The 144,179-nt window shown below is 34.5% G+C and overlaps 6 protein-coding genes and 1 long non-coding RNA gene across 26 annotated transcripts in view; 3 read left to right on the forward strand and 4 right to left on the reverse strand.

Moving 5' to 3' along the window:
• Window positions 1–43,726: 43,726 nt before the first annotated feature.
• LOC126723957 (putative disease resistance protein RGA4) lies at window positions 43,727–70,551 on the forward strand. Of its 8 annotated transcripts, none has more exons than XM_050427988.1 (11): window positions 49,554–49,803; window positions 60,693–60,793; window positions 60,902–61,227; window positions 62,976–63,351; window positions 64,415–64,543; window positions 65,733–65,968; window positions 66,072–66,296; window positions 66,945–67,037; window positions 67,196–67,296; window positions 69,007–69,284; window positions 70,231–70,551. In XM_050427988.1, exons 4-9 carry the CDS (start codon window positions 63,324–63,326, stop codon window positions 67,280–67,282), a joined length of 798 nt encoding a protein of 265 aa, XP_050283945.1. In that variant the 5' UTR covers window positions 49,554–49,803; window positions 60,693–60,793; window positions 60,902–61,227; window positions 62,976–63,323; the 3' UTR covers window positions 67,283–67,296; window positions 69,007–69,284; window positions 70,231–70,551. The 8 variants fall into 8 exon arrangements, with proteins under 8 accessions (XP_050283939.1, XP_050283941.1, XP_050283943.1 ...); XM_050427989.1 differs by having other exon boundaries at window positions 69,013–69,284; XM_050427982.1 differs by lacking the exons at window positions 62,976–63,351; window positions 66,072–66,296; window positions 66,945–67,037; ... (1 more) ...; window positions 69,007–69,284; window positions 70,231–70,551 and adding exons at window positions 43,727–47,384; window positions 49,238–49,337 and having other exon boundaries at window positions 49,552–49,803; window positions 64,415–64,614; window positions 65,733–65,827.
• Window positions 70,552–88,243: 17,692 nt separating this feature from the next.
• LOC126723961 (uncharacterized) lies at window positions 88,244–93,459 on the reverse strand. Of its 2 annotated transcripts, none has more exons than XR_007654534.1 (7): window positions 93,365–93,459; window positions 93,071–93,248; window positions 90,773–90,891; window positions 90,136–90,199; window positions 89,779–89,867; window positions 89,302–89,627; window positions 88,244–88,698 (listed from the first exon to the last, which is right to left on the reverse strand). It is a non-coding gene; the product is annotated as an uncharacterized LOC126723961 (long non-coding RNA). The 2 variants fall into 2 exon arrangements; XR_007654533.1 differs by having other exon boundaries at window positions 90,694–90,891.
• A 697-nt stretch (window positions 93,460–94,156) lies between these two features.
• LOC126723956 (putative disease resistance protein RGA4) lies at window positions 94,157–100,708 on the reverse strand. 6 transcript variants are annotated; one of them, XM_050427981.1, is made up of 9 exons: window positions 97,445–100,708; window positions 96,741–97,222; window positions 96,404–96,472; window positions 95,994–96,176; window positions 95,494–95,576; window positions 95,337–95,399; window positions 95,103–95,247; window positions 94,601–94,664; window positions 94,157–94,437 (listed from the first exon to the last, which is right to left on the reverse strand). In XM_050427981.1, the coding sequence occupies exons 1-2, from the start codon at window positions 100,524–100,526 to the stop codon at window positions 96,957–96,959; spliced, it is 3,348 nt and encodes a 1,115-aa protein (XP_050283938.1). In that variant the 5' UTR covers window positions 100,527–100,708; the 3' UTR covers window positions 94,157–94,437; window positions 94,601–94,664; window positions 95,103–95,247; window positions 95,337–95,399; window positions 95,494–95,576; window positions 95,994–96,176; window positions 96,404–96,472; window positions 96,741–96,956. The 6 variants fall into 6 exon arrangements, with proteins under 6 accessions (XP_050283938.1, XP_050283934.1, XP_050283932.1 ...); XM_050427977.1 differs by having other exon boundaries at window positions 96,046–96,176; window positions 96,741–100,707; XM_050427975.1 differs by having other exon boundaries at window positions 96,741–100,707.
• A 1,569-nt stretch (window positions 100,709–102,277) lies between these two features.
• LOC126723960 (stromal 70 kDa heat shock-related protein, chloroplastic-like) lies at window positions 102,278–109,098 on the reverse strand. Its single transcript, XM_050427990.1, has 8 exons — window positions 108,454–109,098; window positions 107,390–107,738; window positions 105,417–105,496; window positions 105,174–105,316; window positions 104,989–105,087; window positions 104,592–104,781; window positions 103,878–104,276; window positions 102,278–103,000 (listed from the first exon to the last, which is right to left on the reverse strand). The coding sequence occupies exons 1-8, from the start codon at window positions 108,892–108,894 to the stop codon at window positions 102,602–102,604; spliced, it is 2,100 nt and encodes a 699-aa protein (XP_050283947.1). The 5' UTR covers window positions 108,895–109,098; the 3' UTR covers window positions 102,278–102,601.
• A 5,220-nt stretch (window positions 109,099–114,318) lies between these two features.
• On the forward strand, window positions 114,319–115,591 carry LOC126722765 (pectinesterase/pectinesterase inhibitor PPE8B-like). The gene is made up of 2 exons (XM_050425913.1): window positions 114,319–114,589; window positions 114,900–115,591. Exons 1-2 carry the CDS (start codon window positions 114,319–114,321, stop codon window positions 115,589–115,591), a joined length of 963 nt encoding a protein of 320 aa, XP_050281870.1.
• A 572-nt stretch (window positions 115,592–116,163) lies between these two features.
• LOC126722766 (pectinesterase inhibitor-like) lies at window positions 116,164–116,709 on the reverse strand. Its single transcript, XM_050425915.1, has one exon. It carries the CDS (start codon window positions 116,707–116,709, stop codon window positions 116,164–116,166), a length of 546 nt encoding a protein of 181 aa, XP_050281872.1.
• Window positions 116,710–139,829: 23,120 nt separating this feature from the next.
• The window catches only part of LOC126723962 (uncharacterized), a 5,172-nt gene continuing 822 nt past the window's right edge, over window positions 139,830–144,179 (forward strand). Inside the window, exons 1-4 of one of the 7 annotated variants that reach the window (XR_007654536.1) lie at window positions 139,840–140,093; window positions 140,831–140,881; window positions 141,347–141,499; window positions 142,382–142,529. Coding sequence is in view for 1 of the 7 variants with exons in the window: in XM_050427991.1 (XP_050283948.1) it covers window positions 139,980–140,093; window positions 141,347–141,499 (267 nt within the window). In the remaining 6 variants the exon portion in view is untranslated. The other 6 variants (XR_007654535.1, XR_007654540.1, XR_007654538.1 and 3 more) reach the window with 6 other exon arrangements.

A 144,179-nucleotide genomic window follows, 5' to 3' on the forward strand; every position in this document is an offset into this window, starting at 1 on the left:
AATTAATTAACTAATTAATATATCGATATTAATCTCACACATTAATATTTATTAGAAAATGATAAACATCTTGAAAGTGACCTCAACTATGTCGTTTTAGAAGGAGGTGTGTCTTGACCATTACAAGAATCCAAGTGTTACCAAGCCAACCATTTTGAGTCTTTTAAAGCTATCACACTATCATATGTCGGAATCCTTGGAGTTTATAAAACAACTTCATCAAGAAGTACAAGAAATAAAGACTATCAGAATTGCTTCTAAAACAAATATATATATATATATATATAGAGAGAGAGAGAGAGAGAGAGAGAGAGATAAAGATTGAAGCAACTAAAAGAAGGCAATGCCATAAATTATATGGCTTAGTCTCAAATCCTAGTAAATAGGTCTTACTTACACTGAGGAGTTAGTGAGGGCTACTATCAGCCACCTATATGAATGAACAAAGTATAGAAATGAAAATTGACCTTTTGACAGTCAATTATGTTCAAATTACATGTTCCAATATTTTACAGGAACAAATACCAAATGGCTTTAGAATGACAAGTTTGTATAAATTTTGCAAAACCCTAAGAGAGAGAGAGAGAGAGAGAGAGAGAGAGAGAGAGAGAGAGAGAGAGAGAGAGAGAGAGAGAGAGAGATAAGTGCTTTATGGCACCGATAAGTCTTCAACAAAGAAAACATTTCATTGCTATTAGGGCTCTCTTAAACTTAGCTAGTGGAGGCTCTGTTGACTCAAATGAGGCTTACACTTATCATTGTGGTCAATATGCTAAACTCTCAATTAGGGCTGTCCATGGGTCGGGCCGGGTCAGTTTTGGACCCAACCCAGACTCGACCCTCTGGCGTCAGGTGGAGGGCGGAGGAACCCGGACTCGACCCACTAGAAAAATCGGTCGAGTCAGTTTCGAGTGAGGGTGAGCGCCAGTCGGGCAGGGTTATTGCTGGAATAAAGAAAGCATCGAAATCTGGAGGAAAAAAAAAAAAAAAAAGCTTCACCGGAATCTGGAAAACTCACCGAATTCTGGAAAAACTCACTGGGTTCTGGAAATATTGGCCGGATTCTGCATTTTCTCGCCAATTTCTACATTTTTCTTGCCAAAAATTGCTGGGATTTGGCTGGATCTCCTCAAACTAAGCTTGATCTTGCCGGATCTCCTCGAATCTAAGCTTGATATCGCCGGATCTCCTCGAATCTAAGCTCGATCTTACCAAATACGGCCGAGATCTCGCCAGATCTCCTCGAATCTAAGCTTGGTCTTGCCAGAGTTGGCCGAATTTTTATATAACATCGGTCGGGTCGAGTGGCTCGGGTTTTGGAGAAGAAAACCACCACTCGACCCGCGAGCATTGGGTCATGGGCGCGGAAACCCATAACCGACCAATAGGAGCATCGGTTCGGGCTGAAATCGGGTGGAGATTAGGCGGTTTAGTCATCCGACAGGTGTGGGTCGGGTCTGGACACCCCTACTCTCAATGAAAAAATTATTTTGATAATTTTTTTAAAAAGAACTGGGTTGTTCGTTTTTGGTAAAATCGATCAGTTGTGCTTAATTGTTTTTAGCTTTTCTATTGGTAATTTTTGTTATTGTGGAAATTTTTTAGGATGTTTATTAATATAATAATAATTTTATGAAACAAAACTAAATAGACACTTTAGTTAGGGTGGTTATACTCGTGTCAGATACAGTCATTTGACACTTCCGCACACGTGGATCTAATGAAAATGCCTAAAAAATATAAAACCTGGTGTAGTAGCCTTGATTGATGACTATTTCATACTGGATCTGTAGTTTCAATTCAAGTGTTTATTGAAAATTTTAAAATTTTCAACAATCTTTGTATTGGATTTTTTGCATAATTTGCTAATTGTATAGTCACCCTATTGCCAACCTTAGACACCATAATAAACACTCAACTGTGATTAAGTTGCAGATATTGCATAAGAACAATTAGAAAGCACATAAGGTTATACATCTTCGGTTTTATAGTATATATTGATGATGCACAGAAAATCAGTAGGTTGAATGCTTTAGGCTTCAATGGGCTTGAGATTGCTAGGAAGGCTTGACAAGAAAGAAGCACAAGATCAAAGGTGACCAGGGTGAACTGGCCAAGAACCCTCCGATGCTTAAGTTAGTTTTCTCTCTTGAACTCAGGAATTCTAACTCTATAAGTGGTGAAAAACTTACTTTGATTTCATATGGCTGAGTCCTTTTATAGTGATCTTTGGAGTGGTTACTTGTTTAGTAACTTCATCAACATGGATGAAAGTTCGAAGGTTTAGACTTAACTTCTACAACTACCATCAGAAGTTAAGAACTTAGTTGGAAGTTAGAGCGATGAATAAGAATTTTTCTCCTACTCCAGAATAGTAAAACGTGGTTCGAATCATAAGCTTTTGTATATAGATTTACTTTGAAAATTTCTAAGTGTTTGGCAGTCGTCTAGGTGACTCCATACTAGACGACCTTCTTGCACTTTGATGACCTTTCTAGTCTTTGACGACACTTTGGACGAATTAGAGATAGTCTAATTTTTGGTTCACCATCATATATAAATAATAAAAATATAAACATCAAGAAAATGAGCTCAACTATGTTATTTTATAGGGAGGTATGCCCCTAAATGTGATGGAAGCTACCAAGGGAGATACGTAGGAAGTTAATTGGTATATTCAAATATTTGTAGAAGAAACCAATATGATTCCAGCTGATTTTTTTTTTTTTTTTGTGAACAAGAGTAATTATTGTTGATTGGGCTAATTTCATGGGATGCTTTTTTTTTTTTTTTTTTTTGGTTTTCGATTTTAGATCTAAATTTTTTAATAACTTTAAAAAAATTACTATTGTGATATGTGGTTATTAATAAGTAAAAAAGTGGCCTCAGTGATAAGCCCAAACGTAAAATTATGGTCAGATGTGATATTGGTAGTGTTTACTGTGACGATTGAACTGTCAATTATAAGGAAAAAAAAATAGGGAACCACTGAATGTGACAAAAGTACGATCAGAAGTAATGTTGGTATTGCCCAATGTAATAATGAAGCGATCAAATTTGAGAATAAAAAAATAGGGTACCACAAAATGTGACAAAAATAGAGTCAGATGCAATATTCATGCTGCTTAATGTGACAATAGAACCATCAGATGTGAGAAAAAAAGTAAGGGAACCACCAAATATGAGAAAAAAACTGTCACATGTGACAAAAATAGAACAGATGCAAGGTTGGTACTGTTTAATATAACAATGGAACTATCAAATTTAAGAAAAAATAAATAAAGGGACCACTATATGTGACAAAAGAACTGTCAAATGTGATATTGGAACTACACAATGTGATAATGGAACCATCGAATGTGAGAAAAAAATAAGGGAACCACCAAATGTGAGAAAAATACTACCAAATATAATGTTGAAACTACACAATATGAGGATGGAACCGTCAAATTTGAGAAAAAAAATAAGGGAACTGTAGAAACCCCATTTTACAACTTGCATTTAACCAACCGATAGATCTTCAGATTTGTGATACAAAACAAATCTTGATGCTCTAACAATCATAATGGTATGTCATGAGTTTTGATCGGACCACCTGATCAAAAGTTATCATACAAATAATTTTCAATGATCATGGCTCACCTACACGATAGGCCCGATCACGTCTTATTTTAAAAACTTAATTTTGATTGGTTCTCACAAGATTTAATTTAAAATTAATTAAGTGTGATTTTTTATTGGATTTCATTTTTAAAAAATAATAATAATAATAATAAAATGTATTCCTTTATGGCAACTTATCTGCTCTTTTGAAAAATTTTGGAGATAGAAAAATATATGATCCATGAAAAATTCAAAAAAACAGAGAAATGCTCAAAAAAACGTCATTATCTTCAACAGCAACTTGAATCGCATTTTTGGCCTGGAAAACATTGAAATTTGGTTTTCTCTATTTCCATAAAAGTTGTAGATAATTGAATTTCCTTTCCAAAAAAATCAATCCTGAATCAATTGGAATTTTGAATAGAAAATTATGGCCAAAATACGAAACAGGTGCAGAAGATAACACAAATTCGGCATCATCTTCAATTTTCTTTCAAAATTTCAAATGGGGATCAACATCAAATCTGTTCAAGCTTATCTAATAGGCTTATACCTTCCCTTAGCTTCAGAAGAAATTTTTTTGAAAAATAAATTGGATAGAGAAACAGATACATCCTGTGAAAAATTTCAAAAATGCTCAAAAAACGTTACTATTTTCAGCAGCAATTTGAAACGCATTTTTGGCATGAAAAACGTTGAAATTTGGTTTTCTATATTTCTGAAAAAGTTGTAGATAATTGAATTTCCTTTCAAAAAACATCAATCTTGAATCAATTGGAATTTCGAGCAGAAATTTAGAGCCAAAATACGAAGCAGGTGCAGCATCATCTTCAACTTCCTTTCAAAATTCAAATGGGGATCAACACCAAATCCGTTCCAGCTCATTTAAACAGGTTATCTCCTCCCTTAGCTTCAGAAGAAAGCTAATAAATTAGCTTTAAAGCTAAGCCATCCCTTCCCCTATAAATAGAGAACTTAGCTTTAAAGCTAAGCCATCCCTTCCCCTATAAATAGAGAAGACCTCTTCCATTTTCTGGACCCTGAATTCTCTCTAGAGAGCTAGTGAGAAACCAAAAAAGAAAAGCTGTTGTGCAACCATTGTTCTTACTTTGATTATAGTTTAGTACTTCTTGCTTTCTCCCTATCCCTTTAAGTGATCACTTCCCCCTTTTAATTTATGTTCTATGTTGGTAAGTAGTTAATTATGTTCTTAACTTTCTACACATGCTTGAATAAATGCTTAACAAGTCATTATTTGTATCTTTCATGATATGCTTGGATGAACATGCCTATATGTCTCATTGATATTCCTTTTACATGCTTAGATGAACACTTCTAGGCTAAAGCACAATTTTCTCTTGAATGCTTGGATGAACACTTCTAGGCTAAAACACAACTTTCCCTTGAATGCTTAGATGAACATGTCTAGGTAGTTGCTCTACTTTTTTTAAATGCTTGAACAAACATGTCTAAGTATTTTGATTTTCTCTAGATGAACATGTCTAAAGGATTTTTCCTTTTTTTTTTTTTCATAATTGCTACAATGATCAAATATGCTTCAATGTTTTATCTTATTTTATTTTATTTTGTTCTCTCTGCAATTATGTTGATGACAAATAACATGACAACTTTGTTTTTTCTTTACATGCTTAGATGAACATGTCTAGGCTAGGAATTCTTTGTTTACATTGATTTCTCGGATGAACATGCCATTACCTTCATGCTTTCTTTACATTAAGGTTGTTATCTAAAAAATTTCACTTTTTGTTTCTCTTTATGTCAAATTCCCCCAACACATATTTGTTTACAATTCTTGCAAATTAACATGTTTCTATGACATATTGTTTGTATTTTTTTGACATGACATGATACTGGCCACCTTAACCTAGGAGACTGATTTTACCGGGTTGGATGGGTGCTTAATCCCTTCTCATCTTGTAAATTAGCCTCTGAACCAAGATTAAGGATTCTAGACTATGCTCTTGTATATGCAATTTTACATTTTTTAGAATGTAACTAGGAAATAAAGCAATGTAATTTACTTTTCTTAGATTGTATATAGGACAAAAAAGCATTGTAAATTTTTGTTACAAAATTGATGTAAATTGTTATATACATTAATACAACAGAAGTTTTTTTTTTTATTTTTTTTTTTATATTGAAGGTTTTCTTATTTTTCCATTTAAATTAAATAAGTGGTGACTTCATGTAAAACCCTCGATCTAGAGGGAAGTACATTTTACAGAGAAATCGACATTTTGAGCATCACGATCCTACCCGTTCACGCAAGTTAGGCCCAGTTTGAGAAAAAATTTGCAGGCTAGGGGTTGCAGTTGCTCATAGTGGCAACTCCACTGGGAATGTTGAAGGCTAGACTCTAGTTTAGGTTATGGTGGCCAACCATGTCATTTGTTTGTTTATTGCTTTTAATAATATGTCATATTTGCTTGCCATAACATCATTTACATAATTGGAATTGGATATGAATTGTGTATGTTGCCTGGAAACCACGGTATTTGTAGCCATGGATCGCGGTCCTCCTGGATTTGTCTACCCAGTGGTGAACTTACCATCCTATCGCCTAAGACTCGCTTGATCTTTCTTGTGTTTTGTAGATGACAAACTCTATTGTTTGGACCAATGCGGCGTTCATACTTCACAAGTTGGGAGGTACAACGTCCTAGATTTTGGGGAACCTATTAGCCTACCTTTTACCTTCATGCAAGAAGCCATAGAACTAATCTTTAGGTCAATCCCATAAAATGCATTACATCCTATGCATGTGTTTGGCCATTGTTTGTTCCCAATAAGGCCCGAATTTAATAATGAGAAACTAAAAATTATCCAACTTTTGGGTATAGGAAAGGACTTGGTCTAGAGATGGTGAAGGTCGATTGAAAAGATTATCATGGTCTAAGAGAACAATTGAAAGCCTAGCTCAAGAAATCTTAGCATAAGGAAGTTCAATATAGAGAAGTTTGGATTTAGCAAATTCAAACCAAGGTTCCAGTCCTATAGTAATTCTTGAACCCACAAGTCCAAACACAAGCCTGCACCTACAATTCTCAAATCCACTCTTCCACTATAATTCCCTATATACTCCTCCAAGCCCTTCTCAGAGCTTATTTCCTAATCCTCCTACAAGTCCATTCCAAAGTTCCTTTACAAGTTTAACTCAAGAAGACATAATCATTTCTTCACCAAATTCATTCACTTCAAAAATGACCCACAAGAACAACAACCATGAGGATCGAAACATGAATGATCATGAACAACCACCTCCCACCACTCAAGATTTACTCAACATCATGGTAGCTGGACAAGCCCAACTCCAAAAAGACATCCAAACATTGATCCAACAGATAGGGAACAAGAACTCTCGTGAACCTTCTAGTGCCCTGAATGAATTGCTGAATTTTGAAGAAAGCCATAGCTTGGGGTTGACTGAAAATGAGAAGAAGATGATTGAACGAATGGACCAAATGGAAAAACTCCTCCTAAGATCTAGAAATGTTGAAGAAGCTATGGATCTACATTCACTTTTGCTCTTTCCTTAAGCAAGGGCCCCGCCAAAGTTTAAGATGCCAACATTGGACAAGTTTGATAGCACGGGCTGCCCAAAAGCCCATCTGAAAATGTATATAAGGGCATTGCAACCCTTAGGGGCTAGTGAAGAGCTAATGGCCCAAATGTTTCAAAACACACTCACGGGGGCTGCTTTGCGTTGGTTCCTAAATTTGGATGATTCTCAAACTCGTAATTGGGAAGATATGGGTTATGAGTTCTATAAATAGTACAAGTACAATACTGAAATGGATGTTACTCGAAAAGACCTTGAGACAACCAAGCAAGTCTCTAAGGGTTCTTTTTCTGCATTCATCACAAGGTGGAGGGCTAAGGCAACCCAAATGACTATTAGGCCCAACAAGGAGGAGTAGTTGAACATGGTTGTGAAGAATCTCCTCCCAACCTACAACAAGTATCCTTTTGCCTAGTATTTCCCTAGTTTCAAGGCCTTGATTGCTGTTGGGACTCAGATTGAAGTTGCTATTAACATTGGCACCATTAAGGGAGAAGAAGTAACAAGGCCCAAAAGGTCTTTTGGTCCATCAAGCTCAAAAGTGCCAGAGATATCTGCCATAAGCAAATAGCCCCCTTTTCAATTAGTAGCTTCACCCCCATTAGCCCAAGCTCCACAAGGAAGGCCCAGGGTAATACCATGAATTACATATGTCACTCAGTAAAGTTTTTGAGAAACTTAGAGAGAAGGATCTCCTTAGACCTCTTGATCCAAAGCCAATACCAAATCCCTTGCCAAAGTTGTTTGATAATAGCAAGAGGTGTGCATTTCATCAGACACCAGGTCATGCTACTGATCAATGCTTTATGCTCAAAAACTCTGTCCAAGATTTGATTGATCAAGAGATTATATCTCCACCAGCTCGACCCAATATCACCACAAACCCACTCCCTAATCATGCTGTTGGGCAAGGTCCAAAGATTAATTGCTTAATTGAAGAAGAAAGAAAGACACAAGAGGAGCTATTAGCCATGATCCAAGACATCCTAAGTTGCAACACCTTGATATGGGAAGAACTTATGATCAAGGAACTATCTCTTCCTAAACCTAGAATTGATATTTGGAATGAACAAGAAAAGCCCACATTATCAAATCAAGCCTCACCAAAATCCTCACCAAAATCCTCACCAAAAGAATCAATCTCTTTCCCTGAAAAGGCCACTTCCCCACAAAAAAAGCCCGCATTCCCAGAAAGACAAACACATACTCCCCACAAAAAGCCCAACCTTTACAAAGCCACTGGAATAGCTCACCTTACTCGAGGTGATAGACACTTTAAGCCATCTTACTTGGAAACAGATGATCTGATGGAAGAACTAAACAGGCCATCTAGGCCCACCCAGTTACATCTAGAAGATGATCTTGTTCCCAAGCAGTTACAGAAGGCTCAAGCTAATATTTCTCTATGGGGTTTACTCACTGACTCTTATCATCATCATTAAGCTTTGCTGAACCTCCTAAACAAGATCCAAGTTCCAACTACCATAACTCTTGAAGCCCTTAATGCTATGATTGGAGTAATAAGGATTGAGCCCACTATTTCTTTTTCTAATAAGGATATTTCAGATAAGGGGTATTCACACAATGACCCCTTTCACATTACAATTGACACCCATGGCAAGAGGGTGCCAATGGTACTGGTTGATGATGGTAACGCATTAAATGTTTGCCCTTAAGGACTGTAAGTTGCTTGGGCCTAAATATGGTGGATTTTGGGCCATCCAATCAATATGTGAGGGCCTACGACAATACCCGAAGAGAAGTACTAGGGAATGTTACACTTAAGATAACAACTGGTACTACATTTCATAAAGTACATTTTCAAGTTTTGGACATCTCAGCTTGTTTTGACTTGTTGTTGGGTCGACCATGGATCCACACTGCAAAAGTTGTACCCTCCTCATTATATCAGAAAGTTAGATTCCCATACAAAGAGTCAATTGTTACCATACATGGGGATAAGTCTGATACGCAGGGTCTGATGCATGGAATCCAAGTAGAAGAAGATCTAGCTTTGTCTGGATTTGACATGGAAGAAGTTCAAGCCATATCATTGTCAGAAAAAGCTATAAAAGAATGCTTTCCTATGGATTTTGATCCATATAGCAATGGCAAAGTGGTATCCATGATGAGGAAGATGGATTATTTCCCAGGTTTGGGCCTAGGAAGGAATAATCAGGGCCTACCTAATTTCACTAGCTATGCTACTACTACACCACCATTTGGGATAGGATACAAGCCCACTGATGAAGATTTATTAGAAAAAGAATTAAAGAAAATAGCCTGTTCTAAAGGAAAGGTGAAAGGGTTATCATATGGGCCTCCTACTTTGAAGCCATACACTCTTACTCTTAATGGAAAGTTTGTCAAGGAAGGGGAGGTCCAACTTTACTCCATGTTTCTAGAACCTTGGTATGATTAAAAGACTGCAACAAAGTTTCCTGGGATAGAAATCTTTGTAGACTGTAAAATTGAGGCACCTAAAGTAGAAGAGAAGAAGATAGAAGACTGGGCCTGACATCTAGATCCCAATGCTATGGCAACTTTATTGGGTGACATTGTTTTCAACATGAAGGAAGGAAATGGGGGATGATGAAGTACCATTGATTTGGACTCCCACGACTGCAATGAATAATTGGGAAGTCTTTTAGAATGATTATGAAGATCTGGAAGAGCTTGTGGGAGGAATTAATATGGATCAATTTTTCGTGGAAGATGATGCAAGGTCATAGGGAGACTTAGACTTCGAACTTGTGAACATTGGAGAAGATATGGAATCATTGGAGATAGGGAGAACCACTCTCCATGAAATTCACATGGTTTATGAGAATGGGATTAGTCCTGATGAAGGAGAGCTAAATACATTCCTCGATGTTCCTACATCTTATTCATGGCTTCCGAAAAACACTACTCCTTATACCCATTATCGTGAAGATGAAGACTACAAAGGGGACGATGATGAAGATTGTTTCTCTGAAGAACGTTGTTTAATAGAGGATGAAGATTCTAATTTCTTTAATAGTGAAGAAGTTTCAATGCACAATAAAGACTATTGGCATGGAAATAAGAATTGTTAAGGATGATGTCTTGATTTATTTCGAGGGAAATAATTCATTGTATGGATTTCCACATTCTGAATTTGGGTCATTAACCCCATACACAGATGAAGAAGACAATCCTCATGATAGATGTGATTGTTGGAGAAGCAAAATCATGCTTCGTGATTTTAAGAAACTTACCATCCAAGACTCAAAGGAAGAAGAACCTATTAATCCACACCAAGAGGAGGGTACAGACTATATGGATATATCCAGTGAGGATTCTAGGGATGACTTGATGGAGATAGATGAAATTTATATTTTGCGATCTGGAGAAGCTTACAAAAAAGTTCCTGCCATAACCACTATCGTCTTAGAGCTGAAGAATTGGACTTGGGAAGGAAGCTGCCTAGTTGAAGATCACCAAAAAGAGACCAAGTTCTTTGAGTCCACTAAAATCATTGTCCCTATTGAGTCTGTTTCAACAAGTACTCCTATTCCTGTCAATTTTTTTACTATGAAGACTCTTGTCAACTCTTTCAATGATAATAAGATGATCTCTAATTCAGCTTGCTTGCTTTGAATATTTTTATTTCTGAAATGAATAATGAAATGTCCAGTAAAGGCTTCGAAACAAATGAAGAACAAGGGCATGTAAAGCCCATCAAGGAAGAAATTCAATCCATTAATTTAGGGTCTGAAGATGAACAAAAAATGATGCAAATTGGTAACACTTTAAATCTTAAAGAAAAGAATGAATTGATTATTCTTCTTCAAGAATATGAGGAGATTTTTGCATGGTCATACGAAGACATGCATGGCATCGACACTAACATAGTGCAACATCATATTCCGACTAATCCCACTATCAAGCCAGTCAAGCAAAAGTTAAGAAGAATGAAACCAAAATGGACATTGAAGATCAAAGAAGAAGTGGAAAAACAATATAATGTCAGTTTCCTCCAAGTCGTTAATTATCCAGAATGGCTAGCTAATGTCATCCCAGTATTGAAGAAGGAGGGCAAGGTTAGAATGTGTGTCAACTTCAGGAAGCTCAACAAAGCCCGCCCGAAAGATGACTTCCCCCTACCTCATATAGACATCCTTGTGGACAACACTGCAAGACATGCACTCTTATCCTTCATGGATGGTTTCTCTGGATACAATCAGATCAAGATGGCACCAGAAGATATGAAGAAGACTTCGTTCATCACCCCTTGGGGAACATATTGCTACAAGGTCATGCCATTCGGCCTTAAGAATGCTGGGTCCACCTACCAGCGTGCTGCTACAACATTGTTGCATGATATGATACATAAAGAGGTAGAAGTTTATGTGGATGATATGATAGTCAAGTCTAAAAACCGTGGGGACCATATGTCAGCCTTGAGGAAGTTTTTTGAAAGAATCAAGCATTACAAGCTCCGACTAAACCCTAAGAAGTGCACTTTTTGAGTAACTTCAGGAAAGCTACTCGAATTTATGGTTAGCAACAGAGGGATAAAAGTAGATCCCGAAAAAGTTAAAGCAATTACAAAAATGAAACCGCCAAAAACCGAGAAAGAAATTCGAGGATTCTTGGGAAGAATACAATATATCAGTCGATTTATAGCTCAATTGACTACTATCTGCAAGCCCATTTTCAAATTGCTCAAGAAGGATGTACCCACTAAGTGGAACGAACAGTGTCAAGAAGCTTTCGAAAAGATTGAGGAATATTTGCTGAAACCTCCCATGTTTATTTAAGCATTACAAATACAATAATGGGAGCTTTACTAGCTTAGTACTTCGAAGAATCTAGAAAAGAGAATGCTATTTATTACATCAACAAAAAGATGACTACATATGAAGTTAAATACTCAATTTTGGAGAAGAGGTGTGTTGCTTTAGTTTGGGCTGCTCAGAAACTCAGACACTACATGTTATCTTTTCAAGTCCTCTTGTTAGCTCGCATGGATCCACTTGAGTATCTGATGGAAAAGCCGGTCCAGGATGGAAGAATTGCAAAATGGGTCCTATTGTTGTCAGAATTTGACATTAAATATGTTACTCATAAATCCATTAAAGGACGAGTCATTACTGATCATCTTGCCAATTGTCCCCCTCTTGAAGCAGAAATGACTAGGGATGAATTCCCGATGAAGATATTTTAGTGATGGAGCCTGTCAAGTGGAGAATGTACTTTGATGGAGCTGCTAATCAAAATGGGAGTGGAATAGGGGTACTCTTAGTTTCACCAATGGAAACCCATATACCAATCTCCATTAAGCTCAATTTTTCAACAACCAATAATGCTATTGAATATGAGACTTGCATACAAGGTCTTGAGGCCGCTACCAATTTGGGCATCAAAGAAATAGAGGTTTACAGAGACTCCACTTTAATAATCAGGCAAATCCAAAACAATTGGAAGATTAGAGAAGAAAGGTTGCAACCTTACCATTAGCATCTTCAAGAATTATTCAAGAAATTCAAAAAAAAATTGAGTATCACTACCTCCCTCACACACAAAATCAATTCGTTGATGCATTGGCTACATTGGCTTCCAAGATTGACATTTCAAATGGAACTGATGTCTGCCCATTGATCATTGAGCAAAGGGATGAACCATCATATTGTTGTGCTTTAGAAGAAGAATGGCATGCAATTATATTTCAGTTCCTCAAGCATGGGACCTACCCTGACACTGTTGATAAGAATGATAGAATGGCGATTCGGCACATGGCAACTAATTACATAATTTGTGGAGAAAGGTTGTATAGAAGATCATATGAAGGAATCCATCTCCTTTGTGTAACAAGAAAAGAAGCTCAATGTATCGTAGAAGAAGTGCATGAATCTAAGTATGGACCACATATGAATGCCCACATGTTATCAAGGAAAATTCTACATCTGGGATACTATTAGACCACCATGGAAGCTGATTGTGCAGCTCATGTTAGAAAATGCCATGAATGTCAAATGCATGGGGATTTGGAGCACATGCCACTCGTTCAATTACATTGCTTAAGCTTTCCCTGGCCCTTTTCTACATGGGGCATTGATATAATTGGAATAATTAATCCAAAGGCTAGTAATGGTCATGAATACATCTTGGTAGCCATTGATTATTTCACAAAATGGGTAGAAGTTGCATCATATAAAGTTTTGAATTCCAAGATGGTTGCGCAGTTTATTAGAACAAACATCATATGCCGGTATGGAGTACCTTATGAGATCATCTCCGATAATGGATCACACTTTCGAGATGAGACCTCCAAATTATTGACAGAATATGGCATTAAACATCACAAATCTTCCCCGTATCGCCCACAAACAAATGGAGTGGTTGAAGTTGCTAATAAAATCATTGGGAAGATATTGAAGAAGAATGCCCAAAACCACAAGGATTGGCACCTCAAGCTACCCTTTGCATTGTGGGGATATCGTACATCAATACGTACGTCTACAGGGTCGACCCCATATTCCTTGGTATACAGCATGGAAGTAGTGCTACCTATAGAATTGGCAGTACAGTCACTTCGAGTTGTTATGGAAGAAAAAATCCCAGAAGCTAAATGGATGCAAGACCAGTATGATCAATTATGCATGATTGATGAATAGCATCTAAGGGCAATATATCATCATCAAGGTTATCAAAGAAGAGCAAGAAGGTCTTTTAACAAAAGAGTCCATCCTCGTGAACTCAAGGTTGGAGATTTGGTGCTCAGAGAAATACGGGCCCCAGTATAGGACCCAAGAGGGAAGTTCAAACCCAATTGGTTTGGGCCTTTCATGATTAAAGAAATCTACCCTAGAGGTGGGACAAGACTTGTGGACTTAGACAGAAACTTGTTCGTGGAACCAACCAATCTAGATCAGCTAAAGAAATATCATGTGTAAAAAAAAAAAAAAAAGAAAAAAAAAAAAAGAAGATAGATTGAAAACCCGAAAGGGCAATCTATGCAAAAAGAGAGATAAAAAAACTTTGAGTGTGAGAGAAACTACTAAGTTGAAAACCAAAAAAGGTGGCCTAGGCAAAAGTTAAGACCAAAAAAAAAAGATAGATTGCAAACCCGAAAAGCCAGTCTATGCAAAAGGAGAGATAAAAAAACTTTTGAGTGTGACAGAGTTTGCTAGGTTGAAAACCTGAAAAGGCAGCCTAGGCAAAAGTTAAGACCAAAAAAAAAAAAAAATGAACTACGTGATAACCTGATCCTTCTTTAAGAGGGTACGTAAGCAACCACATTTGTTCGGTCAAAATAATAAATCAGTCCTTCATTTTCCAAAGATAATAAAGCAAAAGCCAAAATGCAACATTTTTATTCATCGAAGAGTCCTAATACATTGGAAATGAAAAACGATCTTAAATTGAAGCCTAAATTGACATATCTTTATTCAAGATAAATTTATTTGAAAGCAAGACAAATCCTAATCAGTTTGGAGTTTAGTTGTTTCTTTCTCTTCCTTGATCCTTCCCTAGAAGTTTTCAAAAAAGCCCGCCTTTTCTTCCTCAAAATTTCCTCTTGGTCATACACTTCTTCAGCCAACCAAGCTAAATAAGCATGGTTATTCTTCAAAAGTCCAGCCCACCTATAAGAATTCCCAGCTCTATCTGCATTTATCAGACCCCTCTCATAAATGGTAATTGTAGTTGATGTTGCATTTACCATTCCAAACTCACGAGCTTCTCCAGGAACTTTTGGTTCTAAGTCAAACTGTCTTAATAGCCTGTCGCCTTTATAAAAAGAAGCCTTTCTCAGACCCATCAGAAACAGGTGGTCCCATCCAGATGATCGTAGCCTCAAGTTTTGGGACCCCCACCAAGAGCAATGCTAAAGGATAGATGCATTGGACCTCTCTTTCAGGTGCTTAATCCAGTCTCGTTCTGTGACACAACCAGTTCTCTTCAAAGAGCGGCCACGGTAATGCTCCGGTCCATAGGGAGACATTGTGGGAGGCAACACCAAAGATAAGTGATCCATAAGCCAAATTTGAAGGAGTAGAGGGCTTCCATGGAATAGCAACGTTTCTTGGATGGATAGTGCGTCCAGACCAATGAAAAGTTTCAGCAAGAACAATGGGAATGATATTCTTCTCATTTTTCTGCCTCATGAACTATATCAGCCACTCTTACATCAGCAAAACCATACTCACCAGTAAATAGCAAGAACTCACTCAAAAGGCAAAAAGCGAATGCGAAACATTTGCTTCAGCTTTGTCAGAGAGTCTTGACCTCCATTGGCATGAACTTATCAATCATTCTTTGAACGTCCACCCATTGACCATCCAGGAGTGGAACTACTTCTTTCAAAGGAATCCTCATCAATGGAGAAAGCCTAGCTTGGTATTTAGGCTTGCAAGACGGTACCACCGGATGTGTGTCTATGTCACAACCCAGGATTGCTGTGGATTTATTCTTCAACTGTGGGACACACTTCAGCGAGGTGGAGTCAGAACACATGGTCTTTCGCATCCTAGAATCGACTGGCAGCCATGAGGAATCCCCAATCAAGTTTCACACGCTTTAGGACTAAGAGACCTTTCAACCCAAAAGCTTGGAAGTTTATACAATCAGTTTTGTCCATGCCATCCACCCATTTATTCAAAAGGGTGAGGATTGAATCAGACCGATGCCATGTATTGGAATGAGAAGAAAAAGGGACAGTTCGAGGCATTGTTTGAGTTGTTTGTCTGTTTTTTTGTTTGATCTTGTTGGTAGAGCATTATATAATCTCTAGAACTCCAAGTCTTACGTAGTGATAATTGCTTTTGAAAGTTTTTGAATCATATATCCAATAAGGGTAGGAGATCATCTTGAAGAATATTGAAGTTGCAAGTTTCAGCGCGCGCCAACAGAAGATAAGCAAAGTTTTATCGCAATATATATATCATATTATATCATATTATATCATATCATATCATATTATATATAATAAAAGTTGGGCTTAGACGCTGTGACTACGCCATATGGCTTCACCAAATTGCAGAAATTTTAATAGATTTTTGAAAAATAAATATAATTTTTTCATGCTCTTATTTTTTTCTCCTATCATTTCTAAGTTGATAAAAATTTTATTTTAAAATCACTTCTTTAGATAAAGTTTGATAGACACAAAAACTCAATAGTTTAATATAAACTTAACTTCTTCTCATCCATTAAGAAAAAAAAAAAAAAATATATATATATATATATATTGTTCTTATCTTCTTAAATTGCAGGATTTTTATTTTTTAGATTTTTAAAAAAATCATATTATATATAATAAAAGTTGGGCTTAGACGCTGTGGCTACGCCACATGGCTTCACCAAATTGCAGAAATTTTAATAGATTTTTGAAAAATAAATATAATTTTTTCATGCTCTTATTTTTTTCTCCTATCATTTCTAAGTTGATAAAAATTTTATTTTAAAATCACTTCTTTAGATAAAGTTTGATAGACACAAAAACTCAATAGTTTAATATAAACTTAACTTCTTCTCATCCATTAAGAAAAAAAAAAAATATATATATATATATATATATATATATATATATATTGTTCTTATCTTCTTAAATTGCAGGATTTTTATTTTTTAGATTTTTAAAAAAATAGATATATTTTTTTTTTTGTTCTTATCTTCTTCTCCTATAATTTTTTTTAAAAAAAATTTCAGCTTCACACTTTCATAAAATTTTACTACACGTAAAAAAATTGAAAAATTTTGTTTAGATTTTAAAAATTGCAATATTTTGGATAAAGGAGAAGTTTAGTTATTATTATCAACTTAAACTCTAATCCTTAATCAATTTTTAGGTCGTACACGAAATCTTAATCAACCATTGAATGTTTATCAATTTTATTTAAATGACCATTCATTTGTAATTTTGTACTATAATTCATTAAAATAAAAACGTCTATCCTTATTAGTACTTTCTTTCTTTATACTAATATGAAATTCTATCCATATTTATCCAATAAAAATGATCGAAGGAGATTTAGTTTAAGTATAAATCATCTAAATTCAAACTTTATCGGATTAAGAAGTTACCTCCTTATAAAAACAAAGATTTAAAATCTTATCTCACTCTAAAATACAATACAGGTATTATTTTTCTTAGCCATGTTTCTCTCTTTACTTTTTGTCTTTTTTTTGGCTTTAACAATGTTGGTGTGGTAATGCTTTTCATGAGTACTTATTTTTGATGTTGCAGCTTTCATAATAGAAAAGTGCTACGTTTCTCCTCTCTTCCCTACCTACAACCTTGCAGGTAATTTTTTTTTCTTTCATCAAATTGAATGGATTTTGTGTATTTGTTGCCTTTTTATTATATATAATATGATTTTTATCAACAAGTTTTATAAATAGGCTGAAATTTTATGTTTGATCACACCTTTTAGTGTTTTTTTTAGAAGTCAATTTAGCAAGCAATATATTTGTATTTTTTAATTTCTTATAACATGATTATTTGTTGTTGACATCAATATTTTATAATGGATTTAATTTGTTATGGCTTTTGTTTGGTGTTTTGTTCTATGTAATCTATATTCTTTAATTAAAAGCAAAATTTTTTGTCAAACATGAAATTGGATACGAGAGAATCCATCCGTCCAAATTTCTATGTAAGTCTATCTTTACTTAACTTCGGGTTTTTTTTTTTTTTAAGCTCAAAAAATTGGATATTTTTTCATTAATGAATTGAGATTTTGGCTTAATTTTGTTTTCAACCGCTTCAATTATTGAATTCATTATTTTTTCATGTGTAATATTAATATCTATTTTTTTTATGATAAAAAAATATATATGTGTTCTTAAAGGCTAAAACACAATACAATTACAAACATTACTTTAAGTTAGGGTGTTATATTTATTTACTAGTAAGTTGGAATGTTACATTAAGTTAGAGTATTATATTTTTATTCATTATTAATTTAGAATGTTACATGTGGATTCATATGCTGGTTTAGGATTGATATAGCTTATAATCATTTGAATGAAATCAACACTAAAACAAATTATTTAAATATCAAAATAAGAAATAAAAATTAAATTTCTTTTAAGTGTACAAGTACAATTTATTTTTTAATCTTAAATTTTAAATTAATTCTTTTTTTATTTTTTATTAAATCATATTATATCATATTATATATAATAAAATTTGGACTTAGACGCCGTTATTGTGCCACGTGACTTCACGAAATTGTAGAAATTTTATTAAAATTTTAAAGAACTAAAAAAGAATAGTATACTAGCTACCAGGACTCTAATTTGTTCTTATCATTAAATAAAATTAGATTAACATTATTTTTTATTTGTTAGGGTATATTTCTTAAATTAAGGGATACTATTTAACATACAAAAATTTAATTTAGATAATATTTATCATCTAATTAACTTTATTTTTTTATTTGTTAGGATATATTTCTTAAATTAGGGGATAATATTTAACATACAAAAATTTAATTTAGATAATATTTATCATCTAAATTTTCAAAATTTTAATATTACTAAATTAATATTATTTTATCAGAATATCAAGCTACAAAACTTGATTATTAAGGGATAAAAACAAAATTCCTTATAACTATTAACCACGTTCTCTTTCTCTCTTTTTTTTTTAATTTTTAATTTTTTATATGTTACGTTATGTTGAATCAACTCTTTTTTCTTTTTTCTTTTTTCTTTTTTTCATTCTATTCATATGACCTTTTTTTAATTCCAATTCTTATGGGATAAAAACAAACACATTGATTAGATATCTTTAATTTTAATAAGATTTAAATGAATTATATTTCAAATGGAACTCTACCAATATATATAACCCTATATATCCTTTTTGGTGTGAAACTTATTTCAATATGTGAATGCCTAAATCTCATGACAATGTAGGTATGTATTCTTTCTTCTTTTATTATTATTATTATTATTTTGTTTATTGTCTTTGGTGTTATTATTGGTTTTTTTTTCTTCATGTGATTTTAATTAATGAATTCAAAACATTCGAAAACATTGTCAAGTTTCTAAAGGCTCCTTCTTTGTTTTTGTATTTTATTTTTATTAAATTGATTAGGTTTTGTGTATTGGTTGCCTTTTGTTTAAACAAATCTTCTTAGCTTTGATCTAATTTATATGCTTAGGGTTAGGGTCTTAGAATTAATGATTAAATATGGTTAGAATTAATAGATTAATTTTAACAATTTTCTTATTTGATTTTTATGTTACATCAAATTATCAAGATGTTCTACACGTGTATTCTTGAATTATCAACTTTAATTTTAATTTATAATATTATCAAGATTATATTAATTTTAGATTTATCAATTGTTTAGTACTTTTTTAAAAATAATTATCAATTTAAAATTTAATTTGGAATTATCAATTTAATTTAGTTTTAGGAAGAAATCTTACCCCTTATTTTAGTGAGATAAATATTTACACTTGATAATTTTTTCTTTTATCTTTATTGAATCTATTAAAATATATAAAATTATTTATACATTTATTTTATAAGCTTTTTCATAAAACCGTGCAACACACGGGCCTATAACTAGTATATATATATATTAGTGAAGTTTTAAACTAGGGGCATTGCAATTGATTTTTGAAAAACTTTTTTTATGTAACTGGGGGTATTGGCCCATTTGCTTTTTATTTTCATTGGCCCATTAGTTTTCATGCAAGCATGTTTATGCTAGGGGCATTGGTTCAAATTGACTAGTTTCTAACAAGCTTGAGAAAGGAAAATTTTCATCTTTGCAGGAATTAAGCAAAGATCTCTCATTCATTTTGGCATTCAGCAACTGCTTCAAGCCTACATCACACAAGACTCAACTAAGGAGTCTCTTGCATCTCAGGTTCCAGGGTTTGACAAAAGTCACAAAAACATTTTCAGAATGTCCAACATGTTTTCACAAATACAAATTTTGATAAGAATATCAAATTTTTCAAAAGAAAATTCAATAAGATTTTCAACAAGTTTCAAGTTCAAAAATTTTCAAAAACAGACAAGTTTTTAGAAAATTTGCCAAGATCTTCATAAGAAAACCCAACAAAGTTTTTATCAAATTTCCAAAAGACATGACAAGATCATTCCTAGAATGCCCAACATGTTTTCACAAATACAAATTTTGGTAAGAATATCAAAATTTTCAAGAGAAAATTCAATAAGATTCTCAACAAGTTTCAGGTTCAAAAATTTTCAAAAAACAAACAAGTTTTTAGAAAATTTGCCAAGATCTTCATAAGAAAACCCAACAAGGTTTTTATCAAATTTTCAAAAGACATGACAAGATCATTCCAAGAAACACAAATTTTGATAAGAATATCAAAATTTTCAAGAGAAAATTCCAAAAGATTTTCAACAAATTTCTGGTTCAAAAATTTTCAAAAAAATAGATAAGTTTTTGGAAAATTTGCCAAGATCTTTACAAGAAAACCCAACAGAGTTTTCAAATAAAAAAGCCTGACAGGATTTTAATAAGTTTTTTTTTGGAAAACTACCAACACATTTTGGATCAAAAATTTTTGGAAACCAACAAGTTTCCAAAATTTATTAGACCTAGATTAAATTTCAAGTTGCAAAATTTGGTGTCTTTCTTTTACATTGATATTCGCTTTTAAAGCTCTGTCAATGAGAAGCATTCTGTAGATACCCCATTTTACAACTTGCATTTAACTAATCGGTAGATCTTCATATTTGTGATAGAAAACAAATCTTGATGCTTTAACGATCATAATGGTATGTCATGGGTTTTGATTGGACCATCTGATCAAAAGTTATCATACAAACAATTTTCAATGATCATGGCTCACCTATACGATGGGCCCGATCATGTCCTATTTCAAACAATTAATTTTGATTGGTTCTCACAAGAATTAATTTAAAATTAATTAAGAGTGCGTTTGGATTCGGCTGAAAGTTCCCTGCGTTTGCGTTTTGTCTGGTTTTTTTTTTTTTTTTTTTTTTTAACGCGTTTTGGAGCGTTTTGGGTGTTGCGGCTACTGTTCATGCACTGTTCAATGAACAGTAGCCGCAAACTTTGACTTTTCAAATTTTTTTGGACCAATCACAGCACATCATGTACTGTTCACGGACCCACAAATTTCACTTTTCAGCAACTTTTTCATTAAAAATGGGTCCCACGATACTATTCACACATTTAAAAATTATTTCGCTACAGTGTTTTTCAGTTTTCAGTTTCAGTTTTCAGTTTTCAGCTGTATCCAAACGGACCCTAAGTGTGATTTTTTATTGGATTTCATTTTTTAAAAATAAATAATAAAAAATGTTTTCCTTTATGGCATCTTATCTGCTCTTTTGAAAAAATTTTGGAGATAGAAAAAGATATGATCCATGAAAAATTCAAAAAAAAAGAAAAAAAGAACAATGCTCAAAAAACGTCATTATCTTCAGCAGCAACTTGAATCTCATTTTTTGGCCTGGAAAACGTTGAAATTTGGTTTTCTCTATTTCTATAAAAGTTGTAGAGAATTGAATTTACTTTCAAAAAACATCAATCCTGAATCAATTGGATTTTTGAATAGAAAATTATGGCTAAAATACAAAACAGGTGCAGAAGATAACACAAATTCAGCATCATCTTCAATTTTCTTTCAAAATTTCAAATGGGGATCAACATCAAATCTGTTCAAGCTTATCTAAAAGGCTTATCCCTTCCCTTAGCTTCAGAAGAAAGGTTTTTGAAAAATAAATTGGATAGAGAAATAGATACATCCTGTGAAAAATTTCAAAAATGCTCAAAAAATGTTACTATTTTCAGCAGCAATTTGAAACGTATTTTTGGCCTGAAAAACGTTGAAATTTGGTTTTCTCTATTTCAGGAAAAGTTGTAGATAATTGAATTTCCTTCCAAAAAATACCAATCTTGAATCAATTGGAATTTTGAGCAGAAATTTAGAGCCAAAATACGAAGCAGGTGCAGCATCATCTTCAACTTCCTTTCAAAATTCAAATGGGGATCAACACCAAATCTGTTCCAGCTCATTTAAACAGGTTATTTCCTCCCTTAGCTTCAGAAGAAAGCTAATAACTTAGTTTTACCCTATAAATAGAGAAGACTTCTTCCATTTTCTAGACCTTGAATTCCCTCTAGAGAAAGCAGAAAAGAAAAGCTGTTGTACAACCATTGTTCTTACGTTGGTTGTAGTTTAGTACTTCTTGCTTTCTCCCTATCCCTTTAAGTGATCACTTCCCCCTTTTAATTTATGTTATATGCTGGTGTTGAGGTCCAAAAAATCACTGCACCCAAGCCCAAAGAAATAAGCACAAAGGGCCATAGAAAAAAGAGAAGAAATGGTAAGCCCAAAAGGCTTGAAGCCCAAAAAACATAAAGAAAAAAAGACAAGCTTGGAAGTTTATGAGAAAAGAAGAAAGAAAAAGAAAAGAAGCCCAAATCAGAAGATTGAAGAATTACTAGCATAAAAAGAAAGCTGAGTCGAGATCCTCAGAGGCTGCCAAAAGACTCGGGATCCCCGAGGCATGTAACACAGTCAAGAAAGGATTAAGATAGCTCAAAAGAAAAAGCCAAAAGAACACAAGAAAACAGAGGATGGTCACGTCCTTCTCAGGTACCAAATGATCCAGCAAGAAAAGAAGAAAACCTGGAGTAACTTCTCATAGCACAAGTGGGCAGTACCTCAGGGAACCCGAATAAAGGGGTATAAAAAAGGGAGTAGCAGCAAAAGACTTTCAAACTGGCAGAGTGGGATTCTGCCCATTTGAGAAAAAAGATAAAGAAGAAGGACGGTCAAAAGCTGAACTGTGAAGAACGTGACCTCAGCGCACTCCGAAATAGGTAGTCAGCCATGGACTTTCAAAGAAACAAAACTAAAAGGAAGGAAAGAATGAAGAACAGGGAAAACTGAACCTTCTGGGCGATAGGTACAACACAGGCTCTAGTACCCAGGGGGCAAAATAGGGGAATCAATAATTCCCCAAGACTCCAGAATAACACTATAAAAATGGGGGAAGGATTGTGAAGAAAAGGAGGAAAAAAGTTTACAACATAATCATTTGAGAAAGTTCTGTCAAGAAGAAAACTTAGAGAAATTAGTAAATTACCTCCCGGTATCCCAAAAACAGCCACTATAGCACCTACTCGGATTAAAAAAGAATCAAATTTTGCAAGTCTTAAAGGTTTAAATAGCCATTTAAGACTGTAATTTCTGAGTTTACTTGAACCTTGTATCACGTCTTAGTGAGCACACTGTAATCATAATGAAGAAAATTCAATAAAACATTTCTTATTGATTTGAGGACCCCTAACCATTACTTTGTGCATTTACCATTTGTTTTGCATTACTTTTTCTATTTTGATTGTTGTTCAATGCAAATATCCTTGTTTGCTAGTTTATGTGTATTGTAGGAAGTATGCTCTGTTCACCACTTGATTCTTAAACAGCCCTTTAGTTGTAGTGAATCAAAGCCCAGTCCACTAAACTACAACTATTTGGCCCAAGATCCTTGGGCCTGAGTGCTAGAGAAAAAGCACTCTCACATTTTGGCAACTTCATTGGGGACTGGGTAAAGAATAGGGAAGAAGCAATCCCTTCGCAGAGCATGCCTCCAAGACAAAGGAACAGCAAAGGTACTAATATGCCACATGTGGCCTCTGAGCCCGTGGGAGAAAACAAGGTAGCTTTCAGACAGAGAGGTGAGGTACCCTTGGTAGAGCAGGAGGTCGTGTCAAGACAAAGGCATACAAGGCAGGAACCAGACCCCATGGCTCGGATGACAGCGATGTTGAAGGATCTGGAGCAAGAAGTTCGCCTTCTCAAAGAAGGCAGGACACAGGAAATCAGGGATAATGTTCTCCCTGTTGGTAACCAAGATAGAACTCAACCAGAAGGAGGGTTAGCAGTGGGAGGGAGAACCAACCCCTAGTACTTAACACTGGCAGATGTCAGTGCCCTCCTAGAGCAAGAAAGGGAAAAGCTTTCGGGGATCCCCAAACAATTCTCTTAGGATCCCCCGTTCCCTCCAGAACTTCTTGGCAAGCCATACCCAAGGGGTATGAACCCCCAAAGTTCCATCCTTTTGACAGAAGAAATGGAAGCACTGTGAAACACGTGAGTAGGTTCATTCATACTATGGGCCCCTATGCAGGAGACAGAGAACTATGTCTAAGAGAATTTGCTAAATCCTTAGTGGATAGAGCATACACTTGGTACACCACGCTGAGACTTGGGTCCATTAAAACTTGGGATGAAATGATAGAGAGATTCTGTGCTAAGTATTATCTCGATGAGGACAAGATCACTTTCTAAAACCTCTAGATGGTAAGGTAGAGGCCTGGAGAGGATCTCGTCCAATTCATTAAAAGGTTTGAAGATGTGTCTCTAGATTGCTATGGAGACCACGAAGAAAAGGAGCTCGTAGAAACCTGTATATCCAACATGCTTTTCAATTACAGACTCAACCTCGAAAATCTGTGCATCGCACAATTTGCTGACCTATTACAGAGAACTAGAAGGACAGCACAAACTATAAGGATAAAAAGAATGCCAGTATCCCAAGCCATGACAGCATTTGTGGGAGAGAAAAGGAAGAGGCCTGACAGGAAGGTGTTCGAGGAACCACCGGTGATCCCATGTACAGCTGAGGAGTTAAACCATGTCTTGGATAAATGGATTAGAGATGGAGTTGTTAGGCCATTTACTATGTCCAGGAAGCCAACTGAAGAAGAAAGGAAGAACCCTTTGTTTTGCAGGATCCATAATTATGTCAAGCATTCCACTAAGGATTGCTGGACCCTCCGTAGACTCTTCCACAAAAACCTAAGAGAAGGAACCCTGGAGCTCACTCAGAATGAGCCAGAAGTATAGAGGAACCCCTTGCCTAACCACAAAAGGAAAGGGATGGTAGCGGTAGTAATCCATGGGAACTCGGCAGAAGTAAGAGAATCTGAAGGATCCTTCCACCCAAGCACAGTCAAGACCCTTCAGAAGAATCCCAAGTTTAGGTCACTATTCAACCAACTGGGATTTAGACTAGAAGCAAGAAAGGTGGCCATAGAGTCTCTCATAAGTATAGCAACAGATTCGGAATGGAATGTTTCACAACAAAGTCACATGCTAGTTGAGCTTTCCTGGAGACAACCAATGCAATAACTTTCACCGATAAGAACATAGAGGTTGAGCATCTAGACCACCGTAGGCCACTTTATCTAATGGTCACCATAAATGGTGTCCAAATCAGAAGAGCATTAGTGGACATAGGGGCATCACTCAACCTCATAGCCTTGAGTACCCTGGAAGCTATGGGCCTGGTTGACAGAAGGATCTTGGGGGCTCCCATGGAGATAACAAGATTTGGAGGGTCAGTGGAATCAACTGAAGGGTATGTGCAGCTGGCCTTGAGAGTAAGACCAATAGTGGCCCTAACAAGGTTTCATGTAATTAATGCAGAGGTATCTTACCATGTATTGTTGGGACGCCCATGGCTCTATAAACACCACCTTATTCTGTCTATGTACCATCAGTTAATTAAAAGGAGATTGAATGGGAGGCCCGTGAGGATCCCTGCCAACTGTAACCTTTCAGCCAAGGGGAAGTGAACTTTGCAGAAACAATGTTTTACGATGAGCTAGAGCCAGATGATGAGAGCCGCACGCCAGGTACTCTAAGGCACCTATCTTGGAAGAAAAAGAAGAAGGAGGAGGAAAAGGCACCCGTGACCTGAGAAACCTTCTAGAAAGAAAAAGGCAAAAGAGAGAGCTTAGCTCTTCAGGATCCCGAGAATGTGTGGTGGTGCGAGAACCTGGAGGAAGGTTGATTTATTGTTTGTAAAGGTGCGTAGGACCTGAATGCATTACGTAGAAAGGTCCCGGACCACCAAGTTGCATGATGGCCCAAGAAGAAATCCCAGAGGAACCAGTCAAGGAAGCCCAGATTCAACCTGGGGAAGAATTAAAGGAAATAAATTTGGGAGCCGAGCTGGGATCCCAAAAGCCTGTCTTTATTAGCAGTCAGCTGATTGCACATGAAAGGGAACAATTGGAGGTCTTACTCCAGAAGTACAGAGATGTGTTCGTATGGACCTATGATGAAATGCCTAGTTTAGACCCGGGATTTGTAGTTCATTTTCTTAATGTGGACCCAGGAATAAGACCAGTAGTTTAACCGGCTAGGTTCTTTCATACCGAGGTAGAAGCTCAGATAATTCAAGAAGTCAAAAAGCTACTAACAGCTGGTTTTATCAAACCCATCCAGCACCCCAAATGGCTTTCCAACATAGTACCTGTGAAAAAGAAAAATGGTCAGATCCATTGCTATGTGGACTTTCGCAACCTGAATAAGGCATGCCCAAAAGATGAGTTCCCCTTGCCCAATATCAACCTCCTTATAGATTCAACTGCAAGAAGCTCTATGTTCTCGTTTATGGATGGGTACAGTGGATACAACCAAATTCGCATGGCTACCAAAGATGCAGAGAAAACGACATTCAGAACTCCAATCAAAAATTTTTATTACACTATAATGCCCTTTAACCTCAAAAATGCGGGGGCTACGTACCAACGAACCATGACAGCTATCTTTCATGACATGATGCATAAGGAGATGCAGGATTATGTAGATGATATTGTGGATAAATCAAAAACTAGACCAGGACACCTTTGGGTACTTGAGCAAGTTTTTGAAAGATGCAGGAAGTACAAACTACACATGAACCCCATGAAATGTGCCTTCGAGGTGTCTGCTGGAAAGTTCCTTGGGTTTCTGGTACATCACAAAGGCATAAGTGTAGATCTAGCCAAGGCCACAGCCATTGCCACAATGAAAAGACCGACAACTGTGAGGGAGTTCAAAAACTTCCTGGGAAGGGTCTTCTATATTAGGAGATTTGTGCCTAGGTTAGCTTCAGTTACGACGGGTTTATCCAAACTATTGAAAAAGGAAACTGAGTTCACCTGGGGAACAGAACAACGGGAGGCCTTTTAGAGGATTCAGCAGATCATGAATCATTTGCCCACCCTCCAAGCATCAGTGCGTGGGCGACCTCTGTTACTGTACTTAGCATCAAACTCCCAGGCAATAGGAGCCTTGCTAGCACAGGAAGATGACTATAGGAACGAGCAACCTGTTTATTATGTAAGCAGGACACTCAAAGACTCCGAGACCAGGTAGCTCAAAATAAAGAAAGCTTGCCTAGTAATTATCTACGCGTCCCAGAGGCTTAAAAGATATTTTTCAGCTCACCAGATCCTTTTGGTGACTAAGTCCTACCCCATAAAGGCACTTCTGCACCAGCCCCTTCTCACGGGAAGGATAGCACAATGGCTAGTCCTACTCTCTCAATATGACATAGGCATCAGAACCCCCAAGGTTGTCAAAAGCCAAGCCATAGCAGATCCCAGGAAAGAAAGCCCACTGAGTGAAGAAATCCTGGGTAAGGTGGCAGTGATAGAGATCCCAGGAAAGAAATGGACAATGAGATTCGATGGGTTAGCTACAACAACTTCAAATGGGGTAGGAGTCGTACTAAGTTATAAGAATGGGGACACCATACCCTTGTCTTTCAAGCTTGGGTTCTCATGCTCTAATAACGCAGCTGAATATGAGGCGTACTTGACCGGGCTGACTATAGCACTCAGTATAGGAGTAAAGCATATGAGAGTATTGGGAGACTCCAATCTCGTAGTTTCCCAGGTGAAATGTGACTTTGACCTAAGAGAACAAAGTTTAGTAGCCTACAAGACTTGGGCACAAAGGCTGGAGCTAGAATTCCAGACATTTAGCATAGAGTACACTCAAAGAAGTGAAAACAGGTTTACTGATGCGTTCGCCACCTTTGGATCCCAAATACCATTCAAAAGAAGGAACATGCTGGTAAGGATAGGAAAGTAAAAACATTCTATCATAAGGATCCTCCATGAGATGTACCCCGGAGAATCCAAGCAGTGGGACTGGAGGAGCAAAGTCAAAGAAAAAATGAAAAAGGCAGGACCCGAAGGAAACATCAAAGAACTGAAAGATTACACTCTGATAGAAGGGGAATTGTACAGAAGGCTGCTAGGGGGAATCCTATGTAGGTGTATCAACGAGAAGGAAGGAAAGTTGAAGCTGGAAGAACTACATACCCAAGCCTGTGAGATCATAGAAAAGATCAGCCTTTATAGAAGAATGCAATACATGGGATACTATTGGCTGAATATGAACAAATAGGCAGCAACTATACAGGAAAAATGTCAAGAGTGTCGGCTTGCGATAGATAAGGAAGAAAGCTACGTTGTGTTTGTTACAGAAGATTGGAGAATTTCCTTCATAGAATACTTGGCTCAAGGGATTCTACCAACTGACAAGACACTAGCCTACCAGCTCAAGAAACTTATAGACAGGTACTTCTTGTAGAACGGGATTTTATTCAAAAGGGGATACAGTGGAGATCCCCTAAGATGTCTAGGGCCAAGGGAAGCTAGAGAAGTAGTCAGGGAAGTCCATTCTAGTGTTTATGCGAGTCATCCGGGAAAAAGAAGGCTCTATAAACAGTTATTGTTGTTGGGATATTACTGGCCAACGATGAAAAGGGATTCCGAAGAGCTAGTCAAAACCTGCCACGCCTGTCAAGTCCTTGGAGATGTGATCCATACTCACCTAAATGTGTTGCAGGATATGATGACACCATGGTCTTTTCACACTTGGGGGCTCGATCTCATAGGGCCTATAAACCCTTCATCCAACAATTACATATGGATCTTAGCAGCCACAGAGTACTTTACAAAATGGGTGGAGGCCATCCCTCTAAAAAAGCCACTGGAGCAGCCGTAGCAAACTTTGTTCGAGAACATATCATTACAAGGTTCGGGATCCCCAAGAGATTAATCAGTGACAATGAGACCCCATTCATAAACAAAGACATGAAGGGGTTGACTGAGACATATTACATCAAGCATGGAAGGTTTACCCCATACTACCCACAAGGAAACGGCCAAGCTAAGACCACCAATAGGGTAATGTTGAAGATCCTTAAAAAAATGAAGCACGAGTATGGAGGGAAATGGAGTGACTATTTGGCAGATGTACTTTGGGCATATAGGAGCTCTGTAAAAACAGCCACGGGATTTTGGCCTTTTTCCCTAGTCTATGGAATAGAAGCTATCAGCCTTGTGGAATTAGTTGTTCCTACACCAAAAGTGGTCCTTGAAGAAAGCCAAGAAGAAACCGAGGACGCAAACAATGAAAAGAGATTGGTAGATCTGGAAGGGGTAGAAGAAGAAAGAGAACTAGCCAAGAAGAGAAGCCAGAGGTACCAACAAAGAATGACTAGAGCATATGCATAAGCAGTACACCCAAGAACTTTCACTGAAGGGCAGTTGGTACTAAGAATGGTAGAACACGTAAAGAGGAACCTTTCGGGGCCCTTCAAATTCGCCCCAAAATAGGAAGGACCCTACATCATCAGGACAGCTCATGAAAGTGAGTATTACTACCTTACAAAATAAGATAAGACAGTCCTGACAAAATTCATAAATGGGAAATAGCTGAAACAGTACTATGCATAAGAGAGAAGGGGTTTCAGCATGCTAGGATCCTTTTGCCAACTTTACAACTCGCTAAGTGTTTTTCTTTTATCATTTCTTCGCTTTTGTTATGAATTCTTTTATTCAGGAACCTATGATAAAATGACACTCTGTGATCCGTACTATCTTTAATGACTTTTCCTATGTTCCTTAAATGATGACCATATTTTAATGAAATTTTCTTTTTCCTTCAGCCTTTGAATCTTAAATACTGCAAAGTCCAAGTTTGGACAAAATTAAGGAAGGATATCTGGGTCAAGACAAATATATATATATATATATATATACCTTTTGACACATGACCTAGGATCCACCTCACAGATGATTTCAAATACCCCACAAATAATTTCAAGTGCATGGTCTAGGATCACAGGCAAAAGTAAGTGCTCAGGATACCTAACCTAGCACTTGACAAAAAGGGGACCTGTCGAGTTCATGAACTGGGACCATATCTGTAAAAATAAAAAAAAATAAAAAAAAATTACATATTTATAAAATTAAAAAAAAAAAAAAGGATACCCAGTGTACCCAATTCAGTACTTGCGCAACAAAGTAACCACTAGGTACCTGATCCAAGACCTACAGTAAGGCTTGTAGGAACCATGGCCCAGGACTCAGTAAGAAAAAGAGAAAAGAGGAGAAAGAAAAGCAATGTATCAAAGGGAAACAAGCAAATCCATGTGCTATTAGGAGAAATTAAAAGCAGTCTTGAAACATAAACACTGAGAAACAGTTTTAAAATGCAAAGAAGTAGCCTCGAAACACAAACACAGATCTATGCAAAAAAAAAAAAAAAAAAAAAAAAGAGTAGTGTTTAAAAAAAAAAATATCTAGAAACTTATACAACCCCAAATTGTTTATACGCATCTAAAAAGGGAAAGGGGAAAAAACTAGGAAATGAGGCCGGCCAACAATGAGCCATCCAGAGGAATAACAGGCACAGTTAAAGAAGAAAGAATTCTCTGCCTTTTGACCTTCAAATCTTGCAAAGTCTTGTGAGCACGAGCCAGAGCTTCCTCAGCAACAGTAATCTCAACATCTATGCTCCTGGAAGCTTGCCTTTGGAACAGCACGTGGGCCAGTAGGCGCAAATGATCCAACAAGAAGGATATGTTGAACTTAGCCTTTAGAAGGTCCTGAACCACTCCCCTCCACTCCAAAAGCTTTTCTTCAAATAAGGAGTCTACAGAAGAATCTCTCAAAGAAACCAGCATAGCACACAGCAATTCCATCAAGATATTACCTAGAAAAATACCTCCCCTAAAACCGCTGGTGAAATCTCCATGACTCTTAAGCAAACTTTCTAGCAACGGCAGACCCTCCACAGGCACGGAAAAACACAGGAAGCTGCCATAAGAAGACCCAAAGGAATAGAAGTGGCTAGCAGGAAGGCTGTTGAACTCCATAAGATCAAAATGAGCTAAGAAGGTGAAAAGCCTTGAATCAAGATCTAAAGCAGCCACTCTGGGAACGTCTCCCATCACTGTATCTCCACCTGCAGAAATTGGAGAACCTTTAGCCTTTTAGTTTGTTTGAAGATCTGCAATCTAAATGGATCTCACAATTCCCTCAGGAACAACAAACTCAGAATCTCTAACACCTCTATCAACACTCACAAAAAGGGGAAAAACAGACTTAGTTCAAAAAAAAGGGGGGAGCAAAAAAAAAAAGAAAGAGAGAAGGAAAAAGAGCAAACCAGTATCAGCCTCCTGAGGCGGAACCTCCTTCTCCTGCTTCTATGGTTTCTTGGAAGATTCTGAGAAATGACACAAAGCAAGTTGAAGAAAGAGTAAGGAAACTGTGGCGAAACAGCTAAAAGAAGGTAGAGATGCAAGGCGCTTCACCATAGAAGAAGAAGGCGGGGAAAAGGTGTAAAAAAGAAAGAAAAAAAAGGAAACACAGTAAGAACGATCTACACTCACCTTCAGAATCCTCTGATTCCAAAGAAGAGGCAACGTTGGGAACAGGCCTCACACTAGCTTGACCTAAAAGGAGAAAGGAAAGAAGGAACTCAAAAAGGGAAGGAGAGAAAAGGGGGACAAAAGAGCAATAGAGTTAAACACTATTATAAAGGGGAATATGGCTCACCTGTTTGTTTAGATAGAGGCGTGCCTCCCAAAGTTTCTTTACTTAACACTGTCTGAGGAAACATGGTTCTGATAGGACTAGGAGTCGACTCAAGCTGAGGACTTTGGGATGCAGGGAGTTGGGAAGCTTTGGGATCCTGAGTGGCTTGGACACCCTGCATTGGCTGCCCAGTCTCCTTAGCCATGCCACTACCAAGGGGCTCCTCCTCCATAACGAGAAACGCAACAGAAAAGGCTGTAACCATCTCTTCCTCTAGAACCCTACCAACCATGGGAGGAGACACCTCTACCTAAAAAAAAAAGAGGGAAGACAAACAATAATAAGTGAAGACAACAGGGTGTCATAAACACACAGTACCAGAGAAAGGAATAAGAGCAAACAGAGAGGTGTGAATAAGGAAAGACCATACCACATCATCACCGAACGACTGACTTCTACCTTTTTTGAAGTTTGACTTGCGTTTGGACTGCAAAGGAAACAACCGCTCATTAGCTAAAAGGAGGAAGTGACTGCAACAATAGTAACAAATATAAAAGAGAGAAGAAGGAAAGAGGTCTTGCCCTTCTCTCTCTCTACAGATTCTTTAAGGGTCTTTTGTTTACTACGAGTATGCTTAGAGGGTCCTAAGGAGGGCTGAGATACAAAATCAGAGGATCCCAAAGGACCATGGATTGAAGAAGTCACAAGAACCTAGGAAAAAGAAGACTCTACCTTAGTTTTCTTCCGGGTCCTTGTAGCCAAAGGTTGCTAGACTTCCTTTTCCTCTGGAGTCACCAATTGTTTTTAGGATTTCCCAGTCTTTCTTTTTTTTGCTTTAGGACCAGCCTTCGTGTCTTCTATACTTTCTTCAATATCAACTGCTTTCAATTTTTCCAGTCTAATCCCTTTCTCCTTGCCTTTACCTGTGGGGGTGGTAGCGCCTATTGTCTCTATTGCACCCTTTTTAATGGGTACCCCGGAAGAAGTACCAATAATAAGACCACAGCCTAACCAAGTTGCTAGAAAATCTTGTGCATATATTACCCAGCCTCCCTTGGAGGCATGCCATTCTGTGAACCCCGTTTTACTACTTATAGCAGTAGAAACAATTCCAGCAGTAGGCAGGGATAAGCGTTTATTGGATGTTAGAGCAAAGGAAATACTAAGATTAGGGGTTTCCCTAATTGTGCCAGAGCCAACATAATCAACAAAAGAGTTTTGTATTCTCCTCCAGTAGCCAGTATAGCCATTGGAGGCAAAAACTCCTCTCTAGGAATTAGGCACTGCAAATTGAGGGCTCCTCCATGACCAATAGGAGAATGCCTGCAGCCTCAAAAAAGGATCAAAAGAGGGGAGAGACGATACTATATGCTTAAAAACTGGGGGAATATCCTGGTCGAAACCGAACTGCCGAAGTACCCAGTGCGCCAAGTAATGAGTATACCTTGGGCCACTCGAAGAACGCACAGGAAGCCAAGAGGAACTAATGCAAGCCAGGTAGGCTAAACTACCCTAGTCACTGCGACGTAGATCAAAAGTATTTCCTGTAGAAGCTAGAAAAGAAGACAACACAGAGTTGCAGGCAAAGCTAGTACCAAACTTCTGGGGAGATCTCCAGTGCAAATTTCTTGCTTAATCAAACAACTCAACCAGGTTGAGACCACCACCTTTTAGACTAATCCAACGAAAGATGATGGGAAAAGTATCAGCCGAATTACCACAAAGACCCTTAACTATATCATGGGATCCTTGGAATTTATCCTTTACAAACTTCAAATTCCTGCACTTAGCCAAAGTGGCTAAAGAATGATCCCACATAAATATCTAGAGAATGGCACAGTAAAGAGATGAAGTGATCACATAATAAGAATTGCCTTCGACTTCATCTCCGTGGAGCTGATCTAATTGGGAATAGACATGGCCTAAGAACAAAGGGGCTAAACGGTACTGAGCGCCTCAAGCCAACTTAATAGCTAACGGAAAGAAAGTAGACTTAATCCCGTACCTCGAGAACTCACAGAACAGAAATTTACTAAGCCAGAATGCTAGGAAACCAACTCGCCTGACTTCTTTATCTTTCTCACGAGAAAGGGTCATAACCCATCTCCCCATCCTGGCCAGCTTACCACCAGGAGAAGTAGTGCAACCACCAAAATGGCTAAACAACTTATTTTCTACCGTGAGATCCTCTTCAGAAAGACTAATGTCAAAAGGATTCTCATCCCCAAATACTGGGAGAAGGAAGTTATTGACCACATCCTACAGGGTAATTGTCAACTCACCAACAGAAAAGAAAAAGGTATGAAGAGAAGGGCACCAATGGCGTATCAGATGCCTGAGACCCTTAGCGTCTCTGAAACCCTTAAGATTCCTGGAAATTGCCACCGCTTTCAAGATCCCAACACACTCCAGGCGACCTACGAACTCCTCATTAGATAGTTCCTTATCCACCCAGATGGGCCAACCTTGGATTTTCCCCGGAACGAAATCAAAGAAGATAGGCACCGCCTCTCGAAGTCCCTGCCTGATCTAAAGATAAAAAATTTCTCTAGGGTCTGGAACCTGAGCGGAACCAGCAAAACTCGCCTGACCAGAAAACACCTAAGTATAAGGGGATGGAGGAGCCTTACCATGAGACCTTTAAGGGAAAGATAGACTGGGAGAATACCAGGGGTCCCATAAAGGAAAAGTCGGGCACTTAGTGACGTCATGAGATTCGCTCTGAGTAGAACCAGAAGAGCCTTCACCCTCAGAAGGAATGGGAGTAAGCTCTCTTCTTTTTCAAGAAGAAGAAGAAGCCATTAAAGTAATGGGAATGATGAGAAGAAGGGAGGATTTGAAGAATGGAAAAAGGAAACAGAAATAGCAGACTGGTTGAAAAGAGAGAAAAGAGACCTAAGAATGAAAGACTCAGGGAAGCAAAGAGATAATGTAAAACACTTGCAATAAAGGCACAAAGAGTAGTTGGAGAAGACAATGTATAGAAAGGCGCGCCAATTGCCAAAATATTTAATTTTGAAGAAGAGATTAATTAGCAGTTATTAATGGAAGTTATAGGGAACGAAAAAGGTGGATAAAGGAAGTTTTACTCCAAATACTCAACTGCCACGTCCAGTGCAAAGGGGAAATTACAAAATAAAGAAACACAATATGCAGAAAAGACTAGAATAACCAAAAAGCAACAGGAAAGGCCCGGATCCTGAAGAAGGAAGAAAGGAACCCAGGGATAATTAAAAGAAAATCCTACAGAATCTAAGAAACACTAAAGTATTCTAACGTGGGCTTCAGGCAACCTAAGAGCTCGGGAGGCTAAATGTTGAGGTCCAAAAAATCACAGCACCAAAGCCTAAAGAAATAAGAACAAAGGGCCATGGAAAAAAGAGAAGAAATTATAAGCCCAAAAGGCTTGAAGCCCAAAAAACATAAAGAAAAAAAGACAAGCCCAGAAGTTTATGAGAAAAGAAGAAAGAAAAAGAAAAGAAGCCCAAATCAGAAGATTGAAGAATTACCAGTGTAAAAAGAAAGCTGAGTCGGGATCCTTAGAGGCTGCCAAAAGGCTCGGGATCCCCGAGGTGTGTAACACAGTCAAGAAAGGATTAAGACAACTCAAAGGAAAAAGCCAAAAGAACACAAGAAAACAAAGGATAGGCATGTCCTTCTCAGGTACCAAATGATCCAGCAAGAAAAGAAGAAAACCTAGAGTGATTTCTCATAGCGTAAGTGGGCAGTACCTCGGGGAACCAGAATGAAGGGGTATAAAAAAGGGAGTAGTAGCAAAAGACTTTCAAACTGGCAGAGTGGGATTCCGCCCATTTGAGAAAAAAGATAAAGAAGAAGGACGGCCAAAAGCTAAACCGTGAAGAACATAACCTCAGTGCACTCCGTAATAGGTAGTCAACCATGGACTTTCGAAGAAACAAAACTAAAAGGAAAGAAAGAATGAAGAACATGAAAAATTGAACCTTCTGGGCGATAGGCACAATACAGGCTCTGGTAAAACAGGGAAATCAATAGTTTCCCGGGACTCCAGAATAACACTATAAAAAGGGGGGAAGGATTGGGAAGAGAAGTAGGAAAAAGTTTACAACAGAATCATTTGAGAAAGTTTTGTCGAGAAGAAAACTTAAAGAAATTAGTAAATTACTTCCCGGTATCCAAGAAACAGCCACTATAACATATACTCGGATTCAAAAATAATCAAACTATGCAAGTCTTAGAGGTTTGAATAGCCATCTAAGACTATAATTTTTGAGCTTACTTGAACCTTGTATCACGTCTTAGTGAGCACACTGTAATCATAATGAAGAAAATTCAATAAAACATTTCTTATTGATTTGAGGACCCCTAACCATTACTTTGTGCATTACCGTTTGTTTTGCATTACTTTTGCTGTTTTGATTGTTGTTCAATACAAATATACTTGTTTGCTAGTTTATGTGTATTGTAAAAAGTATGCTCTATGCACCACTTGATTCTTAAACAATCCTTTAGCTACAGTGAATCAAAACCTAGTCCACCAAACTATAACTATTTGGCCCAGGATCCTTGGGCCTGAGTGCTAGAGAAAAAGCACTCTTACAGCTGGTAAGTAGTTAATTATGTTCTTAACTTTCTACACATGCTTGAATAAATGCTTAACAAGTCATTATATGTTTCTTTCATGATATGCTTGGATGAACATGTCTATATGTCTTATTGATATTCCTTTTACATGCTTAGATGAATACTTCTAGGTCAAAGCACAATTTTCTCTTGAATGCTTAGATGAACACTTTTAGGCTAAAACAAAACTTTCCCTTGAATGCTTAGATGAACATGTCTAGATAGTTGTTCTACTTTTTTTAAATGCTTGAACTAAGTATTTTGATTTTCTCTAGATGAACATGTCTAAGAGATTTTTCTTTTATTTTTATTTTTCATAATTGCTTGGATGATCAAATATGCTTAAATGTTTTATTTTATTTTATTTTGTTCTCTCTGTTATTATGTTGATGACAAATAACATGACAACTTTGTTTTTTCTTCACATGCTTAGATGAATATGTCTAGGTTAGAAATTCTTTGTTTACATTGATTTCTTAGATGAACATGCCATTACCTTCATGCTTTCTTTACATTAAAGTTGTTATCTAACAAATTTCACTTTTTGTTTCTCTTTATGTCAAATTCCCCTAACACATATTTGTTTACAATTTCTGCAAATTAACATGTTTATATGACATATTGTTTGTATTTGTTTGACATGACATGATATTGGCCACCTTAACCTAGGAGACCAGTTTTACCGGGCTAGATGGGTGCTTATTTCCTTCTCATCTCGTAAATTAGCCTTTGAACCAAGATCAAGGGTCCTAGACTATGCTCTTGTATATGCAATTTTACATTTTTTAGAATGTAACTAGGAAAAAAAGCAATGTAATTTACTTTTCTTAGATTGTATCTAGGACAAAAAAACATTGTAAATTTTTGTTAGAAAATTGATGTAAATTGTCATATACATTAATACAACAGAAGTATTTTTTATATGGAAGGTTTTCTTATTTCTCCATTTAAATTAAATAAGTGGCGACTCCATGTAAAGCCCTCGATCGAAGGGGGAGTACATTTTACAGTAAAATCGACATTTTGAGCATCACGATCCCAACCATTCATGCAGGTTAGGCCCAGTTTGAGAAACAATTGGCGGGCTAGGGTTTGCGGTAGCTCACAGGAACCACCAAATGTGACAAAAGAACTGACACATGTGATATTGAAACTACACAATGTGAGGATGGAAGTGTTAAATGTGAGAAAAAATAAGGGAACCACCAAATGTGACATAAGAACTGACACATGTGATGTTGGAACTACACAATGTAAGGATTGAACCGTCAAATGTGAGAAAAAAAAGTAAGGAAACTACTAAGTGCATGTTTGGATCCAACTTTTCACCGCTGCGTTTTCTTCTTCTACGTTTTCTCCTTTTTTTTTTTTTTCTTTAGCAGCTTATGTTGACTTTTCTTCCATGAACAGTACACGGATGTACTGTTCATGGACCCACAAACTTCACTTTTCATCAACTTTTTCATTAAAAATGGGTCCCACGGTACTATTTACACATTTAAAAATTATTTTACTACAGTGTTTTCAGTTTTCAGTTTTCAGTTTCAGCAAAATAAGTTCTATCCAAACACACCCTAAATGTAAAAAAAGAACTGTCATATATAATGTTGGAATTGCACAATGTGAGGATGGAACCATCAAATGTGAGAAAAAAGTAAGGGAACCACCAAATGTGAGAAAAGAACTGTTACATGTGATGTTGAAACTGCACAATGTGATGATGAAACTGTTAAATGTGAAAAAAAAAAAAAAAGAGTAAAAGAACCACCAAATGTGACAAAAGAACTATCACATGTGATGTTGAAATTGCACAAACTGAAGATGGAAGTGTTAAATGTGAGAAAAAAAATAAGGGAATCACCAAATATGACATAAGAACTTACACATGTGATGTTGGAACTGCACAATGTGAAGATAGAACCGTCAAATGTGAGAAAAAAGTAAGAAAACCACCAAATGTAAGAAAAAAATTGTCACATATGATATTGGAAGTGCATAATTTGAGGATGGAACCGTTAAATGTAAAAAAAAAAAGTAAAGAACCACTAAATGTGATAAAAGAACTGTCACATGTGATGTTGAAACTGCACAATGTAAGGATGAAAACGTTAAATGTGAAAAAAAATAAAAGAACCACCAAATGTGACAAAAGAACTATCACATGTGATATTGAAACTGCAGAATGTAAGGATAGAACCATCAAATATGAGAAAAAAGTAAAGGAGCTACCAAATGTGAGAAAAGAATTATTACATGTGATGTTGGAATTACACAATGTGAGGATAAAACTATTAAGTGTGAGAAAAAAGTAAGGAAACCATCTAATGTGACAAAAGAACAGTCATTTGTGATGTTGAAATCGTACAATGTGAGGATGAAACCATCAAATGTGAGAAAAAAAAATAAGGAAACCACCAAATGTGAGAAAAAACTGTCACATGTGATGTTAGAACTGCACAATGTGAGAATAGAACCATCAAATATGAGAAAAAAAGTAAAGGAACCATCAAATGTGAGAAAAGAACTGTCACATGTGATGTTGGAATTACACAATGTGAGGATGAAACCGTCAAGTATAAGAAAAAAGTAAACCATCCAATGTGACAAAAGAACTGTTATATGTGATGTAGGAACTGCACAATGTGAGGATGAAACCATCAAATGTGAGAAAAAAAAAGTAAGAGAATCACCAAATATAAGAAAAAAATTGTCACATGTGATGTTGGAATTACATAATGTGAAAATAGAACCATCAAATGTGAGAAAAGAACTATTACATGTGATATTGGAACTATACAATGTGAGGATGGAACCGTCAAATGTGAGAAAAAAGTAAGAGAACCACCAAATGTGACAAAAGAACTGTCATATGTGATGTTGGAACTGCACAATGTGAGGATGGAATCGTCAAATGTGAGGAAAAAAAATAAGGGACCCACCAAATGTGAAAAAAGAACTGTCATATATGATGTTGAAACTGCACAATATGAGGATTGAGCCGTCAAATGTGAAAAAAAAAAGTAAGGGAACCACCAGATGTGAGAAAAGAACTGTCACATGTAATGTTAGAACTATACAATGTAAGGATGAAACCGTCGAATGTGAGAAAAAAGTAATCTAGTGTAGCAGGTTATCTACTAGTGGATACTGTACCCTCCTTTTTTTGGGGAGTATTGTAGAATTACTCATGATTTTAATATATGCAAAATTAAGCTATTATCATGTTGATTAGGAAGCTGATTCATATATTTGCATAAATAACATCATTTTCTTGGTTGAGAGGACTACTTTAGTAGTCCTCCAATAAATCTAATAATTTCTCCATATTCAGAGATCACTTAAGTAGACAGCATAGAATAGTAACAAGAAGTCAAGAATAACGTTGTGAGATATCTCCAACTTTTTGACATGGTGTTCCGTAGAATCATGGCCTATCACACTCAATTTCCAGCGTAATGGAGGGAACAACTGTAGTGGCAGAAATTATTAGATGATTGTTAAAGTAGTCTTCTCTATACACCACTATATGATTTTTATTTTTTATTTTTTGTGCCTGCTGATTCATACATTTGCACATGAACTATTTCATTGGTGGGTCGCGGAGTGCCACTAGATGCAACTTTGGCACTTGACAATGACATTGCTCCTTTTTCGGAACAAAATGCCATGGCTTTAAATAAGAGTATTGTAAATGAGTGCTTTAAAACAATGGTTAACAAATTATTTTTACAAAGTTTTTATTTTACATCTATAAAAAAAATAAAAAAATAAAAAATTATCAAAGTATTAATTATTTTCTTTTATAAAAACGTTTCTATATTGGTTCATTATCAAATGTTCAGTTAACATTTCCCTTAAATAATGCACGGACCACTTGAGGTCCACAAAGTTTTCTTTTAGTTGGAGAGGGGTCGCAAGCTGTCAACATTCACATGGTGTTTTGTCAGGTGTTTTTTTTTTTTTTTTTGATACATTGCCAGTGTAAGTTTGAATTTAATCAACCATCTTCTTAGCTTTGTTCCGTGCCAAATTTGCTTGTAATTTAGCAATTAGTAACCCTATGTTTAGGTGAGAATCATGTAAGGGTAGTGTGTGAGAGAGTGTGAATAAATGCACAAAACTGTGCAGTGAAGCAGGGACTCGCGACTGAATCTCGCAGGTGGCTCGCGGCTTGCAAGCCACTAGAAGATACACACAAGTGAAGCATATAGAGAAGCTGAACCGTCATGCCAGCTGTAGCACTACAAGACAAAAAGTCCAGACTGGCCATTCAGTTAGCTCATGGCTTGGAATCGCGACTCAGTTAAGCCGTGAGGCCAAGTCGCCAGTTCACTCTATTATGGAAAAATTGACTCTTCGTATTCCTTTCTCACTCTAGTATAAATACCCTTTATACCCATGAAATATTAAGAGTTTCTAGAGAGAATTTTGAGAGAGAAACCCTAGAGAAAAACAAGATTGACTCATCTATAATCTTTACATAGTGACTCTTCAAATTCCTCAACTCTCACCCTCTCCATTGTTACATCCTTGAAAGGTACATTAACCAAAACCTTTTCTCACCATACCCATATTTGTGAGAAGGCTATTTGGTACTTGAGAAGCAGTTAGGAAGGGACCAATTCATATTGGTTGATGCCATGGGTTATAGTAGAATCCGGTAAGCTAAAGAAGAAATAGGTTCGGCGTAACCTCGTTGGAGTAGGAGTTTGGAGGGCTTAGGTACACTAGGTAAATTAGACTTGGAGGGTCTTCTGCTATTCATGTATCCCAACTTGATTTTTTAGTGGATTATTGACCACTTGGAGGGCGGCGAAGAAGTTTTATGCCAAGGGCTTCAGTTTCCTCTTCGATAACATATCGATTTGTTGTCCTTGTGTTTGCATCTCTCTTCCCTAATCTTTACCATTTATTTTCTGCTATGAATGTGATTTTATTTGGTCTAGATTGTTTATCAATTCTATGTTAAGGTTATGTTCATATTTCACACACTAATTGTTTACTGATAAGCTTGAATTGGTATTTTGTTAATTGGGGGTCTAAACGTTCATAAGTGTTTTATACACATTTTGAACATTCAGTTAGCTTTTGAAAAGCTATGGTTTTTTTCTTTTATTAAACCTACAAGTGGCTGTCTCTATCTTTCTTTCTCTTTTGTATTTGTAATTTGGTTCTTAACATTACATTTGCTTTTATTTTCGTGGTTATTGTATTTTATTATTAGATTCTTGATGAATTATCGTATTCTGTATATATTGGCAGAGCTAAAAATTTAAGCTGATAGGGGCAAAATTTACACTAGAATGATTCTCTCTCTCTCTCTCTTCTCTCTCTCTCTCTCTCTCTCTCTCTCTCTCTCTCTCTCTCTCTCTCTCTCTCTCTCTCTCTCTCTCTCTCTCTCTCTCTCTCTCTCTCTATATATATATATATATATATATGCATATTTATGTTATTTAACTATTCCAAAATTTTATTGCATTTTATACCATTTTTATGAAGAAAAAATAGGGCCATAAATGAGTTGAGTTTTGTCAAGTATTGAATATTCGAGCTTGACTCGATAACAAATATAAAATGTTCAAGTTTAGCTTTTAGCTTTTAACTAAGCCTACAAATTATGTTTGAACTTGAGCTTGCTAGGATCTTGGCTTGTGTTGATTCATTAGTCAAATCAAGTTTAAGCTCAAATTCAAGCCTAAATATTTTTTGCTTGAGCTCAGCTCGTTTATTAAATAAACCTGAAATTCAAACTCAAGTTTAACTTGTTTATAAACAAACAAACAAATATGAATGGGTTTTTTATTGAACCAAACCCAAGTTGTTTATGAACAAATTGGTTTATTTACAGCCCTATGTAGAATGAATTACTACTTAAATCATTTGAAGTCCTTTTTTTTTTTTTTTTTTTTTAAATATCATTTTGAAAGATAACAATAATATTCTTTTTTCCCCTTTCCATCAAAGCTCCAAACTTCATTATTTTATTTTCCCCTTTTTCCCCATACATTCATTTTTTTTTTTTTAGATTTTGAACCTTAAAAAAAATTGATAAAAAATGAGAAATTGTTTTTGAATGAATTTTGTCATATAAAGGAAACTACAGTGCGTTGAATATAAATATGATAAAAAAAAAATTAACATTTCAGCGAAAAAAAAACATAAAATAATTCACTAAAAAATAATAATATAAAGGGGATGAGAAAGTTTTAAGTTGTAAGCTACCTATTTATTTCAATCAAAAGGAAAAAATTTATTTCAGTATATAAAAATATTACATGCTATATTTGTCATCCTTAAGAATTGTGGAGGATCATTTGTCACCATTTTTTGCTTTCACCACATGCATTGATGACAAGATGACAAGTCATGGGAGAGCACTACAAATTGTATGCTACACAATGCATACTACCTATGTTTGTTCAATTAAATATTTTAACTTTTCCGTTTGTTGAATTTAGTTCTCTAAGTTTAAATTTTATTCAATTCAATTCTCTCATTAGTCTCTGTTTGAATTGTGTCGTTATTGTCCTAAAACAACGAATTTTTGAAATGGAAAAGTTAAAAAATAGAAATTAATAATTAAAAAAAAAAATTTATCAAAAAATAAAAATATATAATTTCAAATCTTTACTGAACCAAAAAAAGACTTGGGAATATTCATTAGAAAATTAAAATTAATTGACTGCATACCTTATAATCACAATTTAGGAGACAAAGATTAAGGGGAAAGAGAATGGAGACCTAGATCTGGGCAATGACAAGGAGAAAGAGAGTATGAGAAATTTTAGAGCTAGTTTGGGCTTTTTTTTTTTTAATAAAAATTTTAAAATAATTTATTTTTGGAAAAGCTTTTTCTTTTATTTAATTTTCATATTTTTTAATTAAAAAAAAAATCAAAGATCAAAACTATGTGGTTTTTTTTTTTTTTTTTTTTTTTTTTTTTTATAAGATAGAATTTCTACTTTAGCCTAATCTAAGTATATATGTGTGTGAAGCTCCTCCTAGAGACTTGAATCCCGACCTTTGCCCCCGGTACCCCACAAGTACTTATACTTGTGAAGTGATCAACGTACCATGAGTGTGCGGTGGTAGAATTATGTGGTTTTGAGGGGTCAATAACTGCACATTTCTAACATAAACTAATAGGAATATTGAATGGAATAAAATTGAAATTTAGATGACTGACTTGTATAAACATAAAGTTAGAGGACTAAATTGAACAATAGACAAACTTTGAGGTGCAATTTGTAATTTAGCAAAAGAAAATAATAATTATATGAAAAAATCAAAAAAAGTGGTGGTATATGTAATTTTGGTCAATGTAGTCCACCGACAGATATCGCTCACATCTAACCTTCTCAGTTCTCACAAAGATAGCAATCATTCAATTCCCAGTAAGAAATGGCGAAAGGAGTTCTGTTCGACGTTGCTGCGCGAATCATAGAGAAAGCAGATCATCTCTTAGGCCAAGAGATCGGACAACTCTGGGGTGTCAAAGATGAGATTGTAAAACTCCGGGAGAGGGTTTCCACAATCAAGGCTGTGCTTCTGGATGCTGAGAAGGAGAGGAAGCAGAGCAATGAAGTCAAAGAGTAGCTGAAAAGGCTGAATGATGCCATTTATGATGCAGACAACTTGGTGGATGACATCTCCACTGAAGCTTTACGATGGGAAGTGATGACACGGAATAAGAAGGCAGAACAGGTACGCATCTTCTTTTCCAAATCGAGACAGTTTGCATATGGTCGTAAAATGAGTCATAAGGTTAAGACAATGAGGGAGAGGCTAGATGCCATGTCAAGGGATATGGAGTTGTTCCACTTCGAGGAACGTCTTGTGGAGACACAAGATAGGAATAGGGTGAGAGAGAAGACTCTTTCTCATGAAAAATTTGTTGGGAGAGAGGAAGATAAGCAGGAGATTAGAGAATTCCTTTTTGATCCTAATGTTGAAGAGAATGTTTCAATCCTTTCTATAGTTGGAGTGGGAGGGATAGGGAAGACCGCGTTAGCTAAGCTCATATTTGATGATGAGAAGGAACATTTTGAGCAAAAAACTTGGGTGTGTGTATCTGATAACTTTGATGTAAAAATAATTGTTCAAAAAATCTTAGAGTTTGCAAAAAAAAAAGAACCAAGAAAACCTTGAAATGAAAACATTGATCAATGATCTTAAGAAAGAAATTCATGGAAAGAGATGTTTACTTGTGCTGGACGACTTGTGGAATGAAGATCCTGTAAAATGGCTTAACTTAAAAAACATTTTGGTTGGTGTTTGTGCAAGAGGCAGCAAAGTATTAGTGACAACACGCAATGCATTGGTTGCAAAGAATGTACGAAGTAGTCACATATTATTTTTAAAATTTTTGAGTCCAGAGGATTCTTGGACTTTATTTAGGCATATGGCATTTGAAAATGGACAAGAGCCAAGGAATTCAATCAAGGGGTATATTGGATGGCGAATCACGTTGTGGTGTGAAGGACTCCCTCTTTTCATAAAGACTATAGGAGGTCTACTTTACTTTAGAAACTCAGAAGAAGAATGGGTTTCGTTTATAAATAATGAACTCTCAAATTTAGATACAGACAAAATTGGTTTCCTATCAATACTTATGCTGAGTTATGATAATCTTCCATCGTATTTGAAGCAATGCTTTACTTATTGTTGTTTATTTCCAAAGGATTACAAATTTCATAAACCAACCTTGATTCAAATGTGGATCGCACAAGAATTCATTAGGTCTCCAGATCAAAACCTAGAACTTGTTGATCATGATTATTTCATGGAATTACTTTGGAGATCATTCTTTCAAGAAGTTGAAAAAGATGAAAGGGACAATATATTATATTTCAAAATACATGACATTATGCATGATCTTGTGGTATCAGTAGCAAAATTTGATAGCACGTTTTTTTGTTCAAATGAGGAAATTAATGAGAAAATTCATCATGTGTCATTTGATGGTTGGTTACACTCATCATCACAAATTCCAATCTCATTGTTTAAAGCTAGAAGGATAAGAACATTTCTTTTGCCAAGACAACCGGATAATCCATGTAAAAGATTGGATAAGTCAACTTATAGTGCACTTGTCACAAATTTTAAGTTCATACGCTTGTTGGATCTACATAATCTTGGGATTGAAATAGTTCCAAGTTCTATCAAGAAGATGAAGCATTTAAGGTATCTCCATCTATCTTATAATGAGCATATCAAGATACTTCCGAATTCCATTACAAAATTACAGAATTTGCAAACACTTAAACTCACTGCTTGCACACAACTTATAGAATTGCCAGGAGAAATTAACAGATTAGTCAACCTCATGTATCTTGAGATTAGTGGCTGTGTGGATTTGAAACCTTTGCCACCTGGAATGGATCAATTGACCAAATGTGTTACAGTGCAACAACCTGCGGTGGGAAAGGACCCGAGAGGAAGTCTCTTAATTGAACTACGTCATGGGATAGATGCCCCCTTAGAATCTGATGTTGCAAATTTGAAAGAGAAAGAGCACCTTCAAGTCTTGGAATTGCGTTGGATTGAAGATGAAGTTGAAGAGAGGGATGTTGTTAATGATGAGCCATCACTCGAAGCATTGGAGCAGTATCCAAATCTTAAAGTATTGTCTATATATAGGTACTGGGGAGTGAGCTTTCGAAGTTGGCAATTGTCCCTCACAAATATTGTCGAACTTGTATTTTGTGGATGTAAGAAATTGCAATATCTACCACAATTGGATCAATTTCCTTCTCTTAAGGTTCTTGAACTTGATTCGTTGCTTTCTATGGAGTACATAGAAGAAAGAGATAGCAATGAGATCTCTGGTCGTTCACTTTTCCCATCTCTAGAGGAGCTCAGACTCAAGTATTGCCCTAATCTAAAGGAATGGTGGCATAGGCGGGATTCCATTATGGAGGTCCATGATGATCATAAATCTGTTGGAATTAACACATCCACAACGTCAATGACAAAGAATGATTTACTGCCTTCATTTTGTCATCTTTCCAATTTATGTATTCGGGGATGCCCTAAGCTCACTTCCATGCCTTTGTTTCCAAATCTAGAAAAGCTAGAGTTGTGTTACTGTAGCTTCGAGCCATTGAAGCGGACAATTTGTTCTACATTTGCCTTCCCTCTCTCCAAATTAACATCTCTTGAAATTGGACGGATGAAGGAACATTTACCAAAGGAGTGCTTGCAAAACCTTGGTTCTCTCAATTATCTATTGATATATGATTGTCATGGTCCTCTCCTTCAAGGTATTCAACATCTCACTGCGCTTAAGAAATTGGACATTTGTTCCTCTGAGGTGTTTGATTTACCCAATGATGAAATTGAGGAATGGCAAGGCCTTAGGAGTCTTAACTCTCTATGTCTCTTTCAGCTTCTAGAACTAAAGTCCCTCCCATTGGGGCTTCAACATGTCACATCCCTACAAAAGCTCATGATTGATTATTGTCCTAGTTTGAACAATATAGAAGACTGGATTCACAACCTCAAATCTCTTCAATCACTGGAAATTTTGCAATGTCCCAAATTGAAATCATTGCCAAGGGGGATTTGTGGCCTTACCTCATTAGAGACGTTAGTTGTTTTGAAGTGCCCTAATTTCACATCGTTTCCTAATGATATGCATGGACTTGTCTCTTTGCGAGTACTGAATATTTCGGAATTCATCAGTTTGACATCGTTGCCTGAAGGAATACATGATCTTACCTCTCTACAAACACTGGACATTTCGAAGTGGCTCAATTTGACATCATTGCCTGAATGGATGGGTGACCTTGCCTCTTTGGAAACACTCTATATTTCGGAATGCCCCGATTTGATATCATTGCCTGAAAAAATGCGTGACCTTACCTCTTTGCAAACATTGTGTATTGAGGATTGTCCCAAATTATTAGAAAGATGCAAGAAGGAAACAGGTGAGGATTGGCATAAGATTGCTCACATCCCAAACTTGTTGAGGGACCGAGCGGGAAGAAAATTAGGTAACTCTCTAAGAGCCCGTTTGGATAGGCTGTTCACAGAACTTTAACGCGCGTTTTAGACAAAACGTGATTTGCCAAATCATTTGGCTCCACAAAATCAGCACGTTTGCGTTTTCAAAATCCAGATTTTTCACGTTTACAAAACACTGCAAAGGTTTGCCTTTTCAGAGACGCAGATGGGCTAACCGCTATTTTTTTCTTCAGAAAATAAAAATATCGCCAATACCATAAGAAATACCAGCTTTATCCCTTCCCCCATGTATACCGTACCGGAACCTTGGCCGGTACAGGAACGCTAATAATTCGTTCCAGTTTAAATACCGGCCGTACCGGAGTCATTCCGGCAATACCGAAGCGAATACCGAATTTTGGAAACTGGATTTCTAAGAAATTGAAGGTCTTTGAAGAAGAATAAAAATCGAAGAAGCAGTTGAGGCTTTTGTGAATCTTTGAAAAAAAAAATCACCTGTCGTTGCAGATCAATCAAGCTGCTGCTTCTTCTCATTTCCCTGATGCTACCTCATGAACTTCTTCTCTTTCTTTTACTTCTAGCAACTTCCTTCTATCCCACTTTTTCTTTTTCTTTGTTTTATCCGGCTGTGAATCTCAATGCAAAATTTTGAAACTTGTGGTCAGTAATGGGAGAGAAAGAAAAGTCTTCAAGTTCACTTTTTACCCATCCAAATGGTCATGTCATTCACGTGGCCTGGTGTATTTTTTATTCCCTTTAACTGTATTATGGTATTACTCATTAACTCAAAAAAAAAAAAAAAAGTACAATAGTATATATATACTGGTTATCAAAAATATATATATTATAATAAACTATATATTCTGTACATTAGTTAAATAGTATCAGATATTTGTCAACAATGATCGTTATTAGCTCATTGCTGCTCAGAGATTTTGGGAAAAAAACTTTACCATTGTTGGTAGAAGTATAGATTCTTTGATGAGGTTGATAAAAAAAAAAAAAAAAAAAAATGACAACCTTGAATACTCACTTTTTTGAAACCATATGGATAACTTAATAACAACCCGAAGGGCCAAAGGGAGTAGCATAATTAGTTAGGGACATTTGCCTCATGAAGTGGAGGTCACTACTGTTCCTCTTCTTTGGGGCCAAAACTTGTTTATCTTAAAAAAAAAAAATAGATGACTTAATGATAACATTATCTACCTTCATTTTCAAGTTTCAACTCTTTGTCAATGACTTTGATGAGCTCTACTTATTTCATGATCTTAAATTTATTTTAATACTTGTTTGATTCCCTTGAGTTATACCAATTAGCTCTGCTTATTTTTTTTAGTAATTATTTTAATATAATTATTTTCTTAATCATTTTAATATCTTCCTCTTGACGGTTTTTTTTTCAATTTTAAATTATATAAATTTCTCTCCATGATTCCAACAACGACAACATCATTATTGTTATTATTATTAATGTAATTGTCAGGCTTAATTACATATTTTTAAAAATAATTAAAAAAACACTAATTAAAAGAAAAATGACAAAATAACCTTAACAAAATAGTTAAGTCCTTTTTTGGAATTTACACTCCAAACAGCCATTTTTAAAACAGTTTATCCAAATGCTTAATGTAGTTTTAAAAATAAAAAACGCATATTTTCACATTTTTACCAAACGCTTATCTGTGGTTTTTAAAATGATGTTTTCAAAACGCACGTTTTAAAAACGCTCGTTTTAAAAACGCTCGTTTTAAAAACGCACCTTTATGAACAGCCTATCCAAACAGGCCCTAAGTCACCATTTTATCCCAATTTCTTCTTCTTTACCTTGTTCATTGTTCTCTCTTAGTATTCACTATATTTATTGGAGATTTAATTTCAGTTGAAGAACCAGATGAAGCACATAAGAAGCTTGCTCTTAAGAAACGGAGAATCAAAATTTTTGGGTGCTGCAATTATTAAACAAAGTCGACAACTCACAGGTATTATCTCGCTCATTTTTTCTCTTTCTTTTCCTCAATCTTCTGCTTATAAGATTTTCATCCTAAATAATTATATATTTACAGATCAGGCAAAAGAATATGTAAATTTTCCTTCATCTATTTCTCTTATCTTAAGAAATCATATCGTTTGTATTTCTGATAGAGTTGATGATCTGATGTACTTTGGCGCTTTATTTCTCATTATTTAAAACAGACCAAAAATTTGGCACATGGTGATATTTGGGTATTATTATGGGGAGAGTTGAATCTGGCACTATTGTGGGGGAGAATCGAATCTAGCAACCACACTACAGGAATTAGCTTTGCTGTGAAGGCATTTTCTTGGTTCAATTCCTCTTTCTATATATACTACGAACTTGTGTGTGCTTCTCGGGGCGCAATTACGTTGAGATATGTTGATGATTTCTTTTATAAAGAATGAAAGTAGCCACGAGTCCTGCGAGAGGTGAGCCTAGCATCTAAAATCCTTTAGTGGTTTAATTTCTGCTTCTATATCTGAGTTAATGAGATATAAAAAAAATATCTCCAAAAATATATAAAAAAATATATCTTAGTTAATGAGATTTGCATATTATAATTCTTGAATTTGTGTTTTTATTTTTATTTTTGGAAGATGCAAATATACTTTTCTCTTACAAAGTAAGTTGAAATTTGTTTCTGCAATTGAATAGCTTTGAAGACAATTTTAGCTTTATCTATTGAGGTGTAGGGAAAAATTATTTTTTTGCGAAAATTCGATTTAGCCCCTTGAATTTAACTACAATTGTCAAATTAGTCTGTAAGGTTTAATTTTTGTCAATTTAGTCCCCTGCTTTGTCAAAATGAGTCAAGTTTATCTTTATGTCCAAATATGTTAGCAACTGAAGTCATTTATTTAAAAAACAATACTCATCAAGCCAACATGATCTATAAAATGATGCATCTCATGAATGTTTTCGGTTAAATTTTAAATAAGGAATGTTTAAATAGCATCATTTGCTAATACATTTGGAAAAAGCCCAAATTGACTCATTTTTACAAAATGAGAGTCTAACTTGACAAAAATGAAAGTGTGCTACTTCCTGAAAGAATTCATTCTAATGGTTTTTTATATTCTTACTCCCAACTCCTACAAGAATGGCCCCCCAAAGATGCACATATACTCTATTTTTTCCCCCGTACCCATGTCCAATATGTATAATCGGTATCATACTGGATACCTCTAAGATACCAAATGAATTTGTTTTTTAAGTGACAATACATCTAGGATACGCCTTTACCATTGTAACCCAACCCCAACAATGAGAAATAGCCCAAATTTGCAACAATTTATATATATATATATATATGTATGTATGTATGTATGTATGTATGTGTATGTGTATATATGTATATTTATTTATTTTGATAAGTAATAAAGATTTATTGATTGTAAAAAAAAGGAGACACCTAACTACACAGGGTACAAGGGTGTACATATCAAATAAAATTTTTTTGATATATTAAACATATCAAATACAAAAATTACATAAATCAAGTAAATCCAAAATTGAAGAAAGTGGTTTGTTTCTCCATACTAAGAACCAATCCAATAAGGTTCTAAAAAATAAAAGCTTGAGATCAGGCATAGAACGCTTACTGTTTTCAAAACACCTACTATTTCTTTCCTTCCAAATGCACCACATCAAACAATGCGGAACAACAATCCATATATATCTATTACAATGGCGACCAAATCGAACTTGTCAGCAAGTAAGAAGCTCAACAATAGACGTTGGCATAACCCAACAAACTCCAAATAAACCAAAAACCATATCCCACAGCCCCAAAGCAATTGGACAATGAAGTAATAGATGGTCAACAGTTTCACCATTACACTTGCACATATAACACCAATCCAAAATGCATACCTTTCTTTTCTTTAAATTGTCAATTGTCAGACATTTCCCCAAGGCAACAGTCCATACAAAGAAAGCCACTCAAGAAGGAATCTTTTGCTTCCAAATGCTCTTTCAAGGGAAGAACTACTCACTATGGCCAGCTAGAAAATGGTAATACACACTAACCATAAACCCTTTACTCTTATTAGGTAACCAATCTCTTATCCTCCCTAATCTCCCTTACAGGAGTGCCATAAATGGTATCTATGAAGTTCCAAAAAGCTTTCAATTTTTGATTATGCACATCTCTACAAAAATGTATATCCCAATGAAGGACTCCATTGGTTTACCTCATTAGATCAGCCACACTTGCCTCTTTGTTTCGACAAATCTTGTATAATTTAGGATAGCAATCTGCAAGAGAAGATGTTCCACACCATCGATCTAGCCAGAACTGCACTTTTGATCCATCTCCAATTTCATACAAGAGGGCAATTTGGTAATTTTCAGAAATTTGGGATGGGCTGTCCTTGGCCATACCAAAGGCCCATGAGTCTTATTTCTTATTTTATGTTTACATTTTATTAAGTCTTTTATTTAATTATTATTAGTATTCCTATTCATTCTTGGAATAGGTTATTTAGAGTCCAGGTCCTACTAGAAAAATGATATCTATAGCTTCTATATAAAAGCTCTTTTGTAGTCATGTTACTTCAGAATATTTTGATTAATAAAATTCAGCAGCTTATTTTAAACTTTTGTTTGTGTGATGCAAACTTCTCCGAGGTGTAATGCCAAGGAACCCTAGGTGTAATGCTTAGGAAGACCTAGGTGTGATTGCCTAGTGTTTTATTTATGTTATTTTCTATATATCCCCTGTTTCAGCCCCAAACAGCCATCAACATTCATTATCTTCTAACCTAAACTCTTAAACATTACTCCTTATTCAAAAATTCATCAACAAACCTAGTATAGTGCTGAACTTTCTTAATGGTCCTGCATCATTGGTGCATGTTGGTTCCATGTGGGTCAGAGTTGGCTCAACATCGGTCTTATCCCTACCCACCAGAGAAGCTATTGTTGATGCTGAATTATTTGGGTGAGAGAGAGGAACATGCGAGGAAGGCTTAGAGTGTGGGTGGGTCTGTTTTGTGTCAAAATGGAAGGGATAGTGGGCTGGGATGGTGTGACAGGATTTTTTTTGGGCTTATTACTGTTAATGGGTTTGGGCTTGGAACTTGGCCAATCGAAGAGTCCACCTCAAGAACCTTGGACCAGCTAATCCCCCACTAACCATTAGGCCCACGTTCCATCCTAATATAAAGATCCATAATCAACCCACCTTCAGTTCCGTTTGAAACAATTCCATTTATGACAGACGTGATCTTCGCTCCAATCTGTGCTTTCTCCTTCCCAGAGTTGCTCTCGCGTGAATCATGGGTTTGATTACCAGAATTTGCAAAATTTGAATTCTGAGAATTTAGCATTAATTGTCTTTCTTTCTTTCCTCCACTACCATCATTCTGGCTGCTCTCCGCCGCTGCCAGCCTGTGTGTTTTGGATTCAACTCGTCAGCCTTTCACCACCGCTGTCACAAATGATTTGGAGGCTTTATGTTCAATCCCAGATTCTTTGGGGGCAGTTTAACGGCAAGAGTCTCTGGAGCAATAGCCTTCCTCAAGTGAAATCCAAAGCCTCTCCAACCACTATCTAATTTTCCTTCCGGTACCACCATGAAACCTTTCTGACGGCCGTGTAAAAGTTCTGAAATCATAAGAAAAGAGCCATGTGCATTGGAACCTAGTTGTAGAATAAAAACTGTATCTCATCTCTAACGGTTCGTGCAAAGTGTCTAGGACACTTAGTGGAAATAAAGACCTCCATTATAGATAACAATCTCTTTGCACTCTCTTTGCCCATGAACACTGATTGTAATGAATCTTTGCCTCTCTCATTAATACGTAATAAGTAAAAAGTACCGCCTTCTTCAACAGAAAATTCGAATGATTTTGACTCAACGAAGAAAAAAGATAGAACCACTCATAACAAAGTATCAAAAGAAACAAAAGAAGATAGAACCACCCATGATTTTAACTATTTTCTTTTTTCTTTTTCATAGAGAGAGCAATCTCCTCTTAGGGCCTCACATCCTGAAAACATACTTTCATTGATATATATATATATATATATATATTGGTTTCAATGTTAGACACTTGTCTAGCTATTTTTTATTTACTCTTTTGGGTATTGGTTTGTATTCTAAACATCATTTTTTATTTATCTCTGAAAGGGATGTAATAACTATTCCTTAGTAGGTGTATTGATTTCTATAATTAATATATTTCTAAATAGACAAATTTTCCATATGCACATAACAATTATGAAAATAAAAAATCATAAAAAATAACTAATCTCTCTCTCAAATTTAAAAAATATTATTTTTTAGGAAATATAATTATATATTTTTTTTGATAAGTAAGAATGTTATATATACGAATGGCTACTCTATGCATGAAGAACATAGAGCAAACCCAAAAAATACAAGAAGGAAAAAAAAAAAAAAAAAACCAATCCACAGATTAATTACAAAAATATATCTTAAATTTGATTTAAAATGCTTTCATTCCATTGTCTTCAAGATTCTATTATTGTGTTGTCACCAAACAAATGAATAGTAATAAGCATTATATTACAGCATTTTTTTTTTTTTTGATAGGTAAGAAAAATATATTCAAAAAACTGCTAGATGCCAAAAAAACACCAGCAAAACAAAGTACAAAAATGAAAAGAAACAAAAAGAAAAACAAAAAAGCATTAATTACAGAGAAAAAGAGAGCTAAGGAAAAAAGGAATAGAGTCACTAGAAGTGAGTCCCCAAGCCCTAGCCCAATCAAAAAGGGAACCAACGAAGAGAGCAAGCAGCTGGTCTTCAGATCTATCCAGATCCTCAAACGTCCGCCGATTGCGTTCCCTCCAAATGCACCACATCAAACAAAGCGGAACTAGATTCCAAATGTTAGATGAATGCTTTCCCAACCAATTCCACCAACTAAACAGACAATCTTGCACCGTACGCGAGGGAACCCAAGAAATCCCAAAAGTCCTAAAGACAAAACACCATAGCCGATAAGCCTTTCCACAATGTAACAACAAATGATCCACTGTCTCACCGCAACAACGACACATAATGCACCAGTCAACAAAATCAAAACCCCTGAGACTTAAGATATCTCCTGTGAGGATCCTATTCCAAGCGGCTGTCCAAACAAAGAAAGAGACACGCCGAGGAGCCTTTACCTTCCAAATACCTTTCCAAGGAAAAGCAATGGAAGAAGAGCCATGTAACTTATGATAATATGAGCGGATAGTGAAATCTCCATTTTTTGTCAAGATCCATCTCAAACGATCACCATCAGTCACGGAAGGAACATAGGAAGCCAAGAATCGAAAGAAATCATCCACCACATCTACCTCCCAATCATTAGGATCCCGAATGAAACGAACATCCCAAGTTCTCCTATCCCCTGCTCCTTGACATATCAGAGATGATTCTACGGAAGCCTCTTTGTTTGCAGCAAAATTGTACAAGGTTGGAAAAGCCGAAAGGAGAGGGAGATCTCCGCACCACCTATCTGACCAAAATTTCACTCTATCCCTCACCCCCACCTTATACTGGACATATTTGTTAAAAACTTCCCAACCCATCCGGATACTTCTCCACAAACCACACCCATGAACACCCCTTCCCAACTTAGAGGTCCACCCCGCCCGTTCTTCCCCAAATTTCAAAGCTACCACCCTCCTCCAAAGCCTATTCTCCTCAATCCCAAAACGCCAAAGCCACTTTCCTAGTAAGGCTTTATTGAAAGTGGTCAGTTTCCTAATACCCAAACCACCATTAGCAATAGGCAAACAAACCTTATCCCAACTCAATAAATGAATCTTAGAATCACCCCACAGGAAGTCCCTTTGAAGCTTCTCAATTTTGTTGGCCACATGTGTAGGAATGGTGAACAAAGATAAGAAATAGGTGGGAAGACTAGAAAGCGTACTTTTAAGCAATGTCAACCTACCACCTTTAGATAAATACAACTTCTTCCACCCTGCCAGCTTCCGTTTAATTTTCTCCAAAATAGGGTTCCAAATAGAAGGGGATTTATGGGACGCTCCCAACGGCATACCAAGATACGTCATTGGCAAGGCCCCAATCCTGCAACCCAAAAACTCTGCCAAAGCCTGCATATTATTTACCTCCCCTATAGGAACAATCTCACTTTTAGCTACGTTAACCTTCAAACCAGTCACAGCCTGAAAACCAAGAAGCAGCAGCCGAACATGAAGGATTTGCTCCACCTCTGCATTGCAAAACAAAATAGTATCATCCGCAAACAGCAAGTGGGAAACGCATTCCCCTCTACCCCTCCTACCATCTGCCTTAAAACCACTAAGTAAACCTGCCCCCTCCATTCTCTTCACCATCCTACTAAACACCTCCATCACAACTAAAAATAACAAGGGAGACAGTGGATCACCTTGTCTCAATCCTCTAGAACTGCCAAAGAAATCAGCTGGAGACCCATTAACCAAAACAGAGAACTGCACTGTCGAGATACAAGTACGAATCCAGCTACACCATTTCTCCCCAAAGCCCATTTTCTTCAACAACTTCAGAAGCGCCTCCCAATTCACATTATCATAAGCTTTCTCAATATCTAACTTACAAATCACCCCCGGAATCTTACTCTTCAATTTGCTATCAACACACTCATTGGCAATAAGAACTGAATCAAGGATTTGCCTACCTCCCACAAAACTATTTTGAGATTCAGATATCAATTGATCTAACACCATTTTCAATCTATTAGCCAAGACCTTGGCCAAAATTTTATATAAACTCCCCACCAAACTAATAGGTCTGAAATCACGAATGTTGGAGGCACCATTTTTCTTAGGAATCAAAGCTATAAAAGTAGCATTAAGAGATTTCTCGAACTTACAATGCTGATAGAACTCTTCAAAGACTGCCAGAACATCTCTTTCTACTACCCTCCAGCAATGATGGAAAAAAGCCATAGAAAAACCATATGGACCTGGGGCTTTATCCCCTTCCATATCTCTAATCACTGAAAGAATCTCATCTTTCTCAAACCTCCTTTCCAACCAAACTCTCTCCGACTCCCCTATTTGGTCAAACTCCAGACCTTCCACAAAAGGTCTCCATTCCTCAGACTCTTGATAAAGGGTTTTATAGAATTGAACTACCTGAGCAGCAACTTCTGCTCCATCCTCATAGATCACCCCATCCACTCCTAAGAAACTTAGGTGGTTAGACCTTCTATGAGAATTAGCCATCTTATGAAAAAACTTAGTATTATTATCTCCCTCCTTAATGCACAACATTCTCGATTTTTGTCTCCACGAAATCTCCTCTAGAGAAAGAAGCTGTTCAACTTGCGACCTCGCTTCATTTCTCTCACCTCTCTCCGTCTTAGTGAGACCAAGAACCCCTTCCTTAGCGTCTAAAACCTCTAAAGCCCCCAATAATTCTTTCTTCCTACGCCCAACATTGCCAAACTCTTGACGATTCCACTGAATAATGTCTTCTTTCAACGCTTTCAATTTTCTAGCAAAAACAAAACTAGGTGTGCCCGAAAAAGAATGGCGATTCCACCAAGAGTCAACCCTATCAACAAACCCATCCATCTTCAACCACATATTCTCAAATCGGAAGGGACTTTTCCCTCTCGCCATACCCCCTGCCTCCAAAAGAATAGGAAAATGATCTGAAACAGTTCGTGGAAGAATACGTTGGATCACATCCGGAAAGTGATGCTCCCAATCATGAGACACTAGAGCCCTATCAATCCTAGACATAGAAGGATGGACAGTGCCACTAGACCATGTATAACTCCCTCCCTCCAATGGCAAATCAATCAAGTTTAAATCATCAATAAATTCAGAAAACTTTTCCATAGCCGGAGTAAGACGAGACCCACCCCTCCGTTCGCTAGGGAAGCGGACAACATTAAAGTCCCCAAAACAGCACCAAGGAACATTCCAAAACTGCTGAATACCAACCAACTCATCCCATAAATCACCCCTCAAATTATTATCATTTGGGCCATACACCCCTGAACAAGCCCAAATAAACCCATCCCCCACACCTTTCCACTGAATCGACACCGAAAATAAGCCCACCAGAACTTCCAACTTTTCTAAGACCCTCCTGTCCCACATAAGCAAAACCCCACCAGCCGTCTGATCGGCATCTAAAGCCGCCCAATCTGCATACGGACAGCCCCATATACTGCAAACCAGCTGTCTATCTATACCAACCAGCTTTGTTTCTTGAAGGCAAACAATATCACACTTCCACTCACGCAACAAATTTCTCACTACCAACCGTTTCTGAGGGTCATTCAAACCTCAAACATTCCAAGAAATCATCTTCAGCATCATAAAGACTATTAAGGCCCCACAACTCCCTCTACCTCACTAACAACACACTATCTCCCATCATAGTTAACCGTTGAGATTAGATTCCTCAACTCTCTTTTCCCTTTACCCGTGGAGGAGGCTGCTTTTTGGATAGCATTAGCTTTCTTCCGTTGCTGGTTAATAACTGCCATCTCCCTTTCTAGCCTTTGAAGATAAGCAATACACAATTTTTCATGACGATTCGCAGAAAGCCCAATCACTTTACAAAAGCCTGGGATTCTGTTCTTCACCCAACTAGAAACATCCAGAGTATTTCCAACATTCAACACCTCAGAATTTTTCAACATCTCAGAATCATTGTGCACTTCCATCGTCAGAGCCAGCCCCGGAGGGATAATAGTAAACAATGGGTTACAAACTGTCAAATTCTCCTCCTCACCCAAAACCACTTCTGAGAGAGCCATTTCCTCCACCGTTGAGACACCCAAAACAGGTAGGCCACATCTTGACTTCAATTCCATCATCGCTAAATTGGGTTGCCCATTCTCACCATCATCCATCTGCCTGGTTCCTTTATTATCCACCCCTTGTATCAGAAGCTCACTGCTCACACTTCCAACTTTATCCACACTATTGACCCCAAAATCCACGAAACCCGCACCGGATAGTCCCTTAAGGCTGTCTGCCAAGGACCTGCCCTTCGAGGTATGAGAATTTGCCTGGACAGTATTGCCCGGAGCCACTGCGAAGTCCTCGGAGCTCAACCCAGTGAAGGGACAACCAATCTGAGCCACCGCGGGTCCGTTGGAGTAAAACCCAGCAGAGAGAGAGCCCTTAAACTCCATCGGAGCCACCGCAGGACCATCGGAGTAGGTCCTAACCTCCACCCCATCCACCACGGGATTGTCGGGATCTAACCCAGTCACCATGAGACTGACAGAAGCAGAAAACATGCCTTCAACCTCCAACGGAGACTCCGCAAGACCATCGGTGCTGGTCCCAACCACCAACCCATCCACCGCAGGACTGTCTGGGTCTAACCCAATCACCATGAGGCTGAGAGAACTCCTCGGAGACACTGGAGCACTGTTTCCGTCCATCTCGGCTTGAACCCAGTCCATTTGTGACCTCACCAGACCACCAACCAGCTGTGTCGGCAACCCAGGGCTCGTTGGAGAAACCAGTGGGCTCTCCCCAGCCTTCTCGTGATTATCAACTGAGTGTAAAGACTCTACAGGCTTATAAGAGCAATCCCCAGGCTCAAAAGTGGTTGGGCTTACATTGGTTGGGCCTGAATAAGACTTACTAATAGTCTGGTGGGCTGCCAACGTATTAGAGCCCACAGCCAACAAACCTTTGCCAAGATCCTTACCAGCCCATGCTACCCCTCCACAAAGCTTTTCTCCCCCCTTATTTCTTTTCCAGGAAACACGTCTCCTACCTTTCACATCAATCTCTACGATTAGACCACTCCCAAACCTGCAAGATCTCCTTAAAGCATTCCTCTTTCCATATTCAGCTTTAGAATTCAAATTGAAACTTGGTGGGATACGTTTCCTATCTTCTGCCAGATTTTGCATACCTAAGTCTGACACCACATTAATGCCCTGCTTCTTCCTATCCCCTCCTCCCGCCACCAACATATCAGGCATACCCACCGGAAATACCCCCACCTTAGCATCTGAGCACCTCGGATTTAACTCCAACAACCCCCTTGACAGATTCTGCTTCTCCACAGACTTCCCTTGAGACTTTTTTTTATCCTTCACCATGGTTTTGAAGAGTTGTGACTGAGTCACAGCCCTTGGCTGCATCTGACTCTTAACGATTTCAGCGAAAGACCGAGAGGGATACTGCCCCAACATTCTCCTCTGTGGCAGAGACACAAATTTGGCCTGACCTGAACCAACAAAAGCATATTGGTCAGGGTCCAACATCTTTCTCAGCTCAAGCCCAAATACCTTCCAGCCATTTTGTGCTCTACCTCCAGGAATGATAACAGTTCTTCTGTGCCCTCCAACTCTGAGTTCAGACACTAAAAGGAACTGACCAAAGGTATTAGAACCTCTTTGTAAAGTGTACGCAGCATCTCCTTCCCTAAACGTAAAAAACTGTTTGGGATTGACTCCGACCACCGTGTGTTCTATGTTCTTCATCAACCATACAGCTGCATTCTTGCCCATGAATACTGACTTCATGAAGTGTTTGCCCCGTTCAAAAATACGTAAGGAGAAAAAGTTTCCTCCTTCCTCAACCACCAATTTAAAAAGCTTAAACTCAATGAAAAAACTACGGATACCACCCATAACGCTGACAAGAAGATAATCTACACTAAAAATGGATGACTAAACTCTGGAAACTCATAGATTACTATTATTACAGCATTTTGTATTCCTTATAATATCTATTCCTATTCCTATATAATTACCATTACTGTCTACCAAACTTGCCCTTAGATTTTTCAAGAAATGATGTATCCCCTTATCCGTACCCATATCCGTACTCATATCTGTGCATCTTAGTGGTCCTCCGTACTACAAACTACTCTGAGAAAGTCAATGATAAGCAAAAAAAGAGAAAGTCAATGATAAGCAAAAAAAGAGAGTTAATGGCTCTAATTGTGGGATATCTAAACAATATGCTCTCGTTTATGGCCCTCCTTCTCTTGAGGGTAGCTAGATTAGTCGTTTGACAATTGAAGTAAAAGTCAATATACTAAATTGAATTTTAGCCCCTTTTTTTTTTGGGGGGGGGGGGGGGGGGGGGGGGGGGGGAAGGGTGGGGAGAAAAATATTTGTCTAGTTGGGCATACTAGTATGAGTCCTGGAATGAAGCACATGTGTCTAGAAGTTCTATACTATATATGAATTTATATATGTGTATGCATTTTTTAGCAGAAATTTGGGGGGGGGGGGGGGGGGTGGAGAAAAATATTTGTCTAGTTGGGCATACTAGTACGAGTCCTGGAATGAAGCACATGTGTCTAGAAGTTCTATACTATATATGAATTTATATATGTGTATGCATTTTTTGGCAGAAATTGGCTTACAAAGTAAAGGTGAGGCCTTATCTCAGTTTATCTAAATCAGAAAGATGAAAGCTTTTAAGCATGAATTTCCTTTCTATGTGCTTAAGATGGTGGGTTCTCTCTCTCTCTCTCTCTCTCTCTCTCTCTCTCTCTCTCTCTCTCTCATTTTTTTATTATGGAGATTGTTTGGTTTGATTTGATTCTTATTTATCTATTAGCTGTTAGGAGGTTGATGGAGGAAGCAACACATTCTATGGAAGATTTACTGCTGGTATTCTGGATTATGCGTTGAAATCATTACATGCCCCTTACCTCTTTTGTAGAGGCTGGAAATTCATCTGTCTCATCTCATGACAATGACGTAAGGGGGAAACTGGTGCCCTAAGCTTTTTTACATCCTAGAGTTGGAAGGGGATCCATTTCAGCAGCATGATGTGATCATTGCATAAATAGAGTGAAAACTGACACTAGGTGATATTGGTGTGAGATTTGTTGGGAGGATTAATTCTGGCATATACACTGCAAAAAGTGGCTTGTTTAGCAGGTATTCTGTTAATTCATTCCTTTTTATGTAGTCTTCAAACTTGTCATTGTATCTACAAATGAAAATGATGATGATAACAATAACAATGACTAATATCTATTCCTATATATAATGGAGGAAGCTTAATCCACAAATCCCTCTTGACAAGACATGTATACCATAAACCAATTAAAACACACGGTTAAAATACCGTTTGAAGAAAAGGGTCTACCGTTTGGTTTTAAACCGTTTCAATATTAATAAAACACAAACAAAACAATATGAACAAACAAAATACGTAGAGAGAGAATAGAGGTTTGATATTTAGTGAGACGCAGAGAGAAAATAGAGAGAAATACCACTGTACTACAGCCACAGTCAAATGACCGAAACTATTAGAGATCTCATAAGACGTTGGAAGAGAAATTAGAGACCGCTACCGGTAAAATTTTCAAAATTTGCATTTTTGGTTAGAATTTAGTAGTTGCAATGGAGATTTGGTTTAAAGCAGAATTACAAGTTATTTTGATAATACACCATTATGCCTTTCGGTCAACGCTCCTATTACTAATACACTTCTAACCATAATAAACCTATAACCCAACAGATTACCCAACAATGACTGCCATTTGTTGAGATCATTTGTATCCCCTCAAACTTCCAACTGCCATCTTTCCAAATTGTTAATCTTATTTTTTTCCTTTGCTAAAAGAGTTTCTGGAATCTTTGATAGAAGAGTTACCGTTGGTTCTCTACAAAAAATTGGAAGGCATAATAGCCTAATTTTTGCTCTCTTTATTTCATTGTTCAATGAAATCTCTTTTTCGTTTGCAATTGCTTTGATTTGAAAAAATAAAACCCTAGAACACAAAGAATAAGAAGGTATTGAACATTAAAATTCCTTTCTTCCTCCACTAATGCCAATCTGCTTCAAACATTGTATCTCTGTGCTTCGGATCCAAAATTAGATAGTACCATTCATCCTTCCTGGCCATGCTCAAGGTATTTCCTCCCTTTTTTTCATTGTCCCCTTTTTATCAGATGGGTATATTATATAATCTCTGAAAACCACCATCTCTTTGTCATTATCTTAAATTTTTACTTTAATATTTTGGTTTGACGCGACTACTGCTACTTTTTGTTACATGCACGCCGCATATTGTAGTGTTTTTCTCTTTTATCTGCACTTTGCCACTTCTTTTAATTTGATCATAAATCAAACATTAACTTTCTCAATACTGTCTCAGTACTTGCTTTTCTATAAACTATTTTCAAATTAAAGTAATTGGTTTACTGACTATGCTCAATAATTAGTTTATTGTCATACCAATTATTTAACACTGTTGAACATTGATATGAAAAATATAGCATTTTTCATTGTAGTTCAATATGTCTAAAAGTTCAATTATTTATTTTTCTTCTTCTGTCATAAGAGATTTAACAATAAAGCACTAAAAGGGGGCACAACCAAGCATGGTAACCAAGTAAGAAATTTAATTAATGGTTCAATTTCTTATTGGAGTGTACCTTTCCCTTGGTTTGTTATGACTTATTGTGGTGGAGGCAAAGTTATTTTGACATAAGTTGGGTTATGAATTAGAAATAAAGGGTAATTAGATGCCTTTGGAAGGAGAATGAAACTTTTATTACTGACCATATTGTCTTTGAGAAGGAAACTTTTTGCGCTGACCTACTGTCTTTGAGAAGGTGTCTATGAGAATGATATATTTATGTAGTTTGATGTGGTGCATTTGGAATTCTTGATGTAGTTCATTAGGAAGGAGAGATGCTAGGAAACAAGGACAACAACAGCATTGACACACATGAATTCTTTTTCTATTTTTGGCAAACCTTGGTCTTAATTGAAGCTTCAAAGTCTCAAAAAGGCAAATGGATTGGTGTATTATTTCAATGTAGGAATCAAAGAGGTTGCAATATTTTCAAGGGTTTGAGTTGGAAAGTGTAGAGGAAGACTACTGCTATATTGTGATCTTTCAGGGTTCTCTCTATTAGGAAAGAACATGAAAATGAATGGTATTATAGTTATGACAATTGGAAAAGTTAAGGAGGTGTTCAATCTGACTTAGGAGCATACTACAACTAGATGACAAGACAAGATGGTGCTGAACAACCTTGAGAAAACATGTAAGAATCTACAACCTATTAATATTTTTTTGTAAGATCAATTTTTGACAAGCTTAAAAATCTGCACCTATTAGTTATTACAAAGAATTTTTTGTCTGGTGAAAATCAATATTTTTCATGAACACTATTTTCCAGTTAGATACCTACTTGACTCTTTTTTTGTTCTTAATAGTTTATAGCTTTTTGGGGATTTATTACCCTAGGACGTTGTCATGAGTGTCAGTTTGGTTCTTGGGCTTTCCTTTTGAACAATTAAGCCCTTACTCATTACGTCTGTGACAAATAAAATATTCTATTACCATTTTATTTTAAAATCTAATGGGTTTAATAACGTATTGTGTACATGGAAATAAAAACATTTCAAAATAGTTGATGATGTGGAAGAAACTATCCCCTATATCTCATATATTTTAGATTAGTATTGAGTTGTCAATTCACGCCTACAATTTTTTAAGTACAAGTCTACTTAAGAAATTGGCTTATTTTACATTTCCCTAGTATCATTTGTTTGGTAATAAGTAAGCTGACTCCTAGAATTGTCAAGCACCAAAACTATAAGTTGAACCAGAGCTTTTAGCTCTTCTTCAATCATCCAGTGGACAAGGCAAATACCAGTGTGTCACCACCAACCAAGCCCTACTCAACTTGCACAACCATCTCACTTTTTTCTCTACTAGGCTAGCTACATCTAGTTCATAAATTCTAAACTTTTACCAACCTTCCTTCACTTTTTACACCAAAAATAATCATTGGGTAATGCTAGGTACACTTTTATTTATTCTTTCATTGTTTTACATTTAATAATGTTCATAGCTCTAAACTGAAACTAAACTATTAATCACAACACATTTTATATCTCTGCAAAAAGTCAAAGAAGTTAACCATAGCTCTGCCAAAAAAAAAAAAAACCAAAAAACCAAAAAACACTGGGATATCTCAGTCCAATGGGAGATTCATGACAGAATCCTTGTAGCATTTGGCGGCTAACCTCAAGACTCCCATTTGACACTTTGAAGCCTTGTGCCATTACTTGTCATTGTGCTTATATACTTGATTATTTTAGTCTTTGATAGTAGAAAAGGCAAAGCAGAAGGCAAGTATGTGCACGCGTACCAAGAGTGTAACATTGGAGCTTCTACACAAGATGCGGATCAAGAATCGAACCAAGAAATGCATGAAGCTTCTACACAAGGTATGGGCTTTTGTTAAGACCTATTTACCATGAAAAAGAAATTTGAAATTAGTTTCATTGCAACATACAAAGTAAGCATATTATTATTGAGTATGCCATTGAAGTGTCAATAAAAGACATCTTGGGACCTTAAATCAATTGCTGATTGATCAAAAAGATAACACTATTGCAGAAAGTAAATAAAAAATTGGACATTGTATTTATTGGAAACTGATTGTTCATTACTTGAGGGTGTGGTTGTGGTTGTTGTATATGACTCTTTGCATGTGATTAAAGATTAAGCAATAGTAGGGTTATGCTGAAATTTTATGTAATTTATTGGGTTTTGAAAAAGTGATATGGATTGTTTATAAATGATGTGTAAAAATCCCCACATGAAAAATATGAACATTTGCAATTTATTTTATGATTTTTGTGTGTAAATATGTTGAAACTGCCACTGTGATAGACTCTACGTTTGCAACATGAAATATTGTTATATTAAATTATATTTTGCGAATTTGGATGTTTAGGGTAGTTCCTATGAAAGCTAAGAGTAAGACATTTTATGGTTGTAATGAAATAGTTTGCACAGCAATTTCTAAGTTGACTGCAATTCTGTTAGCGCGGATTTGAGTATGTTGGCTTGTATGATTTTTAATAAATCATGACTTTATGATTAGGCTCTGAGAATGTTGCGGCATGTACTAGACTTCTATAAGAGTCACTCTGTCAATTGGCATGAAAAATGGAGTGATTTCATTGCGCATTCGAATTTTGCAAGTATATCCTTCTGGAATAAGCTCTAAACAGCAGGTGACATACCCATCTTTGGGAATTTATTTCCAAAGCTAGGGTGAATGAATTGAGCTACAAATTGGTATTCTTATCATTTGGTATGTCTAGAACCTAGATGAATTTGGATTAAATTAAGTTTAGAGAAATAACCTCATTTGAGTCCCACCATAACACAATATTGCAGAAAGTATTTTACTATAAATCAATAATATGCTGTAAGTGAATGATTAAATGGTATAGAAATTATTTGCCATTTGTTTGTTTCTTGAAATATATTAATTTAGCCGTATGTTTTTAATGTTTTATATTCTTTAGCGTATAATGACCACTCGTTTAATAGAATTAGACTCATCTTTAGCTTTGCATGCTTTGTTGTTTGACATTGGTTGCTATTGTTTCCTTCACAATTCAGATGTGCCACCAGTTGTACGTGCCACTCGTAGGCCAAGCAAATACTTGGATATTTGGGATCTTCCTGATGACCAAGAAATTGAGTTGCCACTAAATAGTATGCATCAGCCGGTTGATGATGGGGTGAGGAGTTTCACTGGATGGTTGGGGACGATTGCGTGGAAACCCCACATGTGCCCAATTAGATATCTTAATTGGAAGGAAGAACTTAAAGAAGAGTGTTGGCATGTTGTTGAGGTATTAAAGAAGTATAATACTTGTAATTATGACATTTTGTACTAGGTTGTAATTATGACATTTTGCACGTTTGTAATTTGCTAACTCAACTCTTTGATTGTAGCGAAAATACTCCATCCCTCGTGATCCTATTGCATATGCGGCTTTGAAGACTTTTACGTTACAGAAAATTGGGGAGGCTTGGAAGGATCATAAGTGTAGGTTGAATAGTAAACATTATATACCGCATTTAAGAAACAAAGCATGGGTGAAGAACAACCAACCCAAGGGATGTATACCAGAAGATTGGGATGTGCTTGTTGAGTATTGGTATACTGATGATGCAGTGGTATGTTTGTTTAAAGTTGCTTTGGGTAAAATAACAGTTTGAGAACTACGTTCTATGAATTTGAATGATATTGAATCATAACTACTATTTATTTCAGTTTAGGGTAAGAAATATAATTTTCAAGGCTTACATGAATAATTTTCTTTGGTTATATGAGGAGATATATATATCTCCTCCTTGTGAATGATATTGAATCATAAATTACAACATATGTCGCATATTTATAATTTGACCAAATTCAATCTCAATCAACTGGTTTTGTTTCAATGAGTGGTTTAGGACATTCACTTGATACTTATAAAAGAATTGATCATTCTCATATGCATTTGCTTGACCACATATTAGTTGTACTTGTACCTAATGAGCAAAGACCATATGTCTAGGTAGTTCTGTTTGCTAATTAGAGCCGTGCAAACTTAGTTGGTGAAATATATCAGGACTTGGTTTTTCACATGAAAACTTGGACTTTTTTGACAAACAAATAATGAAATTCAACGACAACCTTGGTGACTACATATAGGAATTCTTTTGAGAATTACTTACCTTCTAACTTGACATGCTTGATGTAGATCATATATTTACTTTTGTACTTTTGATATAGATACTTATAGCATACTGTATATAAACATGTAATTTTGTTGAATGTAGATAGAGTCAGAGAAGAATAAGGACCGTTGTTCTAAACAGGATGACTTACATGTTGCTGGTTCTTGTAGCTATGCAGTGCATGCTGCAAAAGTGGTAATAAGTATTATGACTAATTTTTAAATGATTTTGACTTATCTTAATTTTAAAAGTGGTAATAAGTATTATGACTAATTTTTAAATGATTTTGACTTATCTTAATTTTATGTGGAACCAATACTCATCACTACATAAATATGATGTTCATATTGTAGGCAAAAGTGGATGGACGTCCTGTAGAGTGTGCAGCATCATATTCAATACTGCATACTTGTAAAGGTGGATCTGAGTTAATCTTGTAGTGCAAGAAAAAATGGTGAGTAATCCAGTTTCCCTTCTATTCCCTTTTGAATATTGGCAAGCTGTAACATTGGTACAAGAACCACCGATCAAACACAAAGTGTCACAATGCACATTTTATTTGCATTGTGAATTGGCTTAGAAAGAAAGGCATAGAGTGCTTGCCCTCTGAATTAAAACTATTATTATTTCGTACTCTATACGATTAGATGGCTGCTATAAGTATTTATTCAATCTCTACTTTTCCTGGATCATTTCTACTTGCGTACTTTTAGATGGCTGCTATAAGTATTTATTCAATCTATATGATTAGATGGGTGCTCATTTGTTGTTTTTCCCTTCTTTTGATTAAAATGTCCCAATTACTTGTAAGAATGTTAGTTGTGTAGGCAGAAAGGGACATGACAATTGCAAACTAAACTTGCAAATTACAAATGAGGTCTAACTCAATTGGCACATCTGTTTTTAAGAGCCAGGTGGAGGGTGAGGTAGTAGTTTCAAGATTTAATGGGTGCATGTGTAATTACCCATAACTAAAGAAAAGGCAAATTGCCTTCCTATTTAAATTTCTTTGTGCTTTCTCTCAGTCTTAGCCTTGATCAGCAGAACTTATTTGGACACTAAGTGGGCTCTTGCAAGCTTGCCTTTGATTGTTGAAGCTCTGTTATAAGCTAATTCTTGATGCAGTCAGATCTGTACATTCCTTCACACCTAGGCATGCCCAGTGCTCATGTGTGGAATTTAAGCTTTTTTGTCTTCTCTCTCTGGGTTGTGAGATAAACCTGTATCTGTAATTCCAAAAGAATCTAGGATGTGAGTTTCAATATGCATATCCATATAAGCTTTGTTTACATGGATACTTTGGGGTTCTGAGTCTATGTAAGAGTTGGTGTTAGAAAACTTGATATAAATTGTTAACTGATAGCTTATGGTTTTAGTTTTTCTTTTGTTTGTTTATGATATTGTGGCTTAGTTTTTTCTTGGAGTCCACAGGGTGGGTCATTTGTCTCTTTTTGGGTTGGGTCAAATTGGCCTTTCTCTATTTCCATTGTGTTCTCTGTTGGTTTTGGAGGTGAGAGTTTGTGTTAAGGGAAGAACTTTAGCTTTTCAATTGGATGCTTCAACATGTAAATTTGGTCACATAGTGCCTTCACCTTTTTACTTCCCTTTGAGTACAAAGGAAAACCTTATAACTACTCAAAGCTCAATTTTTTGCAACACCAGAGGTGATTGTTGATAACAATGCATAAGGGGTTTATTAGATTCATTTTAATGGTTTATAGTGGGGAGGAGTTTTAAGAAGTGGGTTTTGGGTTTCAAAGGAATTTGGTTATGTTAGTTTCCTTCTAACTAAGATTAATCAAATGCATCAAGATCCTTTATCAAATAGTGATGGTGTTTCATTCAAGACCATTTATTACCTCTAATTGGGTCTAGTCAGATTCAAGTTATATGGGGTCAGGTGCAACAATTGTTGAAGTTTGCATAATTTCTCATCCTATTTGACACCCTGAGCTTGATAAAAATATTTCCAGTGAAATTCGTGAAAAATATAATTTTTGTTATCTTAAATCAAATGATGTTCTAATTTCTGACTATTATGTTTTGTTCAAACCCAAATATCAAGAAAAAAATGAAGGAATTGTTAGCTGACCCTTCGAGTCAATTGCAGTCATTTGACATAAGTGGTAGTATTGCATAGTCACCAAATGATGTGTTTCCAAAGTGATAGGTAAGGAGCGCAAAGGTCGTATTCGTGGGGTAGGATTTGGTCCAAGCCCAAGTGGTCGAAGTAGCAAGAGTGCTCTCACGGACATTCAAATACGATTAAGTCAAGCAAGGGACGACGAAGTTGCACAACTGAAGGCTTCCTTGGCTACTAAGGAGGAGAAACTGGCATCTTTTGATGAAATGATGGAAAGACTTAGTTAATTCGAAGAGATGAAGCAAAGAATGGCTCGCATGCTTTAACAAATGCAACAAATTTCTTCACAATGTAGTCAGGTTTGATAAATGACTTTTAGAATGTAATTTTTTTTTTTTTTTTTCGGTTTTAAATATGGCAGTTAGCTTGGCTGTACTTGTTGCTCTGCACTAGTAGACCAAAACCTCCATTAAAGACCTCTCTCTTTCTATCTTCTTTTTTTTTGGTTACAAGGGAATTCATTCAACTAAAAAAGAACAGCAACAACATCAGAGTTAGGACATAGGAGTGGCTGCCCAACCCTATTTATATATAGGGTGTGAAAAGAAATAAGAATATGACTTTTTTTTGTTGGTTTTATTTATAATCACGGAAAAGAAAAGCACTACTCTTTTGGATATATAACAGTGAAAGATTTTGGAATTTTAGTTTTAGTCAATACCTTTTTTTTTTTTTTTTTTGTCTCCCACTTAAGAACCAAACTCTATAATTGATTATAATATTCAAATTAGATATTGTTTGTTAGAACTAATTTTCATGAAAACCAATACTTGAATAATTGAACATTAATTGGTTCAAGCGCAATATTTATTGAGCAAAGTGTTCATATATATTTGAGTCATAGGGACATCTAGTTAATTAAGATAGTGATTATTTTCTGAACATTAATTATATGTGTTTCTTTTTCAAGCGTTATTAATATTCTTTTTCAAGCAACATCAGAGTTAGAACATGAAGAGCCTATGTTATGCTACATGCAAATAGTGTTGCAGTGGAAAAATAGCTGATAAAATTAAATGAAAAAGCCCAACTAAGAACATAGAACCATATCAACTCCCAAACAAAATCATGGAAAAGTCCTAACAGGCTTGATGAGCTAATATTTATATGCAGTTATTGAGTAATCTGGGTTTGTATGCACTTATTGAATGAGCAAGATGAAAAGTCCTAAATCTCTAAGATTTTCTTGTCATTTTATTCGATCTATTTATATGCACTTATTGAGTAATCTTGGTTTGTATGTAGGACGTTCCTTGATCCAACAATCTCCAGCTCTCCAATATTTACCAGCAGCATCCCATCAACCAAGTAACTTATAAGTTTTATGTTGGTGTTTGAGGACTTTTTGTGTACAAAGAACTACATTTGAATAACCGCATTTTTTGCAAGTGTTGAAGGATATTTTTAAACACTTTGGAACTTTGATTATGGTATTAGCTTAATTTAAGCGGTTGTTTTATTCAAATGACCACATCTTTTTTTTGTTAATCTTATGATGATGGTTATAGACAATGTTATGTATTTGATAATATGTTTCTATGTTAATATAATGTTAGTTTGGAGACATTTGTGGTGTTGTTAATTAGTTACACTAGTCGCGAACCCGCCCATTGCGCGTGATAATTATTTTTATGGTGGTTTTATTAAATTTTTTTTTTTTAACTAATCTAATAATGAGTAATGTATTTTATAATTATATTTTTATTTATTATAGGAACAATCATAAATGTAATATAAGAACAATCCAAAACATAAAAAAACGTAAACTAAAAAAAATTAATAAAACTTAATAATGATTAATTGAACCAATATTAGGATAAAATTTTGTTTTTGATAATCTATTAAGGTTATTTTTTTTGTAGAAATTATAATTTCGGTCACCCAAAACATATTATCAAATAAACAATTATTAGGAAAATCTAAGAATTAAATTTCTATACATGCATTGTTATAAAATAATAATAATAAAAATAAAATTGCAAAAGTTAAAATTTGTCACCATTTTGATTATTTTCGTTTGGCTAACCTTTACTTTTCTTTAAATAAATGACATTATAGAGTACTTCTAATACAACTATTAAGAGTACTTTGTCCACCACAAAGGATTAGAAAATAAATAAAAATTAGTAAAGTCTCATAGTTTAACATCTAAACTGAGCACTATAAAAAAATCATGCTATGTAACAGAATAAATACCAAGTTATCCAAATCATGCTATGTAATAGAATAATATTATATTTTTATATGCTATATTTAATTCTTTAGAACGCAATAGGATAGCATTTAACAATCAAAGAGAATAAAAAATAATAATAAAAACAACAATTTAAAAAACAAAATTAAATCACAATTTAAAAAACAAAACTAAATCGCATTAATCCAAAATAGAGTTTTAAAGAATATAAAAAATTATCAACATAAAGTGGAGATGCAAGAAAAATAAAAAAATCCACCAAAAAATTTAGAGAGAAGGAGAAAGAGAGAGAGGGAACCCTTTTTTTTGTGAGGGAAAATTATGCATAGAATAGAAGAGATAGTAACAAATTTATAGTAAGAGAGTATGAATAAGAAGAGACAAAAATAAAGGAGGATGAAGGGAAAAAGGAAAAATGATATTAATGTAGAGGGTAGTGGGAAGATGAAAAGGTAAGGGAGGGAGAAAGATTGAAAAAGTAGTGGGGAGATGAAATGGTAAAGGAGAGAGAAAGGTTGGAGAAGTGTAAATATTAAAAAAATAAATGTTAAAAACAATTATAAGAAAATTGGAAAAAAAAAAAAAAAAAAAAAAAAAAAAAAACCCTAAAGCTTGAAATGCTTCATCGTTTTGTTTTGTTTTGTTTTTTTGTTTTTGTTTTTTAAAGCTGAAAAGGCTCACAAAAAATCCTAAAACTGAACTGAAAAGGTTTTGGGTTGAGTTTGATAGTGGAACTAAATAAATAAGAGGTGGACTAAATTAATTATACAGATTTATTATAGGGTGATAGTTGAAGTAAATAAATAAGTAGTGGACTGCATTTATAGGGTTAAAAATTGTAAAAACCATTTTAAAATTGTAGGACAAATTATATTTTAAAAAAGAAAAGAAAAAAAAGAATGACATGGCAGCTAATATGGCGCAATGTGAGAGCAGCAGTATTAAACGCTATGCTTCAGCTTTTAGTAATCTATAAATTTGTGGTATTGTCTCAGTGGAGCTAAATTTATTACAGGTTCTTTGTAATAGGTCTGTGGTTTTAAAACCTAGGAAAAAAAAAAAAACAATTTAACCTATAGCGGCGGGCAAAAAGTGCCATTTAAGGTCTAAAATTAAGTTTTAAATGAAGCCATATGGTGGTGTTTATAGCCCCCCGCTAAAGCTTCACACATATAGTGGTGGTCATATCCACTGCTAAAAGGTGCATATGTTATGCTTCACATTAAGCCCTATAGCGGCGTTTATTGCCCGCTGCTAAAGGTTGTCACATATAGTGGCACTTCTCGCCTGCTGTTACAAGTGCAATTAGTCCGTTTTAATTGATGATCTACAGCAGCGCACATTACCCGCTGCTAAAGGTCAATTGACCCAAATTCAAACTCATATGGCGGCAGTTTTCTGCCCGCCACAATAAACCAAAACCGCTACTAAAAGGTGCATCTATAGTAGCACCGTAACAATAACGAGATGAATCGCCACAATAGCACCCGCCGCTAAAGGTCAAATGTACCTTTAGCGGTGCTTTTGGCCCACCACAATAACCCGTTTTTCTTGTAGTGATGTAGCCCCCCAATGTGGAATGAATAGATAGGAATTACCTAATATTTTATTATGCAGCTTAAATCAATGCTAACAATAATGCAAGAAGCCAAAACGTTATGACAGCTTGAAATTTTTGGCATAAAAATATGTTATATGTGGAATTATCAATAATGTTTATTATCTATTCTTGCTTTCTCCTTAGCTTTTGTTATTTGGATATGTCTTTAAAATGAAAAAGTAAATTAGGCTCTTGACATTACATTTGCTTTTATTTTTGGAGAAGGTCTTAAAAAATTCAAAAAAAAAAAATCTATTATTAGGGTACGTTTGTTTTGGCTTCAAACCATTTCAAGAAATCATTTTCCGTAAAACTGTGTGTTTGGTTGCGCATGGAAAATAGAATTTTCCGGATTTGCATTTCATTTGACTGTAAAAAGAAGCCTTTGACTCGGAAATTTATTTTACATTTCTATTTTCACTTCAAACCATTCCGGACTGAGCTTCAGACGTGCAAAGAGAGAGAGAGAGAGAGAGAGAGAGAGAGAGAGAGAGAGAGAGAGAGAGAGAGAGAGAGAGAGAGAGAGAGAGAGAGAGAGAGAGAAACGGTGAGCAAGAACAGACTGAGTTCCAATTTGACAACCACAGACTGAGCTCCAGTCCGACGACCCACACTCCACCGGTCTCGTTGATCGCAACACTGTGTCGATCGCATCGGTCTCATCGATTGCAGCACCGCGCCGATCAAACAAAGATCGACTCCAACGTCGCTTGATCTCGCCTCCGCCGCGCGATCTCGCGTCTAGATCGAACCCAGTAGCCTCTCTCTCTTCCTTCTTTTCTCAATTTGACCGGATTTGATGAATTTTTTTTTTTAGGTTTTGTTTCTTTTGTGTTTGTGGACTGAGAAATGATATTATATATTTGTTTGGAAGCTGAGAAAATGTGAGCAACAAGTAGAAAATGTGTTTTCTATAGTATTTTCAAGAACACAACCAAACACTAAAAAATATTCTTCGAAGTATTTTTTAAAATACCACCAAACACCTGAAAATATTTTCTTTTCCGAAAAATATTTTCACCTGAAAATATTTTACACTTGGAAAACATTTTACATAGAACCAAAAACAGCCTTAGATTCTTGATGAATTACTGTATACAAAGAAAATGAAAAGAAAAACCAATTTTTTTTTTTAATAAAAAAATAATTTGATATGTGAGGTGGAGGAATTTGAATCCTAAATGTCTCTGTTGAAAATAACAGAAAGTATCAATTGGGTTATAATACTATTGAATTTGAAATATTATTAAAAGTATTAATAATTGAGAGAGGAGAAATTGAGACATGAGCTAACACTTGTAGACAAGAAGAAGCTTGCTTTGTTTTCAACATTATGCTTGTAATAAGTATATGCTATTGTCATGCATGGTAGCACCTAGGTTATAAACAAGCTGAATTGACAAGTATAAAAAATTTAGGATTTTTCTTTTGATTTCATTTTGAATACAAGCTAAGGTTGAACTTATCATCATAAATAAGATTATACGTCAAACCTTAGTTCATTTTCTCGTCGAACAAGCTTGACTTTTTCTATGAGTTGCTTGATTAACTCAATTCCCCACACAAGGGAAGAGGGGAGAAGTTCTTAAAGAAACTTATAGTGGTGTATATTCAAAAGGGCCTATTAATACATTATAGTTGAAATTATATTATCGGAGTTACTTAGATAGTGTGATTTTATTTTATGAAAAATTTGTTTCAACAATCTTATATTGTTCAAACTTATCAATATATTTTACTACAAAATAGACTATTTTTATTATCAATAAATTTAAAGTAATATTTTAATATTTTATAAATTTATTTACAAACTTACTTAAGTTTATTTTTATATCCCTTCAGGGACACCCATATATGTTGGGTTGGAGGACATGTTGTATCCTAGAGGTCTAAGTTCCATTTATCACACTATTGGTCCATGAAATATTCAGAGTATCTCTTGGGTAAAAAGTGGAATAATCTAGTCAAAAGTGCTATACACACACATATATACATATAAACACATAAAATTATAAAAATGGCTTTTATTTAAACAAATGTATATTTAATTTTTTCTATATCTTTAAAATGCACAGATTATACATTTCAAAATTTGTAGCTAAGTAACACAAAAATTATTATAGCATAACAAAGTTAACATTATACCTTTGAGATAGATATATATATATATATATATATATAGAGAGAGAGAGAGAGAGAGAGGTACAATAGAATTCCAACCTAGTTATAACATTGACTTTATGATTGTTTTTCATTACCGGGTTAAGACACTAATTGGTTTTTAGTATAGACAATATTTGAACTCTAATTTTCTTATTCGATGAAGAGAGAGTTTACCCATGAAGCTAACTGGAACCCATATAAAAGTAGTAATTAACTCTTCACAGAGACTAATTCTCTTATTCGATGACAAGAGAGTTTACCCATGAAGCTAACTAGAACCCATATAAAAGTAGTAATTAACTCTTCACATAGTTTTACTACATTCTCCCTTTCACTTATTTAAATTCTTATTGTATCTTCCTTCACCTCCAATCTATAATCAAAATAGAAAAAAAAAATAGGAAAATTATTTCTTTTTACACAACATTGACCTTTTGCCTTTGGTGGTACAAAGAAAATAGTAATATTATAATTTATACAAATTTTACTACATATGTCTTATAAATAAATATATCAAATTCTAAAAAATAAATTAAAATTAAAATTAAAAAAATAATTGATTATTATTTATGTGATACCAATCACATTTATTAACAAGCAATTTATAAATACACCAATTTGTTAGTCTTTTTAAAGTAAACTTACAAATAGCTTTAGGATTTATATTAAAAAAATGCATAAAATGTTTTATCATATTAAATATAAGGTCTTTATGTAAGATTATCTCCATTAGGAGACTTAGAGTGACCCTCATAGTCTATAATTAGAGTGATAGATCAAGACCCATCCATGAAGAGACTATTTGTGAATTTGTGAACTAACTATATGACTTTGAATGCTCATTAAACTAGTATACCAAAAATTCCATGATCGAGAAGTACTTCTCAAACAATTCACTTAACAACAAATCAAGTTATGAGAAATCAATTCTAGCTCCAAAACAGAGGGTAGCTACTTTAATCTTTCTTGAGACTGTTTTATAACATTATCTAAGTATTTCTCTGCCACCTAAATGATTGAGAAGGAAAAAAAAAATCACTTTCATAATGTCTCCAGATCTCCTAATAACATGTTTAAACTCAAGTCTCTACTTAAAAAAATTGGAATCCTATCTTGAAAATTTTTGTATTATGTGATTTATATAATATTAATTGAGTACTTGACAATAAACTAATGGTGTCTTGGGTAAGTATTTGGATTTTGATTCCTATATATATTGGTTATTACCTTTGTGAAAATTTATATTAATAGTGTTAGCATAATTGAAAAATACTAAAGTTGTTATAAATTTTAGTTTAAGGGACTTATAAATTGACATGTTAATGAATATAATATTAATTGGTGTCATATGATCAACATGATATATTAAATTTTTAATTAATTCTTTTGTGTCACCACAATTTATACAATTTATACAAAAGTAGATGATATTATCTTTTCAATAATTATTTTTAAATCAAAGACATCAGAGATGCATGCCCACATTTTTAACTCAAAGTATTTTTGAACTTTCTCATCATTGTACGCATATTGAGCAAGTGTAGTCTTCCCTAAGCCCCTAATTCCCACAATGGGAATGACTGAAACATTCTCTTCTACATTAGAGTTGAATAATAGGACTATGATAGCCTTTTTGTCCTCATCCCTCCCAATAACATCTTCTCCAGGAACAAAAGAGTGAGTCTCCCTCTTCCTACTTGTATCATTTGTCTCTACATGGAATTCTTTCAGGTGAAAGTTTTTCCTGTCGTCTGCTATCGCATTTAGTTTATGCCTCATTGCCTTTATTTTACCACTCATCTTAACACGAAAAGCTAATTGGTTTGAACTTGAAAGGAAAGTGCGTACCTCTTTAGCGACTTTAATTTTACTCACCATGCTTCGCCTTGTTGCTTCAGTAGAGAACTCACTCAACAAGTCATTAGCATCATAAACTGCATTGTTGAGCTTTTCGAACCAGTTCTTGATTTGATGGTTATGACTTTGCTGCTCCGCTGCATCCTGAAGTACAGCGTGGATTGTGGACATAGTGATCCAATCTCTTGGAAGGTTGGAGAGGCCAAATCAATATATTACTAAAAGCTGAAGCGTAGCATTTAATGTTGCTACGCTTCCATTGAGCCACGTCAGTAGCCATGTCATTATCAATTTTTTTCTAATTTTTTATACAATTTTTTAACATTTAAAGTGAATTAAAAACTCTATTATATTACAATCAAAATATCAAATTTAATTTATCTTATTTTTAATTATTCTTATTTATTATTAAATTTTCAATTCCATTTTAACTTTTCATATCCCCACTACTCTCTACCTTAACTTTCTTCAACCTTTCTCATTCCATTTCAACTTTTCATATCCCCACTACTCTCAAAATTAATATTATTCTATCTTTTTATCTTCCTTTATTTTTAACTTTTCTTATTCCTATCCTCATGCTATAAAATTGTCATTCTTCCTCTTATTCCATGCATAATTTCTATTTTTCCACACACAAAAGCCCCCCCCCCTCTCTCTCTCTCTCTCTCTCTCTCTCTCTCTCTATATATATATATATATATATTCCTTCAATTTTTGGTATATATATATATATATATATTTTAAAATTTTAGTGTAATAGGTTGACCATCAAAACATACTGATGCAATATTGAAAGCTCCACCAAATGCATCACAGAAATCAGTTTTAGACTACTAGAAGTCAGTTAGTTTGCTAAAATTGGAATTGATAGGTAATCCAGCTTGATACGATTTAGTTTTATATTTTATGTTGTTATCTTTTTTATTCTCATTGGTTGTTAAATGTTATATTATTGCATTATAAAGATAGTATATAAAAATATAATATTATTTTATTACATAGCATAACTAAAATAATATGGTGTTTATTGCTATACATTTCATTTTTATTATTTTATTCTCATCTTATTTTATTCAACATTTAAATTTAGCAACATCCTCCATATCATAATTATTTATATTTTGTCTCATTTTTTTTTAAAATTAAACGTATAATATTTTATTCAATAAATAAAAATTGTTCTTATAAAGTCTTCCCATGAATTGTTACAATGCATCAATGGAAAAATGAAATACAAAACAAATATCAATTTAGAAACACTCAATTAAAAAAAAAAAAAAAAAAAGAATAAACAATTTTCTTATAAAGTATTCCCATAAAATGTTACAATGCATTAATAGAAAAAGAGAATACAAAACACATGCTATTTTAGAAACACTAAATTTATTATTATTATAATAATAATAATAATAATAATAATAATAATATCAAACCAAACATATCATAAAATAATAAACTAATAGTTATGGATGTACTAACTTCATGGCAGCAAAATGGAGTAAAATAAAAATAATAATAAACATTACAATATGCATATTTAGTACATTAGAATTATCATCAAATTTGGGAAAACAATAGGATGTTAACAAAGAGGGAGAGAAAGAGATTAGTAAAAGAAATCAAACGTCAATTAATTAAATAAATTAATTAGTAACCGTTAATTGGAAAACAAAGAGACCGACGGCTAAAGGAGTAAAAAATTAATTAAAGATGACCCTACGTATGTTATTATAAACTTTACAATGCAAATAAATAAATCGTTAAATTCACTTAATTAAATCATATAATAAACAATTAAATAAAATCATACAAAATTTAAACTTGAAACTAATCAAACTCTAATCTAGAAAATCATATTTATTATCAAAACTAAAAGGAAAACGTTCTTCAGTAATAATAGAAATATATAAGAAATAAAGATGAAAATTTTCAAAATATTTTTTCTTGACATTTCATTTAACATTATTTATAAATAATAAAATATATAAAAAAGTCCTTAAATGCTTATATTCTTCACACACCATGACTTTTAAAATCTAATGAAAGGTTCGAAGAATTTAACTCTCATTTAATGCCTCTATTATGAAAATCAACAGTCAATAAAATATGATAATAGTAAGAAACGTTATAAATGAGAACATGAAAAAATTAATTAGCCACTATTATTATGGAATAGATGTCTTTTTTTTATGCATCTAAGAAAATGAAATGTATAGGGTTTACTTATTAAGGTATATGTAAAGATTCACGTTAAAAAAATATGTAAAAGTTTTTTGGAAAAAAAAAAGTAGATGTAAGGTTTTTATTCACACACAACACTATATTCAATATCCTAAACAACATAGTTAGGCCATTTTGGATATACACCACCATATTCAACTTATAAATTACAACCCAAATCAATCATACAATTACACAATCAAAGCATGAACATGTAACATGTATTACCTTCTGAATTATTGCTTGGAATTTTCACAATTATTGAAAGAGAATCTCCAAATTTAATTTTTAGAAAACATCAAGACAAGGTGAATTTTATTCTTTTTAACTTCCATAGAAAAAAAAAAAAAAATTACGCACATTATTTCAACCCTTATGGAAAAGAAGGTTTACATTTAGCATGCAAAACATGTTTAATTGACTTAGAGATGTAAAAATTAGTCAACCAACTATGGTAGAATTAAGGTTTCAAATTTTAAATAAAACAATTCTACAATAATAAAAAATTATTTTGTGATAAATATGATTATGAAATGCATTACTTTTCATTAAATTAGTTCAAATTACAAAGTAATAATAATAATAATGAGATCACCATAAAAAATAATCACGCGCAACGCGCGGGTCTGTGACTAGTCTATATATATATATATATAAAATCGAAACTTTTGAAACTCCCACAATTTTCCACGTCAGCATAATATTAAAAAATACAAATAAAAATAAAAATAAAAATATAATAAAACCTTTCTAAAACCCCCGATGCTCTGCCTTCTCTTTCACGATGCGCTACCCTTTCTTTCACCAAAACATCTTCTTCCTCAGAACAGAGAAAGAATCGTCGGAATGTCAGACTATCATCCACCGGCAAGCCAATCGCTCATCAACATCAGGCCGCCTAAACCGCTACCGGTAATATATATATTTTTTCTAAATCTGGTACTCTTTTTTTCTCCCAAAATACCCGATGCCCTCCACTCTCTTTTCAGATTCTTTCATGCAACCTTCTCCTTCCCCAAAAATCAAAACCCTATCCTTCCCCAAAATCAAAACCCAAAAACCCAAAACTCAGATGCCGCCGGTGTCATCGAGGAAGCTATGAGCAAAAACCCTCTCCTTCCCCAAAATCAAAACCTAAAAACCCAAAACTCAGATACCGCCGATGTCATCGAGGAAGCTATGAGCAATCTAACGCAGCCTTTGAAGCAGGTTTTGGAATTTTCTTGAGATTTTTTTTTAAAAAAAAAAAATTTATTTAACCGTTCATGGTTGGTATAACCCCAAAAATCAAAATTTCCTTTTGTGGGTATTGTTGAATATTGCTATATGACTGAAATATTTGTTTTGGGTTTGTCTTTATTCTCTATTTCTATTTTTGTTTGTGGAATGCAAATTATATGTTTGATGAAATGCTTCAATGAACTGTCTATGAGTTGTGAAGTAATAAGTAATTGATTTAATTAGTATGTGAGGTTAGGTTATGCCTGCTAAATATTTTCACCTGTTCTGGCCCTTCTTCAAAGTCTACTCCATAAGCTCTCATGCTCCTTACATACCCTATCTTATAAAAATCAGGGTCTGCTGACTCCAACTGTGTGAAATACAAAATCACATGTTTAGCAATGAAATAACAGATGAAGAAAAACCCAGACATCAAAAGGGTATGATCAAAACAAAATATCTAAACAACTGCACTATTGTTTTTTTACAGAAAATTGGGGAAAACTAAACAGATGTAAAGAAAAGCACTGAATTTTTCAATAAAATATGTTCTTTGTCTCAACTCAACCTGTGTCTCTGCTTAGTGTCATATATTTTGTTCATAACTAGTCCCAACCCGAAAAAATGAGGGGTCTGTCAGCATAAAATTTAGTCACTAACCCAAAAATTTTATGACTAAGGCTTTGTCATTGTTGAATAGCATATGTTCTTTGTTTGCAATGAACATGAAAATTCACTGGTGGTGCAAATAATGTGAGCTAAAAACAATGCAATATTGGCGCTCACAAATTCAACTTTCTTGCCCCTAAGTTTTCTCAGAAATTAAACAGCAAGTAAATGAAGAAAGAAAAGTGAGTGATGTTTACCTCAGAGGATGATTCTTCTTCAACTTGGGGAGGTTGGAATATGGGATATTGAGAAATCTCAGTGGTTGCTCTAATGGGTCTAATCTGATTTTGGGTGTCAACAAGAAAAGAGCAACTGGGACACGGTGGTGACCAGCCATGGTGGAAACTCTTCAACTGCTTTACATAATTTCTAAAATTAGATAGAGAAAACAAGCTAAATAAATACAGAGAGAGAGAGAGAGAGAGAGAGAGAGAGAGAGAGTGTTGAAACCTTAGGAGTGGAGAGGAACCAGTGGGTGGGATGGTGAAGAGGGAGGGTGGAAGCCATTGAAGAGAGATGAGAAATACTACTGATGAAGTTGAAATTTCAGATACTCCGGTTCAGCGTGTTTTGTGATATGCTGTAACACAAGTACCCAGTATGAATTTCCGAGAAACATTATCCACTTCACTCACAATAATATATAGGAAAGTTCTTTGTTTATAACTTTATATTGTAAATTCCAATGTAAAAAGTGTAGTAGCAATTCCAAATCTTCAGGCCACTCCACTTATCCCCTTCCTACATTACCACCAAAAATAAAAAAACCTTGCAAAAGCCATTAATGTGAGAATTAGTTCTCTTATCACTTTGCACATCCAAATACCTCTTGACATCTATTTGATCAACTCGAATGTCATCTCTGTTTCACTTTCTATTCTATAGAAGTCGTTATCATACATGCCCACATTATGTGCTACAAATAATAAAATAATGTTATGAACAATGTTAATGTTGTAGCTTCATTGATGGTATGTACTTAAAATGATTTCAAGCAACTTCATTGATGGCATGTACTTAAATGATTTCAAGCAATTGCTTCAAATATTTTTTATTTTCTTGCTCATAGAAATAGCTATTAATACATTATTGCATTGTCTCTATTTAAATGCAATATTTTAAATTTTTTCCATAGAGAGTGGCTTGGCTGACCCTAATAGCACTACTTCGAATAATTGTGTATTACTTTCAACCCAACATTTGGTGTTTTTGAAATTGATTGTATGTCTTACTTAAGATGTATCCAAAGAGTTTATGAAATTTGGTTTTAATTGTTTATAGAGATAGTTGAAACTGAAGTATATAGGCATTTCGTTTGATTCCTTTCAAATAGACACTCTTTCAAATATATAGGCATTTGCATGTACTTAAGATGTATCTAAAGGAAATTAGATGCATTTGACACAAATATATGTTGCTGTAAATGATCTCCTCAACAGTTTCCAAGAAGCCAGCATAATCAAAATTGGGGGCCATAAAGAGTAGATAAGCAGAGATACTTAGACTATTTGTTAGCTGTTTCTTTTCAAAGTTTTGAATATTGTGTTTATGAGTTGCTTCTTATAAGAGATAGTGGGATAGGGCCCCATGTGTTTATGTGGCATATTATTCCCTGGCAACAAATGCATGGTCTTGCTAATGTTGTCATGAGATTATTTATACATTTAAATATTCATTTTATCAATAAATTTTTTTATATGATTTATATTGGTGGTAGACTATAAATTGATTTGCAATTGAGCATTATGTGAATTCATATTATGCCCAAATTTGTGTATGAGCTATTGGAATGTTGGCTATAATTTTTTCATCGACATAGAGAAACCAAGGTGTGATCTTTATGTGTTATGTGAAACACCCTAAATTTATAATCAAAGAACATATTTTGCGCCCTTTGTGTGATTATTTGTAATTGTTATTTAACCAACTATCCCGTGCATCACATGGGTTAACGACTAGTTTTCAATAATTTTCAGTGTAATTTCAAAGAGGATTGCTTCGGCCATTTCTTGGTATGAAAGGAATGCTTAAAGAGAGAGAGAGAGAGTAGTGCTGGCTAGAAGGAGGGCTAGAAATGATGAAGTGTGAGTAAAAGTAATGCTGCAGTGAAGGACCGAATTTTATTGTGGGCAAATATCATTAGTTTTATTTTTTTTATTTTCTTGATGTCATCGCCTTGGGCCTCTTCTGCATCGAAAGAAGATGAGTGGGACAAAGGCTTAGCTGTTAATTTAATGTACTAGTCATACAGGGCTGGTTCTACATTGTTTTCAGGGAGAGATTATTGCTTCCTCCTGGAGGACCACTGATGTGGTCCTCCCAGCTCTTCCCACCCAATAGGAAAGTGCCACTTAGTTTAAATTTATGACTCAGCTCCACATCACCAATTAACCATTAAATTAACTCTAATTAAAAAACCAAATCATGGTAAAAAATTAATAGAAACACAGCAGCACCAACCGGATCATTTAACCCAAAATTATCAATTCAAAATTTCTAACAAACCCTTAAAACACTATCTGCCTCTTTCTTTCTCTCTCCCTCTAGCTCTATTTCCCCAATATCTCTCTGGAGAAGAAATTCCCCCCTCTTTCTGTATGAAATTGAAATTTAAAGAAGTGTTAAGCCATGGAAGGCCACCGTTTTCACAAGAATTCCGGCAATGACACAGTCAATGGAGGCCCAAAACCCACAAGCTCCGATCGGTTTTGGTATCAGATTTGGTGGTCATGGGAATTTTGGGTTTTGGTTTTAAGACTCATGCCCATTCGATCTTAACAAGGATGTGGTTGATGAGATGAAGGCATACATATGTTTTAATTTTTTTTGAATTTGTAATGTGGGGAGGTTAATATCTTGAGTCCTAGTTTTTAACTCTAGATTGTGATTGTGAGTCTTTTAGTTGTTGGGTTTCATGGTTTTGCATTTGAATGTTGTTGTTGATGCTGCGAAATTGATGTCCCAAAGTTTTCCTTGAGAAGGAACCAACTAGCAAACTAAGATAGATACAAAATTCCAGAGATTTAATCCTCATTTCTTCCAAGGAAATGCAAACTTAAATGAAAGACACAAGTGATGAAATCTCTAAACAGTATACAACTATACTCAGTTTATACAATAGCCATAATCCAAAAATACTCACGAAAGATACCAGTTTTCCCAACACCAATTATGAACATCACAAGTTCACAAAAAATGCTTATAAGCATATTTGAAGTGCCGGAATTCCCACTGACTGTGTCACTGCCGGAATTCTTGTGAAAACGGCGGCCTTCCACGACTTAACACTTCTTTAAATTTTAATTTCATACAGAAAGAGAGGGTCTCTAGAGAGATATTGGGGAAATAGAGCTAGAGGGAGAGAGAAAGAAAGAGGCAGATAGTGTTTTAAGGGTTATGAGAGTAATTTTGAATTGATGATTTTGGGTTAAATGATCCGGTTGGTGCTGCTGTGTTTCTATTAGTTTTTAACCATGGTTTGGTTTTTTAACAAGAGTTAATCTAATGGTTAATTGGTGATGTGGAGCTGAGTCATAAATTTAAACTAAGTGGCACTTTCCTATTGGGTGGGAGGAAGCAATAATTTCTTGTTTTCAGGGGTTCAAATGAGCCCAGGCCTAACTTGGATTTTTTTTTTTTTTTTTTTTTAGAGAGTTTCAACTTATGGCGTCCGCTTCTGATAATAGCTCTTTATTATCAGATCAAGACACCAATAAGTTTTTGGTGTAGGTGGGGATTGAATCCCAAATCTCTTATACAACCATCAGAGACTTTACCAGTTAAGCTAATTGGAACCTACTTTTTTTTTTCTTTATATATATGTATATAAATATTTTTTGATTAGTTTAAATTACTTAAAAATTATTTTTGTACACTTGATCATAGATCAACCTAATTCAAAATTAAACAACAACAAATATCAATCCATTCTAAAACCAAACAACAACATAAATCACAGATCTCTCTTTGAACGGATCTTATTCTTATGAATCTTATCTCATGTCTCTTTTGTATCTAACTATCTAGGTTTTTCCGACTCCAAAGAAAACGATGTGTACCTCTGTTCTTTCCTCAGATTATTTTCATTTCGCCAGATTAAACTGTCCAAACACACTAGATATATGCGTAGGCTTAGTTGGGCCAGATACAAATTCCTCAGTAGAAGCTCACAACAAAGTCCACCCAAGCTCATTCATAAACAGAGCACTGATTTTCAAAATCCCGGAGACAAAGATAATGACTCAAAATTCAAGGATCATTTAAGGTATACAGTAGTATATATTGAAATTTAAAAAAATAATAAAAAAAGATTAAAAAAAAAAAAAAAAAAAAGCATTGTACAAATTCGAAAAATAAACTTGATAGTAGAAGTGGCAAAAATAAATTACGCTTTATATTTAATAAGTTTGGATTCATTTGAATTGGTATTGGATTCTAGATTTCGCCTTACTCTAAGAGTGACCAACTTAATAGTCACCATATTGTTAGTTTACAATTTTTTTTACAAAAGGGTATATATGTTATTGTAGTTTTAACCAATGGTTTTTTATTTTTTGTTTTTTATTTTATAATTAAAAAAATAGATTAGATCTTAGAAATATAGATTTCTTTTCTCTCATGGTTTTAGATTTCGCTTTAATGAAACTTTCTTCTCAAATAGTAGTAGTGAGCATTGGATAGGTTGTGAAAGATCATGCTTTTAAGCCGAATCTAACATGTAATGCCAAAGTCTACCATAGTACCATCCTGATGGGTCTTTTGAATTGTTGAATGCATGGAAGAGCAGAGGGATAATTTATGAACTTTTTTTTTTTTTTAAGTGACAGAAGAAACCTGCCATGGATATCTTCATTATAATTTTGAAATTATTTTTTACATTGATTGGTATTTTGTTTAGCCCCTGGGATTTTAATAGTTTGCTACATTGTGTATCTATTTTGTTTAAAAATGTGTCCACATATATGCAACCTAACAAGGACTAGATATTATTCTGTATCAAAATGTAGCATTCTAATCATTAATTACTAATTAGTGTATAAAAATATGCTTATAATTTACTAGTCTCTATACATGCGCATTGCACGTGCTCAAAGATTTTTCTATTTTTTTTCTAAAATTTTTTAAACAGTAACTGTAATTTCTTTTTTGAACGTGTGTTTAAAAGTGGTGTAGTGATATAGAGAAAATATGGAGTAGTAAAAATAAGATGAATGTGAGGGGAAAGAAAGCTAAATTTTAGGAGTTTTCTTAGTTGCAAAAAAAAAAAAAAAAAAAAAAAAAAAAAAAAAAAAAAATTGTGGCATTTTATTTGGATGAAAAATGAATTAAAAAAAATGCAAAATTTTAGGGAATAAAAAGATTAACATTAAGGGGAAAAAAACCTAAATTTTAGGAGTTCTCTTTTTGAATTTAAAAGAATAGTAGCTATAGGTGTTGTAGAAAGTATAGATAGATTGGTTATTTGTTTGACATTTATGACCCAATTTTTAAGAGAAGTTACCCTTCATCAGTGAGGGTATTTTTGAACCACATAAAAGTTCAATTCAAAGAGGAAAATCTTCTTATATATAGTATATATAAGTTAATGTCCATGTTTTATAAATTTTTTAATAGTGTGTGGAAAGAAAAAAAAAAAGAAAAAGAAAAAAAAACATGAATACATTAATCCTAGAAAAGAGAACACTAATACATCTCTTGACCATGAAGCATGAACACGACGTTGTTTATAGGTGCCATGTCAATTACTAAATGTCACACTTGCATTATGGTGTCGTATATTTTCAGTCTTGGTCCCAAAATGGACTGGACCAGATAAAACAGTAACTAACTATATTTAAATTTTAACATTTTATATTTATAAAAAAAAAACAATAAAAAAAAAAAAACCAAAAACTCTCTCATCACCCATGATCTCACTTTCATTGTCTGTCTCACTTGTTTTTGTGGTGTTGTTATACATGATAGACTAGGGGCTAGCTATGCTTAGGCAACTGCTTCCTCTATGGCTCTCACCTCGCTTAATTGCTTAAAAATGGTAAGGAGTTTCAATCGAACAATTAGATGCAAAATATAATGAAAAGATTGGTCTTTCTTACTTTTATAAAATTCTAGACATTAAAATAATATGAAAGTAGATGATTTAAACTCTTGACTAACATATAATTTCAACAAAAATATTCTTTTCGGTCTTGAAATATAATCTATATTTCTATTCTTTCCCTTAAAAGTTAAGAGGATCTATTCTTGTTCTTGAAAATTTATCGTGTCCATCTATCTATTTTTGTTATGTTTTTTTTTTTTGTCTGTGTAATGGAATGCATATTTTAGGGATTAAAAATCAAAATAGAATCAAGACTATTTTAGGAATGAAAAAAAGTTTATCTTTGAAATATGGTTTAGATTTTTTTTTTTTTTTTTTTTTTTTGTCATTTCATTAATTAAAAAAAAAAAAAAAAAAAAAAAAAAAAAAAAAAAAAACTTAATAAAATTGAAGGAAAACACCAATTTTTTATGGAAGAATGAGAATGAAGATAAAAATTGATTATATTTTAACCCATAATGAATTATCTCCAACGTTCCTTCTATTCTAATGCATGAGATGGGAATCTTGAGCTCATAAAAACTGAGAAGGTGACAGGTGCATAGGCAATAGTGGCAAAAGACTTGAAATTTTCTTTGTTTGTGCCACCACAATTCACAATGCCCTCAGTTCTTAGTTTCTTTCATAATTTGATCTTATTAGGCAAATCTTTTATAAAGAAACAACTTTAATCGAAGGGCTGCTTTACCCAATTTGTAATGTTCCACTGCAAATGTTACTTTAGCCATAGAATAGTACACTATAGGAAACACGAGGTGTAATGGGATCCTATAAGATATTACACTTTAATTAACATTGTTTTGAAAGCTATAGTGCTTTACTATAGCCTATAGGCCAAATTTGCAAATTCAAACCTTGTGAAATGCTTGAAAGACGAAATCATCATGACCTTAAAATCCGATGTTGCTGCGAGACCAAACAATGTAAACCTACAATCTGCTGAAACCATTTAGGCAACATCATTCCTGCATGGATTGGGATCGATGTAAAAGGTGATCCTGTTTGGGCTGAAGCCAAAGCGGCATTCTTGGCTATTTTTAGTGCAATTATTCAAGTGTGTATGGTTAGAATTGTTCTATGATTTTACTTGCTATCAATAAAATCTGCATTGATTAGATCATCGCCATTAGCTGCTTTACTGGTTGATCTAAATGACCCAAATGTAGTACTAGAAGAGTTCTCACAAATAAATAATATGAACAAAGAAAAAAAAAATAGACAACCACACACAAGAGAGAACACCAAGGATTTACGTGGTTCAGCCTTTGGCCTACATCCACGGGCGGTGACAAGGAGAAAGTTTTGCTAACAAATATGGAGAGTACAAAAGTGGTGTAAACCCACTCTCACAAACCCAAACCCCAATACACCCAAATAACTCTATATCAAAGAGTTCTCTCTCAACTATAACATAATTCAAGGCTACACAATTGTGGTCGTCCATGCAAAGAAGTCAATCCAAAAAAAGCTTATAGACAATCCAATTCAAATTCACATCAACATTGACTTCCACAATTAAATAATTTCTTGATTCCTTGTCTAGCTAGGAATATTTTCTCCCAGCTCTTTTAGTTGCTTCTAGTTTGGTACAAAACTGAGTCAGCTTGATTCTTTGTGTCTATGGCCTCCCTCTTTTCCTTGTCTTCCTTTTGCAAAATTTTCAGTTTCTTTAACCATCCTACCCTCCTGCAACATTTTTATTTTGTACATACAAATATGGGTTTTAGTAACATAATTAGATTACTAATATAAAATGTGAATGTTTCCATTTATTTTTATATATTTATTAATTGTAAAACATAGATGCTTGAAATGTTGAGATTTCAGAAATAAAAGAAAGATGTAAGTTCTTTGTAGAAGATGGTAGCATCATTGAAAGGGGTAATAAAAAAAATAAAAAAAGAAGCTCCTTGTGCTACAATATAAATTTTAAGAAAAAAAAAATTGAAGTTACAAAAATGAAGACATAAAAGCAAAATTAGAAATGGCTATTGTTCTAGAACTACAGTATAAGAAAGCAGCATATTCCACAAATAGTCTAAATTATATATATATATATATATATATATATGTATATTAGTTATTTATCAAATAAATAAATTAGTTATAGTTAGCTAAGATAGTTTGGGTTTCAGGCTTATTCAAACTCATTCTAATGATATCTCTAGCCACAACATTTTCAACAACCAAATTCTAATTCATGCCTTTTGTTAAGAACTAAAACTTGTTATATCTAGTTTTAATAAAAACCAAATTCTCTTCAAAACAACAGTATTTGCAAATACACACCTCATCACTTGGCATGGTGTGATGGTGTTAGCACCGGTTTTGGTGTCTTAAGCAAAAGCTTCCAAGGGATTTGTTGTCCCTCATGATCTCTCTCTCTCACCCTTTTTTCAGAGAGACAAATACCTCTCTCTCACCCTAATAGACATTGATCTCTTCATTGGTCTGTCCATTTGCTGTGGTGGAGAACCCCTTTACTGATTTGAAAGTTTGTGAAGTTGTGTTCCTTGGGATAATCTGTCATTACACCACCCAAAGTTTCAAGTCCTTCTACGGTAAGACATCCAAGAGTACAATGTCAATAACTTCTCCAGCTAAAAAACACCAGTCTAGAAAAAAAAGAGACAAAAATAAGTATTGATGCCTCAACAGTTAGTGCAAGTTCCAATAAGTATTAAAATAGACAATATCAGAAATAGAGAGCTCTTCTTGTTTTTTTATGTAATGAAAAATAGAATGATCCCAAAACAAGAAAATCACCTTAGCTGTTGACTTGTTGCACTTGTTCATATGGTTCTGAATATGCCTCGATATATACACATCCTTTCATTCTGTGTTTCCAATTCAATCTACATCCAATTCAAAAGTGCTAAGAATTAAAAAACATTACAATTTGAGTTACTAAAAAGGATTAGGATTGTTAATTAACATTTTTGTGGTATATGTATATATATGAAAACATTATGATTTAAGCAGAGTAAGGCCAGCCCTTCCCTTTTTGTTGTTGGCTTTGGAATATTTATTAGACTTTTTGTTTGATTTGGAAGCAAATTGATTAACTCAAGCACCATAGTGTTGATAAGCACAAATTGGAAATCCCAATGCGAGTAGAATTACCTCATCAAAATCTTTGAAGTAAAGCTTTGTATCTCTTAAGGAAGTTTCAACTAGTGCTCAATGCCTATGAGAAAGTTAATTGCAGTTATAATCCAGTGAACTTAAGCAGGCAAGTAGACTGCCAGATGACAGAAAAAGAGAGTTCAAAATCAAAAGAAAGAAAACTGAAGTGATGGAGACAAAACAAGTACAGTGATATGGCTATGGTTCTAGAACATAAACAGGACCCGGGGGGGGGGGGGGGGGGGGGAGGATTCGCAACCACTGCCAATGGCTATGGTTCTAGAACTATAATATAAGAAAGCAGCATATTCAACTAGCGGTCTAAATTTTTCTTGATATATAATTAGTTATTTCTCAAATAGATAAATAAATTATAGTTAGCTAAGATAGTTGGGTTTTAGGCTTATTCAAAATCATTCTAATAATATCTCTAGCCAAAACGTCCTCAACCACCAGATTCTAATTCATGCCTTCTGTTAAGAACTAAAACTTGCTATATCTAGTTTGAGAAAAATCCAAATTCTCTTCAAAACAACAGTTTTTGCAAATACATACCCCATCACTTGGCATGGTGCTAGCACTGGTTGTCCCTCACAAACTCTCTCTCTCACCCTTTTTTCAGAGAGATAAATACCTCTTTCTCACCCAGATAGACATTAATCTCTTCATTGGTCCATCCATCTGTTGCGGTGATCAGAACACCTCTGATTTGGAAGTTGGTGAAGTTGACACCACCCAAAGTTTCAAGTCCTTCTATGGTGAGACATCCAAGAGCACAATGTCATTAACTTCTCCAGTAAAAAAACACCAGTCTGGAAATAAAAGTAATAAAAAATAATTAGCTGAATTAGATTTTTTTTTTTTTTTGATAAGTAACAAAGAAGTATATTAAGAAAACTACCTCATGAAAACAGAGGCAGAACAGATAGTACAGAGAGAGAAACAAAAAAAAAAAAAAAAAAAAAAAGAGAACTAGAAAACAAACAGAAAGCAACAAATAACTAAGTACAGGGAAGAGAACAAAGGAACAAAGGGAGGGAATCACTAGAGGTGAGTCCCCAAGCCCTAGACCAATCAAAAAGAGAACCACAAAAATAAGCTAGCAACTGGTCATCGGATCTGTCCCTGTCCTCAAAAGTTCGCCAATTCCGCTCCCTCCAAATACACCACAAAAGGCACAACGGAGCTAAATTCCAAATGCTAGAAGAGTGCTTTCCAAACCAGTTCCACCAGCTGAAGAGCATTTCTGCAACCGATCTAGACAAGACCCAAGAAATCCCAAAAGATCTGAAAATCAAGCTCCACAACTTATAGGCTTTTCCACAATGGAGAAGCAAATGATTCACCGTCTCCCCATTGCAACGACACATAATGCACCAATCAACCAGCTCAAAGCCTCAACACCGCAAAGTGTCCCCTGTAAGAATCTTCTCCCAAGCAGCCGTCCAAACAAAGAAAGAGACGTGCGTAGGGGCCTTAACCTTCCAAATACCTTTCCAAGGAAAAGTAAAAGGAAAGGGGCTTCGAAGCTTGTCGTAAAAGGAGCGAATATTGAAGTCCCCCTTCTTCGACAATTTCCAAACCATGCGGTCTTCTTGCTCGGAGTGAGGTAAACAAGAATCCAAGGTATGGAGAAAATTAACCACCTCTCCCATCTCCCAATCATTAGGATCCCTAAGAAAACGAACCTTCCAACTTCTACGAGCCTCGGTCCCCAACCTTTCGAGAGATGAGGCCACAGAAGCCTCTCTATTAGAAACAATCCCATACACAACCGGGAAGGAAAGATGGAGTGGAGAGTCCCCACACCACTGATCTGTCGAAAACTTCACTCTATCCCCCACCCCAATCTCAAACCGGATAAACTTGCTAAAAATCTCCCAACCTTTTCGGATACTTCTCCATAAACCACACCCATGAACACCCCTACCCAACTTAGAAGACCAACCCCCCCACTCTTCCCCAAACTTCAAAGCTACAACCCTCCTCCATAGACGAGTCTCCTCAACCCCAAACCGCCATAACCACTTTCCAAGCAAAGCTTTATTAAAGGTAGTTAGTTTCCTGATACCCAAGCCACCATTAACCTTAGAAGCACACACCTTATCCCACCCCACCAAATGAACCTTCGATTCCCCCCACAGGAAGTCCCTCTGAATCTTCTCAATTTTATTAGCCACATGCGACGGAATGGTGAAGAGAGATAAATAGTAAGTAGGAAGGCTAGAAAGCGTACTCTTGAGCAGCGTTAATCTTCCGCCTTTTGACAAATACAACTTCTTCCACCCGGCTAACCTCCGATTAATCTTCTCCAATATAGGATTCCAAATAGAGGGGGATTTATGAGACGCCCCCAGAGGCATACCAAGGTAGGTCATTGGCAAAGACCCAATCCGGCAACCCAAAATCTCTGCCAAGGCATGAATATTATTAACCTCCCCTACTGGAACCATCTCACTCTTCAGGACATTAACCTTCAAACCAGTCATAGCCTGAAAACAAAGGAGAAGCATCCGTACATGAAGGATCTGTTCCACGTCCGCATCACAAAACAAAATAGTATCATCCGCAAATAGAAGGTGCGAGACACATTCCCCTTCACCTCGTCTTCCAACAGCCTTGAAACCCCTAATCAGGCCGGCACCTTCAACTCTTTTCAACATCCTACTTAAGACCTCCATCATGACTAGAAATAACAAAGGAGATAGCGGATCCCCTTGCCTCAGACCCCTCGTGCTCCCAAAAAAGTCAGCAGGAGCCCCATTGATCAAAATAGAAAACTGGACCGTCGAGATACAAGTGCGGATCCAACTACACCACTTCTCCCCGAAACCCATTCTCTTCAAAAGGTCCAAAAGAGCCTCCCAATTCACATGATCATAAGCTTTCTCAATGTCTAACTGAATTAGATAATAACAAGAAAAGGACAAACCTGAACTACAGCCCCAAGAACAAAATCTTCATCAATATTTTTCAGCTCCTAAACAGCTGGGATACAAGTTGAATTACATCCAAATCTTTGAAGGAAAGCTTTGCATCTCTCATGGAAGTTTCAACTGATGCTCAAAGCTTATGAGTTGTAATCCAGTGAACTTAAGCAGGCAATTAGACTACCAGATGAGAGAAAAAGAGAGTTCAAAATCAAAAGAAAGAAAACCGAAGTGATGGAGATAAAAAAAAATATACAGTCATATTACACATGACTAATAATTTCAATAAGGCATACATGTCTAACAAATCTGAACACAGTTCTTCAAATTTGACACTAGTCAGAGTGGTGTCAATGTGTTTTGGGCCACCCGAATGGTGATAATGAAAGGTAAACTGGAAAAGCAAATGTTTTTTCTCTGTGATTATGGCAAAGAGAGAGAGAGAGAGAGATCAACTTAAAGAAAGAAGGCATAGAAACAGCCACATGCCTAATATTATTGGTCTGAGTCAGAGATGACAGCTCCATCTTTGCTTTCTCTGCAGTCTCTATGAGACGTTGTAGAGCCTGCCTGTCATTCAGAAGATCTATGCCTTCATCTTTCTTAAAGTTTATTCTCTATTTAAAATTATAGAATGTAAAGGTATAATTTAGTAACAGCTAACAATAAATCAGAAAACAAAGAATATAAGCTAAATATCTACTAATTTCTCGTTTCAACCTTGTCGAAATCATCACCTCCTAGATGAGTGTCAGCCAAGGCAGGACGTACCTCAAATACTCCATCTCCAGCCTCAAGAACTGCATAGGAAAAACATAACAGAAGTATATAAGGTTCATTACCTATTCTTTATATATTTACAATTCACAACTTAGGATTCTTCAAATTTGATTATGATCAAACAAAATATTTGATTATAGACAAGTTTAACTGGTACCTTAGCTACTTCAGCTTCTCAAATCCTGAGACTATCCAAGCAATACATCCCATCATCAGATTTCCACAAATATTTCTTCAGATTATCTGATTCTTCTTGATAATCAACATATTCTAGATGTTTAATCCCTATAAAATATTTCTCAAGATAGTTCTTATAATTAAGTTCATATGGATGCTTTAAAGTACAGTTATGTATATAGGTAAAAGGGTTCCAATTTGAAAAGCATTAAAAAAAAAAAAAAAAAAAATTCATCACAAGCTTGTTTTGTTATTGAAACAATTACACTAAGATAAATGTTTGAAATCAGCTTAGGTTTCACAGAGGGTGGCTGAAAAGTCTAAGAACCAGTCACCCTGAAATTGAACTTTAATTGAAGATAGGAAGTAATCTTGTTGCTAACACCAAGGTACAGTCTTCATCTGATCCAACCTATCAAAAATAAGTCTGAGAATTAACTTAAGGAAAAGGAAAAGATAGGAAAATAATGCTATTTCTACTATCTTGCAATCAAATTTCCAAAAATTCAAAACAAGTGAACCATGTAACCTAATCTATGTAATAAGATATATAAAGATAGGAGTAAGATATGCACCTATTTATCTTCTTGTAGTTGCTGTAAATTCACTAAAAACTGTTTGTTTCCAAATTCAAAGTTCCTGCACACAGAATTCAATAACTGATAAATTCACTAAACCTGAAACAAAAAGGAAGAATGAAGAGAGCCAGTATTTGGTAAATTCAAAGCGAACTTAGAAAGGAGATGCACGAATGTAAGAAAGTAGTGGCGTTAAATCCCTCTGACCAACCAACCAGATCTCAAGATTTTTTTTTTCTCAATAATATTGGTGTTATGAAGCATCTACCTAAGTGAAAAACAATTTTTTTCCCCCTTACCAGTTCCCAGGTAACAATTCACTGAGATAAAACTAAATAAAAATTTATAGTTGAATTGCAGAGAACATGATTTTTATTACGCATTTTATGATTTATATGGTTACAGAGTGAAGTGAGTTACAGAAACTAAAGCTACAAACTGAGAATCGTGGCCTACTTGTTTTAATTAAGAAATAAATATAGTGAGTTGAAATAATTACCTGTTTAGGTTGAAAATTTTCAATAGCTTCTTTAAAAAGTTGTCAAATATCCAAGGAATCAGCTGCGAGCATAATGAAGCCATTCTGGAAAAGGAACAACTCTTCTGTTAACACCTAGTTGTGATCTTTATCCATGCCAAACTACCTGAAATAAGTTTTAGAACATACGAAAATAAGCATATAAATGAAAGGAAAAAAAAAGATTTTCCAACAACTTTTTCATTAGAGGCTTACATAATTGGAGTATCGACTCGCTCTGGAGATCACAAACTCTGTTCTGTTTTAATATTCCATATACTGCACAAAAATTATACCTCTAATTGAAGGAAAACAAGAGGAATTTGGATAATTTATCAACAAAGAAAAATTAATTTAAAGGAGAAGAATGGACCTTTAGTAATATTGGACCAGAACATCCTTCTGAAATACATTCAATTAAGGATTCGAGCAGTCTTGGACCATTTCCACCAATTTCTGCCTGAAATCGTTCCAAAAAAGTGAGGAAAAGAACATAAAACAAAGATTCTAATATTATGTTTCATGTCAGTTTGGTTTACAAAAACAGGACTACGCATTTGATGTGGGAATTCAAATGATTTTTTTTCTCCTCTTTCAAATGACAAACTATGTTATGTATAACTCTCTATATATATTTTTATTGATCCTAACTTTTTATCCAAATATTGTGCATGAAGAAAAATCTATCACAGCACTTCTACATGTCTAAACTCAAAATCAGAAGCCATACTTTAATCCAAACTAAGTTATCATTGTACATGAACAAAAACCAGCAATTATGTAAGAACCCAAAAAACCATATCTGGATATTTTGTTTGTTGATATAAATAGGTAGTAATAATAAAGATTTGAAGCAAACAAAATAATAAATACCCGAATATAAAACTGCATCCTAGAAGGTGGTTGCCAAATAATGATCTCTCACCAAATGTTATCAAAATATCAACAAGTGCCAGACTTCAATCTATTTAGTGTTTGACTTGTTGCACTTTTTCATATGGTTCTGAATATGCCTAGATACATACACTTCCTTTCATTCTGTGTCTCCAATTCATTCTACATCCAATGTCAAAAGTGAGAAGAGTCAAAAACATTACAATTTTTTGATAAGTTAAAAAAAAAACCTCCTCTGTTCATTTTTTTCAATTGTTCAGACATTTTTTTATTGATTTGAAAGCAAATTGATTAACTCAAGCACCATTGTTTTGATAAACACAAATTGGAAATCCCAAATTCCAAAAAATTCAATAATCATTAGATTATAAATGAGTCTAACTGAATACCTTAGCAGCATCAACTTCCCAAATTCCCAGAAACTTATTCAAATTCTTCAGATAATTATCTCCATGAAGCTGTTAACAGAGCACAAAGCATGCACTTTAAAAAAATAATAATAACCCTTAGTAAAACTCTGAAGCAACATTCTCTGGTTTTTTATTACCAAAAAACCTAAACAAAATTCCAATTCTATTATACCAAGGCTGAATATATATAACATTGTTTCTATAAAGAATAGAATTCAAAAAGTTTCTGATTCTAATTAAATATATGGAAATCAACGTAGCATAGAGAATATAATTGTAAAAAGCTCAGTTTCTTTTGAAATCATAGAATGCGTACCAAGTGAAAGAGGGGAGTGGCCGTTGCAGAAGACGAAGTAGAGCTGTTTGCTGCTGTGGTCTCAACGCCATTCGATTTCCAAATTAGGGAAATCCTTATCGATTTTATTTTTTAGCTAACTGAGGATAAAAATAAATTCCCAGATTTTGTAAAGACTTGAGAGAAACATCATCAGGTAGTATTGTGAGATTGGGACAGTTCTAAATGGAAAGCGTTTCAAGTGAGATTGGATATCCTCATTGAATCGGGGAAAGTAATCAAATTGGGAAAGTCTTCAATCCCCAGCCACAGCCACTGTAAAGAAGTGAGACAACTAAGCGTTTCAAGTGATGTCAGATTAGGGTCACATCTTTCAATATCAAGATATTCAAGTGAGGTGAGCTTCGGCAAAGTCATTAAATTGGGACAGTTTGAAATGGTGAGCCGTTTTAGGGTGTAAATACATTGAAGACCCACAGGGAGAAACTTCAGTTTCGGAATGCCTCTGAAACATAAATCATGCAGGCAATTGAGGCATCGCCATTCCATGCCATCATCATGCATGTCTCTTAATGGATCGAACTCCTCGCAATTGTCAATTGTTAGCCAACAGAGGGAGGTGAGCACTGGCAAAGTCATTAAATTGGGACAGTTTGAAATGGTGAGGTAATTTAGGGTGGAAATACATTGAAGACCCACAGGTAGAGACTTCAGTTTTGGAATGCCTCTGAAACATAAATCACGGAGGCAAATGAGGCATCGCCATTCCATGCCATCATCATGCATGTCTCTGAATGGATCGAACTCCTCGCAATTGACAATTGATAGCGAACAGAGGGAGGTGAGATTACGCACCGCTCCAGACATAGATGTCAGTCTAGGGCAACGCCCAATTCGTAGTTCCTTGAGAGAATATAGTGCCCACTCAGCCGGAAGAGACTCTATATCTTCTATAGAATCCAAAGTCATTTTATTTAATTTGGAGAGAGGAGAAGAAGAGGATAATGAAGAGGAGGAAGAGGGAACTAAAAAAGTCATTGACATTGTCTCTTCCAAAGCCTTCAAACTGACATTCTTTAAAAATAGCTCTTCTTCGAGATTGGGAAACAGGGGCATGGAAGTCGTTTTAGGGCAATTAATAATCCGCAAATAAGAAAGAAGAGGAAATAAAGGCAGTGAGTTGTGAGACTGATCTTGTTGATGGTCTGGTGTTGACGCAGATGTTGTTGCAACTAAATCCCTCCCTGTTCTCCCCCACCATCCCTTCAAATTAGGACATTCCTCTATAGTGAGTGACTTTAGAGATGGGAAGAACGATGTTGATAATATTGTGGATGAAGCAGACACCTCTTTACTCATATCATTATCGGATATGTATTCCAAATCATTCATCGTATCAAGCGTTAAAGATTTTACAGAGGGGAGATGAGATAATGGTGGCAAATATCGGCATCTCTCACAATTTTCTATACTTAAATCAACAAGATTTATGAGAGAAGAGACCCAACTTGAAAATTTCACACCCTTGTACTGATGCACTTCCAAATATTTGAGATTTTGGTGTGGCTGGAGGTCTTCTAATAACTTCTCATCTTCATTATTATCTACTTGATCTTGATGATACCATTTTAATATCAATTTTTCAAGATGTTGCTTCTCCCTTAAATTCACAACAATGGATTCTGAGTTAGTTTCTTCCAACCGTTCCAAATGTGAGATCTCTAATGTTCCTCGCAAGTTGTTTAGGTCCTTCAATTCGCCTAATCCACCAGTGTCGGAGGAGGTGCTCACAATGAATATTGGTAATGTTTGAAGTGAAGTCATTTGCCCTAATCCACATGGCATATGACTCAAATTATCACAACCATGATTATAAAGATGTCTGAGGTTAACCAAGTTTCTAAAGTTTTTGGGTAATTCTTTGAGACCTTTACAATCATAAAGTTTTAGTACTTGCAAATTCAACAATGTAGCAATTGAGTTAGGGAGAGTTTCAATATCCTGATTAAAAGAAACATCAAGATACTTTAGATGTATTAACTTCCCTATAGAATTTGGTATTGATGTAATCTTCAATGCATGTAAATCTAATGCACGCAAGCTCTTGAAACTCAAAATAATTTTATTCAACATTGACTCCTCCAAGGCACCGGAGTATGTCTCATTAAATGTCAGAAGAAATGAACATGCCTTGACTGCTTTAACCAGAAAGCTTAAAGATTCAATAAAAGATGAGTCAATGCGAAATGGACATGATACATGATGATTTTTTTCATTAATATTTTTGCCATCAAAACTAACAAGCCTGCACTCCTTGCCTGCAACAGCTTGCGCAAGATCATAAATTAAATCATTCATCTTATATCTTAAGCCTTTGTAAGTCTCTACTTCCTCAAAGAAGGACCTCCAAAGTAAATCCTTGAAATACTCATCACCAACATCCTCTAATTGTTGATTTTTGTTTGATGATTGGACAAACCCTTGTGCTATCCATAGTTGTATCACGGTTTCCTTATCCATCTCATAATCTCTGGGAAACAAAGAGCAATAGGCAAAACAACTCTTTAAATGTGAAGGGAGATTATCATAACTCAACTTTAAAATTGGAAAAATCTCATTTCCTTCAATTACATTTGCTAGTAAATTATCCTTCACGAGTAACCATTTAGATTCTGTTTCCCCCTTACAATATAACGCATGTCCTATGGACATTATGGCAAGGGGTACCCCTTGACATATTTTTACAATCTCCCTTCCAATTGTAACTAATGTAGGATTATTGGCCACTTGCCCTTTACTAAATGCCACTTGCTTAAATAAAGACCATGATTGTTCTTCGGAAAGACCTTTGAGAATATATGGTGAAACTGTATGTGTAATCTTTGCAACCAATTTACTACGAGTGGTTATTATAATCTTACTTCCTTTTGAACCACCCATTAAAATATCTCTCAAGTCTAACCATTTTCTACGGTCTTCATTCCATACATCATCCAATACTAGTAAGTATTTTTTTTGATCAATTTTTTGACTAAGTTGCCTTTGCAATTCATCCATTTCCAGATTTCCAGGTGCATTACCTATTATCTTTTCAATAATTATTTTCAACTCAAAGACATCGGAAATGCATACCCACATTTTTAACTCAAAATAATTTTGGACTTTCTCATCATTATACACATATTGAGCAAGTGTTGTCTTCCCTAAGCCCCCGATCCCCACAATGGGAATGACCGAAACATTCTCTTCTACATTAGAGTCAAATAATAGGCCTATGATAGCCTCTCTATCATCTTCCCTCCCAATAACTTTTTCTTCACGTACAAATGAGTGAGTTGGATCCCTCTTCCTTCTCACAACATTTGTCTCTCCATGGAATTCTTTCAGGTGAAAGTTTTTCCTGTTTTCTGCTACCGCATTTAGTTTTTGCCTCACTGCCTTTATTTTACGACTCATCTTATAACGAAAAGCAAGTGGGTTTGAACATGAAAAGCAAGTGCGTACCTCTTTTGCAACTTTATTCTTACTCACCATGCTTCGCCTTGTAGCTTCAGTTGAGAACTCACTCAACAGGTCATCTGCGTCATAAACTGCATCGTTGAGCTTTTCGAGCCAGTGCTTGACTTGATGGTTATGACTTTGCTGCTCCGCTGCATCCTGAAGTAAAGCTTGGATTGTGGAAACAGTGTCCTTGAGTTTTTCAAGCTCACCTTCGACACCCCAGAGTGATCCAAACTCTTGGAAAGTCTGAGAGCCCAGATTTTCAATCATTTTCTGAGCAAGACCAAAGAGGATTGCTTCGGCCATTTCTTCTTAGTGGCTGAAAGGAATGCTTTGAGAGAGAGAGAGAGAGAGAGGAAAGCTAAGAGAGGATTGGCTTGAAGTGCTGAAGTGTGAGTGAAAGTAATGTTGCTGTGAAAGAGGACTGAGTTAATGAAGACGAATGTCTTTAGTTTTCTTTTTCATTTTCTTGGTACAATAATGCAAAGAAAAAGCAACCAATACTATCAAGAGCACATGAAGCACAATGTGAGTGTTGGGCCCCTTCTGCACCGAAAGAAAATGGGTAGGACAGAGGCTTAGTTGGAAATTTTGTCCACTAGCTGGAAAATTTTTGTTGCAGTCTTATCATCATTCTAATGGAAGACCATGTCCAAAAGTTGGGCCCCTGAGAACTGCACTAAACTCATGGTTCTGTAATTTTAGCTAACCAGTTTTTGTTTTTTTTTAAATAAAAATTATATTTTAGAAAAAGGATTTCTTTTCTTTTAATGGCTTGAAATTTTGATTTAATGGACATTGGATAGGTTGTCCAAGATCAATAGAAGTAATTATTAAGGGATCGATAGGTGTTGCACCTAGTGGAATTCCTCCCAAGTCTCTTAAAATAAAATTTTCTCTCTTTAACATTTCACCTTTCACTTTCTTACTTTTTTTTTTTTTTTTTTTTTTTACTTTTTTATTCAAGTATCAAGATTGATTTTTTTTTTTTTTCAACTCTCAATTTCAACTATGGAAAGAAATTGCAACAGGTGCAATATCAATCTATAATAAAAAATATATAGTGTTATCCAAAAATGAAACCAGCTGTAATAGATTAGAAAACATAAAGAGAAAGCAAGAGTGGAAAAAATCATAAAGAAAAGATAGCAATCATTATTTATGTATTCCTACTTTATTTCAATGTAAACACAAGGCCTTGGGTCCCTTTTGCACCGAAAGAAAATAAGTGGAATCGAGGATTACTTGGAATTTTTTTCCCTAGCTGGAAATTTAGTGGGTCAGTCATATCATGAATTTCGCATTTAGTCCAAGAGTTGAGCCCCCTGGGAATTGCACCAAACAAGTCTTACTAATTCAAATTCATATTTAAATTTCAACAATTAATTGCGTGATAATTGATAAAATGATGTTTGCAAAAAGTTTGGCTACAAACATGTTTAAAGTTATTTTATTTCAACCTATTACGTAACAATTAAAAAAACCATTCATATACAATTTAAATCACATAACATTTTTAATGAGTTATGTGATTTGTTTAAATAAAGAAAAAGCTTATACAAAAATTAAATTGTAAAAATTTTTATGCAATCAAGTATGTAGTAGTTAAAAAAACTATCCACGTATACTTATAGTCAACGACATTTTTAATGAATTATGTGACTTGATTAAATAATACACGTAGTTAATCTTATAAATAACCATGTGATTGATTGAATAAAAATTCTTGCAACTCAAGTTTGATATAAACCTAAATAATACATATGAATTATTTTATGTATCACAATTTAATAAATTCCGCCAAACCAGTATTGGGAAAATCTTTCTTTGTATGTGGTTTTAACCTTGTCTAAATACGCTTGGAAAAATAATCAAGTGCTCAAATAGCTTTTTCAATAATAGAAAAAGAGTGCTAAAAGGGCTCTATATGACAGTGCATAAAACCATTCATAATTATTATAAAAAAAAATGTTTATATACAGCTTGGGTTGTAGGAATTTTATTCGACTTGGTGATACTACAAGTTCTCAAAGAGATTTTTTTAGGGGGAAAAGAAGTGCGAAAATTAAATTTTTTTCTAGTAGTAACATGCTTACATTGTAGACAATTTTTACAAACACAAACATTGAGATATTCGAAAAAAAGGAATCCTCTTGATATTAACTAGCCATGCAAGAGACTAAACCACCTGCCAAGTTTTATGCCTTGACTAACTACCCATTGTCTAAATCACATTGATCACTATGAAGTACTGGGCAGGCTGGAGTCATGATGCACATCATAGCTAACAAAATCACAGCCAACAAAGCCTGTACAAACTAACATAGAAAATAAACCAAGTATGCATGGTTGAAATTTTGCCCACCACCAAGTTATGTGATCTACTTGCTGTCAGTAAAATCTGCTTCGATCACATCATCACCATCAGCTGTTTTCCCAGTTGATCTTGATGACCCTGGTGCAGTAGCAGAAGCAGGATCAGCATCCGGTTGGCCAGGCTGGCTATAGATTGACTGTCCTAGCTGCATAACTTCTTGATTTAGTGCTGCCATTGCATCTTTAATGGCTTGGGTTGATCCACCAGAGATTGCATCCTTGAGCTCTTTCACTTTAGCCTCTACTTTCTCCTTCACTGGGCCAGGAACTTTGTCTCCCAGCTCTTTAAGTTGCTTCTCAGTTTGGTACAATACCGAGTCTGCTTGGTTCTTTGTGTCTATGGCATCCCTCTTTTCCTTGTCTTCCTTTGCAAACTTCTCAGCTTCCTTAACCATCTTATCCACCTGCAGTTATTTTTATTTTGTACATCCAAAGTTGGGATTTAGTAACATAAATAGAATAGGTTTATATGTGGTAATAATAGCTTCAACAATAACAAGTAGTAGAACATCCTTTTATCATGGTTAATATGTGAAAAAGCATAGCTACTTGAAATGCTGAGATTCAGAAAGAAAAGAAAGATATAGGAGGTTCTTTGGAGAACATGATAGCATCATTGAAGGGGATAAATAATTAAATATAAGGAAAAAAGACCCCAAAGTTAAAGATCAAGAAATAAAAACAATTAGCATCATTTATCAACAAATTAGCATAAAAACAAGAAGAAAAGAAAAATCATTTTTGTGCCAACAATGGCTATGGTTCTAGGAGTACAATATATGTAACCAGCAGATGGCTCTAACACAATTTTTTATTGATTTACTTGGTGTGTAGTGAATCTAGTGATGTTTATTCTTTTGAGCTATTATGAAGGTTGAGGAATAGTTATAAGGGTCCTTATGGTAAGAAATATTTATTCCTCACTTCAAGGGAATCCTTGTAATGAAAATGCAATCAAACAACTAGTTAGCTATTGTGTTTTATGGTTCTAGGAGTATACTATATGCAAGCAGCATACAGCAATAATACACAAATTATTCTTGATTTACTTGGTGTTTTGTGACAAAATCTCTCATAGTTCTGCAGTTGCCTTTGTTATGTATATTCAGTTATTTCTTATGTAGTTAATTGATTATAGTCAGCTAAGATAGGTTATGCTTAGTCTATTTACCCACAAATTAACCACACACATTGATTTCAAACTCATTTAAATAACAAATCTAATTTGAACTACAACTTGCAATCTCAAGCTTGCAATATCAATAGTTTTTAGAAACATACCTCATCACTTGGCAAGGTGCTAGCACCAGTTATGGTTATATCCTGCTTCTTTCCGGTTCCCTTGTCAATAGCAGTGACAGAAAGGATGCCATTAGCGTCAATATCAAATTTCACCTCAATTTGAGGAACTCCTCGTGGGGCAGGTGGGATTCCATCTAAGCGAAAGCTTCCAAGGGATTTGTTATCCCTCACGAACTCTCTCTCACCCTGACAGACATTAATCTCTACACTGGTCTGCCCATCTGCCGCAGTAGAGAACACCTCTGATTTGGAAGTCGGCAAAGTTGTGTTCTTTGGAATAATCTTTGTCATTACACCACCCAAAGTTTCAAGTCCTAGAGACAATGGAGTGACATCCAGGAGCACAATGTCACTAACTTCTCCAGCTAAAACACCAGCCTGAAAAAAGGGTTGACTGAAATAAATATTGATGCCTCAACAATTTACGCAATATCAATAAGTATTTCAGCAGATAATATCAGAAATAGAGAGTTATAGTCATTTATTTTTCAAATAAACTAAGAAAAAAATTTAGAGCATGTTAGAATAATGGTTAAATAATTAAATTCACCATTCTAGTAGCTTAAACAAGAAGTAATTTATCTTCATATCAGAGAGTTCAACTGCTCTACCTCCTATTAAAAAAATTTTAAAAAAATCCTACATTTTGCAACCCACCTAGTGGTAATTTATCTCAACAAGATAAGGACAAACCTGAACTGCAGCCCCAAGAGCAACAACTTCATCAGGATTTACAGTCACATTGGGCTCTTTTCCAGTCATCTTCCTCACAAGCTCCTGAACAGCTGGGATGCGAGTAGAACCACCAACAAGGATTACTTCATCTAAATCTTTGAAGGAAAGATTTGCATCTTTCAAGGCAGTTTGAACTGGCCCTCGTAGCCTAAGGAAAAAATAGATTTCAGTTGTAATCCACTGAACTTATGCAGGCAGATAGTTATTCATATTGGCAAAAACATACCCTTTTAAATCAAAAGGCAGCAAACTCCAGTAATGGAAATCAAACACACTGATATTTCATATGAGAATTATTCCATTTTGGAACACGCATGGAAGGCAACCACAGTGTAGCAGTTTTCAACTTACATACCTGTCTAGCAAATCTGAACACAATTCTTCAAATTTGACCCTTGTCAGGGTGGTGTCAATGTGTTTTGGGCCATCCGCAGTGGCGGTAATGAAAGGTAAACTGTAAAAACAGAAAGCTTTTCCTCAGTGATCGTGCCAAAGAGAGAGATCCATTACTAGAAAGAAGGCATAGAAATTGTCACATACCTTATACTGGTCTGAGTCAGAGATGACAGCTCCATCTTTGCTTTCTCCGCAGTCTCTGTGAGACGCTGTAGAGCTTGCTTGTCTTTCAGAAGGTCTATTCCTTCATCTCTTTTAAAGTTTTGGGCAAGCCAATCAACTATTCTCTGTTTAAGATTATAGAATATAGACATGTAATTTTAGTAACAACTAACATACCAGAAAACAAAGAATAGCAAAATCTCTATTCATTTGTCTTGTTCAAACCTTGTCAAAATCATCTCCTCCTAGATGAGTGTCCCCTGATGTGGAAAGTACCTCAAATACTCCATCTCCAACCTCAAGAACTGCAGATTTAAAACATGACAGACTACAACAATCACTGACTAACAATTTCCTTGTGCACCAAAAGAAAACTAGTGAAAAATCACATCTGATGAGTATTAGTGTGCTATTTTTAGAAAACTATAGTCATATTTTCATAATTCTAGTAAAACTATCTTATACATACTGTTTAATTGAATTAAAGGACTAGGATCCAATAGCAATGGTAAGAAAAAGGTAAAAGTAGTGAAAAGGCATAGTGTTCAAATGATTGTATGCTACCTAACTACAGTTGTGTTAAATCAAAAACCTTTTAAGAGATCAGATGATTCAAAATCACAAGGTCCAGGTCACTCTTTTAATCTATAAAACTGCTTTTCGAAGATTGAATTTCGGGAATCACAAAATACCATATGTTCACTGAATGCTTATTGACACATGTCAGGATCGCCACATTACCACCTTGTGCTTGTTAATTTGTTTCATATGTATTCCTAAGAGGCTAAGACTTTCCTCAATTCTTTTTTTGGCAATCTCCCCCAACATAATACCTGAATATAATACTTAAAATTACAGTTGGGGAGCACATGCCAAAGCAGCAATATAGGTAAAACATTTTACAACACTGTAAATAGACCTTCCAAACTGCAGCTGGAAGAACAACATCCGAACCTGAGCTATATTTCATGCAATGGTATAATCCCACAAACTAGAAAAAATGAGCTATGCATTGTAAAGATCAGCCAAACTTTTATCTAAAGACAATGACACCAAGAAGTTCCTGAACAAGAAATCCATTTCAGAAATTCTCCTCAAATAATAGCTTAATCAAGTTACATTAAAGGGCATAGCAAAATCAATTAAAATATTCATATCATTGCCCAAAAATCCCAAAATGCTATAGAGAGAAGTCCTGACTCAATTCATGAGAAAAGTTGAGGCACGCTGATTATTTCTGATTGGTTGTGGTAAATTTTTTTTTTTTTTTTGCAATTTGGTTGTGTCAGAAATATGTGTGTGTGTGTGTGTGTGTGTGTGTGTGTGTGTAATTTGTAGAGGATGATGGAAGCTTTAATTTGTTCTTTTGCTAACAGCAAAGCTGCTAGTTGCTCTTTATCAACAATAAGTCCCAAGGGGCTCATTCTATTTTTGTAAATCCTAAATGGTCAATGCAGCCATTAAGTTGAACTAGATTGAAGAACCCAACGTACAACACCAAAGGAGCTGTACCTAAGTTTTATGGAATAGTTTGCAGCAAAGCTGCTAGTTCTCTGTAATCTGCCTGAAGAATTCCTCTAGTTGGGATAAAGATCTTATCATCCCCCAAAGAACAAATAAATAAAGAGAGTGAATGAGAGGAAATCTGTCATTCTTAACCTATGGTCAAGCAAAAGCATCCATATTATCTAATACCTAAGACAGCTAGGAATAGAAACAAGAATAAAAGCCACACCAAAATATGGAGGAATCACTCACACATGTAGTCATCTCATTTGTGTTATTGCATACCCCCACCACTCAGATAGTCAAGCTGGGAAGAATTTCAAACATTAATATCCGTCAAACTCACTGAATTATAACACATAGAATGAGTGACTTGGAACTTGAAAACCTCCAATTTAACAGACATTTGAGGCAATGACCAGAATTAATACATGGTGGATAACCCAAAAGATTCTACTTCACATACGCAAATGGAACAGCCTGACTACAATCCACAAGGATAATTCTCTATAAAATAAGTAAAAACAAACATATGAGGTGGATTAGCCGTAGAAAAGGAAAAAGGTCAATGAACTCTGCCTTACTCCTCTCATAAAAAGGGCTATGGGTGAGATTTTTCAACTGGGTGTGCATGTAACGTACCAACAACAAAGAAAAATCCAATAAGAAGAGTAACAAAGCAATTGGCATACCTGAAACGTCAAAAGTACCACCTCCAAGGTCAAAAACCAGGATGGTCTCATTGTTTTTCTTCTCAAACCCATAAGCAAGCGAAGCAGCAGTAGGTTCATTGATTATTCGCAGGACGTCTAACCCTGCAATGCGACCTGCATCTTTCGTAGCTGTCCTCTGCGAATCATTGAAGTATGCTGGCACCGTGATTACTGCTTTACTCACCCCATCATTCAGAAACTTGGATGCATCCTCCACAAGCTTCCTCAATACCTGTGCAGAAATCTCCTCAGCTGCAAATTGCTTGCCTATGGCCGGACATTCAAGCTTCACATTGCCATTTTCGTCCCGCACGACCTTGTATGACACCTATATTGGAATAATGGTTAAATGATTAAAAACACACTAGTTTATCATAGTATCAAACAATTGATCCAAAATTCCTATCTCTAATTAGTCAACTACTAGTTAAAATATTATAAAGATTAACAATTTAAGCTTTTTAAATAAGTAATAGTTTCTCATGATATAAGACATCAGATGATCCAAATTCAAATTATCTCCAACATACTAATAATTAAATGATTTTATAAAACATTTTCTATCATGATATCTGAACATGTGATAGCATACTAATGGTTATAAGAATATAAAATTATCAAAATTTACCATTTAAGTGATAGTTTAATATGATTACATAACAAGTAACATCTAATCCAAATTCAAATCCTATCTATAATCTAATAGTATTTAAATGATATATTTTACAGTCATTTATTATAATATATGTTTGATTCCAAAAAAAAAAAAAAAACCATTCAAGATTAATCTAAAAATTGGGTTTTGATCAAACAATACCAGAACATGTCATGGTATCCAACAAAGCAATCCTAAGTTCCAATCTCCAAATAGCATACTAATAGTTAAAAGATCATTAAAACTCACAGTATAAGCTCTTGTGAACACTAATCCAAATACAAATGCTATCTCTAATCTACAAATTCTGCCTCCAATTTACAAATGGTCAACTTAAAATACTAACTTTACAGTAAAAATTTATAAGAAAAGTGATAAATTTACCAACCTGCTTGGCCTCCTCATCTACTTCAGACATCTTCCTCCCAATAAACCTTTTGACAGAAAAGAAAGTGTTCGCAGGATTCACCACAGCTTGTCTCTTAGCAATTTGCCCAACAAGCTTATCACCATTCTTAGTGTACGCCACCACAGATGGTGTCGTTCTCTGCCCCTCAGCATTAGTCACAATCGTAGGCTTCCCACCTTCCATGGCTGCCACTGCACTGTTAGTTGTCCCTAAGTCAATACCAACCACTTTCTCACACACCACCACATTGTTGTTCCCATTTCTCCTCCTCCTTCTACTACTACAACTACTCCATTTCGTTTTTGGTTTCTGACCCAAGAACAAGTTTCTTGAGCTGGTGATGGTACACCGAGTGTTTTTGCTTGGCTTATGGGAACACGAAGGATAGAAGTGGATATGGGTTGGTGTTAAAGTCGCCATTTTTTTTTCTTTTGGGTTTGCTATTTGCAAAGACTTGAACTTTTTGTGTTTGTGTGATAATGCAAAGAGTGTTTTGGGTTTTGTAATAAGAGAGAGATAAACATGTGGGCACTTCTGGAATGCTCTGGGTTTTGCATAGTTCTGTCACTAGCTGGGACTGTGTAGAAGGTTTGGATTTTTTGGAAGGAACAATAAAGAAGCGCCTGGAAAGTCGAAAGCTTGGGACTTTGAACTATTTCTAGTAGTCTCGTTCCGCACGTGTGACATGGTTCAAGGATTGGGAAGAGTAAAGATTAAAAAAATATATAAATAGAAAATATTTTTTCTTTTCTTTTTTTAAGATTGAAATAGAAAATTTCTTGGTCATTAGATTAGATGGTAGTAAAAGAGAACTAGAGAATGTTAAGGTTTCGTTCAACCCAAAAACTTGGCTAATTTGGCCCAACCCAATATCTTGGATTTGGATTAGTAATATTTTTAACCCAAGTAATCTAACCCAATCAATATTATTAAGAGTTTTAAAAAATATATTTTTTAATTTATTAGTTTGATTTATTTTGGATTTTGGGATTTAGTTTAATCTTTAGAGTGAAATAGTTTAATTTATTTTGGTAATTTTTAGTCTTAGTTTCTAAGAAATTGGAATATATTAGGCTCAATTGTTGTAATTATTAATTAATTAAAAGACATGAATTATTGTTGAATAAAAACCTAATTACTTTTAGTGTAAAATATCATTTTCGTCCATAATTTTTTTTTTTTTTTTTTTTGAAGAGATTTTCGTCCATAAATTTTTAAAAGTTTGTTTTTCATCTTTAAACTTTGCAAAACGTTATATTTTTTGTCCGTTCTGTTAATATCCATTAATTTATGCCCTATGTGCTCACATAACATACGAGTTACACCAAGCTGTTCAATTTTTAAAAAAGTATGGACACTTGGTATGCAATTATTGGCACAGGTGGAATATAAATATTACAGTGAGACAAAAATACCCCTCACTCCCAATGATAGGCCAGATACATACGAACTTCGCCATAGCAGCAGCGATTGCCTACCCAGACATTGCCATCTTACTAACCCATACTCATTGATCTGCCTTACCTCACTTCCCACTTTGCTTATGGTAGGCAAAATTCTATTTTTTTTAAAGGAATTTCGTCAAGCACATAGTCAATAAATCAACCAAATAACCAATAGAAGTATAGAACAATATTCATTTCACAAACCCAAATCACAAAGTTCTACCTTAATACCATATCCACCACAATTGCGCAACTTCTGAAATAAATAAAAAGCAAAAACCAAATACTCACTGACACGCACAGAGAACTAAAGGGATGCTTGAACTTGAAGGAGATTATGGCCATTGATTTCTCTGCTACTGCTTTAGTAACTACGGTGTCATAGAAGAAATTTGTTTTATTTATTTTAAGAACTTGGTTTAGAGCTATACTTGTTGGATATTTGATTTTTACCATAAAGCTCCACTGAGATAGTGAGGGGGTATTTTTGTCTCAATGGAATATGTAATCCACGTGTGCCAATAAGTGCATGCCAAGTGTCCATACTTTTTAAAATTAAATGGTTTTGTTTAACTCATATATCATGTTAGCACACACGTAGGACATAAACTAACGGATATTGACAGAAGAACGAAAAGTATAATATTTTGTAAAGTTTAAGGATGAAAAACGAACTTTTGTAAAAATTTAGGGATAAACATGATATTTTACCCTTATTTTTATTAGGTCTAACCCAATTCTCACATGTTGGGTTACTTTTAAAGATAACATGAATTGGATTAGCTTGGAGATTTCTCAGCTCAAAAAGGATGGGTTGATTTGAAAATACTACAAATCCAATCCAATCTGACTTATAAAAACTCCAACTTAGTCAATTGAAAGAAATTAAGCCTTTTTATTCAAGAAATATGAGTTAATAATGTTCTTTGGGCTAAGATTTTCCAATTTCCACTAAAAACAATTCTTGAAAATTTATGCCCATATGCAAAAGAATAGTTACATTCAACTTAAATATCGTACGCTAGAAAAATTGAAAGAAGTAAGATGTAAAATAAAAAATAGAAATAAAAATTAGAGTATGAAGTATGAACCACTGAAATGATACACTTACATACCTTCTAATGGAGATATATTAATACTAATAGTACAATATAATATAATTGGTACATTAGATTGAGAATGCATGATGATGTGCAAAAAGTGAAAGGGAAATTAAAAAAATTAATGTGATTGATTCTAATTCAAACTTTGCACAGTAAAATTACCAAGATGATATTAACCCTTAACAATTGCAGTATCTGTTTTTAAATAAAGACATAGCCCCATGACTCAAAAATAAATAAATAAATAAAAAATGACGATATAGCTTCAATCAAATTAATTCTTAATAAATAGGTATTTGCAATTTGGGAGCCCTTTCGTCCTCCATCTAAGTTGCACAAGAAAAGCCCAAAGCCAATCCTAAGAAATAGTGAAACTTTATAGTCTTTTTGCCTAGGTGTAAGTAGGTAACTCGCATCTTGTTTTGGGATTTTTAATTATGTAATCATTTTCCATTCTCCCAAGAAAATTATTTACACAATAATACATCCATATAGGAGTAATTTTTTCCATGTCCAAATTTGTTGCATGATACTTCAAAATGAAGATAAGGACCATAATAAGACCATTTTTACTGGTTTAACATTTTAATGCTTCATTGTTGGGAGTGTGTCATGGCCTGTAACGAAATAATTTTAGAGATTGTAACTTGTAACCCAAGCCTCTCCACTCCAACAGTAAAAGTCTACATTGTCCATCATTGTCACTCTTTTCAAAGTGATTTACATTTTATGCTTATACAAGAACAGTTCAAAGAAAATATTTTGGGTTAAGCTTGGGTCCAGTCATCACTGTATATTGGACACATTAGGATTCAAACACGTGTCTAATTATGGACACTCTGAATTCCACTGTGTCTAATGCATTCTTGCTCTAGGCACAAGCCATGTTCATCTTGTAAAACATGCAAGTGACAATAATGTGAAATTTCTCTATGCAAAAGGAAAAAAATAAATTTCATGACATGTTAGATGCTAAAAAACTTGTACCTAACACTGTAAATGGTAACAATCTTGTAAGCCAAGTATCTAACACTTCGTATACACACGAATGTCCTCATAAATATTAGGAAAAATAAAAAAATAAAACATCTGAAGAGAACAAGCTAATATGTGAACAATATTATCTATCTTGGCGTGTTTTTTTTTTTTTTTTGAGAAATATCTTGGCGTGTTTTGACCAACTCAATATTACTTGTTAATCAATATATCTGTACTAAATTAATCATGATATCATAGGTTGCTCCTCAAAAGATTTATTCGATTATGAAAAATAGAAAGCTAAGATTTTATGTGGCCTTGACACATTAGATATATATTGTTCTGAAATTGTCACATTCAAGCTAATTCACGTAGAGTCATAGGAACTAGCATGCATTTGACCTATTTATTATGTCAGTGGTTTATCCTACTACTAATAAATAGGTTATATACAAATCTATTATTATATTAAAAAAACCATAATTAACTCATCCTAATTATAATCTCATTGGTAAACAAAATTAGTAATCAAACTCATCGATAGGATGAACCATTGACATAACACAATGTATTCCACCTCTTAGATAGAAATAAAAACTAAAATATGAAATTTACATGATATCTTAACCTCTAATGTACGTACCTCTTTATATATGTAGGCTAATTTCTCTTTTCTTCTTACATTCTCTACTTCCTCCTTGTTAGAACTTTCTTCCTCTTTTATTTCTATTCACCTTCATCAATGGATTCTGTCTTAAAGTTGTTCTTCATCTTACTTATATTCCTTTATTCTTCCAACCCATGCAAGAGCTCTAATGATAATAGTTTTAAGTTGGATGTTGATTCTCCTACCTTCAAAGATTCATTGAACTTAGCTATGAGTATTCTTCAAAATACAACCTCTACCATATCAAATTTTCAAAATCTTGTCAAAGATTTTCGGCTCTCCAACATTCTCTCTGATTGTGCTAAGTTGTTGGATTCAACTCAAGAAGTTCTAGATTGGTCCCTTACCAAATTTCAGAATCCACATGGTACGTATGCATGCATGTATATTAGTTACTCCTTTTTTTTTTTTTTTTTTTTTTTTTTTTTTATATATAATTATTTATTTTTACTTTGGTGTTTATTTAGATTATAAGCCTTAATGTGACAACATATACTTGGACTGTTTCTATTTGGTAACAATTGTGTTCTAACAAATTTTTTTTTTGAAGGTTGGCAAAAAAAATAAAAGGAGAATAGTATTGGAATCTATAATGCCAAAAGGAAATTAATGTTAATGTGGCAATAATTATTAGCTTGCAGCATAAAACCATGACATGTTAACGATGAATATTAGCATTGGAACAAAAATCCTTTGTAAAAGGAAAACTAAAGGAGCATGCATATATACTATCCTTTGTATATTTTTGGATGGCTGATAGTGTCTCAAAAATTGTTGTATGGTATCCGCTGCAATCTTTGGCTATAATATTCTCTGAATCTCTGATCCTCACGGGTCATCCAGATGGCCACCGTAATGTTCTTTTATAGATCGTTCATACAAAATAAAGGAGCATTCATGTTTATCATGGTCCCTCTTATGTCTCACCACATGTATAGACTCAAAACCACAAGCCTTAAAATTGATTTTGTGCTGTCAAAAAAAAAAAAAAAAAAACTGACGTTGTTTTCTAGAATTGTTCACACCATTTTCTTACAATTACATAAGATGATAAATCGTTATTTGAATAATGTTATTTTAACAAGGGTACACCATGGATTTTACTTGGTAGTTTATTTTATTTATAGTTGATCTTTAGCAATTCTATATTTTCAGTGTTTGAAAATTCTTAATTGTTCAATAATGGGGGAGTTTTTTTGTTTTTGTTTTTTTTTTTTTAATAATTTGAAAACCATGATAAAGCTATTAAAATGAATCAAACTGCAAATGACCAAAACTACACTTTTAATTAATAGATGACGGCACTGCTCAATTAGAAAATTTTCATTGACATGAGTTTTTGTTTCTGTTTTTGTTTTACAAGAAAAGATATACTAACATGTAAAGTTCCATAACAATTACAGATTTTGGCACCAGTAATCTAAAGTTTGATCTCCAAACATGGTTGAGTGCGGCCATCACAAATATTGCCACATGCAATGATGAACTTGTTGGCACTAACATGAGTATCATCTTGAAAGAAAGCATAGCAATGAGCTTAGAGAAAGTAACCACATTGGTTAGCAATCAGTTGGATTCTGTGCAACAATTACCTAATGAGACAGTCGATGATGGTTTTCAATCTTGGTTTACTTCACTTGACTGGAAACCCATGGAAGCAAGTGAGATTTCGGTCAACATTACAGTGGCTTCTAATGGGTCTGGTGATTACAAGACAATCATGGATGCAGTAAAAGTTGCGCCATCTAAAAGCTCAGAACGTTTTGTGATTTATATCAAGAAAGGTACCTATAGGGAATACGTGTCTATTCCAAGTGACAAATGGAATATGATGATGGTTGGGGATGGTATCGACCAGACTATAATTTCAGGAAATCGAAGCAACACCACTGGCTGGAGAACATATGGATCAGCCACATTCGGTAATTAAAAATATCAATATGTTTATAATTATATTCTCTCAATGCAAGATTAATCCTAAATCCAAAATAAAATGTGTATAAATATATATATAGGAACAATTAACTTCTTGTTTTGAAAATATAAATATGTTTATGTATTTTGTGCATCAAATCGATTTCTATACAAGGTAAAACTAATTTGGCCAAGCACCATTAGTGCTAAAAACTAAGCTTATGCAAGGACTAAGAGAAGATACTAAAGGTTTATATATACAATATTACAAAACATTGTTTATTCTAAGATTTTCATATTGTATATTCTGTTGTGCAGGTGTTGATGGTAAAAACTTCATAGCAGTGAACATGACATTTGAGAACACTGCAGGGCCAGAAGGAGGCCAAGCTGTGGCACTTCGATCAGACTCTGACTATTCAGTCTTCTATCGTTGTGGTATAAGTGGTTACCAAGATTCATTATATGCACACAAAAATCGCCAATTCTATAGAGAATGCCAAATAAAGGGCACTGTCGATTTCATCTTTGGTGATGCAACCGCAGTCTTTCAAAAATGTGATATTCTTCCAAGACAAGCTTCGCCAGGACAATCCAACACTATCACAGCTCAAGGCCGAGAACAAGTAAATGCCACAGGCGGCTTTTCTTTCCATATGTGCACTATAAACGGGGATTCAGATTTAATTTCCTTAAACAACCCAACTCCTACATACCTTGGTCGACCTTGGAAGACATATTCAAGAACTGTATTTTTGCAATCATACATGAGCAACATCGTAAGGCCAGAAGGGTGGCTAAGGTGGAATCCAGCCTTTGAATCCACTTTGTTTTATGGAGAGTACAACAATACCGGGCCAGGTGCAAACACAGACAAGCGGGTCAAGTGGCCAGGTGTTCATATTTTAGATTCAACTCAAGCTCAAAATTACACAGTTGATCAGTTTCTCCTTGGCAACGCATGGTTGCCTTCCACTGGTATACCGTTCGATGGAGGATTAGTAGGCTAAACAAATGTATTACCAAAAACTATGATAATAATAAATAAAACATGTTTAGAACTTTAATATGCAATCCAAATGATAGTAATAGTATTCGTAGCTTTAATGCTTTTGTTCATATATATATCATAATGTGTTTGAAGTTTTAATGCTTTCTGGTTGCTTTTGGTTAGGCAATGTAGCAATGACAACCATATGGGGGTAACAATTTAACCGTGAGTATACATTCACTCAAAAGACTACTCAAATCAAATTCTAATTAAATCAATTAGTGATTTTTTTTTTTTTTTTGTTAAATAAAAGATTTTGAATTAAATCCTAAAAATTAATGATAAAAAACAGTCATTATAGAGCAAACACGCTTCAAATCCTATAATATCTATTAAAAACTATAAATGTGAATCAAATACTCGTGGAATTACCCTTACTACCACCAGAAACCTCCTTTCTAATTCAGCAACAAAATAAATAAGTAAATAAAATAAAGAGAAAGAAAACAAGACAAAATTTTTACCTTTTATCAGAATGTGATCGATAATATCAAATGTTTTATTTTGCCATGGCCACATGCACATGATGATTTAGCTAAGACCTGATAGGCGTTTTGAAACAAGCAAAAATGTCTCACAATAATAAGACACTTCTTTATTTTCTCGTAGGAGGGGGGATGCATTAGTTGTTATTTCGTCTCTACAGTCACCAGTTGAAGTGAGGCAACTATCAGCTGCAACAACTACAGTAAAGTAGTCACCACCTTTCCATGCATCCTTTGCATATTCTATATCGCCAACAAGAGATTCATAGAATTGGTGGCAGAATTCATACTGTGGTTTTAACTTGGGGTCCGAGGTTTTGTTGACGAGTAAGCCAATGAAGGCAAAGGTTTTATTAGCAACAACATCTGCTAAGTGGATTGAAATATTGGTAAGGCCAACAAGGTCGATTGTGATTGTTTGAGGATCGGATTTTAGGGCTTTCAAGCAAAAGGGAGGATCTCTATGGGGAGAGCAAATATCATGAAGCACACCTTCATCAGCCTTCACACTTAGCCGTGCACTTGTTGGGCAAATCAATAGGATTGCTAGCATAAGAGAGAGCAATAAGGAGGCACAAATGGATGGGGCCATTTCTTTCATACTTTACTATCAACAATTTTTGGGTTTGATGTATAGGGTTTCGAGGGAAGCTTATGTAGGAGTTGTTATTCTTTCAAAATGGGACAATTATGACAAGAAATCTGAGGGTATGCTTACTAAGGAGGTGTATTTAGCTTGATTAGGTCTGTTAGGAAGAGAAACCATTTATTTTAGGCACATAATTAGCGTCAATTGGTGCCAGAAAAAAAGTGTCAATTGCATTGTACCATAAAAGGAGGGGTAATTCTTTTTCCTTTCTTTTAAAAAAAAAAAAATTGAATAAAAAAACATACACACAAAAAAAAGGTGGTATGAGATATTAACACAACCATGGTAAAGGAGGGGCAATTTAGAGAGAGAAAAAAAGGATAAAACGTTTCAATAGGTGACATTCATAACAAATCCTATAAGTTATAATGTCTCCGACTATTGAATTCTTAGCCAAACGTTTCTATAATTACCCCTAGTTAAGAGGGCAGCTTAAACAAAGGGATCGATTTTGAGGTGATCAGCTCGACTCAATATCATTCCGCCAAGCTGACTTTTGAAACCGACTTCACATAAGCTATGTCATTATCTTGTTAAAATCATAAGGGTGTGGTAATGTTGACATAAGAGAAGTATTTTCTCTTCACCATACCATCGCTTTTGATGTTATTGTTGTTTTTGTTTTTGGATCATAATACCAGGATTTTTTTTTTCTTTAGGGTGACTTATGAGGTTCATTTTATTATAAATAAAACCTTCTGAAACGATTTATCTTTCTTTTTTATATCCTATCTGACTTGCCCTCCTTTTATAGTATACTAGCAACTCTGATGGCTAGTTCATCGGTTTTGATAGTTTGTCTGAAAAAGTTTACTCATCATACCAAATATCTAAAAATATTTTAGAATTAAAAATATTTTATTTCAAAACAAACAAAGGCATACAATCACATGGTATTATTTTTTTTTCTTTTAAATAATGTGAAAGTTAGAGGTGGGAGGATTTCTATCTCTTATATAATAATAGATTTTTCTTTTTCTTTTTTTATTTTATTTTATAGAAAACACATAGTAATAGACCTCAGTAACGAAATTTATGGTCAGATCGATCTACCATCCATGTGAGATGAGAGAATATCATATGACATTGGAACTTTGGAAGGAAGAAGTAAATTCATGGGTGTGTCATGAGTGGATCTAGATTGCTATCTTTGGAAGGAATTGAAAAATTATTATATACTCTATAAGTAGAGCAACGTGATACTCCCTCAATAATTAAATTCATAGGTGGTGGGATTCATATCTATATGAGAGGAGGAAATATCAAATTGCTAATTTTGGAAGAAAAAATTATTAGATTCTCCTAGAATATGGCTTACATAGTACTCCTTTACATGTGAATAATGGATCCACCATAAATCTAATTAATAGAATACATTATAATGCGAAAAGTGAAAATACCATATCTTTATTTTCTCAAAATACGGAATAATTACTCCTTCAAAAGCACCATATAATTTGCTATAGATATTTTTTTGATAGATTTAAACCAAAAAAAAAAAATGATAGAATAATTTTCTTAGACCTAACATTTAAGAGCTTGATTCATATTTGTATAGCCATTCATGTTTTTGCACAAGATATTGAAGGTATGAAGCTAAATTAATTAAGATTTGAATTTCTAAGAATCGTATAAATCAATAACTAACATTCTCTCATTTATTAAGAGAAAAATGTTCAAATCCCCTACTATTGTATATATTGAATTGTAAAAAATAAAAAATAAAAAATTGAATCACACTTGTACTGGGAAAAAAATGTCCTTTGCTTTTTCCAAATTATATATGTTTTATTAGTTTAATTCATAATTTTACAAATTAATTAGTTTAACTCGTCATTTACGCGAGCACCCTCTTGGCCAAATGGAATTACCTACTCAGATAAACTAAAAGGTCAGGATTTAAACCCTGGTCCTTGAAGTGGGCCGGAAAGTTTTTTTTTTAAACGATAAATTAAGAAGAAAATAAGGTAGCAACAATTTATGGCATTATTTTATTACAATGGTTTATGTCAATGTGAAGAAAACCTGTAACCAACCAGGCCAGCTGAATAGTAAAAGCAATAGAAACAGTCACCTAAGAATCCAAGTAAAAAAAAAGGCTCTCAAATTTTAACCAATAATGCTATCAATAAATAAAATACTATTTTTTTGATCAAATGAAAAACAAACAAAAAAAAGAGAAAAATGTTACGTCCACAATATTTTTCACAACACATTTACAACAAATGCTAAATAATAGGTTGTTACAGCTTGATATTGATGGCAAAAAAAATAATTATAATGGTGTTTTCAAATAGAAAATAAGAAACAACTTAAAACCTAGGATTTGTTATAAAAAATATTGTGAATGTTGCACTTCTAAAAAATAATATAATAATAAGAGTTTTTTTTTTTTTTTTTTTTTTGAGAAACTATAATAATAAGAGTTGAGTTAGTAAACTTTTACTAGTTTTCATCTAGGTCTACCATTAACTACACTTTTTTACTTACCACTATCAATTTGTCACATCAACAAGTGTGAAAAGTTTTTTCATATTTTTTATGTCTATAAAATTTCTAAAAAAAAAAAAAAAAATTTGTTACGTTGTTCATGTTTATTAGTAGTAATTTTGCATCTAAAACAATATAATCAATTTTTGTCTTAGGCCCCTAAATGTATCAAGCTGCCCTGTAACCAACTATATACTGATTTGTGGGTTCCAATTAATTCAACTGGTAAAATCTGTAACAGTTGAATAAGAGATTTAGAATTCAATCTCCGTCTATACTAAAAGTCAATTAGTATCTGAGTCATATGATAAAAAACTTTCATCAGTAGCAGACGCCATAAGTTGAAACTCTCTAAAAAAACAAAAAAAAACTATACACTGATTTATTCCATCAAAAAGAAAAACTATACACTGATTCCTTCTAAAAAAAAAAAAAAAAAAACTATATATTGAATCATTGATGAAGATTCAAACTTCTAAAAGAAAACAAAAACATGTTATATGTTCAAACAATTGTATGTGGCGTGTGGCATATCATTTGGCCTTACATTTTTGTTTTACCTTTAAAATTAATTTAAACAATGTGAAACGTTATCCATATTAGCACAAACATGGTTCCTTTTGACAAAATCATAAGATCCACCAACTTATATATACGGTGCGTCTTCTTTCTTGTTATTTCAGAGCAAAATCATCGAGCCTTAAAAGCCACCATTGGTCAGTAGTTTTCACCTAGAAAAAATTGCACCTATGAACGAAAAGTATGAACAACATCACTGATGCAATATTTTTCACAATAATTACATTAGCAAGTTTTTACTACTCTCATATGAGCCCATCACTAATATCATTTTCAAATCTTTTGTTGATTTTTTTTTTTTTTTTTGGGTATATATAGACTTATTTCAAACGTATTGAGGCATTGGATAGGGTTCATTTACAATTATCTTTTTGTTTTTTATTAGTTGGATGGTTGGAGAAGAGGATTTGAACTTTGGATGTCTTCCTTGAAACTACTTAAGGTGCAAAATGAACCCAAAACTCTTGGCTAGTGTGTGTGTGTGTATATAAGTTAATATGCTATTAAAATCCAAAATTAATTTCTAATTGTGGTTTAATTTTGTGAGAAGTGTCCATTTAATTCTTAATCTTGTTTGTTGTATATATAGGTATATACATGGATAGGTTGTTGTGGGGCCAAAGAATTTGACAACCTTGGCCCACTTTATACTAAGCCCAAGGCCTACGCCGAGGAGGGAGAAATGGCCGAGGACTAACAAAGAAAGCCCAAATAGCCTAGAAGCGTTGCCGAGGACGATCCTGTTCTCGGCATCCTAAATCCTAGGAGGAAAGAATGGCATGCCGTCAAAGGCAGCCTCCCAGAGTGCCCCCAAAAAGAGGACAAGTACAGTAGGGCACCCAATGGGGTATGGTGTAGGAGCAATTCAAGGAGAAGCTGTCACCTCTGCATTGAATGCACCCAACTAACATTCTGGCCGCATTAATGAGGAAATGACCTTTGAACAGTGTGGTCTTGGTTGCCGCAACTCACAGAGGGTTTGGGAAAGTGGGTTATGGGACGAGCACTCGAGTAATGACCTGCATAATCAACAGATGAAGGGCCAAGATCGACTGGAAAGAGATATATAATGTGAGAGATCCTCCAAGAATGAGGGATTGAAAATCAGGAGGAGAAAAAAGGAGAATATGGGAGAAATTTGCATGATCCTAGAAGCCTTTGGAACCTAGCATTGAAGAAAGAAGAAGAACACTAAGTTCCTCGGATGAAACGCCAGATGACAGAACTTTATACTTTAGTTTATATCCTTATTCTTCAATCCATACATAACCGTGTCTAGTTGTTGTAATCCTGACTAAGACCTAGTTCTTAAACTCATTCTCTATAAATTTATTGTATTGGACTAGATGGGCTTGAGTCTACTCATCCAACAGGAGAAGTGCTCAAACCCAGTCCCTACAGTTGTAATAATGATATTTGAGTTTGGAGAATATTGTTTCATAAAGTGAAAATTCAAGTTCTGGAATTTTCTAAGTGAAAATTAGAAATACAGTATTTTCGATCGATCAAAATTTTGGCTGGATCAATTGAAAATGGTAAAGAAAAAATCTTGGAGTTTCTAGATGTCTTGATCGCTGTTCGATTCCTATTCGACCAATCAAAAAGAGTACTCGATCAATTGAAAGTAATTTTCGACCGATTGAAAATCGTGAAACATAATTTTCTGGTGACTGTTCAGAAAGGTTGAAGTGGTTTCAAGTTTTGTTAATGGTTTTATGAAACATTTTAACTCTCAATACATGTTTTTTGATAAAATATAACCCTATAGGTATAAATAGAGGTTTATGTTCACTTGAAACACAAGATAGTAAGTTAGAGAGAAACACAATATATCTTGTGGTCATTCTCTAGAATTGTTATCAGTAGAACCCAACATCTTGGTTGTATCTTGGGGAAAAATTTGCAATAACCCTTAAGTTACAATAGTGTGGGGGGCAAATATTATCTAAGGAAAACCACATAGTACCTCTAAGTTATTTATTTTCTATTTGTCTTTTGTGTTGACATTGTTCTTCCATTATTACTTTGCGTAATATCCCAAACATTGTTGTCAAGTGACCTATTTATAATGGTCAATGTGAAAATCGAGATGACTTCCTCAGTCACTTAGGCAAAAAATAGGGATAATTACAGTAAATCCACCTGTTTTCACTTTACCTACTGATGGTTCAATCATTTACACTTTGCCCACCTAAAGTTGCTTCTATTAGGACTCTATTACCCACTTATTGGCTTTTCCATTAAAAAACAACTTCTACCACCAAAACATAACATAACATGAATCAAAAAGCTTAGGTTATGGGGTTTTGAAAGAGCTTGGGTTATAGAGTTATAGAAGAAGAAGAGTACAATTTCAAACACCTCCTTGATAGAACCATTACTTCTTCTTCTTCTTTTAGAGACAGCGACAAAGATCTTATTGATGTTGATGTCATTCAAACTGACGCTCTTTCAAAAATTAGTCAATCTTATTCTTAATAGCTTTCAACAAGTAATGGTCACCAATTGGGTTATCACAAGGTTTAGGAAGGAGACCCAGTAACGAGCAAGATATAAGGCTTACCATTAATATGGTTAGGGAACTCAGGATTTTGATCTAACCTGGTTTTGTGGTCTTGGTCCCAAGTAGAGATCTTGGGTCCGAGAGTGAAGGTGTCATTTACGTTGAAAAAGGATTCAGGTTCATTGACCAGGTCAGATGGGTCAGAGTCAGACCGGATCTCAGCGAGGATGCAGTTGGTTTCTTCGATGATGTTCTGGTTCATTGTGTCATCGCTAGAGGAGCTGAGGTTACTGATGCCGATGGTGCGAATTGGGGTCTAAATGAGAACATGGGGCAAATAGGTGTCCAAAATTCGAGAGCCCAGGAAGAAAACCCACCACCAATCTGATCTCCACGACTCTACCACTCTCTACATTAATTCAAACAAGCTCCAGCCATTGATTCAAATCACAATAACTGAAACCCACAATGATTAAAAATGCAAAACTCAACAACTGAAACCCACATAAAACGCAACCACCAATGATCTCCTTGTCTCCACCACTCTTATCGATTCAAACAAGCTCTAGCCACCGAAATCGATTCAAAAACCCACAACCAATTCAGCAAGCCACACCAATTCAACAACCCACAACGCCGATTTAGCAACACATGCTGATTCAACCCACCTTTGAAACCCAGTCACTAATTCAACTTCAATACTGGAACTGAAACCCAACCAACACCCAAACGACCACCATGACACCAAACCCATGGCTAATCTACCATGATCCAAACCCACGGCTGGATTTTTCTATACCTCACACTTCAATTGTTGGCTTATCTCTATCTCACTCTCTCTTTGTTGATAACATTGCTGGTTGTTTTGAGATGTTGGTATTCTTGTAAATTTGGTTCAAAATTTTGAGTTGTTGTGAAATTGTTGATATTGTTATAGATTAAAAATAATTTCATTGAGCCATTTGATTGGTGTGTTGTTTCTCCACTTTGTTCTCATTGAAGTTCATAAGCAATGAAAAACCCTACCTTTTTTATTCTTGTTATATTTGTTTTTGCTAAAAATGTGCTTTTCTAACGGTAAACGGAGAGATGGATTACGGAAGGGTAACGGAAACAACCTCAAATGGGCAAAGTGTAAATAATTGAACCACAGCTAGACAAAGTGAAAACAATTCATACCACAAGTGGGTTTATTGTAATTATCCCTAAAAAATAAGATCAAATCATCGTTACTAAACATGGGTTATAACCTAATTAATTTAGGAAAAAAGACATTGACCATAAAATTATACAAATACTTTCTTCTTATTTTCAATTTTTTATTTGATGGGACATTTTCAAATGATTATTTTAATTGTTTGACCTCGCTGTCAAACTATAGTAATTCGGCATTAATTCTTCACTTCATACCTAAAATTAGTTAAACAATTGATTAATCTAAATTCACTTTGTTTATTTATTACTTTCATGTAACTTATGCAAACACAAGGATACATTTAAAATTAAGTACAATTTTTATTATAAAAATTTAAATACTTAGTCAAATTATTAATAAATAAAAAAATAGCATGTAACACATACATATGTATGGATACATTTAAAATTAAACACAATTTTTTTCATAAAAATATAAGTAATTAGTCAAATTATATTTTAAAAAAAAATTATATGTAATAAGTTACATATTAAAATTCTTATCTAAATATAATACCACTTATGATCTTTTTTTTTTTTTTTAATTTTTAATAAGATAGAACGTGTAGTGATCTTTGTTGGGTGGTGATTTTTATTAAATATATGTAATTGATTTTTTATTATTTAAATTTTACAATTCATTAATATTAAATTCTTAACCCATTAACTCATTTTGCACTCATTAACTTACAAAGATTAAAAAACTTAAGTGGATAATTATGGTGTGGTCCTCACATAAATTTAGACACGGCGCAAAATTTGATTTTAATTTAAAATTCTAATTAAACTTTCTCTGAGCTTTACAACTCATGCTTATGCATGGAAATGGATAATTGTAGTGGTGCTATTGATGTTAACTTGGATTATTAAACATATAGGACATTAGTTAATGTAATTTAATTATAACATGGATATGGGATGTGAGGGGCAAGAGCTGGGGTTCAAGTCTCCAGGAGGGAGCTTCACACACATATACACTTAGATTAGGTTAGAGTAGAAATTTTATCTTGTATATAAAAAACAAAAAAGAACTAAAACATACTTTTCTTTTTTTGGATTTGAATTGGATTGTTTAACGGTTCAAATTAGTAGTGATTGTTGGAAATTAGAATTGCTCTCTATATGTTAATTTTCTTAAAATCCACAACAATATGTTTTTATAGACAAACTATTATAAAGAAGAAAAGGTGATTGGTGTTACCTGAATCTTATGACTTGATCAAACTCAGTATCAATTTGCAATCTAGAAGAAAACCCAGCCAATTTCAGTTAGAAAATTCAATTGGGTATTTATACTATTGTAACTTGCATAATGAGCTTAAGAAAAAAATTATTGATTTTTTTTATCTTACTATAAATTTTTTTGGTGTTTAGATGACGTATATTCACTCTATGAAAAATGTGTATCATAAAAAACAAAAATCTTATTGGTTATTTGGCAATAGTGCCAAATAAATAATGTGGACAAAATTGGCCTTTGCCCTTTTTAAAAAAACAATCCAGCATTTTGCCTTCTTTCCCAAACTAATTAAGAAAATGCCCCTCTTTTAAAACTCGATTTTCTCAAAATCGAGTTTTTAAAAAATAAAATCCTAGAGTTCTATAGTGGCGTTTTAAGGAGCCTATAGTAACGTTTTAAGGACCTATAGTAGCATTTTGGAACTCGATCTTCATGAACTCGAGTTCAATGCAAGTTTTGTTTTGTTTTGTTTTGTTTTTTTTTTACCTATAACTTGAGTTTATGGAGCTCGAGTTATAAAACGCCACTATAGGCTCATTAAAACATCACTATAGACTCCTTAAAACGCCACTATAGGGCTTAACTTGATTTTGAGAAAATCGAATTTCAAAAGAGGAGCATTTCCCTAATTAGTTTGGAAAAGGGGGCAAAATGCTGGATTTTTTTTTTTTAAAAAGGCAAAGGCCAATTTTGTCCAATGTAGTGGGTGCCCCCAAAAAAGGGCAAAAAGTAAAAGAAATACATAAGAATAACCTACACAACCTACTATCTATTTATGTCCATTCTAAAGAGCCAGCATCCAAATCCATGTATGCGAATGGTACCATCTAACAACCATCTCTGGTCTGTAATACAAAGCAAAAAATAAAAAGCAATATAAGGCACAAGTAATAGCCGGATAAGTGAACCAAAGAAAGGTATTTTACCCGTAAGATATATAAATTAAAATTCTTCTTTATAATAAAGCATCATCAAGTAAAAAAAAATTTATTGATTGTGGTGTGGAAAAAGTCTTGAAAAATTCATTGAATTTTTATATTCAAAATTAATTTTGAACATTTTTTTTAGAGAGAGTTTCAACTTATGGCGTTTGCTCCTAATGGTAGCTCTGATTGAACCCCAGATCTTTTACTCAAATTTTAAAAAGTTGTTATTTGGAGCATACACCATAAGTTGAAAACTCTCTAAAAAATAAAAGGACAACCCAAAAAAATGAGTCGCTAAAGATGCTACCACTACGTGGGCATAAGATTTTTGGAAGGTGCCAACATTCATTTGACCTGCCAATAAAAAGAAGAAAATTTTAATTAAAAATACTTAAAGGGATTTGGCCAGAAGAAGTATATCATGAAACTTTCTAAAAAAATCTGAGAATTGCTTCGTTTGTGGGTAGAGAAAATCATGTAAATTAGCAATTGTTAGTGATGATGCCAAAAATTGTCAGTAAACTGCACAATACTCACGTGCTCGAAACAAGACCTGCGAAACAAAAACAAAGAAAACCCTAAGAGAGTACCGGTGTGGTACAGGCTGAAGACCCTCCGAATGTTAAGTTAGAGAACTTTTCACAACTCTAGAGTGTCAGAACTAGGAGGAATTATGCATACCTCGGTTTATGGGGGTCTCAGGATTTTTATAGTAGTGTAGGGTTGACATCCGTGCCTTAGTTAAGAAGATGTTTCCTTGTAGGAGATATCCTCTTTAATTTGTGTATTTTGCAGAGTTCTTTCCTTATAGAACTCCCCTTAATTAGGGATAATCGTAGGGCACAAGATATTTCCTTACACACTTATGCCGTGGAGGCCAAGTAAGGCCATGTCAAACTCGTCAGAGGTTATATTATTCCCTTCAGCTTCCTCCCGTCAGCTATTTATCCTCGTCCACACATTCTAGTCATCACCTTTAGGTGTTTGATGACCTAAAAGTGCTGTCGTCAGCTTTAAGGTGGGACCGTTGACCTTATCCTATCGTCACTCGGGCTATGGACGTATGGGTGAGGTTGACGAGTTCATTGGGGTCGTCGACTTTGCCTAATATGGATGAGTTTATCAATGTTACAGAACTTCCCTTATCAGTTAGTTATGCTAACATTCACGTGGTCATTTTCTATTTCTTTCAAATTCATATCCCATGATTTTCTCTACAACTAAACAGGAATTAAGTGATTTTCTCTTCCTATATAAGATACATAAATAACCCTTTGAATACCCAAAACCATGTATCATAAATCTTAAGAAGTCTACAATTCTTATCCATAATCGGTGCATTTCATCTTGTTGTAATTAATCGGTGCAATTCTTTTTAAAAGAATTTTACAATTCTTATCCACATTAATTACAAATCGGTGCAATTCTTATCCATAGAGAGAAAATGATTGTAATTAATGAATAACCCTTTGAAATGCACCTCCTTTGGAAAAGAAAATAAGAATTGTAGACCTCTTTTCCATTCATGTGTGCATCCATGCGCCACTTCTTTTTCAAAATTGGTGCATTTCATCGGTCTAAAAAAAGTCAAATAAAAATGATTGTAATTAATGTGGTCTTTTTGGTTTTCGATGTTAATAACACATTTGCAAAAATATTTAAAAAGTTAAATTAGACAGGTGGCACAAAAATATCTCTAAAGTTTATTCTTATTATTTTTTTGAAAAAAAATATATATTATAAAAGATACAAATTATTAACCTTTACCCAAAAAAATAGAAGAGACTAACACGCGTGCTCAGAGGTTAGTATATATATGTGTATATATATATATATATATCACTAATTAACAATTTAGTGCCTAAAATAAACACTTTCTCGTCCAAACAAATTTTGTCAAGTCAATACCACCCACTTAATAAGTATATCCCAAGATTTCTTGTCATATTTAGCCCATTTTTTAAAGCATAACAAACTACTGCTACACATGTTCGTTTGATTAAGCGTTTTGGGAGTCTAAAATTATGTCTTTAAAACTTAAAACTCTGTTTCAAAACAACAACCTCTCATACTTTTTTTTACAAACGCTCATTTTAAACAAAAAACACCATTTTTGCAACCGCTAATACAAATGCACCTTACATTCCATTAAAAAAAAAAAAAACAAACTAACAAACTACTACTACATAAATAAGCTTCCCTCAAACCCCGTCAATACATCCTCAAAAAATCAAACCCAACCACTGGTGCTAGTACAGGAAAAAAGAAATGGCCCCCTCTTTTTCTCTCTCTTTTTTGCTCTCTTTTATGCTAACAATCCTATTGATTTGCCCAACACATGCACATAAAAATGTGCAGGTATCAGAAAAAGTGCTTTATGATATTTGCCATAACCATGCAGATTATTCTTTTTGCTTGAAAGCTCTCAAATCCGATCCTAGTGCACCCTTACCCGACCTTGTTGGCCTCACCAATGTTTCAATTAACTTGGCTGATGTTGCTACTAATAAAACCCTTGAGCTTATTGCTTCACTCAAAAGCAATACCTCGGACCCCTTATTAGCATCGCAGTATGAAAGCTGCGGCGTATTCTATGGAAATATTGTTGACATTATAGAAGATGCAAAGAAAGCATGGAAAGCTGGTGACTACGAAACAGTTTTTGTTAAAGCTGGTGGTATCCTCACTTACAATGTTGATTGTAGCGATGCATTAACGTTCAAAGAAGCATCCTCTCTCCGAGAAGCGAATAAAGAAGTGTATAATTACTTCACGACACTGTTGCGTGTTTCAAAAAGCCTAACAAAAGATGGCTAAATCCTCATGTACGTGTGACCATGCAATATAGAACGTTTGATATTAATCTCTTTGTTTCAAAACTATTATCAGGAGATAGCTAAATCCTCATGTGCATGTGGCCATGAAGTATAGAATATTTGATATTATCCATCATCTTCTATTGAATTAATATAATATAAGTTTAAAATGCTGTTTTGTTTTTGTTTTTGTTTTTGTGTGTTTTTATACAAGTCTGGTTTTCTTCCTTGATTCACATTTTGTAATTTTTTTTAATAAATACCATAGGATTTGAAATGTGTTCACTTTATAATAATTTTTTTTCTTTTATCATTTAACCAACATAGCATATGGGTTCCTTTTAGGCTTAGGTGGGATTTATACCCAAATTGGCCAGATCCTTTATCCCGTGACAACAAAAAACTCACCAATTGAGTTAATTAGAATCCATCCTAAAAAACTCTTTAACATGAATTAATAGAACCGCGAGATCACATTTATAATATTATTTTATTGCTCTATATCATTGAAGGAACAAATAAATTACTATTATTATCCAAAATGGTTAAAAAATATAAAAAATGTTGTTTAGAAATATAATATGCAATACAAATTACAGTAATAGTATTCGTAGTATTAATGCTTTTGTTCGTACATATATATATCATAATGTCTTTGACGTTTTAATGCTTTCTGGTTGCTTCTGGTTAGGCAATGTAGCAATGACAACCATATGCGGCTAACAATTTTAAAGAATACATTCACACACAAAAAAAATAAAAGATTTGTAACAGGCTTGGTTTAACGTGGTTGAGGAGGAACCACCCATTAGCGTTATGTCTACCACCTATGGACACATCCCTTCCCACACCTGTGCTTATGTGATCATGAAAGACTATTAATTTATGTCCAAAGACACTCAAATCAGATTCTAAGGCTATGTTTGATAAATGTTTTTGTTTTTTATTTTCAATTTCTTGTTTTTTAAGGAAAAAAGCAAAAAAATATTTTGTTATGTTTTCAAAATGGAAAACATGTTTGGTTAGTGGAAAAGAAAAAATAAATTTTTAATTTTTTTTTTGAATTACGTGCTCTCATTACATTCCTTTGTCAACATTGTTATGGAAGCAGCACTTTGTTAAGAGCTTCATTACAATTTACAAGACAAAAATAGAGGGATCAAAACAACACAAAATTCAACCCCAAAAAAGGAAAAAAGAAATCACAGAATTCAAATGAAATTTATTCTGGTAGTTGCGATGTAACTCGTTAAATGAGATTGAGCCAAGAAGCTTGAAGAGATTCCCCATGGTAAAATCATATTACGTGTTATTGTAAAACCATGGAAATAGATCAATATGCCCACCACTAGCTACTTCCATTCCACATATTATAAAATTATTGTTTCACATTAAAAATTAATAATAGAACCAATCCCAAACACTAGCCCTGCAATTAGTTAGAATATAGATTTTGTTTTGTTTCCTACATGGGTTTCAATTGATACCCTTGAGGTATTACGTAATAGAAGTATGAACAAATGTGAAGTACTTGCAGATCGATCTGCTTGATAGATGTGTATCTATGATTGATGGGCTTCCAAAATCTGTTAAAGACCTGCAGATCTGCTTCTAGAAAAATAGAAATCTGAAATTAGGAAGGGAGAGAAAGAGGAAGGGAATGGTCTTGGTGTGAAGAAGACGAATACCAATCTGAAAAAGATGTAGAAGAAGAACAAGAAATCTGAAATTATGAGAGGAGAGAGAGAAAGGGGATGGGTCTATGGGAAAAAAAGAAAAAATATTGTAGGTAACAATAAAAATATGTTTAGTTGCATGGTTAGAACTAGAGCATTGGTTCATTAAAGTAGTAACAGAAACTGTGGGGTACAGAAATTTAATAAGGTGATAATGCCATGTGTCATACTCAAGGCCGAGGAGGCCAGTATAGTTCCGAGGAGCCCATACGCTCGGACGGTAAAGCCGCAGAGGCAAGCCATGGCCACATCATGGGCACATTACCAGAGGGGGGCCACACTATGGAGGAAGAGCTTCAGAGAGAGGGTTAGCCCTGACGTGATTGGAGGGATGATAGTTGCCACAACATTGATTGCACCTCACCAAACCCTCTGGTCATATTTATGTGGAGAAGACCCTAGAACAGTGTTGTCTTAGTTGTCGCAACTCACAGAAGATTAGGGAAGGCATCTGATAGGACAAATACTTAAGTAGTGACCTGCATAATCAACAGATGGAGTGCCAAAATCAGCGAAATGAGCATATATAATGTGAGGGATCCTCTAGGGATAGGGGGATCAGGAAATCTGTAGAGAAAACACTATAGTAACAAGAATCGAAATTGTATCCAAGTCTAAAAGAAATATATTCAAGAACCACTCTCTTCGGACTTCGCCGAGGAAGGATTTCTTTGCATAGAGCTTGCCTTTCTTTGCTTTCTTACAATTTTTAATCCACTGTGCGCGTTGCTTGATCCATTGAAGTCTAGTTTTTAAGCCCACTCTCTACAAATTCGTTGTGTAGGACTCTTTGGGCCTGAATCCTTCTACCTTTTAGGCTCAGGAACCAAAACGCCACCCTTACAAAAACTATTTTTTTCCGTGTTTTCACAAGCGTGAAAAAATACAACACTAAAAATAGCTCTTTGGTTGTTTTCATTACTATTTTTATATTTCTCAATATTTTCAGCTTACCAAACAAGTTTTTTGTTATTGGAAACAGAAAATAGTCACTGGGAATAAAAAACTGAGAAAAAAAACTGTTACCAAATATACTCATTTTTTTTTTAGAAAAGTTACCAAATATACTCTAATTAACTCAATTAGTGAATTATTTTGTTGATAAATAAAATATCTAGGATTAAATTCTAGATATTAATCATAAAAAAATACTTATTATAGAGAAAACACGTTTCATATCCTTAATATCTATTAAAAACTACAAAATGTGAATCAAATACATGTGGAATTACCTTTACTATCACCAAAAACCTCCTTTTTAATTCAACAACAATATAAATAATAAATAAATAAAAAGAAAAAAAAATTATACCTTTCATCATATTCGATTGAGTAGAATGTGATTGATAATATCAAATATTTTATTTTGCATGGACACAAGCAAAAGATGTAGTTGAAGCTTTCCTTTTTCCCCCTCCCAACAAAAGACGGAAGTCCCAAATATTTTCATATTATGTAATCTCCTGCAAACCCATAGCATCCTTAATATGTTGTTTGGTGCTCTCTGAAGTGGATTTACTAAAGAAAATTGCCGTCTTATTTTAGTTCACTTTTTGGCTAGAAGCTTTCTCATAGGTGTCCAAAATATTCAAAATTTTTGCACATTCATCAGAAGTAGCCCTATAAAAAGCAATATGTCATCTACAAACAACAAATGGGTTAGTTTTGGGTCTCTTTTATAGAGAGAAGCCCTGTATATCCCCAGCTTGTGTATTTGTTTCTAAAAAAAAAAAAGTCCAATCTTATTAGGTGTGTAAACCAAGAATATTATTTATACTAAAAGTTCATTAGCCATAGTTGTGAGACATTGATGCTTGTTTCCATACGTCTGTCTTTAGCTGGTGAAATCCTTGTATATAAGTTACATTTTTTGTGTTGTTCTGTTTTTCTCAATTTGCATTTTCCTTTTCCTTTTCTGATGTGTCTTGATTTACATTTTATTTTCCAACATAAGAGTTATGACGATTGTCAATTGAATGTTAAACCTTTTTAATCTAAATTTGAGAGGAATCATAGAGATCAATTCTTTTCATAGATTAGTTGCTCTAACTAGTTGAGACTTGAGAGGGTAGCTTGAACAAAGGGATCGATTTTAAGGTTTGCTCGACTCATGATCATCCAGCTGCGCAAGCTGACTTGTGAAACTGAGTTCATATATGCTATGTCATCATCTTGCTCATCAACAACTTATGTACTACCCTTTTTTGTTATAAGGGTATGGTAATGTTTTTTTTTTTTTTTGAGTAAACAATAATACTTATTAGTATACACACGAAAATAATAATAATAATAATGTTCTATTCACCATACCATCACTTTTCTTGTTGTTTTTGTTTTTTTTGGTTTTTTTTTTTTTTTTTTTGGGTCATAATACCGCTCCTCTTTATATACAATTTAAATGGAAAATCACACACATGCGCACACACGTGCACACACACACTATATATATACACACACTTAAATCATATATGCTTCTATCAAGTTTTTTTTTTTCTCAAACAAAAAGTATATATTTTTCGTTTTGGGGGGGAGGGGGGGATAGTTTGCTTAATTAATGGTCAGAATTTAATACCTTTTTTTTAATAATACCCTAAACTGTCTTTAGAAATTTTTAGTATTTTTGAAGTACACTTATTTGATTAAAAAAATCACTTATGGAATACAATCTATTCTCTCAATCTCATAAATTAACCCAAAAAAAAAAGTGGTGATCGATTTCTAAAATTATATGACCCTTTAAATTTGAAAAATATGTTAAAATGCATGCGACAATTTTTCTTTTTCACTAATATTTAGGGTGACTTTATGAGTATTTTGTTATGAATAACACCTACTGAAAAAAATTATCTTTCTTGTTATATCCTCTCTTACTTGCACTCCTCTTTTTTTTTTTTTTTTTAGTGTCTAAAATAAATGGATTCTCTTCCAAACAAATTTTGCCAAGTCAATACCACCCACTTAATTAGTATATCCCTGGATTTCTGGTCATATTCAGCCCATTATTGAAATAATAACAAACTGCTACCGCACTGGTTGGTTTGGTTAAGCATTTTGGGAGTTTAAAATTACATTTTTAAAATTTAAAACTTTGTTTCGCAACAACAACTCCTTATATCTTTTTTAACAAAACAAAAATTTTAAACAAAAAACAATGTTTTGCAACAGATTGTACAAATGCAACCTACATTCAATTAAAAAAAAAAAAAAAACAAAAAAAACAAAACAAAACAAACAAACAAACAAACAAACTACTACTACATAAATAAGCTTCCCTCAAACCCCATGAATACATCCTTAAGAAATCGAACCCAACCACTGGTGCTAGTACAGGAAGAAAGAAATGGCCCTCTCTTTTTCTCTCTCCTTGTTACTCTCTTTTATGCTAACAATCCTCTTGATTTGCCCAACACATGCACATAATTAAAATGTGCAGGTATCAGAAAAAGTGCTTTATGATATTTGCCATAACCATGCAGATTCTTCTTTTTGCTTGAAAGCTCTCAAATCCGACCCTAGTGCATCCTTACCCGACCTTGTTGGCCTTGCCAATATCTCAATTAACTTGGCTGATGTTGCTGCTAATAAAACCCTTGAGCTTATTGCTTCACTCAAAAGCAAGACCTCGGACACCGTATTAGCATCGCAGTATGAAAGCTGCGGCGTATTCTATGGAAACATTGTTGACATTATAGAAGATGCAAAGAAAGCATGGAAAGCTGGTGACTACGAAACAGTTTTTGTTAAAGCTGGTGGTATCCTCACTTACAATGTTGATTGTAGCGATGCATTAACATTTGCTGAAGCATCCTCTCTCCAAGAAGCGAATAAAGAAGTGTATAATTGCTTCACGACACTGTTGCGTGTTTCAAAGCGCCTAAGAGTACTAGTATTGGGGAATGCTAATGTCAAATCTAAGAGAAATTTGACATTTTAAGCCCCAAAAACTCTTGCATCAGGGAATTGTAAACAGCAGTATTGCAAATTTTTTTGCAATACTGCTACAGTACAATTCTAAACATAGAATTGCACTATTCACAGTATTGTAAAAGAATAATAATATTTTATTATGTTTTTTCCCACGAAATCTTCTCTCTCTTCCTTCTCTATTTCTCCGTTTGCTCTCTCCTCTCTTCAGACCCAAACACCATCCTCCTTTCAACATCAACATCAACATCACACACCATCCTCCATCGCTGAAGCTTCACCAAGTCTCTCACCCATCTTCATTGCTGAAGCATCACTACCCACACCCACTGTCACCACAGCCACAGCCACAACCACAGCCATAGCCACCACAACCACCACCACCCACCCACCCACCTGCTACCACCGTAAACCCCAACCCAAAATCAGCCCACCACTAGCCACCACCACCACAAACCATACCCACCATCAACCAAAACCCACTCATCCACCTACCTTCCATCACCGTGAACCCCAACCCAAAATCAATCTGCCACTAACACCATAACCCATACCCATCCACAACCAGCACCCAAAGCCACTCCGATCAACCCACGAACCCAACCACAAAAATCAAACCCCAATCCAAAATCAATCCGCCACCAACACCATAACCCATACCCATCCACAGCCAACACCCAAAGCCACTCCGATCAACCCATAAACCCAACCACGAAAATCAAATCCCACCAAAATCAATCAAAACCCAACAAAATTAAAACTCACCGAAAAACAATCCACGATCCACCACAGAGACCCACAATTCACGATCCACCGCAGAGATGTAGAAATTCCACGATCCACGATCCATCCCAGAGACCCATGATCCATGAAAAACCACTGCAGCCCGACCACACCTAGCACCAGAGAGACCCATAAACTCGAGAGGCAGTCAGGCATAGAGAAAGGGAAATGGAGGGGCAGAGAGAAAGTGACAGAGCATGGGAGAGAAAGTGAAAAAAAGGATGAAAAAAATGATGAAATTCCAACCAAGTCTGAAAAAATGTAGCGGCTGGAAATAAATAATAAAGAATGATTAAAAAATAATATTTTAATAAAAATAGAGTTTTGGGATGTTGGAGAAATGGTAAAATGGTATGGTATAATGATAAAGTGGCTTTTTGGAATGGTAAAATAGAGTAGAATTAGAATTTTCTGATGTTAATGCTCTAACAAAAGATAGCTAAATCCTCATGTGCGTGTGGCCATGAAGTATAGAATATTTGATATTATCCATCATCTTCTATGATTTAATATAATATAAGTTTAAAATGCTGTTTTGTTTTTATTTTTGTGTGTTTTATACAAGTCTGGTTTTCTTTCTAGATTCACATTTTGTAATTTTTTTTAATAAATGCATTAGGATTTGAAATCTGTTCACTTTATAATAATTGTGTTTTTTTTTCTTTCAATCATCTAATCAACAAGCATATGGGTTCCTTACCCTTTTAGGCATAGGTGGGATTTATACCCAAATTGGCCAAATCCTTTATCTCACGACAAAAAAAAAAAAAAAAAAAAAAAAAAAACTCACCAATTGAGTAAATTAGAATCCATCCTAAGCAACCTTTTGAGATAAATTAATAGAACCACGACATCCAAGGGCAGAGCCGGGAGGGTCAAGAGGGGGCACCCCCCCCCCCCCCCAGCGCCCTAACTCTTCTGAAACTTTCTTAGCTATAGACTATGAGAAAAGCTTGCCCCCTTTGATTCATTAACATAGGAAAAAAACAAAACAACACTCAATAAAATGAACTAAAAACTAACACAGTCTTCCTCAAAAAAAGTAAAAGAACATGGCACTGTAACAAAGAGAGCAAGGAGTTACCTAACATATCAAAGTCTTTTTTTTTTTTTTGATTTGGACACAACAAAGTTAACAAGTCAAAAAGAACTTTTAACTTTGGCTTGTCTTACCTTTTCACTTTTTCACTAATATACTATTACAGACTCATAACACTCCTACCTTTTATTTTTTATTTAATTTATTTAAATGGTAAGAAACACAATAATTTTCACAATAGTTGAGTTAGTAAATTTTTACTTATTTACAATTGTATGTTTATTTTGTCATAAATATTTGTTAATAATTTCAAATTAACTTTGTCCCTAACTAAAATTCTGGCTCCGCCACTTACAAGATCACACTTATAATATTATTTAATTGCTTCATGTCTTTGAAGTTTTAAATTAAAACTTTTAATGCTTTCTGGTTGCTCCTGGTTAGGCAATGTAGCGATGACAACCATACGTGGGTAACAATTTTACTGTGAGAGTACATTCACACACAAAAAATAAAATAAAATATTTGTGACAGGCTTGGGTTAACGTGGCTGAGGAGGAACCACCCATTAGCGTTATGTCTACCACCTATGGACACATTCCTTCCCACACCTGTGCTTATGTGTCGTGCGAGGCTATTAATTTATGTCCAAAGACTACTCAAACCAGATTCTAAGTCTATATTTAGTGATTCTCAAAAAAAAAAAAAAAAAAAAAAGTCTACATTTAGTAAATGTTTTTATTTTCTATTTTCAATTTCTTGTTTTTAAGAAAAAAAGAAAAAAAAATTGTTATGTTTTCAAATTGGAAAACAAGTTTGGTTAGTTGAAAAGAAAAACTAATATATATATATATATATATATATTTTTTTTTTTTTTGAATTACATGCTCCCATTACATTCCTTTGTCAACATTATTGTGGAAGCACCTTTTTAAGAGATTCATTACAATTTACAAGACAAAAATATAGGGATCAAACAACACAAAATTCAACCCCAAAAAAGGAAAAAAGAAATAACAAAATTCAAATGAAATTCATTCTGGTAGTGGCGGTGTAACTCGTTAAAATGAGATTGAGCCAAGAAGCTTGAAGAGATTCCCCATAGTAAAATCATATTACGTGTTATTGTAAATCCATGGAAATAGATCAATATGCCCACCACTAGCCGCTTCCATTCCACATATTATAAAATTACTGTTTCACAATAAAATTAATAATAGAACCAATCCCAAACACTAGCTCTGAAATTAATTAGAAATAGATTTTGTTTTGTTTCTTACATGGGTTTCAATTGATACTCTTGAGGTATTACGTAATATTCTTGTTGGGGGGGGGGGGGGGGGGATGGGCATTTGCTCCTAATTTATAAACTATGCAGCAAAATGCCCCTATTTTGAAACTATTTAGCAAAATGTCCCTGTTTAATCGAGTTATAGGTGAAACTCGACATTAGCAATGTCGAGTTCTATACATATTTTTCCACTTAATTTTTTTTGAAAATTTAAGTGAAACTCGATATTTCAAATGTCATGTTACACTTGAAAATATACACAGTTCTCGATTTTGAAGATATCGAGTTTTACACAAAATTCGATTTTGTTAAAATTGAGTTTAAAAAATAGGGGCATTTTGCTAAATAATTTCAAAACAGAGGCATTTTATTGTATAGATTAGGGGCAAATGCCCATTTTCCCCAATATCCTTGTATAATTGAAAAAAGAAATAATGAAGTTTGAACAAATGTGAAATACTTGCAGATCTGCTTAATAGATGTGTATCTCTGATTGATGGGCTTCCAAAATCTATGAAAGACTTGTAGATCTGCTTCTAGAAAAATAGAAATATGAAATTAGGAAGGAAGAGAAAGAGGAAGGCAATGATCTTGGTGTGAAGAAGATGAATACCAATCTGGAAAAGATTTAGAAGAACAACAAGAAATCTAAAATTATGAGAGGAGAGAGAGAAAGGGGATAGGTCTACGGGAAAAGGGAAAAAATATTGTAGGTAAAAAAAAAAAGAGCTTTAAACACCTTGTAGAAAAGGGAGGATTTGCTATGCAATAACCTCCACGCTTGTTTAGCCAGCAAAGAATCATTAAAATGAGTCAAGTCTCTGAATCCCATTCCTCCATCCATTTTTGATTTAGTCATCTTCTCCCACTTAAGCCAATGGATTTTCTTTCGATCACTCTGATATCCCCACCAAAACTTTTTGATAAGAGCTTCTATATCGTGACACAAGCCAAGTTAATTTAAAGCATCGCATGGCAAAGGTTAGTGTGACCTATATTACTGATTCGAGAAGAATTTCTCGTCCTGCTTGAAATAAAAGTTTACCTTCCCGGCCTTGCAGTTTTCTCCATACCTTTTCTTTGATATAACTGAAGCTTTCCTTTTTCCCCCTCCCGACAAAAGACAGAAGTCCCAAATATTTTTCATACTATGTAATCTCCTGCAAACCCATAGCATTCTTAATATGCTATCTGGTGCTCTCTATAGTGGATTTGGTAAAGAAAATTGTCGTCTTATTTCTATTCACTTTTTGGCCCGAAACCTTCTCATAGGTGTCCAGAATATTCAAATTTTTTTGCAAATTCATTAGAAGTAGCCCTATAAAAAGCAAACTGTCATCTCCAAACTGTAGATGAGTTAGTTTTGGGCTTCTTTTATAGAGAGAAAAGCCTTGTATATCCCCATCTTGTGTATTTGTTTCTCCAAAAAAAAAAGTCCAATCTTATTTGGTGTGAACCAAGAATATTATTTATACAATAAGTTTATTCACCCAAGCTGTGAGGCATTGATATGCTTGTTTCCATACGTCTATCTTTAGTTGGTGAAATCCTTGTTTATAATTCACATAAAATATATATATATATATATATTTTTTTTTTTTTTTTTGGTAAAACAGATGATACATTAAAGCTAAGACACTACATCAAGGACAGAACAAATTCTATCAACAAAGACACCATTACAATCCTCATCTAAAATAGTCCTAATGATCTCAGGTGGGCAATCAAAATGCACTAAGCAAGAAATCTAATCCAGCCCCACCTTAGCCAACATGTCTGCACAACGATTTGCCTCCCGGTAGCAGTGTTTAAACTGAATTTGATGGAATTGCATCATTAACTGCTTACAATCATCCAGAATAGGTGATATAACATTTCCCTCACAGATTGGGTTCCCAAAGACATCAACAATTGACTTCGCATCAAGCTCAACAATAATGGAGTGAATGTTCAAATTGTAGCAAAGAGCAAGTCCATCTCTAATGCCCCACAGTTCAGCTGCAAAGCTGGTAGTTGACCCAATATTCCTGGAAAAACCAGCAACCCAAGCACCATTTTCATCCCTTATCAACCCCCCACACCCTGCTAGACCCGAGCTTCCCACATAAAATATATATATATATATATATATGTATATACATATGTGTATGTATGTATGTATATGTATACACACACACACACACACATATATATATATATATGTATATACATATGTGTATGTATGTATGTATATGTATACACACACACACACACATATATATATATATATATATCTATCTATATTTATATATAAAAGCAGAAGCTGAGAGAAAATGAGTTCCTAGAATTAAGGAGATAATGACAAATAGGAAAAGTCCTTACCTAAAATTCAGACATGTGTATCTTTAAAAAGCGATACATTATATTGTTTTCAAAAAATTAACACCGTTTGGCTGTAATTGTTTATATTAAAAAAAATGTTAAAAAGAAAAAAAAAACGTAGAAATTAAAAAATATCTACCGATCTTTTAGACTACTTAACATTTTCTCTCCCTTAAAAAAAAAAAAAAAACCCTGCCAATATTGCGATACAGAGAAAGGGAAAAAAGGGCTTACAATACTCCCAAAAAACACTTGCGTTACTGAGAATGGAGAAGGAGAGAGAGATCGAGAGATCAAAAACTGAAACCCAAAACATCAGGCACCAATCAAGATGAAGAAGAGCCGTACAGTCTCTTCTAATATCCCCAAACTCTCTCAATCTCTCTTCTCACGAACCCTAATCTTTTTCTTCAAGAATATTCAATCCCTTCAATCCAGGCTACAGGTTTGTTCTTTAATTTAATCTTTTTCCAATTTAAGATTCACGTATTTGTTTCTTTCACTCTATATTATTGAATTCCTCAAATTTTTAAAGTTAAATTAATTTTGTTATATGCTTTCGACTTATACAATTGCAATGAGATTTTGTTTCCTGAAATTAGGGTTAAGGAATTCGAAGTTATGATATTTGACTATTTTTATTAAATATCTTCGGTAATGGTTTGTTTGAATTCTTCTTTTTTGGATTTAAATCATTCAATTTCTTTCTCTGCAAATCTAGAGTCTCTAATTTAATCAAAGCAAAGGTATTAATTTCTTTTCCTTACATTCTCTTCGATTATGGTTTGCTGTCAATTTAGGAATTTGGATTTATAACCCTTTTCCTCTCTATTTGTTAAAATCAGGGAAAACACTTACAATATGAAAATCCTACCTGTGTTTTATTAGCCTCTTATCTGTTCTGTTTTTTTAAGGGGAGTGAAATTGTGGGATTTTGAAATCTGATAGAATAACTTTCTCTATATATTTTTTAAAAAGATACTTTTAAGTCTTGATTTTGTTGTTTTTGATGTTGGATTTTAATGGGTTTAAATTGTGAAATCTAAAAGTATAATAGTAAAAGGAAATGGATCAAGTTCTAAAGTTTTTTTTTTTTTGTTTGTCTCAAATTTCAATTACATTTGTTAGTATACTTTTATAATTGTGGATTACTTCTGGTATTTAAATACCATGAAATTTCAGTAAGTTGCGGAGACAAGTAGAGAATCTGTCATGTAGCCAGAACCACTACAGGTAAAGGTTATTGTTTATTCGTTTTTAAATTATAACATAACTTGATTTTATGTTCAATCCATAACTTGATTTTATGTTTAGTCATTTGGTTGGATAGGTTTGGATTTATGTATTTCAGTTAGATTTGGATTTGGGTACAGTAATTGGGCTAGAATTTATTTTATTTTATGTTTTTTCCCGTAATGAGCATTTTTAAATTCGTGCCTTTGGTTTTTTGTTAAATTCCTGATTCAAAATCTTGGTTTCTCTATTTGTGTTTGCCTTTTGTTGGAGCCCCTGGATTGTGTGGAATTATAATGGTGTGGACATCAGTTATTTTTAATTGGCATGGACCTATTAATGTTCCTCAAGTTTTTTTATTTTGGATACCTCATCGGTTCTTTCTTTGTTTTAGAGTTATGATTGAATTTTAACCTATGGTGTCTATTGTTTCTGTTTGTGTTATTTATATTTCAATCTATGTAGAGAGCAAAGAGTAGGGAGGCAATGAGACATGAGAGAATTAGAAGTGTTACCAACAAAGGATGCAATTTCAACATGATTGTAGACCCAATGCGGCTGGCTAATCTTCTTTGCAGGATAGCCTTTATTGTCTACAACAATCTGTCATTAACACAGGTTTTAAACTTTTAATTCTTTTTCACCTTTCTTATATGGCATACTTTGTACTTCTTTCTATTTGTGTATAGGACTTCTATTATTTCTGTTAATTGTTTCTTCAAACTTATCTTATTTTAAAATGTTATTTTATTTCATATTTTTAGTGCATATTGGCATGACCAGCATGAAGATTTATTGAGCTTTTTTAATGCCTCTTATAAGTGTTGAATATAGAGGACAAAACAGGGGTATAATAAAGTTGTTGGTGACGGATAATGTCTATATTCCCATGTATTTTCTTTTTAAGTTCTTTTTGGCACTTAAATGTGAAGAGAAAACAATTGAAGACCAGCAATTGTTGTGGAACATTCCACTTGACAATATGCAACTAATCCTAACCATGAAGAATAGATTATCATTGTACAAATACATATTATCATTTCTTAGAGTATGAGTTTTTGATGGCCGTAGGTAATATTTTGAATATTATGATCCACCTTTAATCTTATGTAATGAAAATTATCATAAATAGAGGGGTTATACGTCTTTAGTAAACTTTGGTGCTTGGTCTTACTATAGTTTGAAAATGTACTACAATTTGACAGTAGGCATGATCTATTGACAAACAATCCTTAATTTCCAACCTGTTACTTAAGATTGCGTTAAGAAATTGGTCTTACAGTCACCCATCAATGTGTAGTAGTCTCTCTTTTGTTTCGGTTTTGCCCTTGCAACACGTGAATAAAATGCTTTTTGGAAAAATCTTGATAGAATTTTGGAGGGTTAAATTATAATGGAAGTAACTACTGCCATCCTATTTCCTTTTTTTTTTTTTTTTAATATATCAAAATTAAATATTCAACAAACTAACAGAAAAACATGTCAAATGGTGATGAATAGATTGAACACCACAATGGACATTAATGTTACACAAATTATACCAAGGAGACCACGTGAAGTACATGATGGAGAACTTTCCTTGCATAATGGAAAATCAATATCTTAAATAAAGGACTTGGAGTGGAACTTAGAGACAAAGGTATCAAAGGTAAACGAGAAAAACTATTTGTAAATTTATAAATGCACACATAATAAAAATATACATTATACTAACAACTTTGCAACTGAAATAAGTATAGGATACATGTCCAAGTAGAAAGTAAAACCGATTCAACAACATTCATTTCATTTGACAAAGCGACTGAGAAATTTGTATCTAATACTATAAAAGAACTTGCAGAGATATAAGCAGAGGAAATTTCAATTAGAAATATCAATTCTATTTACGTAGCTTTTCCTCTTACATACATTATCCCCAATCTGTCCTTGCACTCGAAAACAATGCCAGCCAATTTTATTTGTATTAGCAAAACACCTGCACTTTATGAGCATCATTATTTGAACAATTAACCATCCACCCCCTTTCATATTTTACTATTACATTAAGTGAAATAAACCAACCTTCAAATACAATTTTGTTCTTCAAAAAACACACAGAATCTCATGCAAAGCGTTAATCATGATGTATGTATGTTTACTTTGCTAAATTTATGAGCTCTTAGGTTTTCTTCTTTTCCTATTACTAACCAATCATATTGACAGTTTATGCATGATGTGTTAGTGTACAATATTGTTGATTAAAATCATAATGGTTGTTGAGGTTGTACTACTCTTTGTATTTCTATGGTAGGTAACGTAGAAGTAACAACCATATAGTTTATCTCTACTATATACAATCTCTTCTATCAAAAAAAAAAAAAAAAAGAAAGATTGGTGGGGAGATATTTCTAAGAAAGGGGCTCTGCCTTGGCAAATAACAGCTGTGATGGAAGACATCTGAGACTTCCTGGCTTAGTGTAGACATTTATATTTTGTACATAGAAATTTATTGGCAAAAGAAAAGTCTTAGGTGCATTTTTTTGGGACAATAACTGGAGTGCTTAGTAGTTTTTCTTTCTTCAAGATTTATAGAAAGCTTATAGAAATGTTCAAAGGGCTTAAAAAGGTTTGTAATTCCGTATGCAATATATTTGGATCAATGATGATTTAAATGCCAGTCAAGTTTTTTGGTTGGCATGTATGTTATGCATTATATTTTTTTTTTTTTTTGAAGAGTATGTTATGCATTATAAAATGCATATAAGTTTAGACTTAAATATGATTTTTTATTTTACTTTGTTAGTTAGTATGGTTTAGTAGGAGTTGTGAAATTGAATTAAACATCTATTGAATGGATAGACTAAGGAGAATATGTGTCTAAAATTAATGAGGTTAAGAAAATTTGTGTCATGAGGTAGCTTAAACAAAACATAGATTATGATCAAACTTTGTGGTTTATAAGCATTTATGATTTTTTTTTTTTTTTTTTTTTTTTAGTTCCTTATCAAGTTTCTAAGATACATTTACTTTGTGCAGTATCTAAATGTTAGAGGCACATTGGAATTCAAAAGAAAAAAAAAAAGTTAGCTAATGCTGAATCAGCATCTTCGAATGCACTTGGTTGGATTGTTTTAGATTAGATATTTGAGTTAGATTTGGTTTTAATTATGGTATTGGGTTTAAAATAAATTTTGTTTTCGGTATTTGAATTAGATCTGGATTAAAACTGTAATACCGTATGCAATCATCTCATCTCTTTTATAAACCACTAATCTCTTAGGTGATAAATATCATGGGTATTTTGATTGGATTGGTTTTG

The sequence above is a fragment of the Quercus robur genome, chromosome 4 (assembly GCF_932294415.1).
Source record: "Quercus robur chromosome 4, dhQueRobu3.1, whole genome shotgun sequence".
NCBI classification, from domain to species: domain Eukaryota; kingdom Viridiplantae; phylum Streptophyta; class Magnoliopsida; order Fagales; family Fagaceae; genus Quercus; species Quercus robur.

Coding starts and splice junctions, on each gene's coding strand:
- LOC126723957 (XM_050427982.1), top strand. CDS start 44,540: ATGAAAACATTGATCAATGATCTTAAGAAAGAAATTCATGGAAAGAGA. Junction 47,385..49,237: donor CCGAGCGGGAAGAAAATTAG/GTAACTCTCTAA, acceptor ATTTAATTTCAG/TTGAAGAACCAGATGAAGCA.
- LOC126723956 (XM_050427978.1), bottom strand. CDS start 100,526: ATGGCCGAAGCAATCCTCTTTGGTCTTGCTCAGAAAATGATTGAAAAT.
- LOC126723960 (XM_050427990.1), bottom strand. CDS start 108,894: ATGGCGACTTTAACACCAACCCATATCCACTTCTATCCTTCGTGTTCC. Junction 104,782..104,988: donor TGTTCAGATTTGCTAGACAG/GTATGTAAGTTG, acceptor TTTTTTCCTTAG/GCTACGAGGGCCAGTTCAAA. Junction 103,001..103,877: donor GCACCTTGCCAAGTGATGAG/GTATGTTTCTAA, acceptor AAATAACTGCAG/GTGGATAAGATGGTTAAGGA.
- LOC126722765 (XM_050425913.1), top strand. CDS start 114,319: ATGGAAGCAAGTGAGATTTCGGTCAACATTACAGTGGCTTCTAATGGG. Junction 114,590..114,899: donor ATATGGATCAGCCACATTCG/GTAATTAAAAAT, acceptor TCTGTTGTGCAG/GTGTTGATGGTAAAAACTTC.
- LOC126722766 (XM_050425915.1), bottom strand. CDS start 116,709: ATGGCCCCATCCATTTGTGCCTCCTTATTGCTCTCTCTTATGCTAGCA.